This window comes from Choloepus didactylus, chromosome 2, assembly GCF_015220235.1.
Source record: "Choloepus didactylus isolate mChoDid1 chromosome 2, mChoDid1.pri, whole genome shotgun sequence".
Taxonomy (NCBI): Eukaryota; Metazoa; Chordata; class Mammalia; order Pilosa; family Megalonychidae; genus Choloepus; species Choloepus didactylus.
Genome location: NC_051308.1, coordinates 123,031,973 through 123,153,049, shown reverse-complemented (window position 1 = coordinate 123,153,049; position 121,077 = coordinate 123,031,973). Strand labels below are relative to the sequence as shown.

At 42.6% G+C, this 121,077-nt stretch overlaps 1 protein-coding gene and 1 long non-coding RNA gene across 4 annotated transcripts; both read right to left on the bottom strand.

Moving 5' to 3' along the window:
* Nucleotides 1-39,795: 39,795 nt before the first annotated feature.
* On the bottom strand, nt 39,796-43,028 carry LOC119517969. The gene is made up of 3 exons (XR_005213666.1): nt 41,958-43,028; nt 40,622-41,389; nt 39,796-40,485 (listed from the first exon to the last, which is right to left on the bottom strand). It is a non-coding gene; the product is annotated as an uncharacterized LOC119517969 (long non-coding RNA).
* A 17,194-nt stretch (nt 43,029-60,222) lies between these two features.
* Nucleotides 60,223-120,317, bottom strand: CD58 (CD58 molecule). Of its 3 annotated transcripts, none has more exons than XR_005215263.1 (7): nt 120,081-120,317; nt 89,625-89,921; nt 78,819-79,082; nt 67,307-67,393; nt 64,950-64,986; nt 63,590-63,709; nt 60,223-60,532 (listed from the first exon to the last, which is right to left on the bottom strand). XR_005215263.1 is itself a non-coding variant. In XM_037826281.1 (7 exons), exons 1-6 carry the CDS (start codon nt 120,148-120,150, stop codon nt 63,635-63,637), a joined length of 834 nt encoding a protein of 277 aa, XP_037682209.1. In that variant the 5' UTR covers nt 120,151-120,316; the 3' UTR covers nt 60,223-60,532; nt 63,590-63,634. The 3 variants fall into 3 exon arrangements, 2 of the variants coding, with proteins under 2 accessions (XP_037682209.1, XP_037682210.1); XM_037826281.1 differs by having other exon boundaries at nt 63,590-63,713; nt 120,081-120,316; XM_037826282.1 differs by lacking the exon at nt 63,590-63,709 and having other exon boundaries at nt 120,081-120,315.
* Between the last annotated feature and the right edge of the window lie 760 nt (nt 120,318-121,077).

The following is a 121,077-nucleotide window of genomic DNA, read 5'->3' as shown; positions in this document are numbered from 1 at the left end:
GATCATACTGTGAACAGCTGATTGTATACCATGGATGATTGTATGGTATGTGAATATATTTCAATAAAACTGAATTTAAAAAAAAAGCAAATGACAAAAAAAAAAATACAGGAGACACCAAACAAACAAAAAATCTAGTAGGAGATTGTTAATTACAAAAAAAAAAAAAAAAAAAAAAGGCTGACCATAAAAAATACCAGAAAGAATGAAATAATTGCTCCAGGTGAACTGTAAGCAAAGTGCTATGGAAACTCAGAGCAAGGTGCAGTTGTCCAGCACAGAGGAAATCCTCAATAATATGATCGTATGTGAAGCCCCATGGATCCAGTGAACAATGGCAAAAGGCGAAAGGCCATGGCCCCCAGACACAGTCTTCATAGCAACCTCCTGTTGGTGCACTCCACATGAGCAGCTCCTCTGCCCACCCCAGACCCTCACCTGAGGCTTTGTGATGAGGTGTGTCCTTCACTGAGCCAGACCCAAGAATCAGGTGCCTGATTCTTCCCAGCATTCTCAACTCCGCCTCTCTCCACTGAATTCAGGCCAAGCATTGATTTCCTTGCATTGTCAACATGTTGCACCATCTGCAAAGCCAGCATCTTCCGGACTCAGCTAATAGCCCCCAATGGATCTTAGGCAGAAGTCAGAGCCTGCAGGAAAATCGGTTCAGTTCTGAGCCATGTGGTGACTAATCTTTTCCACCATTAATTAGACAGGGACCTTGTCAATTTGGGGCCTTCTTTTGCTCTGCCTGGGAGATAGAATAAAGAGAGGGAGAAGAGGGACAAACGATGAAGAAGAGATATGTAGTGGCATCAGGTAATTTGTTACGAGACATAGAAGTGCCCAGCAGTGGACAGTTTCCTTGTTGTATCATAGAACACCTTGATGAATTAATGCTATAAAATCCCAGCAAGAATCTGTGATTTCTCATAATCATAATGTCTGGGACTTGTCAGTTTTGAGGTTCCCAAAGGGCTAGTATTTATAGTCTGATGGCAACATGGAACCAAAGTGAGCCTTGGGAAGACATGATCTTATCAGCCCTGGGGGCTCTCTTGGTCAAGGGTGACTGGGGCCCAAGGACATGGAGAGAGAGGAGCAGCTGTGGGCACTGGTCATAGGGTGCCTTGGAAGGTCTCAGCTTTGGAGTAGGGACTCAGATTTGGGTCCTAGCTATCTACATAAACCAGATAGAAAGCCTTGGATAAACCACTTCACCTTTGTGAATCTCCGTTTTCTCATCTTTAAAATGGGGGTCTTAATATCTACTTGGCCACATGGTTCAGAGACATATATCCCTGTGAAATCCTTTTCAGAAAACAGAAATCAATGCAAGCAGGAATTAGATAGTGAATTCATAGACCAAAGAGCAAAAATGTAGTTAGCACACAGAAAGAAGCCCAGCTTTTCTCTTTTTTTTTTATTTGAGAGTGGAATATTCCCCATCTTTTGAGGCTCCTAGCTTCCTAAAATGGTAGATACATAATTATAATAAGTACTTAACTAGACATTTGCTCTGTGCCAGACATTGTGCTAACCTCTTTATTGGTTTTACCTCATGTAATTCTTGAATGATTCCTACAAGATAGATGGGTTTTGCACCACCAGTTTACAAATGAAGAAGGAAAGGATCAGAAAGGGGAAGCAATTTGCCCAAAGTCACAAGGCTAGTGTCAGGGCCAGGATTTGGACCCAGGGCTGAGTCTTCTTCATGGCTTCTGTTGGTTCTGAAAGCAAAGGCAGGGGGATGGTTCATTGTGAACGAGGGTGACTTTCCCAGGACATAACTGTAAAGTCAACTCCTCTTCCTGCCTGTGACTCACATCTCTCCTTTCCTCACTCCCTCCCTGGGACCCCTGCCAGAGTAGGAGTGGACAAGAACCAAAGCTTTCAATTTACAAGCTCTAGTCCCTTTGCAGAGGCCATAGCCCAATGCTACATCAGCAGCAGGCACTGATAATAATAATTATTCTAGCAGACACATTTATTGAACAGTTATGACCTGTGCTCAATACTCTTAATACTCATTATCTCATTTGACTTGATGGTTCTGCTGCAAAATTTTCCCCACTTTATAAGTGGGTGAACCAATGGATGGAGGATTGGAATTTCATGCACCAAGTCTTACATTGTAAAGTAACTTGACCCCTCCTGTTTCTGAAGTCTTCACATGAGACTCAGAGCTTCTTAACTGTGAACAGTTACTGTGTCCCACCCAGTACCAATGTAATTCTCCAAGTGGAAGAGAGCTGGTTTCTGGATAGTCACCAAGGGCAGCCTGAGGAATACTTTGGACCTCCATCTGTCTTTTCAGATTGCTCTGAGATGATCTGAATTTAGATCCCTCCCCCTGGTGTGGCTATGGCAGTGGGAGTGAGAGGAGTGGAAGAGAAGGAAAGAGAAATGGTTTTCTCCCACCTAGCATGGAGGAGGAATGAATCATGGTTGTGTAAATGTGGAGGCCCCACAACCTGCTTTCAGGCCACACAAGCCTCTTTTCTCTGGGGACACACTCACTCAGCAGCAGATTCCTGAGATTCCATAGGGGGATGGAAGGAAGGGAAGAAGAGAGAGAAAGGAAAGGAGGTGGAGGAAAGCAGAGGGAGGGAGGGGGAAAGAGAGAGGAGAGAGGAAGGGTGGAGAGAAGGAAGACGGAGGAAGAGAGGTCAGGCAGCAAAAACAGAAGCCATCTATAGACATCCAGTCTCCCTGCCAGACAGGGCCAGAGTCTGTGTAGGCCCCTGCTGTGTATCTCTGGCCATAAGAATGGGTGGGCCCCATTTTAGGGTAGAAACTAGAGGCAATTCTAGTTGGAGGGGGCCAGTCTCCAACGTAGGCCGAAACGAAATAGGCAGGCCTGGGTCAAGTATCAGCCACGTCCAGGCAGGGCAGGATGAGATGTTCAAGCCAAGATTCAAAGTGGAAGAGTCCAGACCCCAGAAGCTGGAGGTGGCGAGGAAGCAAGGTCAAGACAGAGACTTTCTCTGACAATGTCTTCCTGTGGAACTGGGGGTTGGGGGCAGAGTGGAGCCCTGAGGGGGGAAGCCAGCAGGTTCTCTCACTGTCCCTCTCCTGCTTTTATCCCCCTTCCCTCCTTAGAGCAGGCCCACCTCACGCTGCTCCAAATGGAGTCTTGAAGTGTACACTGGATTCCTTCCCCCCAGTACAGAACAAGAAGCACACTTCTGTCCTCCCCAGCCATCCTTCAGGAATATCCCAGAAAGGCTGCTTCTTTGGCCCCAGGTCCCCACTGTGGACTGTCAGACTCCCAGAGCTCGTTTATGAGGCATCCCTGAATTGTTGCCTGCTCCAAAATGACATCTAAATCCATCGGCAGCAGTGTAGATGCTCTAGTATTTTATCTCACCACCCATACTCAATCAAAGAAATAAAATACACTCCTGAAGTAATAGGGAAAAAAACAAACAAACAAAAAAAGTGACCCAGAGTACCAGAGGCTGGTTATTTTAGTCAAAACAAACAATCCTTGTTTACTGCACAAATAACAAGGCCTGGCCTTGAGCAAAATGGTGGTGGTTGCTTTCAGCCTCCTGCCTTCAGCCTCCTGCCCTCCCGTCCAGCCCCAACACACAGACACACCCTTGGAGCTCCTCCCTCTCTACTTCCATGCGGCAAGTACCCCAAACCCGCAAGCTGCTCTGGCTGCCCAAGACACCTCTACCCCACACAGTCCCCCATGCTCCAGGCCTTCCAACCCCCTAACCACTCCCAGCAGAGTTAACCTGTGCCTCCCTCCCACACCTCACACTCAGAGTCCAACAGTCAAACTGTGAGTCCTTCCAAGGAAAGAATATTAGCTAGCTGGGCAACTACTGCATTCCAGCCATTGTAATTAAAGCTTTCCAAATGCTGTACCATCAATCCTTCCAGTGGCCCTTTGGGATAGCTGTAGGTACAACCATTCCATTTTGTAAACAAGAACCTGAAGCTCAGAGAGGCTAAATTTGCCCACGATTACAAAGCTAAAACTACCAGCGCTGCTATCCCAAAGCTCTTTTTTTTTTCACTTGGCTGTTCCAAATTCTAAAGTTTTTCAAAAGGCCACACTAAGTCAGATGGGATGGGCTTAATTCAATTTTACATGCCCAAAAGCTGGCCTGGGGTCCAGCAGGTAACAGGTGCCAAATAAATGTTGTTGAATAAATGAGTGAATGAATAAGTAAGAGAAAATGCATATGTTGAAATGAACTTTGAAGACCATAAAATGTTAGTCTTCTCAGGTAATATCTTTATGTATTTGTATTCTAAAGACAATTCTGAAGAAATGGCCCCAGTATAGATTGTGTCTTCCTTTCCAGTTCTAGAAATACTGAAGTTGGTTGGGAGGAAAATGTCAGGATTGAAAAGAGACTTGCAGTGATTTTTCATGAGGAATAGTTGTTGGGACTGCCAGAAAAGAAAATATTCTGCATTCAAATATTTGAAGGTTGAGTAGAAGAAGAAATGGGCTTGTTCTGTGTTGGGTCAGGCCACTAGAACTAGGATCAAAAAGTGAAATGATGGTGGGACTGCTTTACCATCAACGTATTCTTTGGAATACATTTTTTCAATAAACACTTTTGTGAGACAAAATCAAAGCAGTCTGAAGAAAAAAATCTATGTAAATTGTGATGCATCTTTAAGAAAAAGAATACAAAATTATTAAGGCCCCTCTTAGGGCCTTGAAAAAGGTGTATACAAGCAGGAATCACTGAAACTTAAGCTTTATTATCTTCACAGACAATCCACCTCTGATTCAAGATTCCCTTCACCTGGTTCACACCATCCCTTTTATTTATTTTTTAATCCTTTTTGATATTTTTCCTCTTATTTATTTTTTGGTTTACCTTTTCATTTAAAAAGGCTAATATGTATAAATATTTATATCTTCTCACTTCTTAGATTAAGGATAACATACTATACATTTTTTCCCAGCTTGAGTTAATATTGTATCCTGGCAATAACTGCATAGCAATATACAGAATTATTCCTCATTCCTTTTTACAGCTAAATAATACTCCATCTTGTGGGCAAACCATTGTTTATTCAACCATTTCACTATTGATGGACCTTTGATTTGTTTCCAGTCTTTGACTCTGTAAATAGTGATGATGGCCTTGAACATCACTTTTTAGTATTTTTTCCAGCGTATCTGTGGGATAGATTCCTAGAAGTGAGATTGCTGGCTCAAAAGGACGACGCATCTATAATTTTGCCAAATTTCGCTCCCCGGGGGCTGTAGTTCGGGTCTCTCAGGGCAGGCCTCTCCTCCCACATCGCACAGCAGCGTGGAACACAGAGACCCCAGAGTTGCCAGGACCCAGCGACAACTCTAAGAGGCATCAGCCACACAGCGGCAGGCCGGGAAGCGCCCTGCGGTGGGGACACCTAGAGTGCAGGAGCATTTCCAAATCACCACCTGTCCAAGGCCGCCTGGAGTTGGCAAGATTTTTATGATGTATCTCTAAGTCAGGAGATGGTTAATAACAATATTAGTGATAAAAATTTGAAAAAACCTGGAAGGGAGGAGAGTGGGTAAGTCAGGCAGCTGTGCCAGATGCGCCTCTACACCCCCAAGGGAGGCAGGGAGAGGGGGCCTCAGTCCTTCCCTTCAGGGCGCTTCTGTCCATTCCTCTCGGGCAACAAGTTCACACTCAAAAAACAAAGCCAGTAAATTGGACAATGGCTGCCCAGGACTTAGATTATTTATAGCACAAACTATAGCTATGCCTGCTTCCCTGTGAAAATGGAATGGACTGTGTTGCCATCTGTGACTCTGTTTCCGCAACAAATGCTTTGCAGCTGCACCGCATCTGCCAAGCTCCTGCCAGCTCTGCTTGGGCACTGGAACTGAGGGCATTCAGGGTGCAGCTGGGCAGGGCCAGCGGAATCCCAACTCTCTCACCTCGCCCCTTCTCAAGAACGGCCTGATGATAGGAGAGCCCTTTGAAGTCATGCTATGTGCTCCTGAGAGAATCAAAAACTTCCATGGCCAGAGTCTGCTGCTTGTGAGGTACGTACGGCTTTGGGGCATCCTTGGCAGGTAGCTCTGTCCCTCATCCCAGTCTGCCATGACATGAGGTTCCTCTGAAGGATTTAGAACCAAGGGGTAGAGCAGCGAGCAGCAAATTCCCACTCCAGTGCCAAAACGTAGAGATTTAAGTCTATCAGAAACTGGAGTTCGATCCACCAGAATCTGAGGGTAAGTAGGCTTCAAAATATGCCTCCCCAGCTGGAAAACTTGGAAGCCAAATTTTATCCTCATATTATGATTTCCAGGTCAGGGCTTTGTTTGTACATTATTAGGGTCATACTGCATAAAAAATTGTCATGGACAATCAGGACCCTTGTTCTTATCTGTTCATCTTACTTTAGACAGTGGGCAGCCTCCCCCCTGCACTTCAGGCACCTGCAGTCTGTCTGGCAGCTGCAAAGAAAAGGCAGTCAGTGGACCCCACCTTCCGGCTGATCTTACCCTTCCTCTTGACTCCAGCCCCATCTCCAAAGTGGTTTGCGTTCCCTGAAGCCCAAGGAGAATCTGGTAGGTAGGGAGGCTTTCAGTGTGCCACTGACAAGAAAGGGGGTGCTTTAAAAACCCCTACTGGTGCAACAGACTTTGGAGATACAGACCTGGTTTGAGGCTTCTAGTAGCTATGGTTGGGAGCTAAAGCCCAGGTAATAACATCTCTTCCTTCCAATGGCTGCCACATGGATAGAAGAGGTACGTAGCACAAGAGCAGATGCACTGCCTTCAAGAGATTGTGGGCCCTCCATGTCTTTAGGCTCTTCACCTAGAACTCAGCTGACCCTCCTGTGTGCCACCCCGGACTAGAAAAGCTAACCTTCCATTGACTCTTAGCCATGTGGTATTTGTGCTCATCTCCCAGTTCTCAGGTTCCTGATTGCATACCCAAGATCCCTTATCTGCCTCTGGTTCCTTTGATTTGGTAAATCTCCAAATTCTAGACTTTTAGACTTCTTAAATAGATCTTAGCTCAATCTACAAAACTTCCCACATCTATCCTCAGCACTGAAGGACAGTATGTCCACCCAAATAGTTCAAATCAGGTCTTCTGGGGAAAAGACCTGAGCACTGAAATTTGGGAACACTGGGTCTCCTCCCTACAGGGTGGAGGGAGATTTCTGGCCCCAGCAGAGGCCAAGTCTGGAGAGATGGGCTTTCCGACAACTCTAACCCTAGAGACAATTAGATCAGGGTTTAATCTGGCATCTTAGCCATGCAGTGAAGAATTCTTGGTGGCAGAGGTGGCAGCTGCTCCCCGCCCCAGTGTGCCACACCCTTTCCCTTCTTGGTCTCTCTCAGGAAAGTGCCTCCCTTGGGTCTCTTAGTCCTGCAGCAGTCACCTCTGTCCCTGCCTGTTCCTGATTAGAAGAGATTGTATTTCAGGGACTCTGGAATATCTATCCCCAAATAGACCCAGGGAATCTGATCGGTTAACCTCTAGGTGACTGCCCTGGCCCAGGTCCTGCTTATTGTCCCCAATGAATAAATAAACTTCAGCCAAGCCCTCTCCAGTTACTAAAGATCGTTTACTCTGCTGAATATTTAACTTGGTTTATTGCTCCCTAACTAAGCCTATGGCTGTGGTCTCCTTGGGAAAGGGCAGAAAGCAATGCAGAGCTGCTAGAGCCCCTGCAAGACAGACACCCTGACAGTTCCCTCCCGCCTTTTCTCTCCAGGCCGTCCACCCAAAGAGCTCCCACCATGATGGCTGAACCGGCTGTGAACCAGAGACAAAGAGGGCCTGGTCCTTGTGCAGGCAAGCTCAGAATTTGCTTTTCTAAGACAGTTCTGTTGGTCCTGGGATACCGAGTTAGTTCCAAGGACCATTGCATTCTATTAACTTCCCAATTTCTGGCTGACTCATATGCCCTGAAGTCCTATGAAGACTTTCAAGCAAATGTGAAGCAGGGGCTGTGCTGTCCATATTTAAGTGCCTCACAACAGAGTGGGAGGTGCTTCTGTTTATTTTATGTCAAACTACTTGAGGTCCTCTGAAGACAAAAGAGTTGGGCTGCATCATTGTTGTCAATGGCCAACAGTTGGACCCTGTCCCCAGGCCACCTCAGTAAGCTACTGCCAGGATTTGAATGTTGGGGGGACATCTGCTACATTTGAATGGAGACAGGGAGGCAAAGGGGTATGCTCCAGAGCATGCAATTCAGAGGGAGCAGATTTGAGACCAGAAAAGGTGTTTAGAAATTTCACTTCAGCAAAGATCGGAGTTTGATGACTTGACCTGAGGAGACTAGCTTTCCAGAAAAAAAAAGTCATAAGTGATGACCTCTGTCCTGAGCATCAGACAAACTGTAAAGTGTTTGGCCTCTTTTGTTAACCTTAAAAAGAACCAAACTGAAACAACAACAAATACATATATTTTTTCAGACACTTACTTGGTACTACTATATGCCAGTATCTCTTCTAAGCACTTGACAAATATAAGCTAATTAAATCCCCATAACAACCCCATGAAGTAATACTGTTAGTATCCTCTGTTTAGTTGAGGACACTGAGTCATAGAGAGATTAAGTAACTTGCCCTAGGTCAGCTAGCTAGTAAGTAGCAGGCCAGGATACAAGCCCAGGAAGCTTAACCCTAAGCACTATGCAAAATCTGACATAAAAGCACTTGGCATAAAATAGGTGTTTGGCAAATGGTACTAGGATTAGTATTATTACTTACCTTTGCTTCAATTCTTCTAGCTATTTGTATGTAACACTGAAAAATGACTGTGAATAAGCAATCATTTGGTGAGCATCCAGTTCTAGTCAAGTCAGGGTTACAGAACTCCATAAAGCAATTTTAAGTAAATGATCTTTGTTATTCTTACATGTAATGTTAGCTGGTTTGACTAAAGATCTATAACTGATAGTGATTGCTAATTTCACTGAGGCACAAATCTGAATCCTGTGTACCCTTTGGAAGCTAGTGTACAGGGAGGGGCTCATTCCTTGGGTAGTGAGTGAGCTGAGCCAGCTGCTTGGGATCTGTATCACATCACAGGTTTATTGTCCTCTATTTACTGTTCTTCATATAGAAGTTCTCATGAATCATAAAAAGTAAAGTTTCTTTGTGGGAAATGGACTCCACAGAAAGATGACTGCTGGAGTTGGTGATGGGAGCAAAGAGATCCTCCAAAATGATCACTTATTCCTCAAAATAGATGTCTTAAACAAATTATAGAGTAGGTCATCAAATGGGCAGTGACTTGGATCTGTGCTGTGAACAAGCCCACCATAGGCTCTGTACAAAACCTGAGAATAAACAGTTTGTGAATGTCTACAAATATCTATCTAAAAAACAGTGTGAAAGCTGAAAAGGTGTGAACTTCAGGTGTGAGAAGATTTAAAGGGAACAGGAGACCTGGCAGAAACTTTATGCTATGGGGGTCTTTGCAATTTTGAGAACTGACCAAGATCTGGAGATGGAACCTTCAGGAATGCAAAGGGTCTGCCCTGCCTAAGTGCATGGCTTCGTGGCAGCTCAGCTCCAAGAATCTCTTTCTTTTTTTCTTCAAGGAAGAAAACAAATGGGAGCATCTGGGATCAAGAGAGCCCCATGATGGAGAGACCCGGGCTAAGGACCCCCCACAAAGGGCCAGCCCCGGCTCTCCTCTCAGCAGACCTCCCTCCCCCCATGCCAGCGCCAGTGCCTGCTGCAGTATTGGCAGGTTCAAGTTCATTCACTCTGCGCTTGGCCCCAGACTCCCTGAGGTCCCCGCCCTGCTTTCCCATCTTCTGTGTTTCCACAGGAATTTTTCAATATAGAAAGGGATTCATCAGAACAGCTTCTATTCAGGGCTGATATTTAACTTGCTGGGGAGCCAACATTCATGGCATTAAGAAGGAACAGTAAGAGCAAAGAATTCACTGACAACAAAGACAACCAGTGAGCTATTTTACGCACAAACGGCCCCTTGCCATTCTCATCAGCCTGAAAACAAAAATCCTGAAACTACTGACTAGCAGCCAAAGAAGTTAAATATCTAATTAAAAGAGAACAGGAAACTTTTAAAAAGCTAACACTTCCAACACTTGCCAGTCAGAACATGTTGAAATGAGGGGTTTTAATTGAGCAACAGTGGCAAATAAAATATTTACAGATCTCAGGAGAAATAAATGCATAGATTCTCATTTTTAAGGAAAAATATACATATGGTCATTTCAAATCCACTTTGGTGGATGCTTGATGCCTCAGAGTTAGAGAATGTGTGAGCGTGTGCGCTTGGGGCATAGACTGTAGGGGAGGCATCATTTGTCGGGGAATGGGATATCACAGAGCAACGTTTCCACAAGTGGTCATTACAAATCGAGTGAGGAGGATGCTGTAAGGGGAATGCAGATTGGGTTGCCTGATGAAACACAGGACAATGGATAATTTTTTAGTATTTAAAAAGTACTAAAATTTTTCAATATTAAAGTCTGTCCCAAATACTATACAGGACTCATTCACTCTAAAATTTATTTATTGTTTATCTGAAATCCATATTTAACTGGGCATCCTGTGTTTTTGTTTGCTAAATCTGACAACCCTAAACCCTAAACCCAACTACAGTCCCCATGACCTGGGCCTGTAGTTGGGTGTCTGGTGGGGAAGAGAATCCTAGAGCAGGTCAAATGCTGTAATGTTCTATGAAAATTTGAGCCTCCACATCCTCATCTGGAGAACAGGGAGAAGAATACTATGCAGAGCTACTGTTGTAAGGATCATCAGCGAAGTTATAAAGCATCTCTCTGGCTGTCACATTGCAGGTACTTGGAAAATAGTAGGTTATTGACATGTAAAGGGCTCATAGCCAGTGATGGTACACAGTAGGCCCTCAATATGAGTTAGTTCTTATCTCTAAAGGAAAGAGAGCTGTTAGATAAAAGTGACCATCATTCATGAGTACCTACAATAAACCAAGCACTTTACAAACATTATAACCCTGCAAAACAGGTATTATTATTATTGTCTTTTCATAGGTATGCAAACTGAAGCTCAGAGCATTTAACTGCTTTTCCTATAAGAGGCAGAACTGGGGTTCAAACCTGCTTAACTCCCAATCCTGTACTCTTTTCCCTTCATCATTCTGCCCCCCAGAATTTGATTCCAAGCTGTATAAAATCTTGCAAAAAATAGATTAGCCTGTTTGCCATAGAACTGGCCTCTTCTTAACCTCTTCACATGAAAGAGGGGATTTTCTTTTCCTACGGAAATACTTCTATTGATGAAGTCATTGGGAAAATGGGATCTGCATTTTAGAAACTCACTTTACAACCGCACTGATAATGCCAGTTTTGCATTAAATAACAGATGATGACAAAATTTTAAAATCAATAAATTAATAGCTAATTTGGGCAGCTGGAAGAAAGTTAAATAACAAACTATAGACTCTTTATAAGCTTCTGTTTGGTCCTATTCAATCCACACCAACACCCTCCCCTTGTTAAACCTAGTCAGAAAAGCCTCTTGCTCCTTTACCCTTACTGGCTTGACTAGTGAGAACAGAAAATAAAATGGTAGGTAGGGAGGTTGCCAAGCTGCAAAAAGAGACATCTTTTGGATAACAACACTTAGAAGTTAATATCCCTTTTAGAAACACAAGGGATCCGATTTGGGGATTCTCCCAGGAAGGAAGAATTCCTCTCAAGGGAGAATTCCTCTCTTTGAGGGAAGCCATGATGTTTGGAGAACATGACGAAGCATTTTTTCTTGCAGGATGCATCACTTGGGAGAGGACGTGGAAGCAAGAATCATGCCAACCAGGCCTGGAATGGGAAGTCAAGGCATAAAGGTGACACAATCCACGGAAAAGTGAAATTCTCATCAATCACCATCAAAACACTTTTCCTTTCATTAGCTTGGTGAGTTGTCTGAAATGTCAAAAATGGAGATATGGCCTCCCTTCTGTCGTGTATTTTCCCTATTCACTTTCCCAGTAAGAATTTACCTTCGACTTCCTTTATTTTCATTGGGTAAAAAATGTCCTCATACTTTGGTATCTTTCCCCAATCCTGCCTAATTTTGTGCTGCAATTTTGGACGGAGCAGACAAAGAAAAATTTTTATCCTTTTTCCCTTACAACAATAGGTTTCTTGAAAAATTCTTGACTGCCTCACTCAGCTACTCGCTGAACCTTACCCTTTTCCTTCCTTCCTTCTCTCTCCCTCTCCATTCTCTTTCACTTTCACTCTCCTTTCACTTTGACAGCAAAACTTGTCTTTTCTGGCGAAATCCCAGCCCTTACACTGAGGATACATTTCCTTTCCAGGTCACGTCACAGCTGGTTCCACACCCCTCCAGCATTTGACTCCCCTCTTTCCTGCTGTTCATTCCTAGGTCCACTGACCCATCAACAAGTGTGCTAGGGCCCCTTCCTCAGGCGCAAGTGCAGACCCTGTCCCCTCTTCTGCACTCGTGGATCTGAAATCCAATTGCCTTAATTTCCAACTTGTGTCTGAATGTCAGCTGGAAAGCTGTTTACATGTCTGTAGGCCCAAGGGGGCTAATTTGCACACCACACTTACCTAAGCAGAGCTAGTTACAAGCCTCAGGAGGGTTTCTCAGGCCTCTCCAGCGAGGATGCAATTAGGGAGCTGTGGAGGCCCGTTGTTGCCAAAGTTGGTTTTCAGCTTCCAAAAACAAGGCTTCTGACTTGACACCAAGCCTTTCCCCTTGTTTATGTCAGCAGGTTCTCAAGTCTGAGATTTCCCATTGGCGCCAAAGAACTATATTCCTCATGTGTGAGGCAGATTCTCAGGCGCCCTCTTAGACAATGTTTCTGAGCTCCCACTTGGTGCCTGATGTGAAGAGAGACACAAATTGACACCGTAATGTCTGGGGCTTATCAGATGCTCCTTTCTTTTAACCTTGTGATTCTGTAGTTTCAGCAGCTGCCCTAGGCTGCATGAAAAAAGCTGAGCTTCCTATATATCTGTTTTCTGTCAGGTTTCATTTAAGGGGATTCAGAAGCCTTAAAAATTTGGCACACAGTTGTTTTTTTGGCATAGCTTGAAGTAAGGAATTGTGGCTCCATTTCTGTTGTTGTTGTTGTTGTTGTTGGCATAATTGTCTAGCTCATGCTCCTTGAAATGTGACTGGTATGAAGGGGACAACTGTCAGGCACAGTACATTGATTGGTTCTATGGTTTGGCAGTGATAGTAATCTTGAACAACATTGAATAAAGATATTAAATTTTTCTTCATCGCCAAGTGGTAGTGATGATGGTGGTGGTGGTAGTAATGGTAGCAGTGATGGCAGTTATAATGCTGATGGTTGTAGGGTGGAGGTGGTAGTGTTAGTGGTGCTAATGATACTAGTGATGGTTGTGATGGCGATAGTAATAGTGGTGCTGGTGGTGAGGATGGTGATGGTGGTGGTGGTGGTGGTGGGTTGTAGTGATGGTGGTGGTGGTGGCAGTGACAGTGGTGGTGGTGACGGTGGTGGTGGTGACGGTGGTGATGGTGGCAGTGACGGTGGTGGTGATGACGGTGGTGGTAGGATGGTAGTGGTGGTTGTAGTGATGGTGGTGGTGATGGTGGTGGTGGTGGCAGTGATGTTGGTGGTGTTGGCGAAGGTGTTGGTGGTGCTGGTAGCGGTGATGGTGGTAGTGGCAGTGGTGGCATAGTAATGGTCATAGTAGTGATGGGTTGGTGGTTGTTGAAATGACAGGGTTGAGCAAGTTGTGAAGGAAGACGAGGACAATGAGGATAAAGAGGAAAGGGAGAGGGGGAAGTGCTAAAGAGAAAGGACATATTTCCGTCATTATTTCTCCTGGTTCTGAGACCCCACCTTTAGCCCAGAGATAAGAACTCTTGTCTTGAAAGATTGTCCAAATAGCATCCCCATCCATTAGCTGCCACGTTAACTCCAACTTGACTGGGATTCAAAAATGTCAAGTTTTGTAGACAATGGCAGGATCTGAAATGAGGAATATACAATAATTACTCACAGAATTTACCAGTGTAAAGGTTGCTTGGAGAGAGTTTGGTCCTCTATACATGTTAACTCATTAGCTCACCTTGACAACCTTTACGTACAGAAAGAAAATACTAAAGATGATTTCAGTGCTTTGTACCCTATCCCTGCTTGAGGGGGAAAAAACATCGACTTTGGAGTCAGACCGATAGATAAGGATTCAAATTCCAGGTTTACCCTTGTCTAGTAGCTTACACTCTCTGACCCTGACTTTCCTCATCCATAAAATGGGAATAATAACAGTTACCTGACAGAGCTGTGCAGAGTCAGTGGGATACTATACGTTAATACACTTAGGATAGAGCCCAGCACACTGGTAAGTTCTCAGTAAATGTCAGTTCCTTTGGTGCTCACACTAATTCCCAGGATGGCATCCAAAGGAAGATGATGATGTTCGAGGCAGTTTTATGCTAGGTTTCTGCTTCTCCTCATTCTAGACCTTAGCCAGAACCAGTATGCACTTCTTGTCCTAAACATTTTCATGAGCCACATTTTCACTTTTAAGATTCATCTTGATTCCTGTGGCTTAGGGTACCAAAACTTCAGACATCAAAACAACAGTAGAAAACACAGAAAGAGAATTTAACCACTCAGCTGTTTTTCCAAATGCTGCCCGACTGTTTTTCTCCACTGAATGCACTGATTGATATTTTGGTTGACTTAACCATGTGAAATGATTTTATAATTCTTTTTTTTTTACACTGTCAGGATGTTTTCGCTAATATCTGGTCCAAGTTCTCTTTGCTTATGTCATTCCATTACTCCTACTTACGCCGTCTGGTACCTGAAAAAAAACATCTAGATTCCAGCACTTGAGTTTGTTCCTTTCAAATATTTATGAACCATAGTCATGACTTCACACAGGCAATCCTATCCATATTTAATTTTTCTTTATAAACAAGTCCCATTTCCCCTGAATTGTTTATTTCCTCTTCTGAAATCTTTCCAAAATTGCTTAAGCCTTAAGATGAAGAGATGTTCCTAACTGGATTATTATCAGACAGACTCTGAAACTCACTGTTCTTGAATCTGGGGTTCATATCAAAAGTGCAGGTTTCCTGACCTCACTGCCAGGGATTCAGATTCATGGTTCTGTAGTATGGGGTCCAAGAATATGCCTTTTAACAACCCCTCTCCCCTCCCCCCAAACTCAAGGTAATTTTTATGTGTGGTCCCTGCAGATCTCACGTAGAGACAGAGTGTCACACCACAGTTGGCATGTTAAAGCGAAATATAAGCTGTTGGGTTTCTGCTTCCTAATTTGCAATCATATTCAGACCTGTCTTCCTGAGATTTTACACCAAGGTTACCTTGATCAGAGTTTTAAGTGTTACCAAACCCTTCAGTCGAATACCTAATTGCCTTGGTTTACTGCTGCATATGGCTAAACATACCCATTAGGTACAGATGTTGCCAGTCTAACTCCTGGAAGGCAATCTCATTTCCCTGTTCTTCAGGTTCTGGGTTGGGTGGGGGTGGGGAAGGGTGAAGTTCATTGCCACCCCTGATACCTGGAAATCTAGCTTTTTATATCCTGTACGATTACTACTCATATCTCTTTTCTGTAAGAATATGACTCTAATTAATGATTCTTTATATTTGTACAGCACTTCGTGATTCACAGACTATCTTCACTTCCAAGATTTCATTTGATCCTCACAACAGCTCTGGCGAGGTAGATTGGTCAAGTATTATTGTCCCCATTTTACAGATGAGGAAATGCAAAGGGAGAATAATAACTTGCCTAGAGATTTATAACTAGCAAATAGAGGACCAAGACTTAAAATGATGGATTCTTCCCTCACCTCTGCCTTAAGGTGACATATTTCCAGGTTCTTGTATTATCTATTCCATAGCCTTTAGATATTGCAGATTAATAAATTATCTGTTGGCTTCATTAAAGTATCTGTCATTTCCAGCTGTTTGGAACAGGTAGGAAATATTCAAGTAGGGTGTTTTTAACCTACTCTTTAATCATTGCATTGATGTTTCCCACATTTGTGTAACAGTTCTTGATTCCTCTAAGTTTTATTCGGAAAGCTGAACATAAAAGGCATGAAAATTTATCGTTTTGTAGAGAACATACCTACTAATGTCATGGATTCAGCCCATGAGGAATAATTTGCCATATGGAGCCCTTTGGCAGGAGAGGGACGTAGAAGCGAGGACTCCCAGTTCTTGGATAAGGCTTAGCCCACGGGTCTGGTTTTTCCAGGCTATTATCAGTCAGTGGATCCTAATTAATTTGAAGTATTTATTGGACACTGACTATATCCAGAGTCCACGCATTAGATAGGATTAAGAGAATATAAAAGGAATATAAGAATCCAAGTGCTAAGTGACTTGTGGATCTCTGAATTTGTTGCTCTTACTTCCCTTTACTTCATTCACTCATTCATTGAATAAATGTTTATTGAGCACTTATGGGGAACCTCACACTGGGCTGGGCACTGGGGCTGCAACTTGGACAAGACAAGACTCACCCTGCATCATGAAGTTGACAGTCTAGTGGGGGATGCAAACAAGGACCCGGGCAATTACAACCAGGGTGAAAAATGCTGTCAGAGGGGAAGGGCAGGGTGTTATGCATGAACTCACAAGGGGCATCCAGCCAGTCATGACTGAGGAGCCCTTGCCTGCAAGCTGCACTTGCATAGTAAGCCCATTGTTTTTACTTGGATTGTGGGTTTCTTTGGAGTGGCTTGCAGGGAGCAAGCTGAGGGCATGGCCCCATACCCCTTGGCACACTGAGGGCAATAGGGAATTACTGCTTTACACTTATAGTTCCCTCTGCTCCAAACATTTTCTTCTCCTCCTCCTTTAGCTAACTTCTAGAGCCAAACCCTTGCTGCACTAGGGGATAATTAGATATTCCACCTCTGCACCCTAATATCCTGTGCAAATTCTCTCACAGCATCCCTATCACCCCCTCTCTCCCTCAAATGTCTCCCCGCTCAGGCTGCAGGCATTTCTAGGTCAAGGCCTGTGTAATTTACCTCTGTATCGCCTGCACCCAGCAAATACCTGACACAGAGTAGTTGTAAATGTTTGTTGAATGCACAAATGAATGAATGGCTGATGAGGAGGTAAGAAGATGAACATATACAAGTGGAACTACTTGAAAACATTTAGGCACAAGTCATCATTTCAATATATAAAATCATGCCTCTGTACCCTACCCCACCACCACCATGGATGTTTCCAGTGCATCTCCTTTATCCAGAATGTATATTCCCGGGGGTTGAGGAGTGCCCCACAGGGATGAAATGTGTGTAAATGTTGTGCATATTTAATTTTCTCTAATGAGAAAAGCATCAGAGAAACACTTGGAATCACTAATGGTATTCTCCCATTCCAATAAGGAATAAATCATTTTGGAATTATGATGGGTAGGGTCTCTTAAAAATGTAGGTTAAGGTGGAAGGTTTCCATCAAAAAGCCACCCCAACCAACTGGGCTGAATTAGAGCAAGGAGAGCAAGATCAAGTAGCGAAGTATAGGATTGGATCTTGTCCTTACTTAAATTTTTGATAGTTTGTTCATTGTGGATTTTTGGCATTAATTTTGATGTTTTAAAATATTGCATTAAAAGATCATTTATATTACTGAATTTTTGGTGCCCCCTTAAATCTTGTGCCTATTCCCAGCCCCAGCTGGTGCCCCGATGGGGTCCATCTGCCCAGTACACCTGTGGCAAGTGATACTCAAGACTCCTTCTTCAGGGAGCTACCTGCACCCAGTTGTCACCTGGGCCTCTTGCCAATCCTTAAGGCTCATTGCTCTCCTTCCTTCCAGTTTTTCTGCCCCTCTTCCTCCAGCAATCTGAGCATTTTGCATGTCTCTCTCCACGTTGAGCTATATCTACAGCTGTTTCTTCCCGGGCTCACTCTCTCTCTTCTCAACATTGTTTCACCTCCAACATCTACATTTATGCTGAGAGGAAGTCTGCTCTATCTATCCCCTTTCCCCACCAACAACTGACTTGCTTTGTAATGGAAGAAACCATCCAAATGCCTCTCCTGAGATCCTGTCATCTGGGCACGAAAGGACAGACTCACTGTTTGAATCTCCAAGAAGACAGATCCCCTGTGGAAAAAGGCTCCAAATCCTCTACAGATTTCTTTTCTGTTTCCCACCCTCAGAAGTGTTTCCTGGAATCCATAAAGAGGTTGCCAGACAAGAATAAGGTCTGCCTGCCCTAGCTGGTTGCTGGGGTCACGCTGTCCTGTCTCTCGGGACTTCCCATCCGCTATGTGCTGAGCACACACTCAATTCCATGACCTCTTATAATTTTCACACAGCCAGTGCTGCTCCCATATCACAGGTGGAGAAATGGAGTCCCTGGCAGATTCAGTCACATCAGTCCATCGCATAACTGATCTAGAATAAAGCAGAGATTTAAACCTACTTTTTTTCACCCTCAGTCCTGTGTTCATCCCTTTATGTCATGAACTTCCCCCTTCTCCTTCCATCCTAGACCCCCAGCAATTAGTTAGCCAATTAGCTGAGGCTAATGTTGATGCTTTAAAATAGCAAACTTTCACCCTTAAAAATACTCAAGTTACTCTTTAACCAATGCAACAACTGATAGAAAAATTCTCTCTCTCTTTTTTTCTCTCTATCCTGAATTTATTCTACAACTTTTCTCCAGCTCCTCCGCCGGGCTTTTCACAAATTCCCACTTGCAACACTGCTAAAGGATAAAATGAACTGACATGATCTCTCAGACAACTGCTGGGTGTTTTAAAAACACAGACGCTGCATCAGAGAGTGTGTGAGTGTATTATTATTTCTCAACTGAACATTCTCAGAAGCTGTGGATGTTATTTTTCCATTCTAGCCTGTAGAACGTGTGGTTCCTGAGCCAGTGGGAGGGCCAAGTCCTGCAGAGAAGCCATTGTTTTCCTTGCCTTTGCTGATAGCATGAGCTCAGCTCAATGATGATGGCAGGTCTCCAAGACCAAGCACAAGACCAACGAGGGAGACAGTGATGGGAAGTGGTAAATTGTAGGGAAAGCAGAGTAGTGGAGATATTTGCAACCTAACCAACAGAAGTCATGCCAATTCTGGGGAATTGAAGTACTGAAACATTTGAGTGCCTAAGGGGTTTTGAGGTCCCAGTTTGTGTGTATGGCTGCCAGGACCAAACAAATCATTGCGACCACAAGTCACTTCAATCCATATCTGAGATCCCCAATGAGAATAACTGGAAAGGCTTGGTGGTGTGGCAACCCTAAAGCTGATTCAGATTTGGAAGGCCCTGGGGAATGCCAATCTTTACATTTCTCTCCAGGAGCCATCAATTATAGCATAAATTTTTGTCAAAACCAATTTAGGTGCTTTACATATGTCATCTCATATTACTTACTCAACACATTAATGGAATAGGTGTTTTTATGTCCCTATTTTAAAGATGGAGAAAGTGAGACTCAGAAGATAACACTATGCAGCTCTTAAGAGGTAGGAAAAAATCCAAACCCAGTTTTGTCTGCTCTATTGGCATCAGAGCTCTTGGGCACCCATTACACTTGTCATCCCTAGCTAGAAGCCACCTTTCATTCATTCATTCAACAGTCAACAATATTTATTGAGCATCTACATTGGGCCAGGCCTTTTGCTATACACTGGGGCTTCAATGAAAAAAGACATGGAAACTGCCCTTGTGGAATTTTGAATCTACTGGATGAGTGCCAGCAAGTTAAGTTCTCCACTCAAGGTTGGGCAGGTGTGCCTTGCATGAGAGCTACTGGTTCAGGGGCCAGTGAAACCCAGCTCATCCACTACTAAGCTGCATCCTCTCAGAGGAAGCAATTTTAAAAAACTTTTCCTAAGGCATATTATATGGGATATCTGGAAGTTCCCATCTCCCCTCAACTTTTCAAGCCAGAATCACTCTGAAAGACATTCTGCATGCACAACCCCCAGTGCTCAGGGAATGTGAATCTACATCAGGGCAGATTTTGCACAGTAATGAAATCAAAAGCAAGTCCAAAGAGGTATAACCTGGTCCATTTGATTCCAGCCAATGAGGTCCATGTCCACTTTCAGGGATTCCTGGCCAATCAGACCATGATTAGAACTTATTTCCAACCCCCCCTCCACCCTCCCTCTGCCTCCCCTTACACCCCATCCCCTCATATACCCCCACACCTACCCCAGCAAAGTGCTTGGATGAATACAACCTCCAGCAATTCCCAAAGATAATTACCCTCATCTCCAAAGAGAACTGAGTGCCTTGCTTGACCCGGAACCTGCAGGCCTTCTGCCCACGATCATCAGACCCCAGAGGAAATCAGAGGAAAACTTCCAGATATATTATTGCAGGGGAGAAGGGAGAAGAGAAGCAAAGGTGACATCAAGCTCAAAACCTCAGTAATTAGGAGAGTGTTCCTGTTAAAAGAAACAAATACTAAAGGAGAAATACTTTAGGAAGAGGGATGAGTTCTTTGTGTGTCCTAACTTTCAAGTTATAAGCATAGAATGGTTTATATTTACAGAGCCCTTATGTCTGAGGCATTGGGTGTAATTCTTACAAAAACCCTAATATCATTCCCATTTTTTGGGTGGGTGAAATTAACACCCAGAGAAACCAAACAAGTTGGTCAAGCTCACATTGCTAGGAAGTAGCAAAGCTAGAGAGTGGCAAACACAGGTCTGTTTGCCCAAAAGACGAACTACTGATCTTATAACAGCTTAGAAGGAGAAGTCCTCAGCCCTAAGATAAAGATCAGGAAATGAGGACAAGAAACCCTGAGGCAGATGGAGAGAAGGGAAAGAAGAAAGAAGCAAAGGTGGTTGACAGCGGACCCTAATAACTTCTCATAGGTGATTTAAAAATACAGCTACTACAACTAGATACATGGATTTCATTAGTCTCAACATCAGAAGCAGAGAATGTCAGAGCCAGAAGAAACCTTTGCACTCTAGTTCAGCCCCTCATTTTCCAGATGGGGAGACAGAAGCCTCGAGACATCTAGTGGCTTCCCCAAGGTTCCTCAGGCTGTTGCTGAGGCAGAGACATGGCCAGGCCCCGGTTTTCCTGACTCTCAGGCCTAAAAATTTCCACCACACATGCATCCCTGAGAGTATTATTATCAGGGGTGATGGGACTATTAATAGTTGTGGTCGCTGTCTGGTTATGTAGCACATGCCCCACCCTGTCAGCCATCTTAGTTTTGTGTCTTGAAGAAAGCACTGCCCTCACTGATCATGTGAGTTAAAGGGGAATGGAAAATTCCAGGGCAATGAACCCCTCCTCCAGGTATCCTTCCACATCAGCCCTCCCTTCCAAGGCTCCCAGGCCCTTTTGTCCCCCCACCAGTTAATATTTCACTTCAGTGAGACTTCAGGGAACAAAGAACACAAAGCTGGCCTTGAGGGGTCAAAGGTAGGTAGCCCATGGTTCCTGGTCCTGCTCATAAATGAGAACAGCAAGAAAGCACTTTGGATAAGAAAGCAGCTCAGCCTCCCGCAGAACAGCTGGGAGAGCTATTCATAGAAAATTGTGCTATTTGCGTCTGCCTGGCATTTGAATTAGGCTCACCTAACTGCGGCTGCCTTCCCCACAGATGTGAGTCACGCTCCTCATTCAAGAGCAAGGAGTGGCTGGGGGCAAAGGAGAATTTCTTCGCTGGGACAGCTGCGTGGAAAGCAGGGAGCAGTGATGACCTTCCCAAGGCCTGTCTCCTTCCCCTTGGCAAGCAGGGCTCAGCTAAGATCAAGAAAGCTCATTTGGAAGTAATACCAGTCTGGTTCTCCTCTTTATGGGAGAGGTGCCTCCTTGGACCCTTCCTCATCTCCCCTTTTTTCCAGGCTCCCGGTCAAGCAGAGGGAACAGTACGCAGTCCCCCAAGGGAACCAACCCCTCTCACTTCTCTAGAGCCTGGGAAAACCAAGCAAACACCATGGGAGGGCAGCTCCCCAGATGTCATATTGTGCGCCTAACTTTACCTCCTCCCATCAACCATATGACAGAGCTTAAGTGCTGTGGTGTTAAGGGCTGAGGTTGTGTGGGGGATGGAGGTATGGACAAATCTTCTCCCATGCTTAGCACTGGCCACCCTAGGAAATGTCACCCACCAAACCTCCTTTCTCCAATAGAGCTACATGTGGTTCTGGTCTGGTCCTGAGCTGAGGGCATGCCACTCTGGTCCAGAGGAGCTCCAGGAGATCAGGCCCAAGACCGGACACCCCCTCAACCAAGGAGCCCTGAAATGGTGCTCCCGAGGCCTAGCTGGAGAGTCATTTCCACTCCACAGGGACCCTGATGGTTCAGACCAGTCTTGGGCCCATGAGAAAAATCCCAGCTATGCACCAAAAACAAAGTGGTATTTGGAGTCCACCAGACCCAAAAGGTTAGGAAAGGGCTAGGTCTTCTCTCCCCCTGGTCTCTCCTTCTTCCCTTTCTCTTGCTCTCCCAAACCTGTGGGCCCAGTGAGGGCTGTGCACACCATGGTGCTGGCATTTGCAGTTGAAGGGGGCATCTGTGCACCTAGTAAATAGGTGTATTTTGGGGGTTGGCGTCAATGAATGGCTCAGCTCCACAGCTGGACCATAAGCTTCTAAAGAGAACATGCCAGCCCTTTGCCTTTGTATCCACACCCACAGGGGCACACAGTCAGCGTTCAAACAAGGACTTCATGTGCACTTAACTCTTGACCGCATCTCTGACTACTATACTCTGCTCCTTGCGGGCAGAGACTTCTCATCTCTGCATTTCCACAAGGCCTGGTGTGGGCTCTGACACACAGTGGGTAGTAATCAGTGTTGCTGATGTGAATTGTCCAATTTGAGGAAAGAATTTTCTAAATGATTCAACATTATGACATTGCAGATATAGACAAGAACCATCTGATGCATTTGAAATTGTCACTGATGAACACACACCCTCAGATTCTATGGATAAATGGGCTGATCCAAATTCCATTAAGAAAACTGGTAATCTAATTAGAAATTAAACTTTGTAGTATTCTGCATGGGCTAAGATTGTCCATGCGTGGAAGGCATTTATTTAAGCTGCCTACCCAGTGGAAGGGCTGGGCCTACCACTAAATCATTCCTTCATTCAAAATGTACTGCCACCTACTATATGCCAGGCCCTGGGCTATATGCTGAGTATTCAAAGTAAAACAAGTCACAGGCAGACCCTGCCTGGAGGGGCTCATAGTCTAGTGGGGTGGAAGGCATTACACTGAGTCAGGAGCTTAGAAGTATGGTCTAAGCTCCATGGGAGTGAGGGGGGAGCTAAGGAATTCTTCCTGGGGGTCAGGAAGAGAGGACAAAATTAGGGAAGGCCTCCCAGAAGAGCTGATGTTGGAAGGATGGACAGATGGATGGACAATAGCATATGCTAGACAGGCAGATATTAACAAAGACATCGAGACCTGACTTCGCTTCTGGAATGTAACAACATCCCCAGCTCCTACTGGGGCTGATGCTATGATGGCAAACCAAAGGCAGCCTGGCACCTTTGGCTGGGGAACAGGGCATTTTCTTGTTTCAAGAGCTCTTCCTGTCTGAAGAGAACTGCCCAGATTCATTTCTCCTATTAGTCCCAGAGGCCAGAGGCCAGCGGTGGGCTTTTTCCACATGCAGGACAGAAACCAGAGCTGGAAAACTGAACCCAGAGCACAGCAAGAGACACCCTCGGGAGCCTGGTAAGAGACCACGCCTGACCACACCTGGGGGTCCAACCGCTAAGCTCGGACAGACCCTCACCAGTCCTCTCACTGTCATGTGACTAAGAACTTTATCATAATAAAAGCCACACAAATGCCAAACTTTAACCCTATGAGAGGCACACTTTTCAGGTCTTGGCAACTCTAATAGGGTTTTACAACTTGGCGTCTAAAACTCAAGTCCTTGAACAGCCCAAGGTCTGTCAGGGCACTTCATAATGGCCTCCTGTTTGGTTGTAAAGGGGACTGAGAACTTTCCACTGTCCTGAACCCTGGGAAGAACGCGTGCATGCACCCTACAGCGCTCACCAGCTGACATGGTATTTTCCTCTGGATTAATGAAGCGCAGTGGAATTTTGAGCTGTTGTTGTAATGATTAATATGTCAAATCAATACCACAGAAGAGGAGAGCAGCTAAGTGATGGGGGAAGAGGTGGGAAGGGAAATGAGGAGGCAAAACCAAAAAGGGAAAGAGGGAAGGACAGAGAGAAAGCAGGGAGGGTGATCACCCTTCCTTCCATGGGCTGTGTTGGGGTCAAACAGGCCCAAGCACATTTTGGGGTCTCCTCCCAGTGATGGGAAGTTGGGTCTATCTAGTCAGTTCCCTGAGGAGAGGTCTCTGGGAAGAAGTTATCAATATGAGGTTCTGCATCTTTTGGGGTCCTGGACCCTTGAAAAGATGAGGAAATTTATATATGGGCTTTCTTCTCCAGAAAAATATGCACGAAGTGGAATTTCGCACCCAGTGTCAGGGAGTTCATTCAAACCCTAGCCCTCTTTTTGAAAAAATAAAAAAAAAAATAAAAGCAGCCCTGTGTTCAGCTGATGGAGTTTTAGCAACTGGGACTGTGTCACCACCGTCAGCACCCGCTGCGCAACGTGATGCCTTTCAGAAACACGTTTGGGAAAGTGACAATGGCGTCAGCCGCGGCATGCGTCTTCTCCCGTCTTGCCCCGTGAGGGTGCCACCGCCTCCTCCCCACCTCCAGGCCCACCCCTAATGCAGCTTCTGTGAGGAAGTCATTCTTGACAATCCAGGTGCTTGAGACAATCCTTGAGACCAGCACACTGACAGACAGAGGGATGCAAGGCCCAAGAGCCAATGAGAAAGATATTTGCAATGCAAATGAGCCATCCAAAGCCAAGGGTTGGAATCTCCTGCTAATTATTTTTATCAGGTTGCATGAAAGTGATTTCGTACTCTGTACAGCCAAGAGCTGGGCTCTGTGTAAATGTCATCGTCTCACGCTTTGGTCTCAATGGGTCCTAGATTTCCTTTGCAGTTTTTAATCTAAACTTGAGCCAAGGTGATTACAGTTTACTGAACTCCATGCCAGTCCTGGGGACTGTCACACACTGTTGTTGCTTCTTTAAAAGCAGAGAGGGAAAATCAGGTTCTGTATGCCCTGCAATGGTTAAATTCTTTCTGTGATTGAAAAATAGTCCAAAGCTCAAAAACACACACTGGTTCACACCTTCAAACAGAGGAAAAAATTAGCTAATTCATGTCTTTTCTATCTGACTTTATATATTTTTACTTTTTCTTTTAAAATAATTTTAGATCCACAGGAAGTTGTAAAAAAATATACAAGGAGTTCCCATGCACACTTCACCCAGCCTGCCCCAATGGTAACGACTTGTATAACTAAAGAACATTAAAACAAAACAAAACACTAGGAAATTGATGTTGGTGCAATTCACAGACCTTATTGAGATTTCAAGTTTCACAAGCACTTGTGTGTGTGTGTGTGTGTGTGTGTGTACAGCACTGTGTAACCACCACTACATTCAGGATCCATTGCTTTTTAAACATCACCACAGGGTTCCCTTGTGCTACCCTTTTAAGGTCAGACCCACTCCCTCCCCTAATCCCTAAACTCTGGCAACCACTAACCTGTTCTCCATCTCTACAATTTTGTCAATTCAATAATGTTATATAAATGAATCATATGCTATGTAACCTTTTGAGATTGCCTTTCCCTCCCAACACGATTCCCTTGAGATCCATCCACATTGTTGTTTTTATTGCCGACTAGTATTGCTTGGCATAGATGTAAATTTCTGACTATATTTTACACCTAAAATTAGCTATTCAATTTTCTGTCCACATTAAGACTATTGGCAAATGGACTTGATGGCTCTGTGGCCAACCACAAGTTTACAGCCCCACCCCGGTCACCTGGCGATTCTCCTCCCCCCAGGAAAATGGCCGCTGTCCCCAGGTGGCAGCACTTATGCGGTCACCAAGCCAAGCCTAAGCAAAATGAAGAGTCTTTGTTCTCCTTGTCCTCTCCTTGAAGAGAGAGGTCCTGCAGGACAAGCCGTCCCGCCTGCTGACTTTCCCCCTTGAGAGCCGAGTGGACAGGCCCCTGCAGGATGACATGCTGCAAACACCCCCAGTCAACAGAGACACCGCTCCTCACCCACCCTGGGCACCGAGGCTTGGCCTGGGGTAGCATCATGGAAACAGGCACCTGGGTCTCCATTAAGAAGGAAGGTAAATCTCAAGAACCATTGTTTAAAAATCTGTTATCATTTCCAGTTCTCAGCTTTTATGTTTCCACCACTCCCTGTAGCCCAAGCTCCAGTATCCTAGGATTTAGCTGTTTCCTTGACTGTTGGCCCCCAAACAGAGTAAACTCACAGCCCCGGTGCCTAGCACGGTGCCTGGCACACATTGGTACTCAACAAATGCTGTTGCTGAGGGCATGGTTACTAAAGAACAGTAGAGAAGGTGAGGAGGTTACACAGGAGGTCCAAATCTGGAAAGGAGGATTTCATTTCACTTTGAAAGCCTCATACCTTAGCTTTTTGTCAACAGGTGAAAGCTAGGGTATGTGAGGAGGAAACAATAAACAGTCCCTTTCTTCTTCCTGCTCACTTTCCAACTCTGACTGCCCTTCCCTCCTCCCATCGCACCCCAACCCACTCAGGCTCTGGGAGAGAACTCTGTGTTCTGGGTTGGGTGGAGCTTCTTACTGGCAGGGAGGGTGAAAAGGTTAGGCTGGGGTAGGATTGAAGGAGGTGATGTAGCTCAGAGGAGTCTTCAGCCACCTAGAAATGAAAGAGCAGGATTAAATCTGCCAGAAAATAAGGACCAAGATTCCTTAGAGCTCGTCCTTCCGTCTTCCTCTCCTCATATCCATACCTTCACTCCCCAACCTTCAACGCTTTGCCACGGGCAACCTGAAAAGTTTGCAATTCTAGACAAGTAGTTGGAAACAAAGAGCAGCCAACATCTCTTAAACCCTGCCTGGAGGCCTCAGATCCTTTGAGTTTTCCAAAGCCGGGCTTTGTCTTCTGAGAAGGATAAGGGGGATGTGACTGGAGCCAAGTTGAAAATGAAGCATGCGTAGACGTAGGCTCTTTGTAAAGAACAAGTTATATTCAAATCCAAGGGATCAGTCCACCCCCAGGATCCCAAAGGTGACTGCTTCTGAGATGGATGTGGCACATCAGCTTCCATGGGAATCATTTCATGGCTTGATAAAGGGTCAGACAGGGCTGGTACCAGCATCTCCCAAGTACACGAACCCCTTCCATGTGCCCCTCATGTTGTCTGAACTGACCACCGCATTCTGTGGTCTCTGGAGGAGAATTGAGATCTTCCTTTAACCCTGGATTTGGGACCAGTAAAGGCTGTCACTATCCTCTCAAAGTTTAGGTGATTTTCATCCTTGTCTTAATAACCAGAGTTGCCATGAATTCTATCTAGGATGTGGTTTTCCTGGCTAACATGCCATACGCTTAGCATTTCTTCAAGAAACTCAATATTCATTTACCATTATCTGGTGACTGAAAGTAGCCAAAACTCCTGACCTTTGTTCTTTCCAGTGAAAGATTGTGTTGATTAGTAAAAATCACCAAGCCCTAAGAGTCTCTCTTGAGGCTCTGGAATTAATGGAGGCTCCAGTGAATGAAATATTGGCTGGGAGACTGAAGTAAGCAGGATTCCACCTGGATGGTCAATATTTGTCTAGAATAGGGCCACATGTGCATTGATTTGTCACTAGTGGAATGAAAATATGAATCCACTGAATATGATTAATGTTCATTCCAACAGAAGTGTGGGAGGTTGTACAGAAACTTTCAAACAAAAAGTTAATGAGAAGTCTGTATTTCTAAACACTGATAACTCCTCCACCTCGTGGAATGTGTTCTCAAGCCTATAACTGCTCTCCAGTGGCTACTGGGTCGTGCGATCCCTTCTCATCCCTCACATCAAAGCTTAAATTCATTGTCTCATCATGGCTTCTTGAACCACCCTCTCTAAACCAGATCTTACCTGTTCTTTTCAGCCAGGCGGAGGGGACAGCCTGAGCAAGACATTGAGACAGGAAAGAGCTTGGCATTTCTGGGGACTGGCAGGGAGCCAGGGTGACTGGCCACAGTGAGTGCTGGAAAAGCAGCACCAGATAAGATTGGAGAATTGAAAGGGCCAGTCTGTACAGAACCTGTGGACCATGGTGAAGAGTTGGCCCTTTATCCTAAAGTCCGCAGCTGGGAAGAATTTGCAAATTCTTCAGGTGGGCTGTGGTTTTCTAAGGCTTTCTGCCTTGATTCAAGCTATAGCTCAGAGAAGTGTTTGCCAAGCTTGGCTCCTTTGAGCAAGGCACTGAGAGTAGGAGCAAACCATGTAGAGGGGTCAATAGTCAGATCAGCAGATAAGTCACATCACAATGTGGCCTGAGCTACAGGAGGAAAGAGGAATAAATGCTTTCCTGCTTAGAGTCGGGAGCTCCAGGAAACTCGGTCTTCTTTGGGCAGCTTTAATCCTGCTTCCCACATTTCTAGATGTCTGAAGAGCCTCCCAACCTGCCTCCCCCTCTCTGCCTGCGCTTTCAACTGGTCCTGCCACCTTCCCCTCCTAAGCAGCCCCACCCTACCCAGAACACGGAGTTCCCTGTGGGACTCTCGGGGAGGGCCCAGACTGTGTGCAAGATACGCTGAAGCAGGTGGTGTGTGTGAGGGAAGGCAAGGGGGAGGGTCGTCAAAGATGGAAAATGAAAGGGTGGGGGGAGAGGGAACTGTGCTAGGAGTTTCCCCCTTACATTCTCTGGCTGACAAAAAGCAAAGGGAGGAGGTTTTTTAAAAAGGAAATAAAATTAAGTCCTGTTTGTCAGTTTTGGCGAGCCCCTGTAATCCCTCCTGTCCTCCGCTTTTCCCCTCTGCTTCAGTACATCACCTATGGCAGAAACAATATAAAGTGCCTACTATGTGCCAGGCAGGCACTGGGGTTAGGAGTTAAGGCAACCGTGTCCACTCTCCCAGGACTGAGGGATTTCTCTGGATGTGGGGCTATCAGTGCTAAAACCGAGGCAGTGCTGGGTAAACTGAGACAGTGGGTCACCTGACTAGGAGTTGCCCGTCCAGGAGATCCACCATCAATGGTCAGAGAAGATGTGGTAGCACGATGTGGCTAGTGTATAGTGGAAGGCAGGAATAAAGAGTGTCCCTCCTTAAAACTGGAGACACCATTCTTGGCACTTAGCTTCCTTCCTAAATGAGCCTCAGGTGCCTGCTCCCACAACACCCCCTCAGCACCTCAGGTGGGTAAATGAGGGGTGCTGAGACTGCGTGGTCTCTGTTACTTGCTAAGGAGGTTAGTATTTCAAGCTGCCGGGGCCTGTCCACTCAGCTCCTGTAGACGAAGGTCAGCTAAGGACATGCTGGATAGCTTGCCCCTCAGGGCCTTTCTCTTGGTGACACAGCCTCTTGCTCTGAACAAAGTTCCCTCGTGTGGCTCAGGCGCCACTGGTTGGACGCGAGGGTGCTGCCACCTGCTGGCCACAGGCGCTGGGTTCTTTTGGGAGGTGAGCTGAAGCCTCGGGAGGGTGGATGGATTGGCGAGATCCACAGAGCCACGTCCCAGGGTGTCCTGGGCCTGACGTCCTGGGAAAAGCAGCTGGTGACCCTCTAAAAGGTACACTTGAAAGGCGCTGGGAGGCTCTCCAGTGCCAGAACTCTCTCAGGCAGACCACGGATTCCTAGAATTCCCAGCTAGTATGGGCCCTTAGCTAGGATGCCATCCTCCTACCCCAGTGGTGTGCTGGTGCTGGCTGTACCGGGGTTGATTATTAAATACTCAGGAATTTTACCAGCTGGTTGTTAAACCACTGGCAACTTGATATCCATTGTGGTTGGAGATATTTACACCAAGAAAGTTGATAAATGCTACAGATTAGGGCTCCCCCCACTACCCTACCTGGTTTGCCAGCACACCACTGCAAAGCCTCCAGTCAAAATTCAAATATTGTCATCTGGGAGAGGGAAGGTATCAGCCCATCAGCAGTTTTCTCCAATAAAGTCATCAGGTATGCAATTGGTGTCATAGAAAACAGATACATTTTGCTAAGAGGGAAGTTTGGGGGAAGGACTATTTGTGTGTGTGTGTGTATATGTGTGTGTGTGTGTGTGTGTGTATATATATATAAAATTGAGGTTGTTCACATACTGTACAACTATCCAAAGAACCAAAGCGTACAATCAGTTGCCCCCGGTACCATCATATAACTGCGCATCCATCATCACAATTAATTTTTTTTTCAATTTTTAGAACATTTTCATTACTCCAGAAAAGAAATAAAGACCAAAAAGGAAACTCACATCCTCCCACACCCCTAACCACGCCCCCCTCCATTATTGATTCATAGTTTTGGTGTACTACATTTGTTACTGTTGATGAAAGAATGTTAAAATACTACTAACTGTAGTATATAGTTTGCAATAGGTATATATTTTTTCCTATATGCCTCTCTCTTTTTAACTTCTACTTGAAGTGTCATACATTTGTTCTAGTTCATGAGAGAGATTTCTAATATTTGTACAGTTAATCACGGACATTGTCCACCACGAGATTCACTGTTTCATTCATTCCCATCTTTTAACCTCCATCATTCCTTCTGGTGACATACATGACTCTGAGCTTACCCTTTCCACCACCTGCACACACCTTTCAGCACTGTTAGTTATTCTCACAACATGCTACCATCACCCCTGTCCATTTCCAAACATTTACGTTCACCCTAGTTGAACATTCTGCTCATAATAAGCAACTGCTCCCCATTCTTTACCCTCATTGTATATCCTGGTAACTTATATTTCATGTCTATGAGTTTACATATTATAATTAGTTCATGTCAGTGAGACCCTGCAATATTTGTCTTTATGTGTCCATCTTACTTCACTCAATATAGTGCCCTCAAGATTTCTTCATCAACCCATTTCTTTTAAGACGGTTTTGTTCACACACCATACATTCCGTCCTAAGTAAACAATCGTTGGTTCCCTGTATAGTCACGAGTTTATGTATTCAGCACCATCGCCACTATCTATATAAGGACATCTGCATTTCTTCTACAAAGAAGAAGGAAGAGTTAACGAAGGCAGAGAGACAAAAGAAAAAGAAAAGAGAAAGAAAGAGAAAAAACAAAACAAACCAAACAAACAAAAAAAACTTGACAGCTAGAAAGCAACAAAAGGAAAGATAGCATTAACCTAAAGTAGAATAAAGAGTCAGACAAGGAAGGACTATGTTCTAAACCTCCCTTGGAATAGTGAATGTAGTAGTTAAGGACCCTGGAATCAGAAATGCCTTGATTGGAGTAACATTTCTTCTGCTGGCTAATGGTGGGACACATCCCCCCCAGAAACAAAACTTGGACATTAACCTCACTTTTGGCTATTCATTTGTAGTTGAACCCTGCAGTGAGTCCATAGGGCTGAAGCAAGATTCCCCCCAGAACACAGAAATAAGGTGATAAGGTGACACCCTGAAAGTCAAAGCATTAAGGATCTAAGCAGGGGAGAAGCTACTATAGAAGCAACCCAAAAGATTCTCTGTAAATGTGTCCCTGGCCAGTTAAGATGTCTGGTATATAAGCTCAGAAAGAGCAGGGCTCAAATCCAATGGTAACTACAAGGCCTGAATCCTCAATTGTGTTATTGCACCTGATTTAAAGAGACAGTGTTAACAAGGGACAGATTGTCTGCATAGAATCTAGAAAAAGGGAAATTAGAGAGTAGTGCTCTTCCATGGATAGGGACACAGGACTTAAAGGACGTAAGCTTCCCTACTACAAGAGATGAGGGTTTGGTTGTGCAGTAGAAGACTTTGTCAGGTTTCCGTACAGCCTGATAAACTAATACCCGTGACCATTGCTCCCTCCAAGACTTACCCCTCAAAATTTGGATGAAAAATTTGGCTTCTTGGATGCGGACGTCCTTGGAAGAAAGTGTACCATAGAGTAGAGACAAATATTTCTAGTCTCAGAAAGTTATAAATTAGCTGACATCACTCTCCTTTGAGTTTTGTTATAGAGAGGAATCCATTAAGACTAGATTTGGCTGCATAAGGCGGAACACAAAAAAAGGTAGTTTACGCAACTTTTTCTCTCTCTTGTCAATGAAATGCAGACACTGGCAATCTGGAACAGGTATGGTGACTCCACAGTCTCTTTCTATCTTATGGTTCCATCATTCTCAACATGTAGTTTTCACCTCATGGTTCAGGATGGCTACTAAAGCTCCAGCCATCAAGTCTGCCTTCCAGGCAGCAGGAAAGAGTCCAAAAGTCTGACACCTCTGCTTATAAGCCACTGGCCAGAACTTAGTCATGCGACCATACCTAGATGCAAGAAACGTGGGAGATGTCTTTTTTTAGGAATGGGGGCTGAGGGCCGGGGAGAGGCAAATGCCAGGTAAAAATTGGGGGTTCTACTTTTAGAAAGGAAGAGCAGATATCAGGGGCCAACCTACAGTCTCTGGCCCAGTAGGTTCATTTCCCTAAGCTGTTCACTTCTTAACATTGGGGAACTTCTGGACAATAACTCCCAGAATAAGCCACCTGAGTGCCCCATCTGGACATGTGGCTGGATTCCCTCTGCAACATTCTCTCCTGCCTCAGTGTGACTTCAACCGCTACATCCCATCAGTTTCAGAGCCCCACTCCATTACCTCTAAATTCCCTTTCCAAAGGTTTTCTCCTTTCCAATTTTGGCCTAAACACTGAAGTTCAGGCCTCCATGACCTTCAATCTGGATTATTATAATAATTCCCTCATTGTTTTTTCTGCCTCCACTCTTGTTCTCCTTCAAGCCTTACTGCTGACAGATGACTACTGCTAAGGTACAAGTCCCACCATGACACTCCATTGCTCAAAAATAATCTCCCATTTCATGCCAAAAAGTCTAAACCCTTAGAATTCCAGAGACTTTCTGTGAGTAGGCCTTTGTACCTGAAGCTCCACCTAGAAAGGGCTACCTGCCACATCTAGAATACAACTTGTATTCTTGTGCCTCTTTGTCTTGTTTCTGCTCTCCCTCTGCAGGGTGCGCTCTTTCTTTGTCTCAGCCTGTCTAAGCCTTACCCATCTCGCAAAGCTCAGTTCAAAGTCTTCCTCCTCCATGAATTCTTACCTGAACTAGAATTAGTCTCACCCTCTAAAGTGTTTTCACAGGACTTCATATTTCTAGTAGGCCTGGTAATACAAGTATTTCTGCATTCCTACTAAAGTATGGAGTCTCATTCCTTTTGCAGAGCTAGGGCCATGCTTGCTTGCTCAGCTTTGTTTCCCTCACAGCATCTAGCATTGGTGCCAATGACCAACAATGAATGCCTGTAGAACAGGGCTGCAGAATAAGCCCAGTGCTCCAAGCAAAAGGAACACTTGGGAATTGGACATGAACTTGAACACCTCATGGAAGGAGCTGCTGAGACTGCTGGAATTCAGAAAGCTGGATGACCATTTGCACCCACTCAGGGAGCAAGCATTTGGGCTCTATTTAAATATACAAATGTAGGTCCAGGACCTCCTCAAAAGCAGAGCACCTTCTGGGCTTGTGTTCAAGGGGCCTTATGGGGGTGATGGGATAGTACTGTAAAGACTGCTGTCATGTCTTCCCCTCTTTTTTTAATGCTCAAATTCTGAGAGGCATGAAAATCAAAGCATTTGGGGGGAGGAGGGGTTGAAGGGAATCTTTCAATTACCTAATCAAACAATTCAATTTTCAGACAAAGACCCTCCATCCTGGAGAAGCAAGGTCACACAGACACAGAGTAGAAGGCAGGACTCAGACTGTCCTGACTGCCCATCTCCTGCTTTCTCTGCTCTCCCACACCAGGCCCCAAAGTCACAGCTAGTCTTGGGAAATAGGAGGTTAAGAGTGCAACATATACACCTGCATGCCGGTGATTTTTATTCTATGCTTGCCGTCAGAAGGGAGACGTGCAATCAAGTCTCAAAGCTTAAATTCTATTCTGCCTTTCTATTAGTTATTTATATTTTCTCCTTCTTTATTAATTGTTACTCTTTTCTTGAGAAAGTATCCAAATGGCTTTTCCAATGTTCTGTAGGGGCGGGGGTCACTCATTCTCCCTTCTGTTTGTAACTGAGTAGATGTGATTGCAGTAGATAAGACCTTGGACCATGGGCTGTTGAAAGGCCCTTTGTTTGTGGATTACCAGCAGGTCACTCGGTTTACCCCATTCATTATGCATCCTACTTCTCTGAGTTGCAAGGGGAAGGCCTGGGGCAAAACATTGGTGGGAGGGAACATTAAGCGCCAAGTCGGGCTGTGTTCCCATTGGTTCCCATCCACTTGCCCCTCCCTTGGCTGGTAAAGGTTATGACCACAGTCCAATTCTTTGGTGACTCACTCCAGGAAAAGGACATGTGACAAGAACGGGGCCCTTACAGGACTGCTCACCTGGGGTGCCAAGACAGGGATGGCATTGTTCTGGGAAGAGTCAGGAAGTCAAACATCCGGAAACAAGCATGCATGGTCAACTCACCACAGGCTGAGAGAGAACAGACTATTCCCCCCACCTATTAATCTGTGTATTTACCTCTTCAAGGACACTCAGAGGACTTCTGGAATATTTATTCCCTTGGGGTGCAAATGCAGCATTCCCAAAAGGCCAGGTAAGGGCAAGGGTACCAGTATTCCTTGAGGCCTGCTACATGCTGAGTGCTTTACCCTTTGTCACATTTCATTCCATCCTCCCAAGACCCTTTGAGATAAATATTATTCCTGTGCCCATTTTACAGATGAGGAAATTCTGGCCCACGGAAATTAAGGTGTTTGCTCAGGCCTACCCAGCTACTAAGTGACAGACCTGGGATTCAAACCTGGGTCTAGACTGACATTGAATAGTATTTCTAATGTCAGAAAAGGTTCATATTCCTTGTCGGTGCCTAGGCGTCCTCTGAGACAAGTGACATTTGGCAGCAGCTACTGACTGAATGAACGCTTCTGCAAACCTGGTCTCTCGGCTGCCTCCCACACACATCTTTGTTCTGACGTCTTTCTCTCCATCTATATACCCTTTAAGACCCACTCAGATTCCACAATCCCGTGAAGATTTCCTTATCAGCCAGTCCCAAGAGATTGCTCTCTCTTTCACCATAGAACTTAGCTTGCGTTAACTTTTCACACACATACGTAAATTCCCAGCTGTACCCTAAACTCTTGAGGGCACGAACAATGCCTCCATTGATCCTGAGATTGTTTAGAGTAATGAATAATACAGAGCAGGTGCTGATAAATGCATATTAATTGATCAGCTGGTTAATTTTTAGGAAAGGCTATGGGAGTCCCTGAGATTCTTTTAAGTAGTGAAGCATATAAACTCAGAAACAGATGGCTGCTATTTCTCTCCCTTTTCAAAGACTCACCTTTGCACCACAGCCTATACAATCCTCTTCCCCCATCTTTCTGGGTGTTACAGAGAATGGCCTTGCTTTGCACTAACACTGTGCCTTAAGACTTCTGTCTGTCTAAGGGTGGCATGGAACCTCCTGCCCAATGTGTTCAGGAGGCTCAGCTGAGCGTCTCGGGCTTTCCAGCTGCTGTCAGGTCTAGCAGCTCACTCCCAGCTCCTCCCCAGGTCACCATCTCTCAGCCTCACCCCAGAGCCTTAGTGATGATGGCCCAACCACCATGGTCACCCACAATGCCTTGAATCTCCTCTAGTGACAAATCTGCCTCCATCTTATCCTCTTCCCTCCTAGGATTCAGCCTATTTTCTTTCCTCTTAACTTGCTGCCCCTCATCTTCTGTGTGCTCTGTTTATTCTGAGCTTATTAAGAAGAATCACAAAGTCTGAGCCCCAGCTCTGGCAGAGCACGTCTGCTCTCTCCCCCATTTTCTGGTTCCTAGGCCATGTGGGGGCCTCCGCAGCCCAGCTCCTCCAGCCAGCTTGCTTTCGTGCCCTCTAAGGCTGCCTCCTGCCTTCCCTTCCAGCCCCTCCCCGGGGTGGAGAAGCTGCGTGGCCCCCTCTGGAGATGATGCCCTTCGTGAGCTCCAGTGAGTCTGTCCACACGAGGCTGTGAGTCTGTGTCCATGTGTCTGAGCAGTGCCAGCCTACCTCCCTCACTTGGCTGTGAGGACCCGAGAGTACCATCACTTCTTAGATTTATTCCTGACACCTCGCCCTGTGATTGTCACAGAGTAAGTGGTCGGTCAGTATTAGCCAAGGGCAGAAATGAATGGCGCATACAATGCTGTCTTGTTGTTATTGTGTAGTAATTTGGGTCAAGTTGTGTGACCGTCTGATTCTCAGATTCTTCAACAGTCAGTTGGAGATAATAATGCTTCCTTCATCACTGTACAGGTTATTTCAAACATCACACAGAGAAGTGTACTTTCAAGTGTTTTGTAAACTGTCAAGTCTTATTTGATACAAGGTCATACTATTATAAGTTGTTTGTACTAAGCCTTCACTGAGTAGGTCATCCTTATTTTTATTTTTATTTTTTTTACCCTACACCATCAAAAAGGGGATGCTCATAAAAGTAAACCCTTAATTTGAAATCTCTAGCCCAATTCTGTGTTCTTCAAGGTGGGGTCTCAGTTTGCCAGGCTGCTATGACAAATACAAGCAAATGAGTTGGCTTAAACAATGGGGATTTATTGCTTCACAGTTTTGAGGCTAAGAGAAGGCCAAAACTGAGTTGCCAGCGAGGCAATGCTTTCTCCCCAGATTCTCTAACATTATGGCAATGGCTTGCCAGCAACCTTGGGCTTTCTTGGCTTGTATCCCTGCTTTGCATCACATGGCAGTGTCCTCTCCTTTCTCTTCCAGGTTCTGTTGACTTCCAGCTTCTGGCTCCTCCCCAGGGTTTTCTCTTCCTCTGGCTCTGGTTCCTTTCTCTTTGGTAAACTCTCCAGTAATCCAGATTAAAACCCAAACTCATTTGGTAGAGCCACACCTTAACTTAAAAGAAAATTTTTTTAAAATAAAACATCTTCAAGAGATCCTATTTGCAATGGGTTCACACTCACAGGAATGAGGATTAAGATTAAGAACATGTCTAAATTGAGGTACATAATTCAAACAAGCAGAGTGGGTTAAAACTTTGCTAGGATCCCCTGCCTCCATTTTCTCTTCTCTGCCTCTTGCATCCCTCTCTTAGCTTTCCACCACTTCCTCCCTACCTTACCCTCAGTGAAGGAGAGCAGGGGCAATATGGTGGAGGGACAGTTTTATTTCCCCATGAATATAGTGGCTGCCCCACTGTCAGCGGATACTGTGCCTTGTTGCTGTTTTTTCTAAAGCAGCTTGATTAATATTTAATTTACATGCAATAAAATTCATCTACTGTAACTGTACAGCTTTAGCAAATGTCTACAGTCACATAACTACCACCAAAATAAAGATATAAAACATTTCCGTCCTCCAAAAATTCCTTCATGCCCGAGGGGAGTTTTTAGAAAACATCCCTTTTCCCACCAACATCCACTATCTTTAACACTGAAGATGGTTCACAAAAGCTTCTACCATGTCCCCTCGGAAAACACTCATATATTAATTTTCCAATTTTGCTTATACTTAATACTCATAATTTCACTTTCTCTGCTTTGCATAATTCAAGCTCTTTACTTCCTGGCTGACATGGTTTTGCATTTTCCCTGGTTAACATTCCTCTAAGTTTTACTGCAGGTGGCTATTCCCTGACTAAACAAATCTCTCTGTGGCACACAGCCGATTGAGCTCCCTTTTCTGTTGCAGGCTGGCAAGGAACTCAAACAACATGGGTTCCCCCACACCTGATTGTGCCGCTTGTCGGAGCCCATCACTTCCCATCAACGGCCAAATGACAATGAGCTTAATTTGGGACCTCCTGATTTGCATCACCAATTATTCAGACAGATAAAGTCTTCCTTTTTAATGCACGTGAAAAAGCATAAACATGGTTGGCAAAATCAGTGCAGAGAGTCATAATTATCTTTTATTTTCTGTACCTACTCCTTTCCCCCACCCCTCCAGCACACCCAAGACTTAGAAGTTTCATGAGAATGGCTCCCCTCTCAATTTTGTTCATGTAGTATCCCCAGCACCTTGTACACTTCTTAGCTCAAGAAATACTTGTTAATGAGTGACAGGTTCTATTTACCTGCCTAAGTGAACAGTTTTTAAGGGCCATGAAAACATTCAACAGTCGAATGCTTCTGACTTTTCCAATTTAGGACTGAGAAGCATGGGCTAGTTCTGTTTCTGCATCTGGAGGTCATTAAGTCCAACGTCCTCAAATGTAAAATGAGGACCAAAGCAGGTAAGTGACTTGCCCAAGGTCTACAGAGTGTGAGTGTCAGACCCCAAGCAGACCAGACTTTCTGATTTCCCATCAAAGACACACCTCAGTCATGCCTTCAAATTAATAACGTCCTAAAATATCTTATAATTCAGACTCACTTTCAACCAATTGTTTCTAATTAGTGCTTGCCCTTGTACCTGGGTTACAAAACCCTAGCTAACATTGACGAGTCCTCCTTAAATGAATGCATGAATGAATGAACAAATGACTGAAAGCTAGGATGCTTTTAGGCTGTCCTGGATTTGTGATCTCAGCAGTGCAGCGTTTTCCAGTGAAAGCATTAGGGACACGTGCAAGACTGAGATGATGCATTCCAAGCATCTCCTTCCTGCCTCACAAACCTGACGTTGTGTATCCCCATCCTAGCCACTGCTCTTAAATCTGGCAGACTGACAGAAGCTGTCCTGGGCTGTCCTTGCCAGCATCATTTTTGTTTAACCGATTAGGTTGTTATTGTTGTTTCTAGCGAACAGCTGATGCCTCATGGAAAATTTAGCATTCACTGATCCCTGTTGCATTTAACTGCTGGTTTGTACGTTTTCTCTTCTTTATTAGCAGGGGCACTTACTGGAAAACTAGATCTCTGTCACTTAGTGGTTTCATATGTTCCTTCTGTTTATAACCCACCTGGAGTCAGAATCGTGTCTCTGTGACAGAACAGTTGGTTGCTATGGAAACGACTGCACCGCCCCAGGCAGCAGGCCTGTGCTGCAGGGAAGCAGGAGCTCTGAGCACGGTGGGGGAGGAAGGGTGGGGGGCTGCAGGCTTCCTGAGCATGACTTCCTAGACTGGTGACTAACTTCTCCAGGCCAGCTTGTCCCGCTGCTACTCTTAACACCCTAAACTTGCTGGTACCCACTGTCTGTCTATATCTATCTATCTACCTATCTATCTGTCTATCTATCAGTCATCTATCTATCATCTATCTATATGGCTTTACTTACTCACCCACCCACTCCACTGCCAATAACCACCCCCATCCAAATATGGAGACCTTCCCCTAGCTTCTCTCTGCCTCCAAATTCAACTTAGAACTCACCTCTTCAACCCGCTATGGTTAACTGCTCCTGGCTAATCTCTCCTCCTATCAAGACCCTCCCAATCCTCAGCAAGTTTGCACTAAACTTGTTTGAATGTAATTACTTGCTTTGTGATATGTTCTCTTTTCTTATCCCGCTCTTCCCCTACCTCCCTAGCAGGATGGGGGTGGGGGAAAGGGCAGAGGAGCAGGAGCTTGTCAGGGCAGGTCAGTTGGCTGTCCCCTCCCTCGGAGCCCAGTCCTGGCTCACCTGAGCACAGGTGCTTGACAAATGTTGTTCCCTGACTCTCAGAGATGTGGACAGTCTCAGCCCCACACCTGACCAATTAAACCTACTCAGTCTCCTTTCTTGAGGATCCATGGTAGGCAGGCTGGACAGCTCTGGATATCATTTTGAACATTGGCTACCTAACAAAGAAAAAAGAAATGAACTCTAGAGCTACAGTTGCCTAAAATACCCTCATATGATAAAGGAAAATGAGAACAGTGCTTGGTTATTGAGAAGTGTTTTATTTTTGTAGGCATTAACTCATTTTTATGTTTCAAGTTATTCTTTCATTTCAATTGTGGTCACTTGGGACAAACCCAAAGCAACATTTTACTCCAGGGACTGGAGTACCTTAGGGTTAATATTTTCTGGGAGACTCTTCTGCGTTTTCATGCAAAGGACTGCTCCGTATGGCCCACTCTAATGGCTGGAAGAACCTGGACCTTTTCCAGAGTGGTTTTTAGGACAAGGTTAAGCTTACAAGCATGAGGTGTGGATCTGATGGCCTTCCCTTCTTCAAACAAGGAATATTCCTCTATCCTGAGCCTGGGAGTGCAAGGGCAGTGAACGCCCTCTCACTGCACATGGCTGAAGGCAAACAGGGCTGGGCTGGGCCACGCAGTCAAGGAGGCGAAGTTGGTTTGGAGGCCCAGCCTCCTTTGTCTGGAATCTGCCCCCTATTCAGTTCCCAGAGGTGGGAGTAAACCGATAGAGGTATCCTTCTCAGGTAAGAGAGGGCTAAAGTCAGGTGCCTGCAGGGTGGGAATCAACGTTGGAGCTGGATACCACATCCCGGAGGCTGTCAGGGAAGAGCTCTGTGTAGGCCAGAACTGCCGCCAGCCCAGCGGCACAGAACACAGGAACCCAGCTCTCCAACATCAGTCCGGCGCTCTATCCACTCAGGAAGAGGGGTGCTAGGCCTGGAAAGCATGATAAACCAGAGAAGAGCAATTCTGGTGTGGAGACGGGACTGGTGGTGAGAAAGAAGACTTGAATGTGTGAATGTGGGGTTGGGGAGGTGGATTAGGGTGAGGGGAGGAAGTTGCCATTTCTCACCCTCAGGGCTGTTTCAGTGAAGAGCACTCCTCCAGAGCCCAAGCCCTGAGGTGGCGCTGGGCAGGGCGTCCTCAAAAGGCAAAAGCACAAAGCAAGAACCAAGCCTGGCAACCATAATAGGTCAGGTGATCTAGAGCCCACCCCTCACCCCCCGGCAGGAGGGTCTTGGAAGAGCTGGGTTTGGTCCTTGGTGGCTGGGAGAGGGGCCTCTGGCAGGGAGATGCCACCCTCCTGATCCCCGAACCCCTGGTGAGAAGACAATCTTGATTGTCCTTGTCCTGCCCAGCATGGGTTTGGTGACTCTGGGAGAGACTTCCTACCTGGTCAGCTCCTGACTGAACTCTATAGCCCGAGCTGGAGGAGAGAGGCCTCTGGTTCCCCCATACAATAAGGGTTGAGATATTAAATTTCAAGGTTCTTTCTAGCTCTACCTTGATTGCAAAAGAGAAGGAGAAATGTCCCAGTGGCATCTTCCCTGAAGCAAAAGACTTTCCTCCAGCCTTCAGTAGGTATATTTATTTAGAAGTTACCCCAGGAGTCAAGGACCCTCTCCAAAACGGTCACTCACTGCTAGGAGGGGTCTGTGTGGCAGGTGGCAATGGGGCATTTCAGACTTAGCTATTTGGGAGAAAAACAGGCTTGGAGCTGTTTTGTGGGCTCTCTGGAGGAACAATGGGAATCCAAAACAGGCAGCTTCCAAATTTTCCTTCAGCTTCTGGGTGAGATGCTTTGTCCTTTCCAAAGAAACAATTGCAGTGAGTTCTCTTCCTAGGAGAGAGGATAAACAGAACACAAATACCAGAGCCCAAGAAATAGCCTGAGGCTGATTAGCTCTGAGGGCCAGTAGCTGTGGTCTCCTCCTCACAGCTGAGCCGCCCTCAGCCAGAAATAACAGGGGAGCCACTGCAGGCCCTGGGGTGGGGGGGAGCCCGAGAGCACAAGGTATGAGCTTGTAAAATATGGCCTTAAACTCTGTCCAGCCAAGGTATCCTGTCTAGGTGTGAAGGGGCAGGTCCTAGGAGAGTGGAAAAGGGGGAAATGCAGACAAGAAGGGGGAAATGTCTGGCCCAATGGGGAGCTTCTGAATCAGGTCAGGCTGGAATCGGAGGTAACTGCATTATGGGAAAGATTGAAAGGTTAATATGAAACCAGCTGATACTGAAAGAGAACAATTAGGAAGGTTGAAGGGCTTAATATTAGATTAATGTCTGCTGGAGGAGAAAGTTCACAGCTTCCAGGAAAGAAGTCTGACTCAGAGAGATCTTGTTAGTTGACAGCTCTTGGTCTGGTTTTGTTGATTTTTTTTTTCCCCTCTTGGTAATTGAGAGAAAATTACCATTTATTCCCATAAGATTCACTCTTCTCTTCTCTCTCTCCTTCTGTTTGGAAATGTCTGATTTTCTTTAGGTTCTGGAATGAATTTTAAAGTCCCATCTGTTCACCTGTTACCCTACACTCATTTCCATCTGTAAGGGTTCTCCCTCAATGAGATTTTGGGTGTTTTATAAGAATGTTTTTGACAGTGTTGGATATATTCTTGGGATATTTTCAGGCCAATAAATGATTTCACAGATCAACAGCTCAGCCCAAGAAAGGTTTTCTGAGACAATAAGGAGTTAACCCAAGGATGGGCAGCCAAGCTTGTGGAGGTTAGATGGCTGAGGAGACTTGGGGGTTGGGGTGGGGGATCCCAAGGGCCCCAAACCCAGCAGCTCATCAATCCGCCTAGGGGGTTTTCTAACTACAGATCCTCAGGCTCTCTCCCAGCTAACTGAATGAGAATCTCCATAGGAGGCATCTGGGAATCTGCATGGTTTAAAGCTCATTAGATGGCCTGATATCAGAAAGGTTTGCGAACCACTGGCTAAGGGGTACATGGAAGAAAGGCAAGGAGGGGCCCTGAACCCGAGCCTCTCTACACCTTGTATGTTGTCATCTGTGGGATTTCCTGTTTTCCATTCCAGCTGGTGAGTTTCTTGGGGCAGATAGTTTATCTTACTTACCTCTATAATCTCCACACAGGACTGGTCACATTCAATATGTCAGAGCTGAATTAATTTTCAAAATCTGTCCCCTTCCCTGACCCTGAAATCTGGTCAAGTTTTCAAGTTAGCATTTTCAGAGGCTTGGCTGATGGGGACTAGGCCTGGTCCCACAGAATCAGGGACAGGCCCAAAACAACCTGACAAGCAGGATCACAAGTGCAGAGAAGCCTGGAGCTGGAAGGGCTCTTAGAGACCCTCTAGTCCAGTGGTTTTAAAACTGTGCTCCTAGGAACACCCAGCTTCCGCAGGGGAACCTCAGAGGCTACTGGGAGGACAGCGAAGATGCCCAGTGGGAGGATTTCAGGCCCACCCCCACTTAAACCAGGGCAACTGTGCTTTTCTAACTTTGAACTAATATGACAATAATCTCCTAATTGGTTTCCTAGCCTTCTACTCCTGCCAACCCCCACCCCAACCCCCATCTACTTTCTACCCACTGTCAGAATAATCAATTCAAAACATAAGGCCATGTTATTCTGTTCAAGACCCTACATTGGATTTCCATTTTGCTCAATAAAAATCCAAGGTTCTCACCACCCCTAAAGTCCCCACATCTCAGCCTGACTACCCGGCTGTCTCCCCCTTGCTCATCAACGTACCAAGCAGGTTCCTACCCCAACACCTGGGCACCTCTGTTCTTTCTGCCTTCTCTTTCCCAGAGACCCACACAGCTTCTTTTCCTGACCACCCACCAGAAATAGTGCCCTGTACCTCCAGTCTCCAGCCCCTTACCTTGCTTTATTGTCTCCCCTATTGGAATAGAAGCTCGAGGGCAGGGACTTTGTTTTGTTCACTGCAGAATCCCCAGCACCAAGAACAGTACCCGGCACATAGTACGTTCTCAATAAACTTCTGTTTCTTGAATGAATCAGATTGGTTTCAAAATTATTCTGTACATTTTTTTTTTCACATTTCTGCATTTTTCATTTTTTTGTTTGTTTGTTTTTGCAGTAAATATATACTACTTTTTGAGGCACAAGAAAGCAATAAATAACATATTTTGTCCAGGACTGTTCTTCAGGAGACTTGGGGCTGTGGTAGAATGATTTCAGAAGATGACAGGGAGGCCCTGCTCCAGCCCTCCTAGGTCTGAGTGGCCCCAGACTGTCCTGAACTCCTTGGAGCCACAACGATACTGCGAGGAACCACAGGTCCCCTGATGGTGGACAGGGAAGCTCAGCGGGGCCAGGAAGCCCCTATTCACCTAACGGCATCTCTCCTGGGATCAGTGGGAGGAAGACTGGGGAAGCAGAGAGAAGGGGTGAAAAGGGCCAGCCACAACTCTGCCATCCCCAGAGTACACCACATTATCTCCAGCCCAACACACACACAAACACCAGCACTACCAAGGATATCGGCTTCCAGGCATCCTCCATGTCAGGCGTTGTTGCCATGGCCATCATTTCCTTTGCATATTTTGCTTTCCCCAGCCAAGTTTCCTCTTTCTCTTGAGGACTGTTTCTCTGAGTCTGATCTCCGCTGTTTCTGCTCATGGGTGACTGAATCCAGAACTAAGAAGAAGCGTTGTTGGCCTCACAGGAGCCCCTCATCTAGTGTCTATGTCAGAGCCCCACTAATTCCCCCACTGGGCAGGAATCCCGGGCTTTCCCATGACTCAGAATGTTCACGCTCACAGAGAACGCAGCAGCTCCAGATGAGTGTACAGCCCCACATCTTATACACGATTCAGGAAATGAAATCCCCTTTGACTTGATTATTGGTACATTTTCTAATAGGACCTTCTCTAATCCTCTTTCATAAGGTCCTTCGGAAATAGACAACTGAAAAGGGAACTGAGAGGCCACGTTTCATCTCCCTCTTCCAGCCCAGACTGCCATCGTGAGAGTGACTCAGTCCTCGGCCCTGCAGCCTGTGAGTCATCTGGCTCCTGACTTTTTTTTTAAATTCAGTTTTATTGAGATATATTCACATATCATACAATCATCCATGGTGTACAATCAGCTGTTCACAGTACCATCATACAGTTGTGCATTTATCACCCCAATCTAGTTTTTGAACATTTTTCTTATACCAGAAAAAGCAAGAATAAGAAAAAAAAAATAAAAGTAAAAAAGAACACCCAAATCATTCCCCCCTCCCCTATTTTTCACCCAGTTTTTGTCCCCATTTTTCTACTCATCCATCCATACACTGGATAAAGGGAGTGTGAGCCACAAGGTTTTCACAATCACACTGTCACCCCTTGTAAGCTACATTGCTATAGTATTGTCTTCAGGAGTCAAGGCCACCGGGTTGCAATTTGATAGTTTCAGGTATTTACTTCTACCTGACTGGTTTTACTGTGACTTACCAGTCAGGCTCCACAATCCGCAGGGTCAGAGCTGCTGCTCCCCTGGATCTAAGGCTCGCCTGAGACGCTCTAGAGCAGAGCTCGACAATTTCTGTTTAGAGCCAGTGGTTAAACACTTTGGGCTTTGTGAGCCATACACTGTGTCTGTGCATATTCTTCATTTTTTTCTTACAACCCTTTAAAAACGTCAAAACCGTCCTTCGTTTACAGGTCTTAGAAAAACGAGCTGCAAGCATGGGCCAACTCTGGCCAGTGGGCCAAATCCAATCTGCTGGCTGTTTTTGTAAATAAATATTTTGGAACACAGTCATGCCCATTTGCTCACATATGGTCTATGGTTGTTTTTGTGCTGCATCAGGAGCATCAGGTAGTTGCATCTGAGACTATGGCCTGCAAAACTTAAAGTATTTACTATCTGGAACTTTCCAGAAAACCTTTGCTGTACACTGTTCTAGAGTAATAATATAAATATAATTCATAATATATAAATATATGTAATATGATAGAATTACATACAAATATTATATAAAATATTAAAATATATAAGTATATAATATAATTTATAAATAACATACGCATATTCTTGTGTTTAAAGTGTTTCACATGCATGTCCATTTAATATTCAAAACAATTTTTGAGATTAGTACTAGCCCCATTTTACAGATGAGGAAACTGAGGGTCAAAAAGGATAGGGTTTGCCCAAAGTAACACAGCTAATAAAAGGCAGACCCAGAACCTAAACCCAAATCTCTGGTCACTAAGATAAGGCTTTTTGACCAGATGAAATTGCTGTCTGAAGTCTGGAATATACTTCTAATTTGGCCCCATCAGAGAGCACAGCAGCTGGTCCCTTGGCGCCAGTGTCTGAGAGAGACGCTGGACACGGAAAGCAACAGAACTTACCTTCGATAAAAACCCTTTACATTGTCATGAAATCCCAGTGTGCAGAAAATGTCTCCAAGGGTTTTCTATACACAGGAAAGACTCCTTTGACAGGCTTGCAGGCTAGCAGGAGGGCTGGCCCTTAAAGTCCAGATTTGGCTTCTGCAAAATAGTCACATCACTGTGAAGAGCCACCAAGCTGTGGTAATCTTCTCCAGTGGCCTGAAGTGGCCTCATCTCCCACTGGGTCCCACGGCAGCCATTTCCTCTAGAGCTGGAGTTGGTGATGCCATCATTTGTGTGAGAGAGACCCCCAGTGGTCAGTGGCGCTATTGCTGCTCCAAAGAGCTGCTCGGACACACCTCCAGGCTTGGGGGAGCCCACATCTTGGATTGGAAGCACACACGGCTATTGTCTTCAAAATTCTCCCTGAGGGCGGTGGTTGTGTGCGTGCTCTGACAATGCTGCTATTTCACAGAACATGTTCCCAACGCTTACTTGTCTTCATGGCCTTTCCTGCGCTTTTAGCTTTCTGTGGCGGCAAATCTGACTCCCCAGAATATCTTAGGCTTTGTGAAGCCTTGTTTTATCTGCTTCATTCCAGCTTTACTCCAAGACCTGTTTTGCATGTCACATCGCTTTGTTAGATTTGACTATTGTTATTGTTGTTTTAAAATTAGAATTGGATGCCAAAATTATAAACCAGATTTCCCAGCATTTCTGGAAAAGTCTTACCAGGCCACACATGTCCTGAGTTTCCCCACCGGCAGCAGTGTCTGAAGCTGAGGAGCTGCCCTCTTTGGACAGGCAAGGGTTCTCCAGTGTGCCACAGTTCCCACCACTCCCTATTGTCTCTTACTGCCTGCTGTGCTATTTGGTTACATTACCCTCCTGGCCTCTATAGAAGTTTTATAGTTACCTCCCACATACAGAATAATGCCATGAGAGTAGCTCCAGCATCAGGTACCAGACACTATGCTAAGCCTGGTGCACAGGTTCTCTCATTTAATCTAGTGAGATAGGAATCAATATTCCCAAATGACAGATGCACTCAGAAGTCCAAAGCAACCTGCCCATCCAGGGTCAAAGAGCAAGTACCTGCCCCATGCCCTTTACTGCTGTGCTCACCACCAACTGCACCTTCCATGGACCCACCGTGGTTATGACGATGTGCTCAGCAGGCAGTCAGATCTGGATTTAATGCCAGGAGATAAGAGAAAAGTCAGGTTACATTGACAGAAAACTTTTTATGAACCACAAAAGTTGAACTGAATTTCAGTTATGTCTATATGCATTTTACCTTGTGAGATAATGAGCTCTTCTTGGGGCTCAGGAAAGGCTCTGATCACTATGTCTTCCTCTCCTTCTTCTCATAATGTATTCAAGGTGTTTAGATCTGGCTCCAATTATGAAGTAGGCAAAGCATCTTTGGTGTTAAAGACACTGAAATATTCCCCCCATTTTTTCCTCAGAACACCTCTTCTCACTCCCCTCTGAAGCCAGGAGCCCAATGTTCTGAGCTCTCCCCAGTGGACCCCGGGATCCCCTCTTTGACACTATTATGGCACCTCATCTTCCACATTCCCCCCACCCACTTTGTCCATCAAAACATCCTCTGCTGTGTCCCAGTTTTCCAAGCTCTTGTTAAATGATTATTATTCTGACAGATGAATTAGGAGCTAGTGTTCCAACAACTACTTACCAAGTGTGCCTCCCCACCACTGCTCTCAGGTCTGAGACCAAAGATCAGAATTCTTAACAAGGCCTAAAAGGCCCTGTGTCATCTGCACACACACCCCCCCCACCCCCCCCAGCCATCCGCCCACCCGCTCCCCACAGGCCTTCCGGTGCCTCCCACCCCCCTCGTCCCCTCCTACGACTGAGCCTTTACACTAACCCATGGCCTCTGCCTGGAAACTCTTCTACTTCCCTCGTAACCAGCAACTGTCTCTCTGTCCTTCAGATCTCTTTTCCACTCCCTGACCTCTTGGACTCAGTCAAATCCTGCCCTTGGACATGTGCCAGCATATGAACTTCTCCTATGGGACACTCCCCAGGGTTCTAATCCTGCATTAGTTATTTGATTAACCTATCTCTGCCCCCACAAGGCAGTACATTCCATGATGTCACCTCCGAGGGATTTTATATTTCTACTCGCTTTTGTATCCCTATTGCTTAGATGCTTAATTCATATTTGTTGAAGGAAGTAGGGGAGGGAAGAAGGGTATAAACAGAGAGGAAGGAAGGGAGGGATTTCTATTACTTTTCTATAGTTGAAATGGAGAGAACATAAGGTCATAGAGCTAGTTAGTGGCAGAGCAGAGAGTTGGACCCAAGTTTCCAAGGCACATGGCTTTTCTACTACATCATTCAGTCCTCTGGCCTCCTTGGGCTGTGATGAATAATTGTCCCCTGAGAATTATTATGGTTTTGGAGGCATGTCCAGGCTGGCTCAGTATAATTGAACTGCAGCAGCGCCACTCTGCCATGTGTAAGGGGTTGAGTGAAGCTGGGCAGATCTCACATAAAGATGGCTTCAACTTGGCACCATCCCAGTGGACTCCTGGGCAACCTACCATTGAGCTGATCAGGAGTGTGAGATTTAGGACAATCAGTACGCTTGAGGAAGAAAGCTATCATCTTTTGTGCCCTTGTGATGTGCAAGACTCTTCAAGGACACTTTGGTTGACAAGTCTTCTGGTTTGCCAATGCTGCTGTTAAGCAAAACACCAGAAATGGATTGGCTTTCATAAAAGGGGGTTTATTTGGTTACACAGTTACAGTCTTAAGGCCATAAAGTGCCCAAGGTAATGCATCAACAGTCGGGTACCTTCACTGGAGGATGGCCAATGGCGTCCGGAAAACCTCTGTTAGCTAGCTGGCGTCTGCTCCAAGTTCTGGTTTCAAAATGGCATTCTCCCAAGATGTTTCTCTCTCGGCTGTAGCTCCTCTTCAAAATGTCACTCTCAGTTGCTCTTGGGGCATTTGTCCTCTCTTAGCTCCTCTGGAGCAAGAGTCTGCTTTCAACAGCTGTTTTCAAACTATCTCTCATTTGTAGCAAGCTTGCTCCTCCTGTCTGAGCTTCTTATATAGTCTCTAGTAAACTAATCAAGGCCCACGCTGAATGGGCAGGGCTATGCATCCCTGGAAATTATCTAATCAGAGTTATCACCTATAGTTGGGTGGGTCACATCTGCATGGAAACAACCTAACCCAGAGGTTCCAATGTAATCAACACATTTGCCCCCACAAGACTGCATCAAAGAACATGGTGTTTTGGGGGACAAAATACATCCAAACCAGCACAACAAGAAAACTTCCAAAGAGATATTATTGCTCCCATTTTACAGATGAGGAAACAGGTCCAAGGACTGAGTTTCACAGTCACCTAGCTAGTCAGTGGCAGAATTGGTTTTTAAACCTGGGTGTGTCAGATTCCTAAGTAAATTATTATTTTTCACTATGCAGCGCAGCCTTGAAAAAGAACAATATTAAAAACCAAAACAAGAAAGAGAAAAATAAAGACAGACCTAGAGGGAACTGAAAGGGACAACCATGGTAGGCCCGGTGGAAAGTTGTCGGCCAAGGGGCTGGGCCCAGGACCCAGTGAGAAAGGCTGTGTTTTGATTTGCTAAAGCTGCCATTATGCAATATACCAGAAATGGATTGGCTTTTACAATGGGGATCTATAAATTTACAATTTACAGTTCTTAGGCCATGAACATGTCCCAATTAAGGCATCAATAGGATGATACCTTCTCTGAAGAAAGGCTGCCGGCATCTGGGACACCTCTGTCACATGGGAAGGCACATGGCCGGCGTCTGCTGGTCCTTTGCTCCTGCATTTCATTGCTTTCAGCCTCTGGTTCCAGTGGCTTCCTCTCTGTGTCCTGTGGGTCCTCTCTTAGCTTCTCTGGGGCTTTTCTCTATGCTCTCTCGACTTTTACTCTTGATCCTCTCATAAAGGACTCCAGTAAAAGGTGTATGACCCACCTTGAATGCGGTGGGTCACATCTCAAATTGAAACAGCCTAACGAAAAGTTCCTACCCGCAACAGGTCTGCACCCACAGGAATGGATTAAAGAATATGGGCTTTTCTGGGGTACATAACAGCTTCAAACCAGCATAGGCTGGGGTGGGGGGGAGACAGGAAGCACAGAATGCAGGAGCCACAGCTGAGTCAGATGCTGATTTAGGGCAGTGGGGAGGAGCTAGGGCCTGGGCAGAAAAGGGTCTAGCCTAGAAGCTTAGGATGCTATGCAAATTCAACACACTGTCTTAATTCTCAAGGCTGTGCCCTTTCTTCCCTCCCTGTTCTTTTTAGCAAAAGGATTTACTATTTCCGTTTGCTATGGAAAGATGAATTTCTTAGCAATCAGATGTCCTAGATCTTGAAGAAAAATGTAGTGATAACGTGGTAAAGGAAAAGGCAGTGACGCTACCTCTGTCTTTCATGCTGTGTATCTGACACGTGGCTTCTAGGAAAGGAGGAAATAAAGTGGGGAGGAGAAGCAATGAGCTTCCCAAGGATGCAGAGAGGCTCCGAGGAAAGAGCTGGCACCCAGGAGCTCAGGCTTCTAACTGGGTGACTTTTGGCACTTCACCTGATGCTCTGGGCTTCAGCTTCCTCGCCTGGAGAGGGAGTGGCTAGATCAGATGATCTCTAAAACCTCTTGCACTTGATGGCTTTTCCAACCGAGCCCTGGGGGTGGAGGCAGAGTGAGATAAGAGAAAGAACAGCGATGACTGATGACCGATGACTGATGACCGCTGACTTATGACCGATGACTGGGAGTCAACAAAAGAGATGGCTTCATGGGTGGCGGGAGAGTCATGGGATAATAGGAGACTGTTTGAAACTCATCTCCTCTGCGTGCATTTTGCACCTTGAGGTTTTCTCACATTGTAAACAGGAAAAATAAGTGTAGATTTGGATCAATTCTGGGTGTCGTATTACATAAAGGCCATAGATTTGGGGATCAGGTCTAGGTTTACAAGATAAGGCCTTAAGGAGATAGCACCAGCTGCTTTGTTTGTAAAATATGGATAATAATGCACACTTCATGAGGTGGCTGAGAGGTAACCATATATAAAGTACATATCGCAGTGCCTTGTACCTGGTAGAATTCCTATAAATGTTGTCGGTCCTCCTCCTCCCATTCAACCCTCCCCCCCAACACTGGGGAGGGGAACAGAAGTGGAGAACGGAATTAAACTGTGAATTCAAACTCATCAAGTACTTATCAAGCACCTAAATCTGCTTTTCCCTGTGCTAAGCACTCCTTCATATATGATATCCACAACAACCCTGTAGGATAATGTTGCTATCTATCGTACTGATGAAGAAACAGAGGGTCCAGGAAGCTAAGGGACTTGCTCAATATTACACAACCCATTAATGGAAGAACTAGATATTTGAATCCAGATCTGCTGAGCCCAGCCCCCAATATCTTTTCACCAAATCCACAGACAGCCATCAGGAGCAGATGCTCTGGTAGAGAAGTCCACCAGGAGAGGCTGCTGCTTGGGGGTGCTCTGAGGAGCCCCACTGTTTCACATAGTCATGCTGATACCTCCCATGTTCTCGGGAGCCCCCTCACCTGTGGGGAGGCCTTCACTCTGCTGGAAAGGAGCCAGCACCATGGTCCATCCCTCCCCTGTTTCTTAGGGCTAGTCGAGACTTTCACACCGCCACCACTCCAATCCATCGTAAATGTGACTCAGTGTTGCAGGATGATTTCACATCCCTGTGAGGTAGGTGGGCCGAGTCTTCTTATTCACAGTTGGGGAAGCTCAGGGGGGTCCCATCTTGCTGGAGGCCAAGAATAGGGACCGTGGGGGCAGCCTCCCATGCACCCTCCTCTGACTCCCCAGCGTGGCCCTCCAGCCTCTCAGTGTTTCCTCCAGAGGGGCTCCTGTCCCCCAAAGCCTGACAGCGTCTCGAGAGTCAAAGCACTTGTGAATGCAGTGGTAACAAGACAGGGTTCATTCTCTCTCTCCAGGGAATGAGCCAATAATAGTGACAGTTCCTTCAATATTCACTTCCTTCAACTTGCCCTGACAATCATTTTGCCATCGTCACCAGCTCAGGGTGGGTGGGTCCCTCTAGCTGCTGGGTGCTTACACCCAGGGCAGTGTTCTGCTGTGCCCGCCACCCACTCTGCCCTGGCTCAGGGCTCTGAACAGCGTCACGGAGCTGAGAGCTGCCCCCAGAGCCTCCCCTGACCGCACCAGTTCCTCAGGAAACCACCAGCCCAGGCTTCAGCTCTTCTGATTTCCTTCCCACTTCCCTTTAAGCCCCTCCCAGGTCCAACTTGGAATGCGAGTCCAGGCCAGAGCTCCCCTGGTGCCGGCCCATTTGCCCCTGGATAGTTCTCAGGCCCAATCAGTACCAGCCAAGGGCTGGAAGTCAGGCAGACCTGGTACACATGTTGGCTCTACAACTTACCAGCTAGCAACCTTAATTAAGTTACTATATCTCTATGCACCTCTGTTTACCACCGGTATAATGGGAATAATAGCACAAAGTGCCTTCTAGTGAAGGCAGAATATAGCAGGCAATGGACTTAGCATAGTGCCTGGAACACAGTAAATGCTCAATGAATGATAATGTGTGTGTGTGTGTAAGTTTGTGCCCCTCCTGAACACGTGCCTTTTCTTTACCTTTTTTTACATATACTTTTTTTTTTTCACCACACATCACAGGCTCACATTATTTCTATCTTTTTAAGCATCCTGGTTCCTTGTTTCATCCCTCCTTTTGCTCTTGGTTTTCTAACCTCTTCTTCCATGATAGTTTTTGCATTGCCTTTTGCAACTTTCATTTTCTCTGTTCATTTCAAACAGTTGATGATAGCAATATATCAATATTTATAACATTTTTCAGTCTTATCCTACAGGACTGGGAATGGAAGCTGGTGGGTTAACTGCAAAAATTAATTAAAGCCATAAATTCATTTTAAAAAAGAAAGAAAATGGGCAAAGGATGCAAATAGGCAATTCACAGAGGAGCAAGTCCAGATGATCAAAAAACACAGGAAATGATTTCAGAATCTAGTAATCAGGGAAATGCAAATTTAAGCAGCAATGAGATACAGCTTTACCTCTATCAGAGGGACCAAAATTAAAAAGACTGATAATACTTAATACTGACAGAGATGCAGGAGAAAGGTTACTTTAATAATTGCACATGAATAATGGAGCCTTTTTGAAAAACAATCTGGCAACACCTATTAACATTAAAATTAAAAATACAGATACTCTTTGACCTAGAAGTTTCACTTCTGGGAATCTCTCCTACAGAAATAAAAATACCAGAATTATGGCTGTGTGCACAAGGATATATAATGAATTATTGCTCATGGTAGAAAACAAATAAAACATAGAAAGAAAGCAAATATCCCTCAAAAGGAGAATGGTTGCATATATTATGACATACCATGGAATAGTTTGCAGCCATTAAAAAGAATAAATTAGAACCATACCAGGTGACACCTAGGGATTACCACAAATAATTCATGCAAAAACACAAAATGCAGAGAACTGGGTATAAAATTACCCCATTTTTAAGAACAAATAATGCCACTCTCCCCGCTCCCTGTGTGTATATGTGTATAACACACATGAGCATGGAGGAAACCATGGCAGGATACAGACCAAGTTATTAAGTGGATTTTGGAGGGTGGGCAGTGACATGCTAGGATTGGGATAGGAGAAAGTTAAGAGAGGATCCAAGCAGAAGGAAGAGGAAAAAAAAGATTGCTTCGAGAAGAAAACATTTATAACAATCACATTTATGCATTAATGTAAAAGTACATATGTGTGTGAGTTGATGTAACAAGAAAATTAATTACACATACATATTAAACACTTTCTTTAACCAGAAACAAATAAATGTATGTGCCTTCACCAATATTTTGACAGAGAGCCAAGATCTTTTCACTGAGAATGAGTCTGTTTTTAGTTCTGTCCCACTCTGTCTTTCATCTAAGAATCACCTCCTTAATGCATTGTCTACAGTTTCTCGTTTTAATTCCTGTAGAGTGGAGTGAGAACGTAAAGACACCTGCAAAGCAATTTCAATGCAGGAAGCTTTTAGACGTTATCCTTTTCCCCCCAGTCTTTTCAGATGTCTTGCCTACATCCAATTCAATAGCAATCTCATTTTAGCATCTCCCCTTTATTAAGTCTTTCCAAAACTGTCAACATAGTTCTTGTAGAAACAGTAATTCTTCTACTGCGTGCACATTTCAACTGTTGACATGACATTTATTAAAGTACAACTGGCGTGGAACAGGTTTGGGAATAAACAGCTCACAGTAGGTAACACTCGCGTCAACAGGGAGGAGCAGTTGTCTGTGGGCGTCCTAGGAGGTCGGAGTGTCCCCCCGCCTTGGCATTCAGTGTGCCAAAAGCAACAGTCGGTATGTTTTCCAGAGAGAATGGACAGGGTCATGGAAGCCGGTGAGTAGGTTATGAGGGCTGGAACTTCACCAAAACCCTTAAGTACCAGGAGTTGGTGAGCAGTTACCCAAGGTGGGTCACACCCAGCTTTCAGATGATGTCAGTCAGTTATTCTATGATTGAAACATCTAGGGATTGGGATGTGGGTGGGGCACAGGAGGCAGGAAGATTATGTCCTTCTTTTTACAATACATCGTGGATCATTTTGCTGAAGTGGCAAAAGCCTGGGCTTTGTGGCCTGGCTAACTGCATGCTTACAATCCTCTCTTAGGACTGGCAGCAGTGCTGGGACAGGACTCTGGCCCAGTTTCAAATCCAGGTTCTGCTTTTACCTGCTAGGTGACTTTGTCACATCTTATGTCACTATGTCTGATCCCTTGTCTGCCAAGTGGGGTGATATCATCTAACTCACAGGGTTGCTTTGAGCCTTAAATAAGATGGATGTTTATAAAAGCATTTGCCACAGCAACAGGACTACTCCTGGCTATTTTCAGACCTGTCCTTCCCATATAACATTCATAGCAGTGGGGTGAGGGACGTCACTCCTACAACAAGCCACAAAGGACACGGGGAAGAGCATGGCTCTGGAGGCAGGCAGGCAGGGTCTGAATACCACTGCCACCAGGACCTTGCTGTGCATCCTTGGGCAAGTCACTTGATCTCTCTGTGCTTTAGTTTTATCATCTGGAAAACAAGGAATGATAGAGGAAGATCTTACCCAACCTGAGCCATTATGGTGAGGATTAAATAGAGGTTATGAGACTGAAGCTGTCTGGAACATAGGAGATGCTCGATGCGTGTTACTCTTGTGGGTATGAATCTTAGTCCACAAACTGAAATCTGAAAGAAATGTAATGTCCTCTAGTTTCTATAACTCACTTTATTTCTGACTCTGAGTTGCATTTCTCTTCATTGGTGCAAAATTAAATGCCATTCCTTTCTGCGCATGATGTCATATTGCCAGGGAACCAGGGGCGGGGAGCCCTAGCCTTGTTCTTACCTCACACAAGTTGGGACTGAGATGTCCATTGCTTTGTCCTTCTGCCCTGTGGCTCTCTACTCTTCCTGGGACATGCTTGGAGCAGCAATAATATCCATGGCTTGGGGCACAAAGCCAGATAAACACATGAGTCTAAGATAACAGGGAGGAGCAGGGCCTATGTGAAACAGAGAGTGATGCCTAGCAGAAGGCATCAACACCCAAGTTTAAAACACTGTGAGGCCTGAGAAATTCCTGATATTCTTGTAAGCTTTAGGGACTCCCAATTTAATAAGTCAAGCCATCAATCTGGGGGTAGCCCTTATGAAATTTATTCCTGCAAAGGAGAGGCTAAGCCTACTTATAATTATGCCTAAGAGTCACCCCCAGAGAACCTCTCTTGTTGCTCAGATGTGGCCTCTCTCTCTATGCCAACTCTGCAAATACTCTCACTATGCTCCCCGCTACGTGGGACATGACTCCCAGGGTTGAGCCTGGCCCTGGCATTGTGGATTGAAGAAAGCCTTCTTTACCAAAAAAGGGAAAAGAAATGAAACAAAATAAAGTTTCAGTGGCTGAGAGATTTCAAATAGAGTCAAGAGGTCATTCTGGAGGTTACACTTATGCATCATATTGATAATTCCTTTTAACTGCTTGTGTAGCCTTAATTCTTAATGATGATTGTATGACCATATAGCTTTTATCATGTGATCGGGTGATTGTGAAAACCTTGTGACTAACGCTCCCTTTACCCAGATGAGCAGATGAATAAAAAAATTGAAAAATAAACCAAAAAAAAAAAAAACAAAAAAAACACTGCAAGGGCCAAACAAAACACACCTTTGGTCTGACTGGGAAAGTGGGCCTCTTCATGGGCTCTGTGAATACAACAGACTGCTCTCACCCTCAAGGCCTCTTGCTGGGAAACTCACTGCCAAACGTCCCCTCAGAGACCTTTTTTACCCCTGAACGATCTCCTCAGTGAGGCTGTTCCTTGCCTGTTCCAACACATCCCACCCTCTTTCTCATTTTATTCTTCTCCATAGCCCTTATTACTATAGTTTCCTCATTTATCCTGTTTAATGTCCATCTCAGACACAACATGCAAGACCCATGAACACAGATTGTGTCTTTCCTTCACTGTCATATCCCAAGTGTCCAAAACAGTGCCTGGCACAGTGGGCACTCAGGAAGTATGTCTCAAATGAATGAATGACTGCCTTCATTGTCAAATGAAATATTTGGTTTTCTTCTCCCCTTCCTGTGACACCTGTGCTGTCAGAAGATTCTCAACAGGGCTGGGACTAGAGGGTGAGGCAAGGGAGGCACTTGCTTAGGGCATAAAACTTAATGGACTATCCGGTCAAGTTCTGGCTGACCACGATGGTGGCGTAAGATGCTCAAGCATGCCGTTCCCCCACAGAATCTTTGAACAACTAGCAAAAACTGGCAGAGCCATCTTCCTCAAAATTCTGGGGAACAGTTAAAGGGTTGTGGTAACTGGGTGACTGCCTAATCAAAGAACAACTGCAGCTTATAAAATGATAGGAGAAGCTCATGGCACCCTTAGCTGGCTGCTCCTTCACCCATTCATGGCACAGTTTGGAGCCAGCCAGTGCACCCACTGGGGTCCCTGGCCCTGTTCCAGAGGGAGCACAGTAAGCCCTGTACGTGTACTGGGGTTGCCTTATGTCTATACCAATCTTTGGGGAGCAGGCTGGAAGACTGAATCAGGAAACCCCTCTCTGGTTCACCCTCCCAATACTTGCCCTGAAGGTAGAAGCAGCTTGTGTACAGCTAAAGCAGTATAAGAAAAAATTAAGTCAAAGCATACTTCTTTTGCATGGAAGGATCTTGAAAGTGAGAGGGAGAAGAGGAGAAATGAGATCAGAAAGAGGAAGAGTCTGGAGAGAGAGGAGGACTCTTTCCTTATTCCTCAGCCAACAATGACGCCAACACAGACAGCTGAAGCTTCCCACAGATGTTCTCAGATTTTCTGGTATCGACCCCCATACCCACTCTGACCCAGAGGACTCAGGGACTGCCCTGCCAGGCTGCTATTGTCCCAATCCCTCACCAAGTGCTGGGCAGCAGCCAGGCCTCCCACTACATGGTCCAAATAGGCAGTGCCTGTTTCCTCAGGCTGGCGCACATCTGACACTTACCAGGGAGGTTTTAAAACCCAGGGTGGTTGTAGAGAGGCACCCTGGTGTCGTGGAAAGAACACTGGAGCACAGGCCAAGATATCAGGGTTTCTGCTTCTGGTTCTTCCTCTGAGTTAGCAATTACACAGTGGTTCAGTTTCCTTCCCTCTCTAAGTGTACTCATCTAATGAAACCTCTGAGGACCCCAGTATTTGCTGTCTTTGCCATATGCCAAACATAAGTGGTTAAAAGTAAGCCCCTCTAGGTTTCCAGGAGCAGGGAGAGTGGCAATGGGGAGCTAATGCATAATGGGTGCAGGGTTTCTCTTTGCATTGATGGAAGGTTTTGGTAATGATGGTGGCACAACATTGTGAATATAATTAATGTAATGTATGCGTAGAGTGGTTGATTGGGAAATTTTACGTTGTATATATGTTACCACAATTTTAAAAAGAGAGATAGCCTAAGGAGACAATGGCAATTAAATGCAGTACATAATCCTGAACTGGAACTAATAATGGAGGAGAAAATGACCAAAAGGACTTTATGGGGACAATTGAAAAAATGGGAATATAGACTGTATGCTTTATATCAATGTTAAATTTCTTGAACTTGATAGCTGTCCTTAAGGTGGGTATATAAGTGAATGTCCCTGTTCTCAGGAAATATACATGGAAGCATTGTGTTAGAGGAGCATGATGTCTGCCACCTCCTCTCAAAGGTTTAAAAGACAGATACATGATAGATAGATGACAGACAGATGGAACAGATGGGTGATGGCTGGCTGCTTGCTGGATAGGTAGGTAGGTAGGTAGAAAGAATGATATAACAAATGTGGCAGAATGCCAATAGTTGGGTATCTCGTTGGATATCTGGGTGGAGTGTGCTGGTTTGAAACTGTAATGTACCCCAGAAAAGGCCATGTTCTTTTAATCCATGCCTGTGGGTGCAGACCTACTGTGGGTGGGACCTTTTGGTTAGGTTATTTCAGTGGAGATGGGACCCACCCCATTCAATGGGTCTTGACCCTTTTACGGTAGTCCTTTATGACAGAAAAAAGACAGAAAAAGCCCAGAGAGTGCAGAGAGAAACACATAGAGAAGTTTGGAGACAGCTTAGAGAGAAAAGTCCTGGAGGAGTTAAGAGAGGACCTACAGAAGAAGGTACCTACAGAGGAAGGATCAGAAGGCAACGAAACCCAGAAGTGAAGGACTAGCAGATGCCAACCATGTGCCTTCCCGTGTGACAGAGGTGTCCCAGATGCCAGCAGCCTGTCCTCAGAGTCCAGGTATCATCCTGTTGATACCTTGGGTTGGACATTTTCATGGCCTAAGAACTGTAAATTGTAAGTTAATAAATCTCCATGGTAAAAGCCAACCCATTTCTAGCATATTGCATCATGGGAGCTTTAGCAAACCAAAAAGGGTATGTTGGAGTTCTATGTAATGTTTTTGTATTATGTTTGCAACTTTCCTGTAAGTTAGAATTTATTTCAAAATAATAGTTTTTAAAAAGTAAGCCTCCTCTCTAGAGGCACCTAAGTTAAGGATAAACACAAAACAAAACTTGAAGAGTTTCAAGGACTCCAAACAGTATGTGGAAGATGGTGCACATATATTTATCTTCTCACATTATAGCTTGGTGGGTAGGAAGCCTCAGGGCCTCAGGTGTGAATCCTGCTTGGGCTGAGTGTGTCTTTGCAAGTCCCAGTCAGTTTCTTCATTCCTAAAACAAGGATAATTGCCCCTGCTTCTCTACTGGAGAGGGCTGCTAGTGGAGACAGAGTCCTTGCGGGAGAAGCACCAGGGGATGGAGAGACAGGTATAACTAAAATACACAGAGATCGAGTAGGGGGTAGATTGTTGACTGCAGAAAGATGCTTCCACTGGCAATGAAGAGGGCAACCCTGTTAGGAGGGGTGGGGCAGGAGGCACAGAGCAGCAAGGGGATGGAAGTGCAGAAGACAGATGGGCAGGGGATGGTATGCCAGCCAGAGCATGGCTCAGGGTGGCCGGGAGGGGAAGGACAGTGGGATCATGCCTCAAGTTTCTAAGTGGAACTCTCAGGAGTCCCTGGCTAGTATACAAGGATAGATTATGGTTCTTCCAAATAGAAAGCTGCTCTGTGCCCTGGTAACTTTCAGCCCCTGGTAGAGAAGGATATGTAGTCAGAGCCCTGAGGGAGGGACAGTTGCCTACATAGATTTTCAGCCTCCAAAACACTCAGTCCTGGCGGAAGTTGACAGAGAAGGCTGAGCATCTCATGAGATGGGAATTCCAGAGGTAACGCAGGCGCAGGAGCCAAGGCCTTTGCATGCTGAAATGTGTGGACCCTGGTACTGTATGATAACTGCCTGGGGCCACTGGGACCATTCACTTATCCACCTCCTTACCCAGAAATGGCTGTTGCTCTGTATTTGTATATGACTCTGCAATTCACTTGTTCTCTGCTGTTCACCTCCCAGAGCACAGCTAACAGAATAAACTAATTTGTGTAAGAGATCTTGAGAGTTTTCCTGCCTGATCCATGTTATAAAACAGCATTTGGATGATGGTCATCTTGTCTTTTCAAAAGAAACAGAAGAAAACTTGCTGTCTATCTGTCCCCCACAGTCAACAGTCATGGGCCAATCAGGCAAACGCATCTACTGATCCTAAAATGAATTATTTTTCCTCTAAAACAAAGGAGAAATGGAGTGTGAATTCTAAAAAGCTTTCACCTCCTGAGGAATGTGACTATTTTATTTTTCTAACTTAGAAAACAGCCAAACCACCTAGTTACTTATGTACATATTTACATTTATTACATTATTTATTAAATTTACAACTTTCCAGTGGAAACAGTTTAGCGAGCTGAAAGTGGTCACCCATTGTATACTGCACGTAAGAAGTAGGAACTAATGCTTGTTGTTTGTTAGCTGATATTTCTTCTTTCAAAATAGCTGCAGATGAGGGACCTGGTTAGACTTCCAAAGCTTCTGCAGAGATGATGTAATACTCGAATTGGTATATCAGATGACATGTCAAAGTTACTTAAATAATTCAGTTAGCCACGCAATGATTTCATCTTCCATTATCCTCAACGGAGCTATAAAAATATATATTTTTTCATATTAGCAGCTTGTAAAATGCAGTCAGTCTATGCCGCAAACCAAGAGTCTTTATTACCTTCCTATTCTAATGTGAGGAGCCCTCTGTAAGGAGTTCTCATCAAAATTCAGGGAGCCAGGAAGGAGCAATGGAGAGGGTGGTGGCCGCAACCCTCACGGGACAGCCACTTGAATTCCACTTCAAACATGACCTTCAATCTCCCCCCACAACCCACCTCGGTCTCTGAGTATACCTGAAGTTCCCAAATAAGAGAGCCCAAGTTGTAGACCCATGCATAAGCGAGTCACCCGTTTCTAATGGTTATGTTCTCCTCTGCCACACGAATCTCCTCGGGATGGGTGTCTTCCCACCTCAACCCCTCTTTCTGTTTAGTCACCTCCACGAGGATGACAGAGCCATCTTGGGTGACTTCAGAGGAAATCAGTCAGAAAAGCAAGCTGCAGCCTCACATGGCCACATCCCTTCCCACCAACAGTCTACTTACTGGCCTTTAGCCTTCCCTGGGGTTTGTTTCCACAGTGTCCACAGACCAGACCAGGGGTCCCTAAACATTTGTCTTCCTTTAGTTGTTAGCAGGAGTTCATTGAAAACAACAATAAAAACTGTGGTCTTGGGTTTTAGACAGGTTTCTGAGAACGTCACAGAACATACAAATGGGAGCTGGGAATTTGAACGGGGGATGAAGGTGGCAGCGCTTCTCAAACTTGCCGGAGCATGCATGGGACTCCGTGTAGGTGCACGTGTCAGGGCTCTGCACCTCTCTCTGCTCACCTCGCCCCCTCCCTAAGGGTCTCCCCTTCTACCCTCATAGCTCCCGTTTCATCCACTTTCTAACAAATCAAGCCTGTATCTCCAGTTCAGCTCTAAGCTGAAATTCCACCTGTAAATTTTTCTTCCCAAAGAAATGAGATTCTCAGCTCCCCTCTTAATTTGGTGGATGCTGTAAACATTTACGCAAAAATGAGGAGTACCAGGACTTCCAGGAATTGTCTAATTGGAACTGTCTGGGTGAAAAGTGTAGCATCAAGTCCCTTTTCCCTCAGATATCTACTTGGCTGTCCTCTGACATTGTTGTCACCCAGCAGGGACAATTTTGCATTTGTTCCTGGTTATAGTTGGCCCACCCATCTCCTGCCTCTCTCCCCAACCCCAGCCCCTCCACCATAAACATTAACCCTTTCATAACTGAGTTTAGGGAACTCCCCCTGCAACCACAGTGAGTTCTTTAAATTTAAAATTTATTATTAAGTAGGTTAGTAAATGCACACGATACAAAATTTGAATAGCAAACAATGACACACAGTGAAAATTAAGTTCCTCTCCCACACCCAGTCCCAAGCTGTCCACATTCCTCCCCAGAGACACGACTATTAATCCAGGTCTTTAATCTTTTCCCAGAGATATTCCATGACAAGCACTTCTTTAGTATTACCTTCCTATTTAAATGCCTCTCCTACTTTTTCATGAGGTTCAAATGTGATAATGTATTAAGGAATTTGTTTCTTACAGCTTCCCATGAGTTATATCCCTGCTAGGTCTCTGGCTGTGCTGTGTTCTCTTTCTAGACTCACCATCTCAAAGCAGGATGTTCTTGCGAAGCTCTCCTGCTCAAGAACCTACAATGGCTCCCTATTTCCATATGGCTCCATTTTAATGCCAGACTGACTTTCAAGGATCTCCTTGCAAATATTCAGTCTCTTTTGCCATTTCCTCAACATTGGGCAGGCCACTTTCATTTATCGAATAAACCATAATATGTTTAGCTCCCCTCTGTGTCCCAGCCTATGCTGCCTCTCCCACCAGCAATGCTTTCTTACTCCACTTTTGGTTTGAAAATCTAGCTCACATTCTACCCCCTCCAAAAAGTCTGCATGATGATTCCAGCCTCTTCAACCCACCGCCAATTGACTGCCCTAGGCTTTATCACGCATTTCACACATTCTGACACGTCACCGCGCACTCTTGCCTATGTTCTAAGAATTTCTTACACACCAGTCCTCTCTCCTCGGTGTGACCACCACAAGCTTCTCACGGGTAGAAGTCCTGACACTGCTTTCTCCAAATCCCACTGAATGCCTCGCTGTACTTGGCGCACACACCCCAGCCATCAGCTAACACGGTGCCTAGCATCGAGTAATCTCCATAAATGTTTGTAGAATGAATAAAAGAACAGGTGAAGGAATGAATTCTGGAGAACCCCATCACCTTTCTCAGTGGCCCTGACTGACAGCCGTCCCCCAAATGACATTCTCTGCCATGGTTTGTGGTGGCTGTTCTTCACCCTCATCCGTGTCATCTCCTGCTCCACTGTGACCATCAGAGATAGAGGAATGCCTTGGGTCTCCCCCTTACCTGGCATTTACACATATCACGTGAAATGTGAAACATCCCTCCTTTGACCACGAACCCCTCAACTTCTACTTCTCCCACCTCAAAACATCTCTAGCTGCTCAACTCCTCCCTACCCCTCTCCATGCAGCTGCCCGCAAGGTTCACTGCCCCTGCCCAGGAGGGCCCCCCCAGAGGCTGAGTGCTCCATGGATGCCCCTGCCCCTGGGCCATCTGCCACAGCTGACTTCCCTGGATAACTGAGCACTGTTCTGCTCCGTGGCTGGGGAGAAAGGAGACCTCGTAACCCTCCTAGTGAATACTTATTCATCCCCATAACAACCACTTACCTAAAGAGCTTTCTAGAAAACCAGCTACTCACTCAACAAAGCCAAAGGACTTGATAACCCGTCTTGCTCTTTTGTCTCTCCATAGCTTTAACAAGTAGTCTCCTCTCTCAGGATCTCTAACATTGTGCTCTCCTGGCTCTCCTCCTGGACTTTGCTTCTCCAACCTGGCTCCTCTGCCTCTTCCCACCACCCCAGGCCTTCTGTCTTTTTCTTCTTGGTAACCTCAGATGCTCAGGGCATCAACTGCTGAACTGATGAAGACGCTCCCAAGTCTGTAACTCTGGAGTCCCAGCCCTTAGGCCAGCCTTGCCAATGAGAGCTGGACATCTCTCCCTGAGTAAGTAAATCTAACTCACCAAAGCACAAATCCATCATGTTTCTTCCCAAGCAGGGGCCCTGTCTTACTCTTCTGCTACGCTTGGTGATGCCACCGTCTTCAGGGTGCAAAAGGTCAACATTTCTGTTGTTTCTGGCTTCTTTCTTGAATGACAACAATAATGATAATTGGCAGCTAACATTCACCAAGCACAGTTATAAGCCAATCACTAGTTTTAAGCATTTTGCCTCAATTACCTTATTTCTACATACTATGTCTATACTATTATGACATACACTGTTATTTCTATCCTATTATTGTTATTCCCATACCATTGTTTTCCCCTTTTCCACAGAAGACATCTAAGGCACAGATGGTTGAAGTGACCTGTCCAAGGCCTGGTTCTGAGTTCAAGGAGTTTGGTGCCAGAGCCTGCACGTTCTGCTGATAACTTTTGTTAATATAATCTCTACCCTTTCTCGCAAACCTAGCCCTTCATATTAAGTTCTGTTACTACCACCGTGGTTCAGGACTTCACTTTGTTTGGCTGGATTCTTTCATTAATGCACTAACCAGTGCCCCCATCCCCAGCCTCATGTCTAAAATTCATCTTACGCTTTGCCAGCAGAGTGATCTTTCTAAAGCAGAGCTCTGCTCAGAAACTCTCAGTGGCCTCCCAGTACCTTCAGGAAAACTACCCAAACCTTTTGAAAATGCAGCAGTCCAGCCCCATCAGCCTCCAATCCCCCTGCCCCCACCCCCAACAGCAGCTCCTCCAAAGAGGATGACCTCACTCCCTGGTTCTACCCTTTACAGCCCTGGATTTTTACTCTTCCCTCATCCCTCAAAGCCCAACTTGAAGGCCCCTGCCTCCCTGATGACCACCGGGATCTGCCAGGAGGATGACTTCCAGAGCCTCCTAATGGCAGTGAACTTAGCCAACATCACCCACTGTTTACTGTACTCGGGTCTCATCTTTTGCTTGTGACTGAAGGCCCAACTCTGACCCTGGCTCCTGAAGTGATCCCGATCCTTGGCTTGAAGCCAACCATTCCTGGGAAGGGAAGAGGAGTAGTATATTGCGATGGTTGGTGATATAACCCTTGGAGTCTCACAGACCTTGATTTGACCCTGTTAGGTTACCTGACTTATCTGAGCCTCAGATTCCCTGTCTCTAGGCTCACTGAGAGGGTTCTGTGAGTTCCTATAAGGAAAGGCTAGTACAGTGCCTGGTGCATGGTCAGAGCTGAGTGACGTGAGGTTAGTATTAGTCTTCTTGTTACTTCTTATTGTTCAAGGCAAACTCCATGAGCAGAATCAGGCTCTCCAAGTAACGGACCCCTGTTCTTGTTCTAGTACATGACAGACATTTTATCCACTGCAATCTGCAGGGTACTTACGTAGCTCTGCCTGTCCTTCTGCCGCATCTCAGAAGACCTGCAAACAAATTTTCATCTCAATTAAAGAACTGAAAAGAGAGGCTGCAATCTGGGGTTACTGATTGCCTGAAAGTGACCCAAATTTGGAAATTCCTAAACAGCGCCCTGTCAAACTGATATTTCCTACTATCCTAAATGTTTAAATCAAATGGGCTACAGAGTTGGTCCAAAGAGTTGTGCAAAAAGTAGTCAAAAAATGATAGAAGAACAATGCCAACCACTTTCCCCCACCCGCTTCAAGGACAACTGTTGACAAAAGAGTTAATTTAATGATAACTTGTGCATAGGCTAAAGACGAAGAAAAGGTTAGAATGGCTTGGACTAGTGCTCCCCAACAGAAATAAAATGTAGGACACAATTAAAAAATTTTAATAACCACATTAAAAAGTAAAAAAAAAAAAAAAAAAACTAACGTAATATGTCCAAAATATTATCATTTGAACAATTAATATGAAAAATTATTGAGATATTTTACATTCACTTTTTTATACCATGTCTTAGAAATCCAATGTCTATTTTACACTTACAGCACATCTTAATTTGGATTCACCACATTATAAGTACTCAACAGCCACATGTGAATCGTGGCTATCATTTTAGACAGTGCAGGTCTGGACCTTCAGATAATGCTCCCACCCACACACTCATGCACCAGCTTCCTCCTTATAAACGCTATCAGCTCTAGCCCAGAGCTAGGCGAGCCGTCCAGCAGCCTGGTCCACAGGGCTGGGCGGAGCATGTCAAGTTGTTTGTTACTACAGCTAGCCATCAGTTTAAGTTCAACCCTCTCCCCTTCTTAAGCTCCATGCCAAATTTCTCATAATTTCCCAATCAGTGGCTTTGGGGTTGAGATCTTTTCTGAAGTAATTATTTTATTAGGAAAACTTTTTTTGCAGGTTATAGAGAGTTAACAGTACCGACCATTGGAGTTATTGTCCCTCCATTGAATGAACTTCTTCTTAAAAAGCTAAATCAACCCATCAACCAATGGGTTTGAAGTTTCATGGGCACTCAGTGCCATCTCTCTTTGGTTCAGGCATACTGGTAAGAGGCTCACACTGAGGGGAAAATGATTTTGGTTTCTGGGGATCAACCTGTAAAGGAGATAACCATAATACTGCTATTTCGGGATTAAAAATACTTTTTTTTAAACATTTGAGCTCTCAAAATTCTTTATTCACTGGGTAATGACTCCCCCAAACTTTCCATAGGAGGTTTCCATAACACTGTTAGGAGAGTCAAAGGATTAGCAATCCATTGCTTAGGGGTCTTCATGGTATTTGCGACCTATAAAATGGAAACTGTACCCTCAGGAAAATTCTAATGCCAATATCCCCAAATAGTCTAGGTCAGCACTAATCAGAAGAACTTCTGCAATGATGGAAATGTTCTACAGCTGGGCTGTCCAATATGGAAGCCACCAGCCACTGTTGCTGCTGGGCACTTAAAACATGCTAGTACAACTGAGGAACTGAGTTTTAAATTTTATTTAATTTTAACTAATTAATTTTTAAATATAAATAGCCACTGTGGCTAGTGACCACTGTTTGGAACAGTGCAAGTCTAGGGAAACAAATATAGTTTGCAAATTTGACTCAAGACAATGGTGTCAAATGAAATGGACCCTAGATGCCATCACCTTGTAGAAAGCTTATCTAGCATTCCCTGAGGGAGTGATAAATTAAACTACCAAATTTCCTTTTGGTAAGGCTGATATGGAGACTGTCTGGGGCATCAAGAACCTCTACTCTGTTCTTTTGGGACTTGAATAGAGGTCTCTGTTTACCAGGAGAAAAAAAAAGGGCTAGGAACAGGTCACCAGCTTTTCAAGGCATATGGGTTGCTTGCTAGATTGACTCAAGATCTCTGAGGGACTGGGAAAGGCTCAGGGAGGCAACACAGGTAATATCAGCACAGTTTTTGCCCCCTTTAAGTCACCCAACTCAACAAAAGCTCCTTTCCTACCCGGGAGCACCACCTAAGCTATAAGACATGGCTGGCAAGAGAAAGGAACTTTTATCAAAAATCAGGCTTTGGAATCAGAAGTAGAGATACAAGGAGGCTATGGAACAGGTTCCACAGCATTTGGCTGTGTGTTCCCAGGTCTGTAAAGCTCTCTGTGGCCTGAGGATTCGTTCTACCTTAAGATAGTGCAGAATGTCTGGAGGAGTGTGGCACCCTCAGTAATCCCAGACAAGTAAAACAAAAAAAGTTCTCATTTCTTTTCATATGTCTGAAGTTTTAAACTTTGAAATAATTTTCTGGCCTTTGAAAAAGCAATTTAAGTTTGCAACCTTATTTTTTTAAAGTATACATACCTCTCATATACAGCACTATAATTACACAAATTATAGTTACTGCTATAAATGCTGGTAAAAGCACATGTACACGACTCAAATAAGGAACTGTAAATAAAGAAAAGAAAAACAATGAGCTGAAATGATTAAAATAGGGATATTTCTAAATGAACTAATATGTGCAAGGTTGATATATACCAGGCCCAGTGTTATTTACTAAAAGAAGCACATATTCCACTAGGTTTGTTTCTGGCCCTCCTACCCTGCCAGTGGAAGCATAATTTAGTATCATGCGTTCGGTAGGGCAACTTGGCAGCTGTACATAATAGCCTTAAAAATGTTCATGATAAAGCAGCTAGGCACTGGGCTAAGTGATGAGTCATTATAATAGTGCTGGGCAACTGATTTAACCTCTTGGTGCCTCACTCTTCTCATAGGGTAACTGAAAATGGGACTGGCAAATATACCCACTTCATAGGGCATTTGTGAGCATTAAATGAGTTAATACATTTAAGAACAGCTATTAGCTATCATAAACCTATCCCATAGGTGCTATTATTATTTCTACCAATAACCTTTGACCTCGCAATTCCATTTTTAAGTTGTTATCCTAATGAAACCATCAGTGTGTTACCCTCCCACCCCCCACAGGCACAGAGATAATTACTGAAACCTTACTTAACAATACTAAAAAGCTAAAACAATCCAAGTGTCCTTAACAGAAAAATATGATATGCCCATGTGGTACACTCTGGCTATTAAAAATCTGAATACAGAATACATAAGGATATGGAAAAATGTTCACAGTGCACTAAGAAGGGGAAAAAAAAATAGGTCACTTACGACAAATACAACGTGGATACAAGAGAAAAAATATGAACGAATGAATGAATGAATGAATGAGAATGAGAATATGAACACACACCCTTTCCTCTTGTTAGGAACAGAGATGGGTTGCAACAAATAGGCAGTCACCTCTAAGATTAATTTGAGAGGACCCTGGCCAGAAACTGCTAGTTGCCATCTAACATGCATTCTCTCCTTTTAAATAACAGAATCCAGATTTTCAGCTGAGTATACTGCCACCCAATTAAAAGATTAATTTCTCAGCCTTTCTTGTTGCTAGTTTTGACCGCTGTGACTAAGTTCTGGACAAAGAGATGCAAGAAGGGTTGTACGGTATTTCCCAAAGTCTCCTGAAAAGGGATAAGGCACACCACTCTCCTCTTTCTGCATCCTGCTATGTGTGATAGGCTGGCTAATCTCTAACAGACAAGGCCAAGAGAAGGCAGCAGGAGCTGGGCTGCCCTGGGCCTCTGACAACTTCATAAAGCAGCAGTATAGTCAGGGCTGCTGACCTCCAATTTTTCTTTTTTTTAAGTGAAAGTAGTAGTCTACATTTTTAAGCCTCTGCTACTTTTTTCCATTTTATGCAGCTGAACCTAATTCTAATTGATGTGGTCTCTTCCAAAAACCTCCATCCCGAGGGGTGCTGCCAGATGCTGTAATCACAGAGACAGCAGATATTTAGGGAAGATGACGAGGACAACAACAATACAAGGAAGGTCTTAATTCTCTGTTCTTCCTTCTTGACCTGTCTGCAGCATTGACAGTTGCTCACTCCCTCTTTGCTTGCCTTTGAGACACCACATTCTTAGGATTTTATTCCCACCTCTGTAGCAACTCTGTTCCTTTGCTGGGTCTTCTTTTCTGAGCCTCTAGATGCTGGAGTCCCCAAGGCTCAGTCCCAGTGCAGTTCTCTCTGACATCTGCTCTCTAGGCAATCCCACCTATCTCATGGACTTAAATGCCTGCTATATCCAGATTATGCCCATATGCGTATCTCCAGCCCTGACTATCCACCTCAGACTCGTAAATCTAAGGGCCTTACTCACCTCTAACAGGCATCTCAAACTGCACATGTCCAAAACTAAACTTTTGATTTCCTCCGCAAACCTGCTCTTCCCGAGTCTTCCCAATCTTAGTAAATGGTAATGTGATTCATCAAGTTCCTTGGGTCAGAAATCTAGGAGTCATTTGTGAATTTCTTATTAGGCACCCTCGTCCCTCTGCCATCGAAACCATTAGGAAATCCTCTTGGCTCTATTCTTAAAATATATCCTAACCTGAACTCCTATCCTCTACTGCTACCATTCTGGTCTAAGACACCATCGACTCTTATTGAGAACAAGAGTTTCCAAATTGGGTGCAGGCATCCCAGATGGTACATACGATGACCATCAGGGGCAAAAAAAAAAAAGAAAAGAAAAACAGAACCTATACTTAAATTTATTATTTATATTGTTCTTCAAAATTTTTCAATTTTGTTTTGTTTTAAAATGGTACAAATTACAGTTGACCCTCATTATTCACAGATCCCTTTGCGAATTTGCCTACTCACTAAAATTTATTTCTAATCCCCACATCAATATCCAAGGTGCTTTAGTGGTCGTGGACGTGACAGAGTGGTGAAAAACCTGAGTAGGCCAACATGCACCCTCCCAGCTGAGGGTGAAGAAGCTGACACTGCCTTCTTGTTTCAGCTCTCACACTGTGGACAAATGTCCTTTTAGCGGTATATGCAGTGCCATGTTTTTGCTGATTTCACTGTTTAAAATGGCACCCAAGTGTAGTGTTGAAGTGCTATCTAGTTTTCCTAAGTGCAAGAAGGCAGTGATATGTCTTATGGAGAAAATATGTGCTAGATAAGCTTCATTAGGGCATGAGTTGTGCTACTGGTTGTGAGTTCAACATTAATAAAAAATATATAATTAATGAGGTGTCTTTAAACAGAAACACACATAAAACAAAGATACATATTGATCAGTTAATAAAAATGTGACAAGAGAAATCTAGCCCTATAATCCCCTAGGAGCAATGATTCTGTATTCACAAATTTAGGGCTCATGGCAACTCTACAGAACATTGTAACTACCACAAAGAATGGGAACTTGCTGTATATTCATATAGTATGATCACTGTGGTAGAAACTTCTGTTGTTCCCCAATATTTGATCTGTTTGGTAACCCTTGACTTTTAACTGGGCACAAGGCCTGCCAACTACAGATTACATTTACAAACCTCCCTTAGCTAGGTGTGGCCATGGACTTGGCTGTGGTCAAGAGGGTGCGAATGGAAGTGATGTGTGATACAACTGGGTTGGCCCTTAACAGGGAGACTCACACTCCACCCTTCTCCTTCTAGTTTTCCACTTGCTTCGGAGCCACTAGAGATGTGAACCCCTCTCTGACTCCAGAAAGCACAATTTTAAGCCATAAGTATTTCAGTATGTATTTCAAAAGATGATTATTTTTAAAATATAACCATGCCATTAAGTGTTTAATATAATCAAAAATGCAGTCAGTGTTTAAATTTCTCTAAAATTTTTACTTTACTTTTCTTTGTTTGAATCAGGACTCAATATGGTCCATATATTGCAATCAGCTGATATTTTCTTAAATCTCTTTAATCTATAGGTTCCCTCACCATCTCTTTTTCTTGCCCCTCATTATTTATTTATTGAAGAAACCCCATAGTTTGTAGGGTCATTTAGCATTTTCCTCTGACCCCTGAATTTCCTCAATTTGATCAAATACAGGAAATTATTCTGTTTGTTGTTTTTTTCGGCAACAGTACTACCTAAGTAATGTTCTGTACTTTCAGCTGGTAGCACGTAATTCCTGGTTGCTTTTCTTTTCATATTAACTGCCATTGATAATCATTGTTCTGGTCCATTATTTCATTAAGGGTTTGCAAAATGATTTAGTTTATTATTCCCCCTTATTGATTCGCTAAAATATTTTTATAGATTAAAAACTTTCCCTTGTCAACAAAATGGTTACTCTGAGGAACAGTTTACATAGGAAAGTCAGAATAAATGTTTGATTCTTTCCCTTTATTTACCAGTTTTCAAAACAAAGTTGGCTCTCAAGCATTCTCTAAAAGTGATCAATGAGTTTTTTTATTTTAGTATCATTGTGAACTAATAAACTGAATATAATTGATGTGTTTCAAACTATGACATTTGATATTCTTATTGATGTTCAAATTACCCCGCTTCTGGCTAGTGAGAACCTCTTCAGAGTAGCTTCTGAGCCCCTTGGTACAACTAGAGTAAGTCTGGGATGGCTTCCTCGCTTTGGAGTAAGATAAGACATTACGGGCTCATCCTAATACATTCCCTGCCCCAGACACAGAATCAGCCATTTGTCCAAAAAGCCCTGATTCATTTTATTGGGAAATGGTAATTAGAGACCATAATCCCAGTGAGGGTGACCAACCATTCTAGTTTTCCTGGGACTGAGGAGCTTCATGGGATGTCAGATTTCAGAGCTGAAACTGGGAAAATCCCAGGCAAACCAGGATGAGTTGGTCACCCTAATTTGGGCAGAAGGGGCACGCAAATTGCTATTGGATTGGTTCCTTTTTTCTGTAACTTTTCAGTGGACAGAACTAAGAAATATGTACTTTTAAAGATAAGATACATTATGTTCAGTTGCCCAGATTGAACTGTTTTTAACCTCAGAAATAGAAATTTCATTCATATGGTTCAACTTAATACTTCCAAATAAATTCTGGTTACAATTTTACTTAACCTAATCTCTTACATCTGAATCACCTTTCTCTCATGCCAAACATCCCAATTCTCAAAAACACTAATATATCTATTCTTTTACTTTTTTTCCAAAATACACAGTCTCAGAATACCAGCATTAACACCGACTATAAAATTACTAAAAACAGGTTAAGATTTTTTCTTTGTAGTTCATTTTATCCTTTGAGTATGCCTCTCTAGGGATTTAAGTCAAATTACCGTTTTAACAACAGTTGGAATAGCTCCTCTTGACGTTATTTGACCAACTGGATTTATAGTTCATTTATTTAATTTGCTTTTATATTTTTAGGGAATGTTTTTAAAAATGTTATTTCACCTTATATAAAATATTTAGTGACAAGGTCAAATCTAGAATAAATGATTTATTCAGAGAAGGCAAGCCTCTATCACTGTCTTTTCTTAGTTCCTCCTCCTGCTATAAGTAATCTTTTAAAAAAATTATGGTTTATCCTTACATTTTAAAATATAAAAATATGTATTTCATATAGGATACATATATATTTGTATATCCCCTTTCTTGGATAAACTTCAGCATATGATACACAATTTTCTCCCCTGGCTTTGTCACTTAAACACTTGGCAATCATCCTGAAGTGACTATAGAGATGTGCCTATTTTCTGTTTTCAGCTGCATAGACTCCATTGTGTGGATTTACTATATTTTATTCAACCAATACCACACTGATTGACATTTGGGGGCTCCCCCACCCAGTCTTTTGCTATTAAAAATAGTTCTCCAATGAAAAGTCTTGTGTGTAGTCTTTTTGTATATTTAAAATAGATTCCTAGAAATGGGATTGCTGATTCAAAAAGTATATGCATATAAAGCCAGGCCAAAGGGTAAAGGTTGAAACTCATTGTGTTTTAAAACTTCAACTTCCATATGAGACCAAGGGAAGAGATATCTATTTGGTACAGGATCTAAATTTTCTAAACGGTACAACTCTACAGTCAATTTGTTCAAACACCACAATTGCATGGAACTTTGAATAGGAAGTGAGATAAGGTAGGTTAGTATAGGCTGGAGTGAAATAGTGACACATCCCAGAGTAATTTGGGAAGATAATAAAAAATATATTTACAGCCTCCCCCTCCCCAGCCCCGAGGATCTGGAGGAAGGTGCAGATGTGTTGGACATCCTCACCTGGACTGGTGTTGATGTTGTCACAAACATTGGGACTGGCGGTTTGATGTGCTGAGCCCTCGAGCGTGGGATTTGCCCTTATGAGGCTCATTACCACAAAGGAGAGTCTAAAGTTGTATGTAATGGTGCCTAAGAGTCTCCCCCTGAGTACCTCTTTGTTGCTCAGATGTGGCCCTCTCTCTCTCTAACTGATCCATCTCGACAGGTGAACTCGCTGCCCTCCCCCCTATGTGGGACCTGACTCCCAGGGGTGTAAATCTCCCTGGCAATGCAGAATATGACTCCCGGGGATGAATGTGGACCTGGCATCGTGGGACTGAGAGTATCTTCTTGACCAAAAGGGGGATGCAAAATGAGACAAAATAGTTTCAGTGGCTGAGAGATTTCAAATGGAGTCGAGAGGTCACTCTGGTGGACATTCTTATGCACTATATAGATAACACCTCTTAGGTTTTAATGTATTGGAATAGCTAGAAGTAAATACCTGAAACTACCAAACTCCAACCCAGCAGTCTGGACTCCTGAAGACAATTATATAATAATGTAGATTACAAGGGGTGACAGTGTGATTGTGAAGACCTTGTGGATCACACCCCCTTTACCTAGTGTATGGATGAGTAGAAAAATGGGGTGGGATGGGGGGATGATTTGGGTGTTCTTTTTTCACTTTCATTTTTTATTCTTGTTCTGGTTCTTTCTGATGTAAGGAAAATGTTCAGAGATAGATTGTGGTGATGAACGCAGAACTATGTTATCATACTGTGGACAGTGGATTGTATACCATGGATGATTGTATGGTGTGTGAATGTATTTCAATAAAACTGAATTTAATAAAAAAAAAAAAGAAAAAAAAAGTATATGCATATGTTATTTTGCTAAATATTGATAAATTCCCCTCCACAGGGATTGCACTGTTTTGTATTCCTGTCAGCATTATATGAGAAGATCTGTTTCCTCATAGCCAGACCAACAGAATTTGGTTAGTATGGTATTTCAGTTTATTTTAATTTGCATTTCTCATTATAAGTGAGTTTGAACTTCTTTTGATATGGTACATGGCCATTTATATTTCTTTTTCTGTGAACTGTCTAGTCACATCTCTGGGCTTTTATTTTCCTACAGCACTGTTGGTCTTTCCCCTCTTAATCTGTAAAAGCAGAATTCACATCTTAACCACTACTCTTTTCAGTGGAAAGTTGAAAAAGCCACAAAGGATCAACACAAACCACCTCACAAAATCTCCTAGTTCTGTTTCTGCCTGCTAATTCTGAGTCAAAATTTGTTCAGAAATTCTTCTTAACATCCTTCATCTCAGTCTACATAATATAAATTCTTACTTTGCATTTCTTTCCTTCCTTTCCTTTTTCCTACCTTCCCATGTTTCTGTGTTTTTATGACGAACTTCTCCTGATTCCTTCCACTTATTGTACAGGTATGACCAGAGGATGTTTTTTACTGAGACTTCACCTTCAGTCCTCCAGGGACTCCCTGGAGATAACACATGTCCTCCCTGGCTATGGCAGTAAGACCAACTGGCTGGCCTCAGAATAATGCTCGCTCTGCATAACTCAAGGCAGGAGCTGAACAATGCTGCCTTTATGTTTTTGGCCCATGAATGTGAACAACAGATAGGAAAACTGGTACCCTAGAGAATATCCTCCTACTCACCTCCTGGAAAAAAACATGCACTTGTCCTGGGCTCTCCTTAGAGTTCTGTGCCAAGGTAGAGGGTTTTGGGTCACTCCATCTCTTCCCTTTCCCCAGCAATTATCCTAAACAGAATGGCAAAGGCCCTTGGGTTTCTTTGCCTGCAAATACTCTTTAGTTGACTTGAGAAGGTCCTCGGTTTCCTTTCCTTCCTTTCACAAACATATAATTGACTTATGTGACACCCTTCCCTCCCTAAAGCCCATATAACTGACTTCTACTCTCATCCACTCACAGAACAGACATCAGTGACCTCCTAATTGCTAAATCCACAGACCACTTCTATGTTATTCTCCTTGAGCCCTTTGTTATACATGATGCTATATTGAGCATCATCTCTTGAAACTCTCCTTTGCTTCCTATGTCATGAGTAATAACTAACAATTTTACAGTGACTAACCATCATCAATACCCTTTCTCATCCATTATTTCATTTAATTCCCCAGCCCCTGTAAAGTAGGTATCACTATCCCCATTGGAAGGATAAGGAAGCTGAGGTTCAGGAAGGTTTACATAGTATGTCACCACCCATATACACATTGCCAATAAGCAATGATATCATTCTCCTTGCTCCAAATCCATGCTCTCCTCCAACCAGAGTTATCTCCTGCCTCTGACATCTCCATTTTCTGAGCCGTATAAGCCTGTCCATATTCAGATGCTGTCACAAACCAGTTTGATGACCTTGAGGGAACTATTTTGGCTCTCTGAGCATATGTAATGTGGACATAAAGTTCCCATGCTATTTACTGTCAAGATAGAAGAGGAGGAGCAAATTATAGAGCCTGACACAAAGACAAGGAATAATCACTCACTGGCTTTTTCTCTCCAGCTCCCAATGCCTTGAGCCTCTGCTCTGTGTCCTTCAAATGTTTGTCAGTTGCAGTAAATTCCCAATTGTGGACCATAATTCTACATCTCTGAGTCATTTCCTCATGTCCACTCTACCGATACACCAGGGAAGACATGAGTGCTTTGAATTTAGATAAGAGTTGGACATCAAATCCTGGCTTTGTCTCTTAATAAATGTGTGCACTTGGGCAAGTTACTTAACCCTTCTATGACTCAGATGCTGCATTTAGAAAATGAGCGAAATAGTACCCATCCCAAAGGGTTGTTGCATGGATTAAATGTGATGTACTCATGTAAACATTTAGGAGAGTTTGACATGGAGTAGGCCTTCAATAAATGCTAGTTTTCTTTACTTTCCCTGATATGATCAGAGGTGGACAAAAACACTGTCTTCAGTCTCAACTGTCTCCAAATGTCATCTTTAACTTCTACCCTTTTAACTAGTTAGCGACTCCCTTCCATTCCTGGACTGTGATGACAATACCTCAATAGATCTCATGACCAAAATCCACAAAAAAATTCCCCATCAAACAAAATGTTGCAAGAAACATGAAATGATGGAGCAAAAAATTAAGTTACATCTGACCAAAATTTACGTATATCAACGTGCTATAGCTTCCACTATCTGATTCCTGTGAATAAGTTAAAAAAAAAAAAATTTTTTTTAATTTATTTGGAGTAATGAAAATGTTCAAAAATTGATTGTGGTGATGAATGCACAACTATATGATAATACTGTGAACAAATGATTGTACACTATGGATGACTGTATGGTATGTGACTATACCTCCGTAAAATTGCATTTAAAAAAAAAAACTTATTGCCAAAAAAAAAAGAGTATCAGGAGAATCAATATGAGTTACCATTACTATGCTTCATTTGCAAAGCCTGCATGAAAAATCAAAACCTGAAAAAATTAAGAGGCAGGATGTAATTGTTATACCCTCATCCTTCATGGATTTCTATGTTATGATGCATGTATTGTCATATGAAAGCATGTAAAAGACTTTGTGGAAAAAAGGATCCTAGACTTTTACTGCTGTAGAGAACCTTTAAGATCATTAAGTTCAGGTCCCTGGTTTTGCAGAAAAGGAAAAGGTCCTCCAACATTTGATTGCGGAGACTGAGGACAGGATCCCAGATACATGCCCCACATGTTGACACTTCTCCAGATTTTAAATGACCTAAGAACTATCTAGTAATGTTTCTCAAGCTTTCAATATCTACAATGTAATGTGAATTTGGGAAAAAAAACTTTTTAAAAAGATAAATCACAATTATTTAATAACAAAAGGGATTTGTTTTAAAGTTAATAACTGTAATTTATCAATTGATTTCCAAGGTATCTACAGAGGACATCTTACATGAGCATTCAATTCTAATGGCAATGGTAAAGTGAAAACTGTGCAAAGGTCAAAACCCTTGAAAATCCCTTAAAATGTTCCAAATAATTCTCGGGGAAGGGGGGCAGATCTTATTTATAAATTATTCAAGTATTTTGCCTCTTGGAACACTTGAAATTTTTCAGGATTACAAATTGCTTGGTTTTTCTCTACATGAGCATCTTCTTCCTCCTTGTCAGTCATGTGCAACACACACATACCAAATGCCAAAGCACATTGGTATTGCTTTTTGCTTTTCCCACTGTAAGGCAACTATCTTCTAGCACAACAAATTGCATTTCTACATTGTATGCCTTGGATATTACACAACACCTAGTAGATGGGCATTTCATAAAAGAATGTTTGCCAATACCTTGTTCTGCTTTATCTTCATGCATAAAACAACTGTCATGAACTTTGCAGCTAGTTTGAAACACTTCCTGGCAATTGCGTGACTTGTGCAAACAGCACAATTTTGAGTGGCACCTCTGTGGATTTGCTCTTTTCTCTCTTTAGGGGCCCAATCTATCAGTTACATGTTGGAAACTCATTTTGCACATGATGTGGAAAAAACTTCTTTGCTTTACCCAAGAAGTTGCTCTGTTTTATAGTGATTTTATGTCATTTGAAAAGTTCCAAAAAAGGCAACACATGGGTGACTTAGAGAGAATGGCTTGCCATTCAAATAAAATCCATGTTTTTTATATCATTATATTTACCAACTAACCTTTCTGTTTCAGTTGCTTTTTCAAAAAAAATTTCATTGGGATTCACACCCCGTTCAAGCCCAAAGATACTCATATTCTGTACTTGCTGTGGAATCTCATTCACTATTTACAATTATGGTATTATTCTGAATTATAGTAGTTATTATTTTCATCTCTCCTTTTAGGTTTTAATGAACCACTTTCAAGCTACTGATCCTTTTGTTTATAAGATAATGTAAAAAATATAATGGGGATATAATGTAAAAAAGTAGATAATAAAAATTCCAAGTTATAAGTGTAAATAATTAGACAACATAAAAAGAACATAACCAAGACAGATAGCCATGCTGAGTGTGGTCACAACTGAGAGTCAGCCTAACCAAATGCAGCAAATGCATCTCTGGTAGCACATGTGCAATCTTTAAGATGATTATGGCAGCTGGGAGCTATGTACCTCAGGAAAACACGTTCTTCATCTGTTCCTGTGGGTGTGAACCCTTGTAAACAGGACCTTTGATGAGGTTACTTCAGTTAAGGTGTGGCCATCGAGTGCCATAGTCTTCTGGGAGAAAGCAGTGCCTTGATGATGCCTTGATTTTGGACTTCTCCTAACCTCAAAACCATGAGCCAATAAATTCCCATTGTTTAAGGCAATCCATGGCATGGTATATGATTTAGTAGTCAAAGAACTAAAACGATGAGTATCAAGAATATTATAAAACAGCACTGCAAGTAGTTAAGAGACTGGGCATTGGAGCCAGACAGCCTCATTTCAAAACCAGATTCTGTCTGTTAAAGGCTGTTGAACTCGGACAAGTAACTAACTCCCTGTCTCAGTTTCTCACTATAAAATAGGGATAATTACTAGTACCCAACTCGGGGTTGTTTGAGGATTGAGTTAATTAACACATGTATTAAAACAGTGCTTGACACAGAAAGTACTCAAAAATATTAGTTTGAATCTCTAAAGGGGTTTCAGTGAAAACTGTATCCATCTTACATTTCAAATTTGTGAAACGTATGTTCACCACCACATCTGTGGTTTGAAATCCACAAATCACCACTCGTTTGTGGACTCCACTTGTATCTAGAATCTCCATCACAACACACTTGGTTATTTACTCACCTGCTGAGTTACAGGTGGCCAAAGCAATTGATGACTTCTTTTCAGATACTTTATTATTTACAATACACTGTATTTCCTGTGAAAGATCATCCTCCTTCCTAAAATACATCTCACGTTCTGAGTTATTTTTACATTGTACTGATGGACACTCCCATGAATACTCTATAAGCTCTGGATGGCTGTTGATAGGTTTCTGGAGCCAACATTGAACTACAATGTTTTCACCAATCAATGTACAATTTAGTTCCAGGGATGGAAGAGGCTCTGGAAAAAAAAAGTATAATATTTAGTATAGAAAAGAGTATTATTTACATCACATATAAGGAAACACAATAAAATTAAGTTCTGAGTTCTCATCAGAAACCATGTAGGCAAGAGGGCAGTGATATATTTAACGTATTGAAAGAGAAAAACTGCCAACCAAGAATTCTTTCTTAAGCAAAACTTTCCTTCAAAAATGAGGGAGAGTTTAAAATATTCACAGATAAACAACTTGAGAGAGATTGTTAACAAGAGTTTTGCCCTGCAAGAAATACTAAAGGGAGTTTTGCAGGCTGAGAAGAAAAGACAGGAGAGAGAGGCTTTGAGAAGAGTGTAGAAATGAAGATTACCAGTAAGGGTAATTAAAAGGATAAAAAGACAAAAGTAAGATATGACATATAAAAGCCAAAGGATAAAATGGTTGAAGTAAGTAATGCTTTTACAGTATCAACATTCAATATTAATGGTTTAAACTGTCCAATCAAAAGACACAGATTTGCAGAATGGATAAAAAAAAATGAGCCATCTATATGCTGTCTACAAGAGACTCACCTTAGACCCAAGGATACAAACAGGTTGAAAATGAAAGGCTGGAAAAAGATATTCCATGCAAACAAAAATAACCAAAAAAGAGCTGGGGGAGCTATACTAAAATCAGATAAATTAAACTTTAAATACAAAAATATTATAAGAGACAAGGAAGACATTATATATTAATAAAAGAAGAAATCCACAAAGAAGAAATAACAATCATAAATATTTATGCACATAACCAGGGTGCTCCAAAATACATGAGGCAAACACTGGCAAAACTGAAGGGAGAAACAGACGTCTCTACAATAATAACTGGAGACTTCAATACACCACTCTCATCACTACATAGACTATCTAGACAGAGGATCAATAAGGAAACAGAGATGTTGAATAAAATGATAAATGAACTAGACCTAACAGACATTTACAGAACACTACCCTGCAAAACAGCAGGATATACATTTTTCTCAAGTGTCCATGGATTGTTCTCCAGGACAGGCCACATGTTGGGACACAAAACAAGTCTCAAAAAAATTAAAAAAGATTGAGATTATACAAAGCACTTTCTCTGATCATAATGGAACAAAGCTGGAAATCAATAACAGGCAAAGAACAGGAAAATTCACAAATATATGGAGATTAAACAACACACACTCTTAAACAGTCAGTGGGTGAAAGAAGAAATTGCAAGAGAAATTAGTAAATATCTTGAGACAAATGAAAATGAGAATATAACACATCAAAACTTATGGGATGTACCAAAGGGGTTCTGAGAGGGAAATTTATAGCCCTAAACACCTACATTAAAAAGGAAGAAAGAGCTAAAATCAAAGAACTAACTGCACACCTGGAGGAACTAGAAAAAGAAGAGCAAACTAGTCCCAAAGCAAGCAGAAGGAAAGAAATAACAAAGATTAGAGCAGAAATAAATGAAATCAAGAACAAAAAGAAATAGAGAGACTAAACAAAACCAAAAATTGGTTTTTGAGAAACACTGACAAACCTTTAGCTAGACTGACAAAGAAAAAAAGAGAGAAGATGCAAATAAATAAAATCAGAAATGAGAGAGTGGACATTACTACTGACCCCACAGAAATAAAGAAGATCATAAGAGGATACTATGAACATCTGCATGCCTACAAATTAGACAACTTAGATGAAATAGACAATTTCCTACAAACACATAAACAACCTACACTGTCTATGGAAGAAATAGAAGACCTCAAGAAGCCAATCACAAGTAAAGAGACTGAATTAGTCATCAAAACCTTCCAACAAAGAATAGCCCAGGACCAGATGGCTTCTCGGGTGAATTCTACAAATCATTCCAGGAACAATTAAAAACAATCCTCAAACTCTTCCAAAAAACTGAAGAGGAGTGAACACTACCTAACTCATTATTTGAAGCTAACATCACCCTAATACCAAAGCCAGATAAAGATACTACAAGAAAGGAAAATTACAGCCTATCTCTCAAATGAATATAGATCCAAAATCCTCCACAAAATACGTGTAAATCAAATCCAACAGCACATTAAAAGAACCAAACACTATGATCAAGTGTGTTTTATTCCAGGTATGCAAAGAAAATCAATTAATGTAATATACAATATTAACAACTCATAGGAGAAAAACCACATGATCATATCAATGGATGCAGAAAAAGCATTTGACAAAATCCAGCATCCTTTCTTAATAAAAACACTTCAAAAGACAGGAATAGAAGGAAACTTCTTCAATGTGATAAAGGGCATATATGAAAAACCAACTGCTAATATCATACTCAATGGTGAAATAATGAAAGCTTTTCCTTTAAGATCAGGAACAAGATAAGGATGTCCACTGTCACCACTCTTATTCAACATCATGCTAGAAGTTCCAGCTAGAGCAATTAGACAAGAAAAATAAATAAAAGGCATCCGAATTATAAAGGAAAAAGTAAAACTTTCACTATTTGCAGACAACATGATTCTGTATTTAGAAAGTCCCCCAAAATCTACAACAAAGCTACTAGGGCTAATAAAGAAGTTCAGCAAAGTGGCAGGATACAAGATCAACATGCAAAAATCAGTACCATTTCTACACACTAGTAATGAGCAATCTCAGGAGGAAATCCAGAAAAAAAAAAATCCATTTACAATAGCATCTAAAATAATCAAATATCTAGAATTAAATTCAACCAAGGATGTAAAGGATCTGTATTCAGAAAACTACAAAACATGGCTAAAAGAAAACAAGGAAGATCTAAATAAATGGAAGGACATTCTGTGTTCATGGATTAGAAGATTAAATATCATTAAGATGCCAATTCTACCCAAATTGATTTATAGGTTCAACACAATACCAAACAAAATTCCAACAACCTACTTTGAAGAACTGGAAAAGCCAGTCATCAAACTTATTTGGAAGGGTATGGGGCCCCAAATAGGCAAAAACATCATGGAAAAGAAGAACAAAGTTGGAGGAGTCACACTGCCTGACTTTAAAATATACTACAAAGCTACAGCGGTCAAAACAGCATGGTACTGGCATAAAAATAGACATATTGATCAATGGAACTGAACTGACAGCTTACAAATAGACTCACATATTTATGGTCAATTGATTTTCAACAAGGCTGCCAAGTCCACTCAACTGGGACAGAACAGTCTCTTCAACAAATGGTGCTGGAAAAACTGGATATCCATATCCAAAAGAATTCAAGAGGTCCCCTGTATCAAACCTTATATAAAAATTAACTCAAAATGGATCAAAAACCTAAATATAAGGAACAGGACCATAAAATTCCTAGAAGAAAATGTAGGGAAGTATCTTCAAGATCTTGTGGTAGGCAGAGGTTTCTTAGACCTGAAACCAAAAGCTAAAGCAATGAAAGGAAAAATAGATAAATGAGACCTCCTCAAAACTGAAGACTTCTGTGTATCAAAGGACTTTTTCATAAAGGTGAAAAAGCAGCCTACTCGATGGGAGAAAATATTTGGAAACCACATATCCAGTAAGAGTTTAATAATCAGAATATATAAAGAAATCCTATACATCACTAGCAATCAGGGAAATGCCAATCAAAATCATAATGAGATATCATTTTACACCTACTAGAATGGCCACTATTAAACAAACAAAACTATAAATGTTGGAGAGGATGTGAAGGCATAGGAACACCTGTTCACTGTTGGTTGTAATGTAAAATGGTACAGCTGCTGTGGAAGACAATTTGGCGGTTCCTTAGGAAGCTAAGTATAGAACTGCCATATGACCCAGCAATCCCGTAACTAGGTGTATACTTGGAAGATACGAAAGCAGGGATGTGACATTTGTGCACCATGTTCATAAGAGCATTATTCACAATTTCCAAAAGATGGAAACAACCCAAGTGTCCATCAACTGACGAATGGATAAACAAAATGTGGTATGCACATACAATGGAATATTATTTAGCAGTAAGAAGGAATGAAGTCCTGAAGCATGTGACAACATGGATGAACCTTGAGGACATTATGCTGAGTGAAATAAGTCAGACACAAAAGGACAAATATTGTATGATCTCACTAATATGAACTAATTATAATAAGTAAACTCATAGAGTTAAAATGTAGAATTCAGGTTATCAGGAATAAAATGAGGGTAGAGAGTGGGGAGCACTGATGCTTAATGTGTGCAGAATTCTAACTAGGTTGAATTTAAATGTCTGGAAACGGACAGAGGTGATGGTAGCACACTATGGTGAGTAATTGATAGCACTGAATTATGTGTGTGATTGTGACTGAAAGGGGAAATTTAGAGTTAAGTATGTCACTAGAAGAAAGGCTAGAGATTAAAACATGGGACTGTGTAACATAGGGAAGCCTGTGGTAGATGATGACTGTGATTAGTAGTACAAAAATAAAAATGTGCTTTCATGAACTAGAATAAATATACATCATTATTACAAAGAGTTAATAATAGAGTGGTATATGGGAAAAAGCACCTATTGCAGACTGTGGGATATAGTTAATAGTAATATTTTAATATTCCTTCATCAATAGTAACAAATGTACCATACCAATGCTAAGGGTCAATAATAGTGGGGGACAAGGACTATGGGATTTTTTTTTGTTGTTGGAGTAATGAAAACATTATAAAATTGATTGTGGTGATGAATGCACAACTATATAATGATACTGTGAGCCACTGATTGCATACTTTGGATGGTTTTTATGGTATGTAAATATTCTCCATAAAACCACTTTTTTTTTTTTTTTTTTTTTTTAATCATCATTTTATTAAGATATATTCACATACCACGCAGTCATACAAAACAAATTGTACTTTCGATTGTTTACAGTACCATTACATAGTTGTACATTCATCACCTAAATCAATCCCTGACACCTTCATTAGCACACACACAAAAATAACAAGAATAATAATTAGAAAAACCACTTTTTTTAAAAGAGAAGAACATTTAGATTCATCATCTACAAGTTTCTGAAGACCCCCATTTTCCTTATGAACTAAAGAGATAACCAGACCACCCCCTTGAGCACAAAAAGGAGAGAATTCTCTCTCTTCTGCTGGATCAGCTCTACCTGCTCAAATTCAGCAGAATAAACAGAAGCCCCAAATCTCATATCCTCAAAAATGTTGAAATCCAAAACACTCTGAAAGCCAAAAGATTTTTCATAAATTCGCAGGAGGTCATTTAGCGGCAAATCCTAATCTGAATTGGCATAAGGATTTACAATCTTTATTTTTCTCACTTATTTCAAATATTTGTTATCATGTTTCATTGCAAAAATATTCATGTGCTTGATTATAGGGTGCTCCCCATAACTAAGTGGGGGTGCTTCTTAATACTTATTCAGGAAATATTTGCATTACCTTTCTAAATATCTTTAAAAAAAATTGTTCCCAAAACACATCTGATCCAAGGATTTTAGAAAAAAATGCTGGGAGCTATGTTGAATTTGGCAGGACCCTGGAAGGAGCATTCAGTGTTTTCACTGCCCACTGGTTGGGCTGGTCCAGCGAACAGGCAGGGTTGGGTGTGGCACATGGCATGGACCTGCTAGCCTAGAGGTCTCTCTCCTGGCTTTCCTCTTGAAAATGCCTTCTACTGGCTGAAACTGCCTGGACCTGCAAGGAGGTATGACACTCATTTTTTACAAAGGGGGCCAGTCACATTATGTCATCATTGCCCTCTAAAACCTCAATGCCAATTAATTTGTATTATTAGTCATTTGTTTATTTGTTAATCCATATGCCTTCCTGCATCTCAGCACAGCTCCAGCAACTAATCGTAAGAGATTTAAGAATACATGCAAAAATATGTATAATAGCAAAAATGGTCATGACAGCATTTGTGCAATAATTACAGTTTAAATACATTATAAACATCTACCAAAAAGGGGATTAAAGTAGGTTAAGGTTAAGATGATGAATACTATACCGTCATTTAAAATATTTTCAAAGACAAAGGGATGCTTATGCTTTAATTTTGCTACTAATCTAAATAATGAAAGTGTTGAACTGATCTTTCTCCACATCTTCTCCTGAATTCTCTCTCTCAGTCTGCCTTGTTAGACCCCAGGTCACACAATGACTTTCCCTTCTGCTTTGGACTTCCTCAGTTTTTAGGTTCAAGTTCACATAATTCCTTACATGCTATCTTAAAGATTTCCTTTAGCTAAAAGAACTTTCAATCTTTTTTTTAAACAGTGGAAACCTTTTCCCAAATTAAACCTTAAGCAACAGACCAATAAATACATCAAATGAATAAAAGTGGTTGTTCAAGTTGACTCAAAATTGGAGAGCTAGAGCCTTGCCCCCTCACTCTCTCTGGTCCTTTTTGCCCACCACACCCCTTAGCACTGGGTCACAGTTCTTTCAGAAACTAGAAACATCTTAAGAAATCACTGAGCCCAGAATCCTCGATGTTCAGATAGTGAAGCCCACTACTAAATCAGTCTCATATTTGTCTGTAGAAGGGAATATAATTCTTAATAAGGTCATTGTAAAGGTCAAATGAAACATGAAAATAATTTGGGAGGAAATATACAGAAGCGCTAATACTACTATTATCTTTTACATTTTTAGAACCCCCTTAACTATGCAGAGGCTTTTTCTGGCAGTCGCACTGTACCACTGTTGCCAGATATCAAACCTAGAAGTATCAATCTGGCTCACCTAAAAGTATGCAAATCTTTCTGCAACATCTGGATCAGAGTTTCTTCACATCAGACGTTTTTCCTTCTAGAAATCTTTTATGGTCGCTCACTGCCCATAGAATCCAGCACAGTCATACATTGGTTATATCTGTACCTTAAGTGGATTAAATCGGTAAGAAATGATGTGCCCATTTCATCCGTAAGAATACCTATTTAGTCCATTTATAATTAAAGAATTAAGCTCATTGTTCTGTAAGAAATGAGGATTTCTTACATTTATCTAATGATATTTTATAGGAACACTTGTATATTTCCATATACTTTATTAAAAGGTCACATATCAGTCCAGACCATTTTAGGATAGGGCAGTTAATTCTACTTACATAAGCATCACCATCTTCAATGAGATAAAGGTTTGTGCCAGGATGGGAAAGAAACAATCAATATTGAGAGTGGAAATTTTAAGGGGACTTTGGAGGGGAGGGGAAAGCCCAATCTCAATTTACACACAGAAGAAGTAGACGTTTTGAATTTAAGAGGTGCCAGGAAATCCCCCTGACCTACTTCTCCAGCTGAACTATATCCATTAGGTCTGGTCTCTGTAAGACTACCAAGTCACTTCAAGTGTTACCATACCCTCAAGGGAGTACGTCTTCCTCATTTCTTTAAAAAAAAAAAAAAAGTCTGACCAAACATTTTAGTGATTTAGGTGTGATACCTTGAGTCATCTTTTGATTCTTTCCTCATTTTGTATCTTTGAATATTCAAAACCTAAACATTTGTGACTCTTTCTTGGAAGTTATCTTTTGATTCTTTATTATCAATACCTCTGTCCATCTGGGTGATCACCAACAATGAACAATCTGACAAGGAAATTAAGAAAACAAGTCCTTTTACAATAGTATCTAAAAGAATAGAATACCTAGGAATAAATTTAACCAAAGAGGTGAAAGACTGTACACTGACAAATACAAAATATTGCTGGAAGAAATAAAGAAGACCTAAATAAATGGAAGGACATCTTGTGTCCACAGATTAGAAGACTTAATGTTGTTAAGAGGTCAACACTACCCAAAGCAATCTAAATATTCAACACAATACCTACCAAAATTCCAATAGCCTTTTTTTGCAGAAATGGAAAAGCTGATCCTCAAATTCACATGGAAATGCAAGGTCCCCAAATAGCCAAAACAATATTGAAAAAGAAGAACAAAGTTGGAGGACTCATACTTCCTAATTTCAAAGCTTACTACAGAGGTACAGTAGTCAAAACAGTGTGGTACATGATCGTATAACTATATAGCTTATACTGTGTGACCATGTGACCGTGAAAACCTTGTGGCTCCCACTCTCTTTACCCAGTAAAGATGAGAAGAAAAATGGGGACAAAAATTAGATGAATAATAGGGAGGGATGGGGAGGAAATATTTTGGGTTTTCTTTTTTACTTTAATTTTTATTCTTATTCTTTTGTGTGTGTGGTGATGAAAGTGTTCAAAAATTGATTGTGGTGATGAATGTACAACTATATAATGATACTGTGAACAACTTGTACATTGTGGATGATTGTATGGTTTGTGAATATATCTCAATAAAATTGTATTAAAAAATACAAACAGTGTGGTACAGGCATAAAGACAGAGATACAAACCAATGAAATAGAATCGAGAGTCCATAAATAAACCCAGATATCTATGGCCATCTGATTTTTGACAAAGGTGCCAAATCCATTCCACAGAGAAACAATAATCTCTTCAACAAATGATGCTGTAATAATTGGATTTCTATATGCAGAAGAATGGATTTGGACCCCTTTCTCCCACCATTTTCAAAAGTTAACTGAAAATGAATCAATGTCCCCAATATAAGAGCTAAAACTATAAAACTCTTAGAAAAAAACAGAGGGATAAATCTTCACGATGTTGGATTTGGCTAGGGATTCTTAGATATGACATCAAAAGCACAGGCAACAAAAGATAAAATAAATAAACTGGACATCATCAAGATTAAAAATTTTTGTTCAAAGGTCATTATCAAAAAAAAAAAAATTAAAAGGCAACCTATTGAATGCAAGAAAATATTTGCAAACCATGTATCTGCTAAAGGCCTAGCATCCAGAATATATAAAGAATTCTGATCACTCAACAAAAAGACCAAAAAAATGAGCAAAGGACCTAGACATACCTCCAAAGAAGATATACAACATGCACAAGAAAAGTTGCTTAATATGATTAGTCATTAGAGAAATGTAAATCACAATCACAATGAGATATGACTTCACACCCACTAGAATGGCTAGTATTTAAAAAATGAGAAATAACAAGTGTTGGCAAGGATGGGGAGAAATTGGGACTCTTGTGCATCACTGGTGGGAATGTGAAGTGGTGCAGCAACTATGGAAAACAGTTAAGCAGCTCCTCAAAAATTAAACATAGAATCACCATATGATCCAGCAATTCCACTCCGAGGTATATATCCAAAAGAACTGCAAACAGGGACTCAAACAGATACTTGTTCAACAATATTCATAGCATAGTATTCACAACATGTAAAACTTGGAAATAACTCAAATGTCCATCAACAGACGACTGGATAAGCAAAATGTGATATGTACATATAATGGAATATTATTCAGTTGTGAAAAGGAATGAAGCTCTGAAACATACTACAACATGGACGAACCCTGAAAACATTGTGTCGAGTGAGACAAGCCAGACACAAAAGGACAAATACTGTATGATTCTATTTATATGAAATATCTAGAATAGGCACACTCATAGAGACAGAATGTAGATTTGAGGTTACCAGCAGCTTGGGAGAGAAGGAATGGGGACTTATTGCTTAATTGGTACAGAGTATCTGTTTGGGGTGATGGAAAAGTTTCTGCAGCTACCTGGGTGTGAGAATAAAATAGACAGAACATTGGATTTAACCAGATTTTTAATCTGGGCATCAAGGCAACAAACCAGAAAGGAGTAAGGAAGCTAATTGTGTTTTGCAAGGGATTGATTCAAGTGTGTGACCATAGCATTTAGGCTGAGTAAGGAGAAGAGGGAGGACTGATGTCCTTGGTGAAGGACAATCAAGGTCAGCATGGCAGAAGAAGTGAGCTATCAATACAGGAAGTGGTGGTCAGAGTGGTACATCTACAATTGAGATAACAGAAGGGTTAGAATTATTGGTAATGACAAGTTCTAGATTATAAATATGGCAATGGGTAAGGGAGACCGGAGGACAAGGTCGTAACGGGAGAGATGATCAAGGACTGAGACATCAGGATACTAGATAGAATTTTTATTTGAATAATAAAATCACCAAGAATTATGACAGCAGGAGTGTTAGAAACAGCAAAAAGGATCTGCAAACTAAAATGATCAAGAAACGCTGGGTCATGTATAGACCCAGGGCTCTATACATGACTGCAACAAGGAGAGTATTAGAGACAAAGGAGGGAAAATAATCAATGAGAAGCAAGGAGGAGCCTCTACCCTGCCTCCAGTTCCAGTTTAAAGAGGTGTGGGAGAAAAAAATCTGTCACCTGTGTGGGCTGCAGGCGGAAGCAGAAACTCTGATTTATATAACAACTTTTATCAATGGAGATCAAAAAAGTTCTGAGCTAATGGCTGCCACTACATCCCTTTCCAGGACATTCCTAGCAGGGCAAGCGATTCTGCTGGCAGTAGTACTGTACCACGTGTGCTCCTCTCCCCACCCCAGTGAGATTCTCTCCTAAACCAGAAAGACAGGAAAACCCTGCAACATGTGACATCAAATTATTTTCTTTCCATAAGCCATTAATTTGAATCAGTGTCTTAAAATGGTTGGAAGTGTGCCATTTTAAACAAACCAATTTATGGAATACTCACCAACCACACGAAGAGAGAATGTGATGTTATCTTTAATACTCTGGGATTCAACTTCATAACGACCTTCATCTGAGGATATTAAATTGAAGATGGTGAGGTCACCAGACACAGTGTCTAAATGGATCCTATCTTGAAAAGGTGGGAAATATGTGACCTCAGAATTTTCATCCCACTCTACGACTTTATCTTTTTGCTTTTTCCACATGATTTCTGTAAAAGCTGAATGAGACGGTAGACGGAACGTTATATTCTTGTTCACAGTTCCAAATAATGTTCGGGAATCACAGCTGATGAAACCTAGGAGGAAAATAAAATTGGTTAGGAAAAACAACATGAGTTTATTGATATCATAAAACTATCTTTCAAGGAGCTCTTTGGGGAAAAAAAAAAGTTAAAGTTTGTGGTAAAAATTACTCATTATTTTTGTGCTAAGCTGATAATTTGCTGACAGAAAGTACAGGAGGCAGAACATCCTTGACCAGGTAGAGTTTACTGTGTAAGAGGGAATTGGGGTCCACATAAATCCAAGCAATTGATTCAGCATTTATGGAGGGCTGTGCACAATACTGGGAACATGTCAGCAAATAGGACAAGCAAACAGGACAAGCACAGCTCCAGACCCGCAAGGAGTTCTATCTTGTAGAAAAGACACTGAGCAGGCAGTATAAGGGGCCCACAGCAGGGGTGGGGACTTGCTAGCACTTCGTCAAGGACAGAGAAAGCCCTGTCCAAGGAAGTCATGCTGAAACTAGCACTGGACAGACAAGATCACTAAAGGATGAAGAGGAGTCAGCCATGGAAGGGCTGGGAGGCTGGGGGGCAGAGGGGAGGCAGCGGGATGATCCTACAGATAAAGGAAACAGCACCTCCAAAGGCCCTGAATCAAGAAAGAGCTTGGATGCTTGAGTTCTGAGTGGCTACAGTGGAGAGAGCAAGGGGTGACTGGTGGGAAATGAGCCTGGAGAGGTGGGCAGGGGCCAGATCACACCAGGGGAGGGGAGACAGGTGTCAGGTAAGATATGTTAAGGGTTGGGAACTTTATCCTAATGACAAAAGACTGATCTGACATAACCTAAGTTTAAATGGCATGACTCTCCCCCTGCAGAATGGAGAGTGGTTAACAGGGGCATATAGAGGCAGAGAAACCAGAATAGAGGCCACTGCTTTGGCACAGGACAGAGTGGTGGACAGGAAGGATGAGACCAGGGTGTTGGCAGTGGGGATGGATGCAAGTGGACAGACTCGAGAGACATTTGAGAAACAACATCAGCAGAGTTTAGTAACAGATGTGGGGGTAAGAGGAAGAGGAGTCTGTGGTGATAGTCAGATTTCAGTCTTGGTTAACTCAGAAGTGTCATGAAGATCAGGGGTGACAGGAAGCAAGTCAGGGCAAGTTAGATAAAGATTAAGAATACAGGGACTGGGGAACAGGGTTGTTAGCCTCCCTGCCCATCTCCACCCAGTGAAGTCCAGTCGAGGGCTTCAAATCCACCAAAGGTGTAACTATTCACAGCATGGAAACTGACAAATACTTCAAACCAGTTTCCCGCTATCACCACCACCACCACCGCCAAGCTGGTAGTTAAACATTTACCATCACCACTGGACTGGGAAATTTTTCATACGCCCGAAATGAGTTCAAATGCATCTTGCTCCACACTTGACTTTCTTGTTAAGAGAGAAAAGCAGTTGTTAAGGAAAGGACACTAAAGAGCAATTAAAACTTGATTGAAGTTTCTGCCTAGTAGCAATTAGGGTAATTGAAAGAGCATGGAAAAATTCAAAAACATCAAATAGACCAAATGCAGGCAACTGTGTCGAGTAATTCAAATAGAAGCAAATATCTCCCATTTCCCAATTTGCGAGGATTTTTAGAACTTATCTCCCGTAATTACGGGGGACTGTCCTTGCTTTGCTGATCATGAACTCACTCTCCCACTCAACAGAGTGCTTGAGAAGAGAGATTAAAAGAGAATAGAATTTGAGAGGGAATCTATCCACACACAATAGTGAAGGCTGAAAATATCTTATAAATGAATAAAGGAATGACTGATGAATGACAGTGAGGAGGTGGTGATGAGGGAGAACAGGTATGTGGATGATTGCCACACCCACTGTATGAAGATGGTTCTGTCTGCCCCCGGGAGCAGCCATGCTTCCCAGGCTTGAGAACAATGAGAAGAAAGAAATCAAGGATTTCGAACTAGTGGGGGAGAGAAGCAAGGATAGAGAAAAGGGGAGACTTTAGCTGAGAAGAAAATAGATTTCAAATTATAGTAATTTTAAGCTGAAAAAAAACTCAGATCACCCCCATTTCACAGGTGAAGTGACAGGGCCCTGAGAAAAATGAAAGAATATTTTACTGAATGCCTCCTCTCTGCTGGCTACTTGTGCTTACATACTCTTTACCTTTCTTAACCTTCTCCACATCTATGTGCAGTAAGTATTTTAATCCTGTTTTATGGAAACAGGCTCCAAGAGGCATATCACTCAGCAAATCTGCGGCAGCACAGGGAGCAAACACGGATTTTCTGACTCCTCCTCCTTCAGTGCTCCTTCCACAACAGCAGGTCCACCATTCATTCATTCAGGAAATAGTCACTGGCATCTAGTCACTGAGAACGCTGCGTACAAGGCAGACACAGTCTCTGCCCTCTCAGAGCTGTCTCCACAAGGGGAGTCAGGCTTTATGTAAACGATTAGTCAAACATCCAGTTGCAACTGTGATAAGTGCTGCCAAGTAAAAGCAGAGGGAGCCAATAGGGATATACCAGGGAACCAATGAGGGTTTAGGAAAGTTTCTCTTAATTTCTGAAGAATAAGGAGCAGGTAGCAAGGGGAATGGAGCAGATCCACTGTCAGCTATACCAAGGGAGAAGAAAGACCCTGAGGCGGTAGGGGCAGCGAGGTGGCCAGGTGGTGCATGACAGGCTGGATACGGGTGCAGGAGGCAGCTCCAGCAGGTCCTAGACACACAGAATTCTGGCCTTTATTTTGAGATAAGGAAACCACCAAAGGGTTTTAATTAAGGTGGTGATATAATAAGATGAACTCTTTCTTTAAAAACAAATTACTTAAAAACATGAATTATACATGGACATGGACATATATTTTTACATGAATCAAGAATGATTACTTACGTATTTTTGCATAGTCTTCTTAGCTGGTCTTTTTTTTTTTTTTTTTGCTTCGATGTCTTACTTTCTCCCCCAACCCAACCCCCATGACAACCTCCAGCTCTACAATCTGTTAACAACACAGAATATATGCTTCCAAATTCTTCTCCCTGTTCATACAGTCAAATAAAGACAAATTTTGTATATAACATTGTAGGAACCCCGGGCCCAGGGCATTCCCCAGGGGCCCTGAAGACTGCAATAGCAGCTGGCGTGACCTAGGTCAGTTAAGGTTTGACCCATTCTTGTAAAATCAGGTGCTAAGTATAATCAATACCCAAAACTACCTCCTCCCTGAGACTCCCTGAGATACTGTTATCTACAAGATAATCTATAATCCTCCTCTCCTCCCTGTTGATTACAATCAATCCCTCCCTATGTTGCAAGACCCTGGCTCCAGCCTTATGCTTTCATAGCCATTGGAATGTCAAATCCTTATAACCAGCTTTTTCAGCTCCCCCAAAGTACAGAGTATCTTCACGTTGAGCTCTGAACCTGCCGCCATTCAAAGCAGCTCCCGAATCCATTCAGAGAAGCTCCTAAACTCAGGGCAACATTACTTGACTTCCCACCCTGTTGATAAGCCCCATAATAAAAGCTCATGTCTCAGAAAGTGTCCAGTCCTTTCTTTAGTCCTTTGGCTACAAAAGCCCTCTTGAGCCGTGACAAACATATAATGTATATGCATGGGATTTGCCATTGTTTGTTTAGCAAAAATGATTCTATGCACACTTCCCTGGATCTTGCCTTTGTCATCAATAATATCTCATGAAAGTGTGACCAAATCAACAAAGTATGGCTATGCTTTATTCTTTTTTTTTTTTTTTCATTTTTATTGAGATTGTTCAGATAACATACAATTATCCAAAGATCCAAAGTGTACAATCACTTGCCCTTGGGTACCCTCATACAGCTGTGCATCCATCACACTTAATTTTTGTTCAATTTTTAGAAACTTTTCATTACTCCAGACAAGAAATAAAGTGAAAGATGAAAAAAGAAAAAAAGAAAAGGAAACTCTAATCCTCCCCTATCCCTAACCAACCCCCCTCAATTGTTGACTCGTAGTATTGATATAGCACATTTACTATACTGTTTATGAAAAAATGTTGAAATACTACTAACTGTAGTATATAGTTTGTAATAGGTATATAGTTCTTCCCTATATGCCCCTCTATTATTAACTTCTAATTGTATTGTCACACATTTGTTCTGGTTCATGGAAGTGATTTCTAGTATTTGTACAGTAAATCATGGACATTGCCCACCATAGGATTCAGTTTTATACATTCCCATCTTCTGACCTCCAACTTTCCTTCTGGTGACATATATGACTCTGAGCTTCCCCTTTCCACCTCATTCACACACCATTCAGCACTGTTAGTTATACTCACATCTTGCTACCAACACCCCTGTTCATTTCCAAACATTTAAGTTCATCCTAATTGAACATTCTGCTCATACTAAGCAACCACTCCCCATTCTTAAGCCTCGTCCTATATCTTGGTACCTTATATTTCATGTCTATGAGTTTACATATTATAATTAGTTCCTATCAGTGAGACCCTGCAATAATTGTCCTTATGTGTCTGGCTTATTTCACTCAGTATATTGCCCTTGAGGTTTTGTTATCAACCCATTTTTTTTTTTTAATATGGTTTTGTTCACTCACCATACATTCCATCCCAAGTAAATAATCGATGGTTCTCTGCTTGGTCATACATTTATGTGTTCACCACCTTCACCACTATCTATATAAGGGCATCTACATTTCTTCCACAAGGCAGGAGGGAGAGTCAAAGAAGGTAGAGAGGCAAAAGAAAGAGGAAAAAAAAAAATGACAGCTAGGAAGCAGCAAAAGGAAAAATAACCTTAAATCAAAGTAGAATAAAGAATCAGACAATACCACCAATGTCAAGTGTCTAACATGCCTCCCCTATCCCCCCCTCTTATCTGCATTCACCTTGGTATATCACCTTTGTTACATTAAAGGAAGCATAATACAATGATTCTATTAGTTACAGTCTCTAGTTTATGCTGATTGCATCCCTCCCCCAATGCCTCCCCATTTTTAACACCTTGCAAGGTTGACATTTGCTTGTTCTCCCTCGTAAAAGAACACATTTGTACATTTTATCACAATTGTTGAATACTCTAGATTTCATCAAGTTACACAGTCCCAGTCTTTCTTTCCTCCTTTCTTGTGGTGTCTCACATACTCCCCACCTTCCTCTCTCAACCGTATTCATAGTTACCTTTGTTCAGTGTACTTACATTGTTGTGCTACCATCTCCCAAAATTGTGTTCCAAACCATGCACTCCTGTCTTCTATCACCCTGTAGTGCTCCCTTTAGTATTTCCTGTAGGGCAGGTGTCTTGTTCACAAAGTCTCTCATTGTCTGTTTGTCAGAAAATATTTTGAGCTCTCCCTCATATTTGAAGGACAGCTTTGCTGGATACAGGATTCTTGGTTGGCGGTTTTTCTCTTTCAGTATCTTAAATATATCACACCACTTCCTTCTTGCCTCCATGGTTTCTGCTGAGAGATCCGCACATAGTCTTATTAAGCTTCCTTTGTATGTAATGGATCGCTTTTCTCTTGCTGCTTTCAGGATTCTCTCCTTGTCTTTGACATTTGATAATCTGATTATTAAGTGTCTTGGCGTAGGCCTAGTCATATCTCTTCTGTTTGGAGTATGCTGCGCTTCTTGGATCTGTAATTTTATGTCTTTCATAAGAGATGGGAAATTTTCATTAATTATTTCCTCTATTATTGCTTCTGCCCCCTTTCCCTTCTCTTCTTCTGGGACACCAATGATAGGTACATTACTGTACTTTGTTTCATCCTTGAGTTTCCGGAGACGTTGCTCATATTTTTTCATTCTTTTCTCCATCTGCTCCTTAGCGTGTAGGCTTTCAGGTGTTTTGTTCTCCAGTTCCTGAGTCTTTTCTTCTGCCTCTTGAGATCTGCTGTTGTATGTTTCCATTGTGTCTTTCATCTCTTGTGTTGTGCCTTTCATTTCCATAGATTCTACTAGCTGTTTTTTTCAACTTTTGATTTCTGCCGTATACATGCCCAGTGCTTCCTTTACAGCTCTATCTCTTTTGCAATATCTTCTCTAAACTTTTTGAATTGATTTAGCATTAGTTGTTTAAATTCCTGTATCTCAGTTGAAGTGTACGTTTGTTCCTTTGACTGGGCCGTAACTTTGTTTTTCTTAGTGTAGGTTGTAATTTTCTGTTGTCTAGGCATGGTTTCCTTGGTTATCCAAATCAGGTTTTCCCAGACCAGAACAGGCTCAGGCCCCAGAGGGAAGGAATATTCAGTATCTGGTTTCCCTGCGGGTGTGTCTTAGAAAATTGCTCCACCCTTTGATGCCTCGGGTCACTGTGCGTTTCTGCCCAGCAGGTAATGCCTGTTAGCCTATAATTCTTGACTGGTGTGAGGAGGTATGGCCGTGTTCCCCCAGGCTCTGGGGTCTGGTTCTGAATGGAAAGGGCCCCACCCCTTTCCTCCTAGAGAAGACAGACTCCTCAGGTGGAGGTCATTAGCATTTCAATGGTCTTGCTCTCTGCTTGTGCTGTCTCCACCCTTCCCCAAGTCACAGCCCTGGAAACTGAAAATGACTGGGGCTTTCTCCTCTGAGCCAAAAAAGAAACAGATAGTCCCCTTCAGACCCAGTCCAAGGCGACCCTCCGGCTCTCCCAGGTCAGTCGTCACCCAAAGCCTCTGTCTTTTTTGGGGATGCATACCTGTAGCGAGCAGTTCACACTCACTACTTAAAACCCCAGTTAGAGCTCAGCTGAGCTATATTTGCTTGCTGGGAGAGAGCTTCTTTCTGGCACCACGGGGCTTTGCAGCTCGGGCTATGGGGGAGGGGGGGTCTCACGACTTGGATCCGCAGGTTTTACTTACAGATTTTATGCTGTGTTCTTGGGCATTCCTCCCAATTCAGGTTGGTGTATGATGAGTGGATGGTCTCGTTTGTTCTCCCACAGTTATTCTGGATTATTTACTAGTTGTTTCTGGTTTTTTGTAGTTGTTCCAGGGGGACTACTTAGCTTCCACTCCTCTCTATGCTGCCATCTTGCCCCCTGCTTTATTCTTTTTAATGGCTACATGCTATTCCAGGGTATGAGTGAACCATAATTTACTCAGCCACCCACCACTGTTGAACACTCCTTTTATCCCTAGCTTTTTCCAGTAACTATCCTTGTGTACATGTCCTTATGGATTCATATCTGTGAATGAGTATCCCAGTAGTGGGTTTGGGGGGCTGCTGTATCAAAGAGAAAATACACTTTTTATTTTAATAGAATGGTCCACATTGCTTACAAAAAAGACTTGTGCAATATACATTTCCATCAGCAACACCTAAGCCACCTTTTTCTCACACTCCTTCCTGCATTAGGTGATTTTTTGCACTTTTAAGTTACTGGATGTGAAGTGACATCTCACTGTTATCTGAATTTGCACCTTCCTGACTTCTGGCAATTTAAGCATCTTTTTTGTTTGTTGATTTGGATTTCCTTTTCTGAGAACTCTCTTTTCATATCCTTTGCCATTTTTTCCATTAGGTTGCTTGTCTTTTTCTTATCAAAGTTTAAGAGCTCCTTATATCTTTTTTTAAATATATATTTTAATATATATAATATATATATTAACAGTGATATTTTCAAAGTATGATTTCATAAGTAGTTAGAGAACAAACTTCAAAGCATGTCATGGGTCACAGTTCCACAACTTCAGCCATTTCCATTATTGTAAAATATAACATACATTCAGAAAGGTGTCATCTCTTCATGTACAGCTCAACAAGCAGTCATAGAGGTGATTTCAAAAATTGTTATGGGTTACAGATCCAGAGTTTCAGTTCTTTCCTTATTATGCAATACAAGGTATATATAGAAAGGTGAAGACCTTTGAGGCACAATTCAACGAGCAGCTATAGAGCACATCCTAAAGGATGCTATAGGCTACGGCATCCAGAAATATGTAAGTAATTATATAAAGTTTCATTATTCATAGACCTTTGTTAAATCTTGTCTTGTTTGTTGCTACCCCTTTCTCTCCATCTCCTTATCCATCTTCAGGGGTATCTAGGTAGTGACCACCCTAACTTGTTCATATTGAAACAGGGAGTCGCCAGTATGGGGAAGAGGTCATATTTGATAGTTGATCTTAAAGAGGCTGTTGCCTCTGGGTTTTAGGACTTGTCTGTTACAGGGACACTGGTGGATTTAAGTTTCTGAAGATAAAATTTAGTTAGTGCATCTTTTATAGAATCTCAGGTAGGGACCCAGGTATTTGGGGACTACTTGTGGTAAGGACATGACATATTGTGGCCATTTGGGATGTCTAGCTGGAGTTTGCATAAGAGAAACCTCCAGAATAGCCTCTCAACTCTATTTGGGATCTCTCAGAAACTGTGACCTCAGCTTGTTACCTTTCTTTTTCCCCCCTTTTGGTCAAGTAGGTCTTTTTAATCCCTCACTGCCAGGGCCAGGCTCATTCCTGGGACTCATGTCCCACATTGCCAGGGAGATTCATTCCCCTGGGAGTCAAGTCCTTCAAGTAGTGGGTTCCTAACTTTACTTAATATATATTCTATCCCAAGATAAACGGTAAGTTTCTTACATTATCTTCACCTAGTTGCACAATCATCATCACTTTCAACTTTAAACAATTATCATAACATAATACATCCCAGAGCTCTTATCAGCTGCTAATTATTCATCTCTAGTATTAGTGCTGAGTTGGTAAAATACTCCTATTAAATGTAGTCATTAATACATAATGGGTAGTTTTTCCATACCATTCTGTTGTTAACCCTCTGTACCAGTGTCAGACTTTATATCGTGCTAACACTCATTGAGGTCTGTGGTGCTACTCTGTGGGTTACATGCCTTTAAACAACCTTTTACAAAGATGCTCACCTTCAGTGCATCACTGATACTTATAAACCCATTAACAAACCACAGTCACACCTGACCATTCCCATACCATTAAGATCACCCTCACTGCCATATCTGTACATATTAGATTATCATTCCCCCTTCACTAGCTTCTGACTATCTCTAGGTACCCTATATTCTACATTATAAGACACTTATTTTACAGTTTTCACAGAGTTCACATTAGTGGTAACATACAATGTCTCTCCTTTTGTGTCTGGCTTATTTCACTCAGTATTATGTCTTCAAGGTTCATCCACATTGTCATATGTTTCATGACCTCGTTCGTTCTTACTGCTGTGTAGCATTCCATTGTGTGTATATACCACACTTTGTTTATCCACTTGTCTGTTGAAGGACATTTGGATTGTTTCCATCTCTTGTCAAATGGGAATAATCCCACTATGAACATCGGTGTGCAAATATCTGTTCATCTCATTTCTTTCAGATCTTCTGGGTATATACTGAGAAGTGCAATCGCTGGATCGCAGGGTAACTTGAAATCTAGTTTTCTGAGGAAACGCAAACTGTCTTCCAGAGTGGCTGCACCATTATACAGTCCCACCAGTAATGAATTAAGAGTTCTAATTTCTCCATATCCTCTCCAGCATTTGTAGTTTCCTGTTTGTTTAATGGCAGCCATTCTAAATGGTATGAGATGATATTTCACTGTGGTCTTGATTTGCATCTCCCTAATAGCTAGTAAAGATGAACATTTTTTTCATGTGTTTTTTTAACCACTTTTATTTCTTCTTCAGAGAAATGTCTTTCCATATCTTTTGCCCATTTTATAACTGGGCTGTCTGGACTATCGTTGTTGAGTTGTACAATCTCTTTATATATGCAAGATATCAGTATCTTATGAGATACATGGTTTCCAAATATTTTCTCCCACTGAATTGGCTGCCTCTTTACCTTTTTGACAAATCCCTTTGAGGTACAGAAGCCTTTAATTTTGAGGAGTTCCCATTTGGCTACTTTTTCTTTTGTTGCTTGTGCTTTGAGTGTAAGGTCTAAGAAGGGACCTCCTAATACTAGGGCTTGAAGATGTTTCCTTACATTATCTTCTAGGAGTTTTATGGTACTGTCTCTTATATTGAGGTCTTTGATGTACTCTGAGTTAATTTTTGTATAGGGTGTGAGTTAGGGGTCCTCTTCCATTCTTTTGGATATGGATATCCAGTTCTCCCAGCCCATTTGTTGAAGTGACTGTTCTGTCCCAGTTCAGCGGATTTGGAGGCCTTATCAAAAAACTCAGTTGACCGATTCGATTCCATTAATTAATATGTCTCTCTTTGTGTGAATACCATGCTGTTTTCATTACTGTGTCTCTATAGTAAGCTTCAAAGTCAGGCAGTGTAAGTCTTCCCACTTAATTTTTCTTCTTTAGAATGTTTTTAGCAATTTGAGGCATCTTTCCTTTCCAAATAAAGTTAATAACTAGCTTTTCTAAGTCTGCAAAGTAGGCTTTTGGAATCTTGAGTGGAATTGCACTGAATCTGTACATCAGTTTGGGTAGGATTTACATCTTAACGACATTTAACCTTCCCATCCATGAACATGGAATATCTTTCCGTTTCTTTAGGTGCCCTTTTATTTCTTTTTGTAAAGTTATGTAATTTTCTGTGTAGAGGTCTTTTACATCTTTGGTTAAGTTTATTCCTAGGTACTTGATTTTTTTTTGACTGACTACTGACAATGGAATCTTTTTCTCGAGTGTCTCTTCAGTTAGGTCATTTCTAGTATAGAGGAACATTACTGACTTATGTGCATTAATCTCATATCCTGCCACTTTCCTAAATTTATTTATTAGCTCAAGCAGCTGTGTCATTGATTTCTCAGGGTTTTCCAAATATAAGATCATATCATCTGCAAACAATGACACTTTTACTTCTTCCTTTCCAATATGGATGCCTTTTATTTCTTTATCTTGCTGGATTACTCTTGCTAGAACTTCTAGCACAATATTGAATAACAGTGGTGACAACAGGCATACTCGTCTCACTGATCTTAGAGGGAAGGCTTTCAGTCTCTCACCACTGAGTACTATGCTGGCTTTGGGTTTTCACATATGCCCTTTACCATATTGAGGAAGTTTCCTTCAATTCCTACCTTTTGAAGTGTTTTTATCAAAAAAAAAAAAGATGCTGAATTATGTCAAATGCTTCTTCAGCATCTATTGAGATGATCATTTGATTTTTCCCTTTTGATTTGTTCGTGTGTTGTATTACACTGACTGATTTTCTTACGTTGAATCACCCTTGCATGCCTGGAAAGAACTCCACTTGGTCATGGTGTATGATTTTTTTTTTAATGTGTCTTTGGATTCGATTTGCAAGTATTTTGTTGAGAATTTTTGCATCTATACTCATTAGAGAGACTGGCCTGTAGTTTTCCTTTCTTTTAGCATCTTTACCTGGTCTGGGTATTAGAGTGAAGTTGGCTTCATAAAATGAGTTAAGTGGTGTTCCATTTTCTTCAATTTTTTGAAAGAGTTTAAGTGGGATTGATGTCAGCTCTTTTTGGAAAGTTTGGTAGAATTCCCCACTGAAGCCATCTGGCCCTGGGCTTTTATTTGTAGGAAGCTTTTTGATGACTGATCGGATCTCTTCACTTGTGATTCATTTGTTGGGGTATTCTATTTCTTCTTGGGTCAGTCTAGGTTGTTCATGTGTTTCCAGGAAATTATTCATTTCCTCTAAATTCTCCAGTTTGTTGGCATAAGTTGTTCATAGTATCCTCTTATGATTTTTAAAATTTTGGGGGGGACCCACAGTAATGTACCCCCTTCTCATTATTTTTTTTTTTATTTGAGTCTTCTCTCTTTTTGACTTTGCCAGTCTAGCTAAGGGTTTGTCAATCATGTTGCTCTTCTCAAAGAACCAAATTTTGGTTTTATTTATTTTCTCCATTGTTTCTTTGTTCTCCACATCATTTATTTCTGCTTTAATCCTTGATGTTTCTTTTCTTCTACTTGCTTTAGGATTAGTTTGCTGATCATTTACTAGCTTCTTCAATTGTTCCATTAGTTCTCTGATTTTAGCTCTTTCTTCCTTTTTAAGCATTTAGAGCTATAAATTTCCCCCTCAATACAGCCTTCGCTGCATCCCATAAGTTTTGATATGTGGTATTCTCATTTTCATTTGTCTCTAGATATTTAGCAATTTCTCTTACAATTTTGTCTTTGACCCACTGACTGCTTAGGAGTGTGTTGTTTAACCTCCAAATATTTGTGAATGTTCTAGATCTTCGTTCCCTGTTGGGGATCTAGTTGCATTCCATTGTGATCAGAGAATGTGTTTTGAATAATTTCGATCTTTTTTAATTTATTGAGGCTTGTTTTATGCCTCAGCATATGATCTATCCTGGAGAAAGTTTCATGAGCACTAGAGAAGAATGTATATCCTGGTAATTTGGGATGTAATGCTCTACTTATGTCTGTTAAGTCTAATTCATTTATCACATTGTTTAGTTTCTCAATTTCCTTATTGGTCTTCTGTCTGGTTAATCTATTTATAGGAGAGAGGGATGTCTCCTACAATTATTGTGGAAATATCGGTTGCTTCCTTCAGTTTTGTCAATGTTTTTCTCATGTACTATGGAGCACCTTGATTGGGTGCATAAACATTTATGATTGTTATTTCTTCTTGGTGAATTGTCCCTTTTATTAGTATATAGTGTCCTTCTTTATCTCTTATGAAATCCTTGCATTTAAAGTCTATTTTGTCTGAAGTTACTATTGCTACCCCCACTTTCTTTTGGCTGTGGCTAATATGGAATATTTTTTTCCATCCTTGCACTTTCATTTTCTTTGTGTCACTGGGTCTAAGATGAGTCTCTTGTAAACAACATATTGATGGTTCATATTTTTTAATCCATTCTGCCAATCTATATCTTTTAATTGAGGAGTTTGATCCATTCACAGTCAATGTCATTACTGTGAAGGCAGTTCTTGAATCAGCCATATTATCCTTTGGTTTTTATTTGTCATATGTATTTTTTCCCCTCGCTCTATTTCATTTCATGTATCCTTGCTAAAACTCTTCAGTTCTGTGCTCTTCTCCATCTCTCTCTCTCCTTTCTTTTTTTTCTCAGCTGGTAGAGCTCCCTTTAGTATTTCTTATAGGGTAGGTCTCTTGGGAGCAAATTCTCTCAGCATTTGTTTGTCTGTGAAAAATTTAAGCTATCCCTCAATTTTGCTTTGCTGGATAAAGAATCCTTGGCTGGCAATTTTTCTCTTTCAGAATTTTAAATGTCATAATACTGCCTTCTTGCCTCCATGGTGGCTGCTTAGTAGTCAGTACTTAGTCTTATGTTGTTTCCCTTGTATGTGGTGAATCACTTCTCCCTTGCTGCCTTCAGAACTTTCTCCTTCTCTTCAGCATTTGACAATCTGATCAGAATATGTCTTGGACGGGATTTATTTGGAATTATTCTATTTTTAGTTCATTGTGCATCTTTGATTTGCATATTTATGTCATTTAGAAGGGTTAGGAAGTTTTCCTAAGTAATGTCTTCAAATACTCTTCCTAGCCCTTTACTCTTCTCTTCCCTTTCTGAAACACCAATGATTCTTATATTTGTGCACTTCATGTTGGCCATCATTTCCCTGAGATCCATTTCAAATTTTTCAATTTTTTTCACCATTTGTTCTTTTGCATTTGTGCTTTCACTTTCCAAGAACCTATCCTTGTGTTTGCTAAATCCTTCCTCTACCTCTTCAAATCTGGTGTTATGTGTCTCAAGAATATTTTTAATTTTATCAACAATATCTTGTATTTCCATAAGATCCGCTACTTTTTTATTTACTCTTGCAAATTCTTCTTTATACTCTTCTAGGGTCTTCTTCATGTCCTTTATATCCTGAGCCATGTTATTGGTGTTTGTGAGTAATTCTTTGATTAACTGCTCCAAGTTCTGTGTCTACTCTGGCTTTTTAAATTGGACATTTTGGTTATCCATATCTTCTGGTTTCTTCTTATGCGCTATAATTTTTTTTTTTTTTTTTTTTTTTGCCTCTTGGCATTTGCTTATCTTGATAGGATTCTTTTAGGATATGTAGGATTATTTGAACATTTATCTATAATTTGACAGAGCTACAGCTTGGTGGAGTACACTTTCCCTGACCTACCAGCAGATGGCACTCCTGAGCCATCTCTTACCCTCAAGCCAGTTCTCCTCAATGCACTGACTGTGGGTCCAAATCATGTGGAGGTCCAATCAGTGCACCAATTTTCTGTGTGCACTGGGGACCACCAGCCCTGTGGGTGGGGATGCATGCCCTGTGCAGTTTGGCAGGGAGTCAGCTCCAGGACACAGTGGTCCCAGCCATTCCCAGGGCTGAGGGTGGAGTACTCTGTGGCTGCAGATCTGCACTTCTCACCTTCCAGCTCAAATGCCCCACAGTCCCTGTCTGCCAATGCACCCATGAGTCCCTGGGATTGGGGGAGGGCTCCTGCCACTTCCATGCAGCACCCCTGACTCTAGGCTGTGTACACTGTGGGCTTCCATGGAGGAAGAATGGACACTGTCATATGCCCACCGAATCCCGAATTCTCTCAAGGAAACTCTCGGCCATGGGGCTGTGAAGGATTGTCTCCCAGGCAGCTGCTAAGATGGCTGCACAGGGCATGGAAAGCTATCCTCTTCTGCAATTGTCCACCTGCTGCTGCAGCCAGTCCCAGGCTCAGGGGCTCCCGGCCACAGGTCTGTGAAGGGTTATCACCCACATCAATTACTAAGGAGGATGCCCAGGGTATAGAAAGTCACTCCCCTCCAGTCGCCTATTCCCCAGTGACGTTCTGAGCTGAACACTCACCCATCTCTAAATGCGGCCTCTCGGTTTCTCCAAGTATACACTCACTGTGGGTGTAGAAGTCCCTGCCCAGCCAGTGGAAGCCTGGAACTGCTGTTCTCGAGCACTTTCTGTTCTTTATCTTAAGTGTTTTTTTTTTTTCATAGAGGAGAATTTTGTTCTGTCTCTCCTAATCTACCATCTTGGATCCTCATTATGGTTTGTCTTTAAATATACAACTCCCCTTATATCTTGTAGATAAACTTTTTGTTAACTCCATTACAGTTTTTTCCCAAATCTATTGACTTTATTAAATGGATATCTTCCAAAGGTTCTAAACTTTTACATAATCAAGTGTCTATCATTTCTTTTATAGCTTCCAGATTTGCTCTTAAAACAGAAAGAAAACAAAAGATTACTCTGGCTGTGGTGCAGAAATTGATGGGAGGGGCAAGACTAGACAGTCAGGAGACAACTTCAGTGGCCCAGGCAGAAAATGAGGGCGGCCTGGACCAGAGGCAGCATGGTGCTAGGGAAAAAGTGGTTAAGAGATATTTGGGAGGGAGAACTGACAGTAGATGACAGACAGCCCTTGGGGGAAGAGAAGGGGTGCTTTGGGATGGCTTCTAGAGTCTGACTTTCCCCTAGGTGGGTGGTGGTATCATTCCCTGAGGAAAGGAACACTGCAGAAGGGCCAGGCATGGGTTGGAAGAGCATGCCTTCAGTTTTGGACATATAAGCGTGAGGTGCTTGTAAGACATCCAAGTGAAGATGTCCAGTAGGCTGCTGAGCACAGGGGTCTGGGGCTTAGAGGTGAGGTTTCAGTGATACAGATCTGGGAATCTTCTCATTTATACTGACTCTAATGGTAAGGCCACCTAGAAAGAACACAGGAAGTGAGAAGAGGAGGCCTGGATTTGACTCTGCAGGAGCTACGGCATATAAAGGCTGGCTGGAGGGAGATACACTGGCAAAGGAGATCAAGAGCAGCCCGAGAAGGAGGAGGAGAACCTGGAGAGGATCATATCTTAACGCCAAGAAAGAGACAACACACGGAGACTTGACTGAACAAAAGGCACTAGAAATAGCACTTGGAGAAAAGGAAACACTTGGGAAAGGAATTCAAATGTTCGACAATAAGGAAATTGTAAATGACATTTACAAAGCTTGTAAGTGGGATTAAATACACAGACACACACCCACACTTATTAATTCATACATTTATTCATTAATTCATTTATTTAAAATTTATGCATACAAAATGGCCTGAGAGGAAATATACCAGAATGTTAGCTGTGGTTGTCACCGGATGTGGGATCTGGGGGATACTTAAGCAGAAAATAAAGATTGAAACAATAGTACAAACTGCATAAAGATGCATGCACAATGAAATTCACTGTAAAATCATTTGCAGTAGTAAAAGAAACTAGTGTAATAGTCAAATAAATTAGTATATGCCATGTAATATTATGTGACTTTTTTTTTTAATGGAGTTACATATAGTTAGTTGGAAAATGCCCTAATACATATTATTTAAAGTCACAGAAGAAAATGTATAACATAGTTCTTTAAAAGAAAAACTATAGAGACATATATGGTTCCCTATATAATTACTCCCCACCCCACCCCCCCAACACACATACACAACACACACACAGCCCTTTTTAGTCTGGAAAGAGACATGCTAAATTGTTACTAGTAATTACTTCTAAAGACTAAGATTGTAGTGATTGTGAGATTTCATTAATACTTTATTACATGTTTGTGTTTTGGTTTTGACAAATGAGTAGCACTTTTTAATACAAACCACATATTACTATTATAATACAAAATCACATGTTAAAAATAAATATAGAATTATTTAACCAGGAGGGATAATTATTGAGAACAGTCCACAAAGCTAAATATCAACTTTTTGTGCAAAGCTAAGTCTATCATTTCCTTCCTACAGTAGCAAAGTCTTTTCTGTTGTACTAGCCCTAAAGTAAGTTGCTGATAAAGTTTCCAATGAAAAGGAGAATAGAAGAAAGAGGAGTGAGTTTTTTCTCAAAGGTCACAAGCCCTAAGAAAGTATGTTCAAGACTGCCCCATATTAGGTTCCAGGTTCACTAAGCAAAGGGATTATTCGCTATTCACTTCTTTATTTCCAATGCTTAGCACACTGCTAAGTCTCCAGTGCTAGGTCTCAAATATTATGTGTTTGTAAAATATTACAGATTGAATTGTGTTCCCCAAAAGGACATATTCAAGTCCAAATCCCTGGATGTGTGATTGTGAACTCCTTGTTTGTAAATGGGATCTTTGAAGATGTTGAAAATGAGGCTAAAGTGGGTAAGGGTGGGCCCTGATCCAGTATGACTAGTGAGTGTCCTTATAAGGAGAGGAAATTTGGACATAAGGAGGCAGAGACTGAGCTATGCTGCCAAAGCCAAGGAACTCCATGGGTTGCTGGACACCCACTAAAAGCCGGGAGATAGGCTTGGAACAGAGTCTCCCCTTTAAGAGAAAGCACGGCTCTACTGACACCTTAATTTCAGACTCCTAGCCTCCAGAACCATGAGATAACAAATGTCTATTGTTAAAGTCCACTAGTCTGTGGCACTTCCTTAGAGTAGCCCTGGCAAACAAAGACATATAATAAATTAATAAATGAATACACAAACAAAGGAAAGCAAAGGAAAGGAGTCAGCTTTGCAGACAATAGCAAGTGAGTGAGTGGAAATGGGGCCACAGGGATGGCAGCTAATCACGCCAGGTTTTGTGGGGGGTGACGGGGTTGACTCAATTGGCCTGGGCTGCTCAAACCTGGACATTCCAAAGAAACGCCGGCCTATCCTCAGGAGGGCTGGCCCTTGGTGGGCTCTTGGGAGAGAGAAAGAAGAAAAAGAGGAGGAGGAGGAGGAGGAGGAAAAAATGTATCAGCAACTGCCTAAACAGATTTTCCATGATAGCAATAAACTTTAACAATTAGAGGTATATTTGTTTTAAAGAATAATCTTTTTTTTTAAGATATGAGGGTACCTAATAACTAATCAGTCCTACATCTAGAATGATCATATATCTAAAAACAGCTCCAATTTCAAATATCTTGCATCACTGTCCTTACAAAACATCCTCATTACACTCCAATTTTGATAGTTTTTACATCTCTTGAATTTATAAGTGGACCCCCAATTTTTTACAGATGAGGTGCCCCGATTTTTGGTTTAGAAACTCTGGATGCTGTAACTATGGGGCTGATGAAAAGGGATTTTCATTCCTGACCATGATTTCCTCTGCAAAATTTTACCTGGGTCCTGAGATTTAGATTGACTGCTATTTTTAGTTTATCTTTCAAATACTCATATAGCATTTTGTATGTGCCAGGTGTTGGAAGAGCTTAACAAATACATACTCACTGAATCATCTTAAAACCTGTATTAGGCAGGTGTTATTGTTAATTCTATTTTGCAGGTGAGAAAACTGAGGCACAGAGAGGTTAAGTAACTAGCCCACAGTCATATAGCTAGTTAATGGTAGTGCTGTATTCCAACCCAGACAATCTGAATCTGGAATTTGTGCTCTTTAACCACTGTTACTTATTTGATTAACGTATGGCACATGGCTATTAAAGACGTGTGAGGGAGAGAATGATAGGAGTTTTCGAAATACAAGTTATAGAAAGCATTGGAATAGCAGGATGTTGGGAATGAGAAAGTCAAACGGCTCCGGCTGGGAGTCAAGCCCGCCTCTGAAACCTACAGGTGTGTCATCAAGCCTGGTAGTCCCAGAATCACTCAATGTCGGGGCTGGGAAGGCCCTTGAGGAAATTTACCCCAACCCCCTCCCCCCATTTACCTGAGGAAATTGAGATGTCTTGATTGAGCCAAAGAGTGACAAACCCAAATCCCCAAACGTTACACAGTAACCCAAATTCAAACCCAAGTTTGGTGATGGTGGTTTTTCAAAAACAACTTTAGATGTTACAAAGGAAAACGAGACAGAGCTTCACAGTCAAAGACCAAACTACATGGAAAGGAAGACTTAAGAGTTTGCACTTTTCATGTCATGCAAGTGAAATGTGAAATCTGAAAAAACGAAAAGGGGAAAGTGGACAAGGAGAGACCTCTAATACAGGGAGGAAGAAAAGTCAGACCCATCCCCCCAAATGCAAACAAGGAAAAAGTCAGAATGAAATAAAACCACAGGACCCACCGAGAAGCCTGTGAGCACTGCAGGATGACAGTGGCAAAAGCAGAGGAAATGAAGACCAGCAATTCCACCCAGGGAGGAGCAGGAGGAACACGGAGGGGCCAGGTGGGTTCAACAGGAGCAGTGGGGACTCTGCAGACCCCATGAGCTGGTGCCTCATGCTCCTACCCCTGTGGACATGAGAAAATGAAAGCCTAATGCTGCCAGATCTTCTAATTTTTCGAGAAAAGCTGCATATTCAAATTTTGTGTGGAAACTCTTGATACCTAAAAGTTGGCAACACATCCTCTTTTACAGAGTCCTCAAAGCCTAGGCCCCTCAATTCCACCGCAGAGTGAGCACCCCAGACCACAGGTGCCAGGGCCATGGCTAATACACCCCTTGCCTCGGCAGCCTCTGAGTGCTCACTCCCCTTTGTCACAATGTCTGACTGCTCACCCTGTTACCTCCCGAGTCCCGTTTGGTCTGGATCATGTGCCTTGACCAGATGGCCTGGAGGTCTGGATGTCCTGCGCAGCCTGAGGAAAAACCCCCGAGGCTGGCTCTTCTGCCCCACAAGACCCATCCCCCAGGGGGGCACCACAGCTGCTAGGCTGCCTGTCCCCAGAATTGCCTGCGGCCTGGGGGCAATACCCAGGCCCCATGCCTCAGAGGTCTCCTCTTGTGCTGTCTTGTCACAAGGGAGCTGTAGTGCCAGCCCTCCCTACCCTGAATGGATGCTCATTCTGGAGAATTAAGCTCACTGCTGCTGTAATCTTGGCTGCAGAGGAGCTTATGTGCCAGCGGTGACTGGGGAAGCCAGCTCATGGGCCTGGTGCTGCCTCAGGGAACTCCATCCTCAGCCCTCCACAGGTTCCCCGTTCTGTTCCACCAAAGGCAAATGCCTCCCAGACCAAATGTGCTTCATCTAACTTGTTATAAATGCAGCAAACAAGCAAATGTTACAACGTGATGTGTCAAATTACCATAACTCATGTTGCATGATTTCCACTAGAAAAAAATACTTCATGTGTTTAAAAAAAAAAAAGTGTTGGCAACTATGTCGGTTTGGATGTATTATGTTCCCCAAAACACCATGTTATTTAATGCAATCTTGGGGGGGGGCAGACGTATTAGTGTTGATTAGGTTGGAATCTTTGGATTAGGCTGTTTCTGTGGAGATGTGACCCACCCAACTGTGGGTAATACCTCTGATTAGATTATTTGCATGGCGGTGTGGCCCCACCCATTCAGCGTAGGTCTTGATTAGTTTACCTGAGCCTTATAAAAGCTCAGACAGAAGGAGCTCAGTGATGCTGCAGCTTAGGGAGACACTTTGGAGGTGGCCATTGAAAGCAGACTTTTGCTGACACTATGGAGATACTAGCCCAGAGTTTGCCCCAAAAAGCTAAGCCTAGAGACATTACGGAGAACACCATACTGAAATGCAACCTGGGAGCAACAGACACCAGCCATGTGCCTTCCAAGCTAACAGAGGTTTTCCAGACGCCAATGCCTTTCTCCAGTGAAGGTATACTCATGTTTATGCCTTGCTTTGGACACTTTCATGGCTATAGAATTGTAAATCTGTAACCAAATAAACCCCCTTTATAAAAGCCAATCCATTTCTGGTATTTTGCAGCATTAGCAAACCAGAACAGCAACTAATTCAGATCTCAGCTGAGGGGTCTGCCCCTGCTAGACTAGCTCTATGAAAACAAGGAAAGGGTCAGTCTTTTCTTTGCCATCATTCCCATTGCCTGGCATTTGAAGGTTACTCAAATATTTGTTGAGTGAATTAACTAAAGTGATTTAAATGCAAATATAATGTAGTCAAAAGGCACGGATTCCTGAGAGAACAGCAAAATTTGACAGCCACCCCAAACCCTGAGCTTTGCAATGCTCCAAATTGCTGAGGAACCTGGCTGAAGAACCACAACTCAGTCAGGAGAGGTGGAGGAGAAATTTAGCTGGAGCTGAAAAATAAAATGGCCTGGGAGCTGTGATGGTTAATTTTATTTGTCAGCTTGGTGGGTTATGGTGTCCATTTGCTTGGTCAAAGACTGGCCTTGTGTTTACTAAGGATGTATTCTGTAGATGGGATTAGCATCTACAGGCAGTGGACGTTAAGGAACTTACCCTCCCTAACGGTGGTGGGCCTCATCCAATCAGTTGGAGGCCTTAACAGCAAGAACTGAGAGTTCCAGATATCAGAAGGAATTCTACCTCAAGACTATACCTTCCACTCCTTCCTGAGTTGCTAGCCTAAGGGATTTGAATGCAAGAATTCAGTATCATTCTCACCAGAATCTTAAGCCTCCAGCCTGCCCTACAAATTTGGACTTGCCAGCCCCCATAATAGTGTGAGCCAATTCCTCATAATTAACTAATTAATTGATAGATAAACAAATGAATAAAATCTCCAGTTGGTTCTTTTTCTCTAGAGAATCCTGATTGATACAGAGCCCTCAAACATGATCAAAACAGATCCCTCTCAGCCCCACTGACTTCCTCTATCACCAGAACAAGATTAGAAGATGTTCAGACTCCCTCTTTTCTAGCTCCCCACCCAACCCCAAACCCCACAATTGTTCCTTTTCAAATGTTCCCCTTTGCCAACAGCTTTCACCTTCAAGTTTAACCAGGTGTGCCAGTTTGGATACATTATGTCCCCCAAAAAGAGCCATGATCTTTTAACTAAATCTTAGGGTGGAAACTTTTGACTGTTTCCATGGAGATGTGACTCACCCAACTCTGGGTGATACCTTTGATTTCATTATTTCCATGAAGGTGTGGCCCCGCCCATTCAGGGTGGGTCTTAATTAAATCACTGGAGTCCTATAAGAGCTCACAGGCAGAAGTTGCTCAGAGCAGCTAAGAGATACTTTTGCAGAGATGCTTGTAGATGCTTAGATATGTTTGGGGATGCTAGCCCAGAGTTTGCTCCCAAGAAGCTAAGAGAGACAAACCCAGAGACATTTTGGAGAAAGCCATTTTGAGACCAGAACCCAGGAGCAAAGGACCAGCAGATGCCAGCCACGTGCCTTCCCAGCTTCAGAGGTGTTTTCTTCAGTGAAGGTATCCTCTTGTTGATGCCTTAGTTTGGACACTTTTATGGCTGTAGAACTATAAATTTGTAGCCAAAATAGACCCTGTTTATAAAAGCCAGTCCATTTCTGGTATTTTGCAAAACTGCATCATTAGCAAACCGGAACACCAGGTTTCACTTACTAAGTGTTGTACGATGCAGGGAACCACCACAGAAAAGCTTGTACCCACTCATGAATGTCATCCTGTAATCAAAGTTAACGGCTTGTCTAAGGTTTGAGGAAATGCAACTTCTACAATGATGCCATTTCTTAGAGATGAGCTAACCACCCTTCAGGGTTTTGAAGGAAACTTTTCTCCTGTTTTTTTTCTTAGAAACATTTTTATTTTAAAATACTTCTCTCTCTCTCAAATATTTTTAAGGCTCCAAATTGCTTGCAGATTTTGACAGTTAAGGTAAAACATCATTCAATGAAAAAGAAAAATCCCCTAAAAGTTTCAGTACCCAAATATACAAATCTTGACTTTTTTTCCCTGAAAGTATGACACAATAATGGTGATTAGGTTAGAGCCCAGTTCAACCCGAGAAAACAGGGTCCTGGGGCCCTGTTTTTTAATGAAAGAAAGCAGATTGGGTGGCTATCAGGTGACATTTGAGCAGAACCCTGAAGAAGTAAGGGAGTGAGCCATGAGATCATCTGGGTAAGAACATCCCCAAGAGTGAGAACCATGCAGTTGTACATGAGGAAACTGGGCCTCAGGGAGGTTCAGCAGCCGGCCGAGTTCACTAAGCTGGTCAGCGCAGAGCTGGATTGCGTCCCAGGCAGTCCTGCGGCCGAAACTGCACTGACAGCCACAGCGAGAGAGGCCTCCCTTTGTTCGGGCCATCCTGGTCTTTCTTTGTCTGTTCCACCCTTAGCTCAGTCTCAGTCAGCGATTTCTTTTTCCACAGTTGCTGAAGGCAGAAATCTACTGGTCTCAGCTACATCGGCACTATTCCAGGCACCCACCTGTATCCCAACAGGCAATCAATCCCGTGGTCTCCCAGGCCCAGAAACTCCTCAGCACTTATTTCACACATGCTCTCCACTGTCAGTCACGCCTCGCCACTTCAGTGAGTTCATCTCTAAATCCACTTCCTTTTGAGCATGCCTATCTTCTGTCACACTAAAATACTTTTCTATAATTCCTTGTTCTTGCCCTTAAAGTCCTTCTGCTTATCCAAGATACTTGCCCCCTAGATCTGGGCAGTCCAATATGGTAGCCAGGGACCACATCTGGCAAGGAAGCACATGAAATGTGGCCAGCCCAAATCGAGATGTGCTGCGAGTGTAAAGGACACAGCAGATTTTGAAGATATACTATGAAAAAAAAAGAATGTAAAATATCTCATTAATAATTTTTATACTGATTATTTATTAACACAAAGGTATTACAGCTATATTAGGTTAAATAAAATATTTAAATTAATGTCATCTGTTCCTTTTTTTAAAAACATGGCTAATAGAAAATTTAAAATTGCATATGTGGCTTACATTCTATTTCTATTTGGCAGTGCTACTCAAGGCTTTCCTTTCAAGACACCCATGTGGTGCTCGAAAGCCACATTTTCCTTTCACTGTTGTTGACTTAGATATCTAAGACCCACAGCTTGCTTTGGGGAACAAGGTGACACAGCCTTATTAGTTTCTTATTAATCTGAATTCATTTCCTGAATGTATTTAGTAAACTTCATTTTTTTCTAGTTTTTAACTATTACATGGGGAAAATATTCAGAAACTACAGCCCAGTGAGCCTGACGGAAATTCAGGCACTAATCTCAACAGACATTTGGGGGAGCATTTTCAAAAAGAAGTGAAGTTACTAGGACCCAACCACGATTCATTTCCTAAAAACAAGCCTACCAAAACAATTTGATCTCCTCTGATGGATACTTAGTTGAAAGAAGAAAAGATCAAGGTCACAAAAGACAGACCTCTGAACTAACGGTCCTCAGCTGGGGGCAGGGAGCAGTCATAAGCTTGTTTCAGTGATTCTCTGCAGGAGGTTTCGTCACTTCTACTGGTTTCAGTTTGACTTCCAGAGCCTTTGGGCTAATAGCTCAACAGCATTAACTGAGACTGGGAAAGTCAAAGGGCACAAGGGAAAGCAATCAACAGAGGAAAGGCCAAAGAAGATCCTGCACCTATAAAGTAACTGAAAGGCATCTTCCTTCAAGGCTAGTGGCAGGTACTGAAGGCAATCTCCAAAGAGGAAATGCTAAAATGTTTTCCAGCACTATTCTGGGATAGTGCCTCATATGCCAACCTATATTTGTCTGAGAAAAGAGAAAAACTTGCATCCTAGTTTCAATTACAATCCTGACATAGTAGGTTTGATCTGTAACAGCAGCACTAAAGGGCTATGTCCTCAAGTAAAAGCTTCTCCTCACTCCTTCAGTAAAAGCTTTAAAAACTCTTTTGCACTTAAGAAGAAATAATGTGAGAAGACATCAAAAGACAGAAAACTTGTATTAATAAGGGCTGATTTATGCAGACAAAATTTTTGCTTTTAAACACAAAGAAACCAATACCTCACCTCAAAGCCTGTCCTTAAAGGAAACATTAGTCACAAAAAGAGGGCAGAAAACAAATTCCTAGAACTAGTTCTTAAAAATTTAAAAGGGGTTTCTAAGTCTCAAGATGCCTGTCAAAAGTAAACCAAAAACACAGCAACCAATGCAGTGAGTAAAACTTGATTGGATCTTGTTTTTGTAAAAAAAGAAAAAATCTTACATTTTAGGAAACTTGAATAAGAGTAGAAATTAGATGATATTATTGGATTACTATTAATTTTCTTAGATATTATAATGTTATTGGGATTATGCAAATGTTTTAGGAGTGAAGTGTGTGTGTTGAGAGTATAAATGTGGCAAAATGTTAATAATAATAAATAAATATGTAAATAAACTGATGAAACCATTCTGAATTCTATGGCCCAAAGTGGTTTTTTTTTTCTAATTTTTTTATTATAGAGTATGATATTGAATGCAATCTTAAATGATTGGTTATTGCACTATCCTATATAATTCACATGCTTTAGAAAATCATCTTGTACAATATATACAGTCAGTTATAACAGATCAATCGTAGTTATACCAGTCTTACAAAAAGTTGAAGTATCTGCTGTTGGGAATGTACCCTAGCGGTTAAGGACATGGCTAAGGCTTTGAGTCAGACAGACCTAGGTTCACACCTGCTCTGTCATTAATTAGCTGTGTGAACTGGGGCAAGTTGCTTAACCTAACAAAGCCTTCCATGCCTCCTTAACAGTCCCTACCTAATAAAATTGGTGTGGCAACAAAATGGAAACAGACAAACAAAAACCATCTAAAATATAAAGCCTGGTGCCTGGCATACACATGTGCTTATAGCATTATAAACACACACATACACCCCATTATAACAATGGGTCTAGTTTTCCCATTGCAATATTCAACACCATTTTTACTTGGATTTTTTTCCTAAATAAAAACACACAGGCTATCTGAATCTAGATTTCAGCAAAATACATGAAAGTCTCACATAAGACTCGTGTTAAAATGGAGAAATGCTTAACATTTTATCATCTGAAGTCCAGGTTTAACAATCTGTATTATTACAAAGAATTGAAACATAACAATAAAAGGAAATAACTTAATTATGTGACTTGGTTCTTGCATATAAGCAAACTAAATTTAGCAGGGGAGACAGCTGGCAAGATAAAAAGCTATAAAAGGTCAACAATGGTAGAAGAAGGAAGGCTCTGCTAAAAAAAAAAAAGCTGAATAATAACACAGTTCAGATTTTTCAGCCTTTATGCTGCACCTAGCACTACCTAAAGCCAATGCAGCTCCAAATCCCACCAGCTCATCCTTCGAAACGCATCCAGATATCCCCCACTTCTCACCTCCTCCCTCGCCAGCACCCACAGTCCTTTCTTACCTGCCTTATTGCTGTACTCCTCTGATGTCTCCTGCTTCTGCCTGTGCTCCCCTCTACCCAGCAGCCAGCGGAGTTCTTTCAAAAACTCAAGCCATCGTAATTTTATTCCATGTTCAAAACCCTCCAATAGCTTCCCATTTCACTCAAAGTAAAAACGTCGAAGTCTTTAGCCACAGGGTTTAGCCCTGACTCCGTTCACAACTTCATTTCCTAAAGTGGTCTCCCCCTCAAGTTCCTAAGTGTCTGGAGCCCATCTTGGGGTTTTTGCTCAACCGTCCCCTCTGCCTGGAATAGTGCTCCCCCAGGATGTCACCTGGCCTGCTCCCTCACTTCAGTTCCTGTGCTCACCTGTCACCCTATTCAAGAGACCCTCCCTGACCATACTATACACAATACCAACCACCCAGAGCAGCTGAATAAGCTATCATATGTCCACTCCGTGGGGGACTTTATGGCTACAAAAAGAGAGTGACAGTCTCTAAGAAATGATACGGAATGACACTCGGGATATATGGTTAAATGGCGAAAACAAGGTACAAAAGAGTACAGATAATATGTTACCTGTTGTTTAAGAAGGTGGGCTAAGTAAACATACCTATCTGTTTATACATGCAAAAAGAAATGTAGGAAAGATGAAACAGAAGCAAATGAGATGTGTTACCTGAGGGGAAGTGGGAAGGATGGGATGAGACTTCTCTGAGCATATCTTATATAAAAAAAAAAATGTAAACCATGTTAATATTTTATATATTTAAAAAGCAAATTAAATCAAGAATAAAAAGAGAAACGAATGCAAATTAGGTTAGAGTTTTTAGTATATAAAATAGGTTAGTCTATCAAACTGATAACCATAGAAAAGAAAAATGAATTAATCCAAGTAACTTTTGAATTCAGTATTCTATACATTTTCAGAGAAGACTAAAAATAACTGCAAATGCTGAACTGTAAGTTTGTGATTGGTAGTTGTATCAGTATAGCAATAGTAAAATCCTGTATTTCACAGTATGTGTTTAATACTGTTTCACATACTGTATTTAATATAATGTTAGGAAAATACATTGATGATATCAAGAATAGTTTTCACTGTAGGAGAAGGGAAACAGAAATATGGAGTGGAGGACAAGGAAGAACACTGAGTTGTTGGATTAGACATAAAGTTATTAAGATAAACTCATGGCTCTGTAAAAGCCCTATTTCCTAGCTCTGAAAGCTCGCAGGGCCGAGCACTCAAGCACCAAGATCTTGCTTCCTAAATACCATCCCTTACTAAAGGGAATCAGGGAATCTAATGATTACAAAGCTGAGGCAGGAAAAGTACAAAATAAGTCCAGAACATCTTTTTGTGCCAGAAAGTAAGGAAGTGCTCAAAACTGATGGGAACATGTCAAAAACAAAAGCAAAAAAACACTAATACCAGCTTGTTGAGGTTCTCACCTGCAAAATTTGGGATAACTGAGCATCAAAATAAATAATGATAGGAATGGCTTATAGCACATTTTCAAAATATAAGCCATATTAATTAAAAAAATAAAATAAAAAGAGGATGCAAAAGCTCTTTACTGAAGAATGCCAACCTATAAATGTATACAAAAAATAGAAAATTGCTATTTACAAATATTTCAATAATAATTGATACGGGGAAGACTCACCAATGGATGCTAATACCACTGAGTGAAAGACTGCTGGGGACAGGATATTCACAAAGTTTCAAAGTGACACTTACTAAATCACTTATTATTTACAAAGGGGAAAAGGTGCCGCTACAATGCAGAAATCTGATAGAGCTCACTATAACCAAATAATCAAACATAACATCTCCAATTATGGAATAAACTGACTGCATCTGTCTCCTGATGTGATGCACTAAAGAAGGACACAACACATCACCTATGAAATATTCCTGCCAAAAAAACCTTTAACCAGAATTTAATCATGAGGAAACAATCAGACAATCCAAACTGAGAGACATTCTGTAAAACTGACCGAGACTCTTCAAAAAAATGGCCATATAATAAAGTACCAAAAAAAAAAAAAAAAGTTGGTTACAGTTTTGGATTAAAGGGGACTAAAGAAGCATGGTCACCAATGCAGTGTGATCCAGAATTGGCTTCTGTACTCCATATCAGAAAACATTTAGCAATGCTAAATTTCCTGAGTGTGATGACGATTCTATGGTTTGCTAGAGAATGCTCTTGTTCATCGGAGACACATGTTGAAAGATTTAAGGGTAAGGTCTGCACTTTCAAATAGTTTAGCAAAAAAATAAAAAAATAAAATAAAAGCAAACAAAAAAACCGCATTTGTGTTTAAAGAGAGAAGTAGAACAAACGTGACAAAACGTTAATAACTGGTGACTTGAGAAGAAAGGTATGCAAGTGTTCACTGTATTATTTTTGCAACTGTTGTAAAGATTTAAAATTTTCCAAAATTCAAAGAAATTTAAAAATATTAACCACTTCCACTTCCCTTCATTCTGCTGTACTAATCTCAAATTAGTAACCCTTTATCATCCAGCAATGGATGATAATTTAACAAAAGTTGCAAAAAATGTTACTCTTACCATCCAGCATCTAAGTTTACTTGTTTATTAATTTACTGTCTTTCTCCCTCACTATCATGTGGGCTTCATGAGGGCAGGGAATTGTCTATTCTTCATTGTGCACCACTTATACAGTGCCTGACACACAGATGACACTCAACAAATATTTGTTCAGTGACTGAATGTCCACAGTCATTCTATTAAGTAGACACTATTATGACCCTTTCTCTCACTTGAGCCCTCATGCTCCATCTCTCTCTCTCTCTCTAAAGGCAAAGTCATCGAGGCACGCAGAGGTTATATAATTTGCAGTTTCCTAACTCAGGTGACAGGTAGGGCCAGGGTCTCAGAAAGCAGACATCTGACTCGAGAGCAGATGAGATTAATCACTGTGTTCAACAGCTCTCCTACTGAGGCAGGCTCGGCCCCCAAAGGGCTCTCACCTTCTGCAGGGCTGCACCATTCAATCTTGTACTTAGTTTAACGCCTAGTCAGAGCAGGTGATAAACACATGCTTGCTGCATGAAACGACCTCTGAATATTCCTGGGGGAGGTGAGGTTTGATGAGTAAAATGGATTTGCAGTGTAAGAGAGAGCACAGGTACAGGCAGTGGTGATCAAAGGTGTGTTCTGGGACCAGGGAATGAGCAACCAGGTCACTTGAAGGAGAGTTAACCCACCATTCAATTTCTGTATATATTTTTTCTCTCCTCCTTTCCCAAACCTCCCTGCTCCAATTTCCCTGGTCTACAATCCTTCCTCTTTGACACTGACAACATTATTCTTCCCAAGCACAGGGCTCTTATTCTGTCAGGCCCAGCCACAGCTCTCCTTTGCCTGCAAAAGAGTCCCAACTCCCAAGAGGGGAACTCAGTGCTTGGCCATGGAGCCTCAAACTCTCTTGGGCACACTCACCCTCCAACCTCACTGGAGAACTTCAGGGCTTTGGCTATGACTAGGGGCCCCGTGTGTGGAGGAGTTTATGAGCGTAGGGAGGTAAAAATGGAGACAAAGATACCGATTTAGTGGGGGCTGTTATGCGATGTAATTGAAGCGTGAAGGGGATGAAAATAGTTCTAGGAATTGTTTTAAATGCAGGTAGGCGGATAGCCCGCGCACATTTTTCCTCTGCCCCTCTCCCCTGCCGGCTGTGTGGTAATTCCGAAATGTCGCCTTCTGGCCAAGAGTGCCAGCAGCCCCAAGGAGGGGAGGGGGGCGGTAATCTCAGGCTTTCTGAGTCAGGGTGCCCACCCAGCTCTGGAGCCCGGCACCGGGTGAACCAGCCTCATTCTTTGAGCAAGGCGGGGACCCGGCCGCCCGGCACTCCCGGCCGGTACAGGCAGACTTCACAGCCTGGAGAATACATGGTCCGCTCAAGTTCTTCAAGACGTAATCTGTGGTGGCCCGAGAAGAAACTTCTGGCTCAGAGAACTGTCACACCCTTCCGGAGGACACACTGGGTGGGGAGGAGAGCCGGGGTGGGGAGCTGAAGAAAGATCCCCGAAGAGAGGAAAAAGCTCCCAAACGGCTGGACAAGTGAGCGGACTATATAGTCCGATCCATGTTTTCACAAATAAGATTCAGGGCACCTCCAGGCCAAAGTTTCTTCCGGACTATACTAGGGAGACTTGATAAAATGGCAACTCTCTCTCCCTGAAAAGGCTCCCGCCGGCTGCGTTTCTCCCGGGCCTCTACCCTCCCGGCCCCGCAGCCGCCACGGCCCGCCGCGCGTCCCACCCAGCTCGGGTGGCGAGGGGGTCCCCTCCGGCCACCGACAGCCCCGGCGCTGCCAGTCTCAGCGAGGAGACTCACCGAATCGAAGCAGCAGGCAGACCACACTGAAGGCCTCCAGGATCCGCCCAGGGGCGCTCCCCGCGGCCATGGCGCTTCGGGGTGGCCTGTGCGCGAGGTCCCCAGGCCCGCGCACTCTCAGCTCGGCCGCAGCGCTTCCGCCAGTCGTTAAAAACTAAAGCCAGCTGCTGCCCGCCCTTTCTCTCCGTCTCTCACTCCCCGCCCAAGTCGTTGCTCTTTCTCCACCCACCTGCCGGATCACTGCCCGGCGCCGTCCAGCGCCCCAGTGCGCCCCACCCCGTCTCCGCGCGCCTCTCCCCTTTCTCCCCGCCCCATTGTTGCCCTGCGAGGCCCAGGCCCCGGGGCAGCGGTCGTCCCGTCACATTCCGCCGCGGCGCTCTAGGGCCTCTCCTTCCTTGAAAGTGACTTGCTTTTTAAAAATCAGGTGTATCAAGAACTTTTCCTTAGCATTTGGGATGTGATGGAGGCCACTCTGGCTGGGGCGGGGTGGGACGGGGCTGTCGCTTCCCCAAAGCTGCGTCCCTGTGGGCCCGCGTCTGAGGTGACGGTTAAGCCTCGGCCGAAAAAGCAGGGTGGCCCCGACACACTTTGTTCCTTCAGTGCTTTCTAGAGCAGCGGCGGCGCGGAGCTCGCTTTTCCTGCTAGTAACTCAGCTGTAGGACCCTGGGCAAGACACTCGGCCTCTTGGCACAACTTTTCTCAAATATTAAAACAAACGAAAGGACACGGGACATTCTAGACAACTGTTAGAATGTGTGCCATCACCCGACGCAGCCCCCGCGGCACTTACTTTTCCTCATTTGTGTAATGTGAGATGCCGCCTTTTCCTTAAGCCTGGCCCTCAACACTCCCTTAACCCAGGAGCTGGGGTTAGCCTTTGCTTTCTCCCTTTTCAGTTTCCTGTCTGTTTTCTTCTTCCTCCATGAAAGGATGCTGAGCATTAAGTCCCTTCACTTGTTTGGACTCCCAAAATCTGTCTTGCTGGAGCTGCATCAGG

Excerpts from the sequence above, each read along its gene's own strand:
- CD58 (XM_037826281.1), bottom strand. The coding sequence starts at position 120,150 with ATGGCCGCGGGGAGCGCCCCTGGGCGGATCCTGGAGGCCTTCAGTGTG. Across the intron at positions 67,394-78,818 it reads GGCCACCTGTAACTCAGCAG|TTCCTTATTTGAGTCGTGTA; the intron begins GTGAGTAAATAA and ends CTTTATTTACAG. Across the intron at positions 64,987-67,306 it reads TATAGTGCTGTATATGAGAG|GTCTTCTGAGATGCGGCAGA; the intron begins GTATGTATACTT and ends ATTTGTTTGCAG.